Source organism: Mustelus asterias, chromosome 3, assembly GCF_964213995.1.
Source record: "Mustelus asterias chromosome 3, sMusAst1.hap1.1, whole genome shotgun sequence".
Lineage (NCBI taxonomy): Eukaryota > Metazoa > Chordata > Chondrichthyes > Carcharhiniformes > Triakidae > Mustelus > Mustelus asterias.
The window spans coordinates 16,456,961-16,587,366 of record NC_135803.1 but is presented as its reverse complement, the minus strand read 5'-3'; the positions used below and the strand labels follow the sequence as shown (position 1 = coordinate 16,587,366).

The 130,406-nt window shown below is 45.9% G+C and overlaps 1 protein-coding gene across 1 annotated transcript; it reads right to left on the bottom strand.

Moving 5' to 3' along the window:
• Positions 1-10,765: 10,765 nt before the first annotated feature.
• Positions 10,766-103,616, bottom strand: hltf (helicase-like transcription factor). The gene is made up of 25 exons (XM_078205380.1): positions 103,453-103,616; positions 101,094-101,322; positions 93,305-93,471; positions 89,811-89,944; positions 87,008-87,108; positions 82,964-83,038; positions 79,133-79,324; positions 71,748-71,846; positions 59,819-59,906; positions 58,641-58,743; positions 56,366-56,445; positions 55,649-55,717; positions 54,515-54,619; positions 49,959-50,056; positions 49,672-49,815; positions 44,215-44,353; positions 39,034-39,169; positions 37,058-37,237; positions 31,317-31,441; positions 28,256-28,437; positions 24,812-24,937; positions 23,032-23,144; positions 18,338-18,518; positions 12,793-12,873; positions 10,766-11,567 (listed from the first exon to the last, which is right to left on the bottom strand). Exons 2-25 carry the CDS (start codon positions 101,319-101,321, stop codon positions 11,421-11,423), a joined length of 3,093 nt encoding a protein of 1,030 aa, XP_078061506.1. The 5' UTR covers position 101,322; positions 103,453-103,616; the 3' UTR covers positions 10,766-11,420.
• Between the last annotated feature and the right edge of the window lie 26,790 nt (positions 103,617-130,406).

Genomic DNA, 130,406 nt, shown 5'->3' with positions numbered 1-130,406 from the left:
AAGGAAAACTGTCCAAAAACACATGGACCATCCTCCGAACAATGCAGGATCATAAACAACCCAGAATTTAAATAAACAGACCCCATTTAAGCTATTGAAGTAGCAATAAAAAGACATTTCCAGACAAGCCGGTGCCATAATGACATTAGCTGAGGCTGTGAGCTGAGAAACTCTGAAGCTGTGAGAGCCGCAGAGATCATGATTTTAAAAAAACCTTTCTTGAAGGAACACTAACGTCATAATTAACTGCCCATCAAGTGCAAAGTGGTTGTGAGGTCATGAAAGGCACTGTACCAATGCAAGTTCTATCTTTAGTAAATGCATTAAAATTACTTTTATCTTGTGTCGATTACTGGCAAAGTTACATTTTCCAATGTTGTACATAGTTTCCAGCACCCATATTCAAAAGGGCATTAAAGAAATTTCTGAGGACATCTATGTAAAGGTCGTCAGAAGCTTCTTCCTAGAGTGGAAGAGTCAATTACGAGGGGGGCACAGGTTTAAGGTGCGAGGGGCAAGGTTTAAACGAGATGTACGAGGCAGATTTTTTACACAGAGGATGGTGGGTGCCTGGAACTCATTGCCGGGGGAGGTAGTGGAAGCGGATACGGTAGTGATTTTTAAGGGGCGTCTTGACAAATACATGAATAGGATGGGTCTAGAGGGATATGGTCCCCGGAAGGGTAGGGGGTTTTAGTTAAGTCGGGCAGCATGGTCGGTGAAGGCTTGGAGGGCCGAAGGGCCTGTTCCTGTGCTGTAATTTTCTTTGTTCTTTGTAGTTTTCTTCAGTTTAGAGAACCCAGAGTGTGGGGGGGGGGGGAACACATGAGCTTGATATTTAAAATGCAAACAATAACCTAAACCGGCAATTGTGACAGCAACACATCACCTTAGCCATTTTTTTAATGACAGTTCCTTCAACTTTCTTCAGTGCTGTCCCTGAGTATTGTTATTTTATGGAGACCCAACAATGAGAGAAGGTAGGTTGGGTGGATTTCATGTTAACCATTGGAGAAGAAAAGGTTTAACACCAAGGACCATCCCTTCATAGCTATTCATGTGCTCCAATCCTACAATGGAAAAGCTCTCATTTGAAAATCCCTTGGGGGGCCTTCACGAGAGTTGTGCAGTTTGTGCGAAGGTTTCTACCCGATTCTCTAGTTCTCAGCCACACATTGGGGCACTGAGCACCTACAGGTCACAGTCCCCAATGCTAAATCATAACATTATTGGCCCCATTTTCGCTTTTTGTTCGACTGTCCCATCCATAGCTTTACAGAATCCCTACAGTGCAGAAAGAGGCCATTCGGCCCATCGAGCCTGCACCAACAACAATCTCAACCAGACCCTATCCCTGTAACCCCACATATTTACCCTGCTAATCCCCTGACACAAAGAGGCAATTTTTCATGATCAATCCACCTAACCTGCACATCTTTGGACTGGGAGGAAACCGGAGCACCCGGAGGAAACCCACGCAGACACGGGAAGAACATGCAGACTCCGCACAGACAGTGAGCCAAGCCAGGAATCGAACGCGGGTCCTTGGCGCTGTGAGGCAGCAGTGCTAACCACTGTGCCACCGCATAGCTGTTAATTCATTACATATGATGGCTTGTTCTACTTCTCAGACTTTGTATCGTAAAGTTTATGTCAAGAAGAAGCCATCATATGTAATGAATTAACAGCTATGCGGTGGCACAGTGGTTAGCACTGCTGCCTCACTGCGCCAAGGACCCAGGTTCGATTCCTGGCTTGGCTCACTGTCTGTGCGCAGTCTGCACGTTCTTCCCGTGTCTGCGTGGGTTTCCTCCGGGTGCTCCGGTTTTCTCCCACGGTCCAAAGATGTGCAGGTTAGGTGGATTGATCATGATAAATTGCCTCTTTGTGTCAGGGGATTAGCAGGGTAAATATGTGGGGTTACAGGGATAGGGTCTGGTTGAGATTGTTGATTGGCCATGGTAACTCACACATCTTCGGAGCATGGGAGGAAACCGGAGCACCTGGTGGAAACCCACGCAGACACGGGGAGAACGTGCAAACTCCACACAGACAGTGACCCAAGGCCGGAATTGAACCCGGGTGCTGTGAGGCAGCAGTGCTAACCACTGTGCCCACCATGCTTTAACTTTACTTTGAACTTTAATTTTAAACAACTCCTTTAAATTGATTTGACATTTCAATTTTTGCAACTACTCAATTTTCTCGTAGGCACTTGTATGAGCTCCCTGCATGAGCAGCTATCAACCTGCCTGGAAATTCCATGGCACATTTACTTCACTGGAATATTAAAAGATGTTTCCTCTGGCTGGGGTGTCTAGAACTAGGGGTCACAGTCTCAGGATACAAGACAGCCCATTTAGGACTGAGATGAGGAGAAATGTCTTCACTCAGAGGGTGGTGAACTTGTGGAATTCTCTAGGCTGTAGAAGCCAAATCACTGAATATATTGAAGAAGGAAATAGGCCAATTTCTGGACCGTAAAGGTGTCAAGGGGTTTGAGGAGAGTGTCTGAGATATGGTGTCGAGATAAGAGGAACAGCCATGATCATGTTGAATGGCGGAGCAGGCTCAAAAGGCTGAATGGCCTACTGCCCCTATTTCCCATGTCCTTATGCAACCTTAAATCCTTTCTACCAATGGACACCATCATCTTAAATCTTAGCCTTCCAAACAGAACATAAGAACGAGGAGCAGGAGTAGGCCATCTGGCCCCTCGAGCCTGCTCCGCCATTCAATAAGATCATGGCTGATTTTTTGTGGATTCAGCTCCACTTACCCGCCCGCTCACCATAACCCTTAATTCCTTTACTGTTCAAAAATTTATCCTTGCCTTAAAAACATTCAATGAGGTAGCCTCAACTGCTTCACTGGGCAGGGAATTTCACAGATTCACAACCCTTTGGGTGAAGAAGTTCCTCCTCAACTCAGTCCTAAATCTGCTTCCCCTTATTTTGAGGCTATGCCCCCTAGTTCTAGTTTCACCCACCAGTGGAAACAACTTCCCTGCTTCTATCTTATCTATTCCCTTCATAATCTTATGTGTTTCTATAAGATCTCCCCTCATTCTTCTGAATTCCAATGAGTATAGCCCCAGTCTACTCAGTCTTCCCATATAAGCCAACCCTCTCAACTGCGGAATCAACCTAGTGAATCTCCTCTGCACCCCTTCCAGTGCCAGCATATCCTTTCTCAAGTAAGGAGACCAAAACTGTACGCAGTATTCCAGGTGCGGCCTCACCAGCACCTTATATAGAACGAACTGCCCCATTTTACCCACTCAGTAGCTCACAATCCCATTTCTGTCCACCTTTTACTTTGTTTTGTATCCACTCTACCCAAGTGATACCGTAGCAAAAATAGCATCCCTGATGTAACCCGCTGTTCCTAGAAATGTTCAGTAGGAGGGGATCGATTGCAGTAATGTCGTAATCAAAAGGGGCCGGCTGGAAGTGAGACATTCTACATTGTTTTTTTCTCGATTGGATGGAGAAATGTGATAGCTGTTATCCATGGGGCGGTGAAAAGGAACCTAGGTATGGAATTGAGAGATGCCATTCCTAATCAGCTGACTAAGCTGAGGCTGCCAGCATGTTAAGTGATACTAACTGGAATCCATTCCCAATGTTCGCAGGGTGTTCTCGTGTAATAGGTTGGATAGGGCAACTCAGCGGCTAAAAATATTGTGGAAAATCTTAAGGGAACAATGTTACCCACTGATCTTTTATGTCCATAACATCTAATCATTCAGGCATGATGGCACTACAGCTTTTAAGACCATGGTGATTGGAAAACACGTGTAACTTAGGAGTAAATATAGCATTAATACTTCGCAAATCATGTTATGTTCCTGATATCTTTTTAAAACATACCGTCGACAAGTTCTTACCCTTATGAAAGGAGAGTTTTCAGAATACATTGGCACAGGAATTGGATCAATCATAGAACCCTTACAGCGCAGAAAGAGGCCATCCGGCCCATCAAGTCGGCACCAAAATCAATCCCACGCAGGTTCTATCCCCTAACCTCATGTATCTACCCTGTTAGTGCCCCTGACACTAAAGCTGGAGTCTTACTGCTCTGCCAGCCACAGAAATCGGAGCGGGTGAGGGACGGGCAATAAATGTTGGCCATGCCAGCGACGCCCACATCCAGCAAGTGAATAAAAAAACTATTCTCACTGAGAAATGGGATCTCACCAAATTTTGGTTCTGTTTTCATCTGATGTTCTTACAAGTCAATCTAGTAGGTGTCAATAGGTAGTGAAAGTCTTTCATTTATATAGTGCCGTCAGGGTATCCCAAAGCTTTCACAGCCAATTCAGTCAACTTTGCTCTTTCTCGGATCTCACCAAATATCATCCAGCTCCTCAGCACAAGCTGACGAACAGAAACCTGGCCTGTCTTGTTTATTGTAGATATAACCAGTCTAGGAGGCCCTTCTGAAGCAATAAAACACATGAGCGTTAAGTTTTATTTAACTTGACAGGTGGCGAGTACAATCCTGCTCTGTTAGTGGCTTGGCCATCGTGAAGATTTACTGGCAGCTGTTTGTAGTGGCAGCAGAATCCCTCTTCACGTGACATTCCCCGCAGACTGATTCATCAGCTCTCCCCGCAGTGACAAGTGGCTCTGTTGTTGGTATAATAAACCGAGCTTTAGCCTCAGGAACATTGGACAACAATCTCCCCATAACACACAGTGGTGTTGATTGGTGGCAGGACTATCAGTCAGAATTTGCTGCAGGTTACAAGGAGTGACATCTGCTGTTCATAGAATCCCTACAGTGCAGTGAGGCGGCACGGTGGCACAGTGGTTAGCACTGCTGCCTCACAGCGCCAGGGACCAGGGTTCTATTCCCAGCTTGGGTCACTGTTTGTGTGGAATCTGCACAATCTCCCCATGTCTGTGTGGGTTTCTTCTGGGTGCTCCGGTTCCTCCCACAGTCCAAAGATGTGCAGGTTAGGTGGATTGGCCATGCTAAATTGTCCCCTAGTGTCAGGGGGATTATCTAGGGTAAATGGGGTTATGGGGTAGGGCCTGGGTAGGATTGTGGTCGGTGCAGACTCGATGGGCCGAATGGCCTCCTTCTGCACTGTCGGATTCTATGATTAGCACTGCAATGAAGTTGCTGTGAAAATCCCCCAGTTGCCACATTCCGGCGCCTGTTCGGGTACACTGAGGGAGAACTTAGCATGGCCAATCCACCGAACCAGCAGGTCTTTCGGACTGTGGGAGGAAACCAGAACACCTGAAGGGCAGCACGGTAGTACAGTGGGGAGGCACGGTAGCACAGTGGTTAGCACTGCTGCTTCACAGCTCCAAGGACCTGGGTTCGATTCCCGGCTTAGGTCACTGTCTGTGTGGAGTTTGCACATTCTCCTCGTGTCTGCGTGGGTTTCCTCCAGTTGCTCCGGTTTCCTCCCACAGTCCAAAGATGTGCGGGTTAGGTTGATTGGCCATGCTAAAATTGCCCCTTAGTGTCCTGAGATGCGTAGGTTAGCGGGATTAGCGGGTAAATATGTAGAGATATGGGGGTATGGCCTGGGTGGGGTTGTGGTCGGTGCAGACTCGATGGGCCAAATGGCCTCTTTCTGTACTGTAGGGTTTCTATGATTCTATGAGGAAACCCACTCAGACACAGGGAGAATGTGCAGACTCTGCACAGACAGTGACCCAAGCCGGAATCAAACTGGGGTCCCTGGCGCTGTGAGGCAGCAGTGCTGACCGCTGTGCTAACGTGCCGCTCCAACAGTTAGGATTATCAAAATATGCTGAATTGTAACTTTAAAAAGAATTAAATTAGATCTACTGTCAAAGCTAACTTCATCCTCACTATGTAAATATGTCTTGTAAGTTAGGAGAAGAAACAAGCATTCTAATTATGGTAGCTTGGAAGAAAATGTTTCTACTTGAATGTTCTGAGCAAAGATGTGAAATGTAATTGCAGTGAGTACTTATGGTGTAAACAAAGCCATCCTGGCCCCCCTGGAAGCCAGGACTGATCCATGCCGACCAGCAGAGCTCAGGCACAATTACCAGTCCATAATGAGTTAGCCTAATTCAGCCAGGGTGCCATCATCGGTCTCAATGTCTTTGGACTGAGGAAAGAAAAAAATTATCCGGGGTTCTCACGCCTGCTTGGTAGTGTAGGATCGCTGCCTGAAGGTGATGTGATGCTCTCCTGAGGGTACTGCTTATGTCTCCACAGAGAATTACTATTTTGCCTAGTAGCAGAAGTCTGTCAGCAAATGAACTGCACACCTGCGGAAGGCTTTAGGCCAGGCAAGACTGTTTGGCATCAGGCAAGACTGTCTACATCCACCTCTGGAACATTGTACCTCTCCTCTCCTGCCGCAGCCCATCTGCTGTTGAAGGTTTCATCCACACCTTTCTGACTTCCAAACTCAACTAGTCTCCTTGCCGCCCTCCCTTAAGCACATCCCACCTCAGCCCTGTGTCTGTTGGTTCATGGTCAGACGTTACCTCAACTTTGTTCGAATACCCCCACAGCCTCACTCCTCCCTTTCTCTGTAACCTCAGAGGTCACTGTCCACTCCCAACTTTGGCCTTTTTTATTCGCACCACCATTGCCAGCCACAATGTCGGGGTAGTTGGCGCAGGGCTTCAATTAGACTGCACTATGTTTCTGAACCTTGTAGGAGTGAGGTAAGCCAATATATAGCCTAGGTAGGTAGGGACATGACCGGCGCAACTTGTGGGCCGAAGGGCCTGTTGGTGCTGTATTTTTTCTATGTTCTATCCCATCAAAACTGACAGGCAATCAAGCTTTGTCCTGAGAGCAGGTTTTCAGTAAGGTTCAGGTTGAAGGTAAAGGAAGATTCAAGAAGAATAGGAGTTTTTTAAAACAATGGCCAATCAGGAAATTTACTTTCAACCAAAATCTATTGGTGTGTGAATGGCTAAGATTCTAGTTGTAATCATCCGAGCAGAACAAAGAGCAGCACATTTCACCTATCAGAGCCACTTGGGAATGTCCCCCCCAGACCCCATTCCATACAAAGCCTTATTCTGGTTTCTGGTGGTCATTTCAAAATAAGAAGCCTAAAATAACAAGCCAGAGGGAGAACAAATATCTCCAATGAAAGTCAGCAGCTCCAACAGTGTAGCATTATGACTGTCCTGTATTTTATTTTTATTCATTTATGGGATGTGGGCATTGCTGGCTAGGTCAGCATTTCTTGCCCATCCCGAGTTGCTCTTCAGAAGGTGCTGGTGAGCTGCCTTCTTGAACCGCTGCAGTCCCTGTTCTAACATCATGAGTAGGTCTTGAGCCCATGATGACAAACACAAGCTATTTATTTCCCCCAAGTTAAGATGAATATGGGCTGTCCAATCACTATGATTCAGACACCCTGATTGCGTGGGGCAGGATTGTTGGGCCAATTTTCTTTTGCTCGCAACTTTTGATGCTTCTGAAAAATTTAGTTTTTAAGCAGACTGTAAGATTGAGATTAGTCTCCCATGGGTGAGGCAAGGAAGTTCTTGTGAACTGAAGCACGAGGGGCGGAATTTTCCCATCCCGCCTGCCACGGGAATCATAGCAGGCGGGACATAGACCATGCAAAGATCCGTTGACCTCCGGCCTTGAGGCGAGTGCAGCCAGAAAATCCAGCCTGGGATTTTCTTGCTGCTCTCGGACAGTGTGAGAAAGTTGGAACAACTGAACATAATCACAGGTCAAACACACAAGTGCGGATGTAATAAATCATTCCCAAATCTAGCCAACATGATCAGATTACGGTGGCACAGTGGTTAGCACTGCTGCCTCACAACACCGGGGACTTATGTTCAATTCCCGGCTTGGGTCAATGTCTGTGTAGAGTTTTCCCCGTGTCTGCTTGGGTTTCCTCTGGGAACTCTGGTTTCCTCCCACAGTCTGAAAGACGTGCTGGTTAGATGGATGGGCTATGCTAAATTCTCCCTCAGTGTACCCGAACAGACGCCGGAGTGTAGCGATGGGGGATTTTCACAGTAACTTTATTGCAGTGTTAATGTAAGCCTACTTGTGACACTATAACATAAAACAATTTGAGTTCGACACAATTAGGCTTTTCCTTGGAAGCATCTTTCAAACTTTCCTGTAAGAAGTCAGTCAGATTTTTCTGTGTGCACACTGTTTCATGACCAAAGAAGCCTGAACAATAGCTGACCAGTATGTGTGTGTAATGACCTCAATGAGGCCCATGACGTGAGCTTCTTGGAGTATGAGGTAATGATTGCCTGTCCAGTCAGGGAGTCTCACCTGTACATAAATATGGGAGTGTCAGGTCTACTGACACTCCTGATTCTGACTTTGTACCTGAAGTACTCTTAGGAGTGGAGATAAGTTGTAAATAAAGGGGTGAAGGGACACTGGCCTCTGAGGAGTCACTTCAGTGTGTCGGTAAACATTTCACTCAGTTCAAACCTTCAGCATGTTGTAGCTTCATACGTTTCTTTAGAGCCTCTGATATGGCTTCTAGTGATTGTAAAATGGTTGAAGACATTCGTGTCACAGTATGCACTTAGCACATCAGTCTGGACCTAAATCTAGTGGTCACAATGGCAGTCTTCATTCCCGTTACTGAGTCCAATAACCAGGCTCCAGCCAGGGATGTTACTGATCCAGTGCCCGCTTCGTTCATCATTCTGTTATTTGTACTATTCTCGTAGTAAACTCATTGAAAATGTTAAGAAGCGAATTGTTACATTCTTGGGATACCTGCATTGCTGAGACAAGGTCAACATTTATAGTCTAGTCTTACCTCAGAGCTGGGGGGGGGGGGGGGGGGGGGGGAGCTGGGTTTCTGAAACTCTGCGATCCATGTGATGAAGTATCTGCAGAATGGTATTGAGCAGAGTTGAAGGATTTAGACTTAGCGACAATAAAAGAACGCTTGTGTCACTTGGAGCAGAATTTGGAGACGAACGGCTTTTGCTACTCTTGCCCTTCCAAGGGATGAAGGGTGTAAGTTTGAGAGATGCCACAGCAGAAGCCTTGGTGATTTCCTTTGGTATGTCCTTTACAGAGCGCGTCCTTTACAGAGTGCAGTCACTTTAAGCCTATAGTGACTCTGTCGACATCCATTGTAGACATCCATGGACTCCGTCTACACTTCTCGCTGCTTCAGAAAAGCAGCCAGCATAATCAAGGATCCCACGCACCTCGGCATACTCTCTTCCACCTTCTTCCATTGGGAAAAACATATAAAAGTCTGAGGTCACATACCAACCGACTCAAGAAAAGCTTCTTCCCTGCTGGCACCAGACTTCTGAATGGACCTGCCTTACTGTGGCACGGTGGCACTGTGGTTAGCACTGCTGCTTCACAGCACCAGGGACCTGGGTTTGATTCCTGGCTTGGGCACTGTCAGTGTGGAATTTGCACGTTCTCCCCGTGTCTGCGTGGGTTTCCTCCAGGTGCTCCGGTTTCCTCCCAGTCTGAAAGACGTGCTGGTTAGGTGCATTGACCCGAACGGGCTCCGGACTGTGGCGACTGGGGGAATTTCACAGTAACTTAATTTGCTATCTTGCTCTTCCAATGGGTGAAAGGTGTAGGTTTGACTTGTGACTAATAAATAAACTTTAACTTAAGTTGATCTTTCTCTACGCTCTAGCTATGACTGTAACATTACATTCTGCACCCTCTGCTTTTCTCCTCTCCTATGTACTCCACAACATATACTTGGCACTCTATAGTGCAAAGAAACAATACTTTTCACTGTACCCCAATACACATGACACTAATAAATCAAATCAAAGATGGTGTATTTTTAAACTGGTATGTGTCAAACAATGGATTGCTTTGTGCTGGATGGGTCTGGAGTCGGAGTGATATTGCAGCAGCATCAGCCCAGGACGTGGAGATTATGCAGTTATACTGCGGGCGGCACTTTAATGGGGATGGCGGGAAGTGAAATCAGGAAGCGAGGCACTCATTGCGGAGTAGCCAGCTTGTGGCCTGTCTGCGATTGGTCTATTTGAACTTCTGGGTTGCCCTGCTTTTTATGAATGGGGCCCATGTTGGCAACGTACCACCTTTTCAAGTTGATGCCAGTGGTGCCTCTGTACTGCTGGGAGCTCAGATCTTCAGCATGAAAACTGGCATTTATCTGGAGCCTTTGCTGCATCTGGTGCACTGAGCTGTGTCTTGATAGGGTGGGGAGCGAATGGAATGGGCTGAAGACTGACATCTGTGATGGTGGGGCCCCTTAGGGGAAGGAGCAGTTATTTGGCACGCCTAATAAGGATGGTTGCAAATACCTCAGCACCTCAACACTTAATAGCTTAACCCTTGCACGCCCAAAGGGTTGGTCACGTAACTTAATGGCAATTAAGTGGAGATGCCGGCGTTGGACTGGGGTAAGCACGGTAAGAAGTCTCACAACAGCAGGTTAAAGTCCAACAGGTATATTTGGAATCACGAGCTTTCAGAGCACTGCTCCTTCATCAAGTGAGTCCAATAAACCTGTTGGACTTTAAGCTAGTGCTGTGAGACTTCTTACAGTGGCAATGGAGTGAGCGAGAGATGTGCAGAACCATGTCGTCACACAGATTGTGGTGGAATACAATCTGCTGCTGCCAAATGCCTGTTTCAATGTGCTGGATTTGTCCTTAATCTACACCATTTAGCATGGCGATGGTACCATAGTGGATGGTGTCCTCAGAAGGAACATAAGACTTGATCTTCTTCACGATGACTTCTAGAGACCCGATGACTTTCTACTTTTTTTTTCTCTTTTAAGAAGAATAATGAAACTGGATGAATATAATCAAGTTTAAGATTTAAAAAGTCCTTTAGCTGAATCACGTTATATAACTGAACAGGGGTGATTTTAAAAAAAACTTGCCTTTACAAAGGATCTGGTCACATCTGAAAAATATCTCAATCCCCTTCACATAGTGAATTCTGGAATACAGTAATGGCTATTGAGGCAAACACGGCAGTCACAAAGAAACACCCCACAAATAACAATGAGATGAACAACCAGCAAATCTGATTTTGTTGATGTTGGTTGAGGGAGAAACATCAGTCAGAATACTGGCAGAATGCTCCAATTCTCTTTGAGTATTTCCAAGGGATCTTTAATGTCCGCCTGACCGCTGGCGACAGGCACACTGAGCTATGCTTCGACATCTCATCCGAGGGACGGGGCTTCTGACTGCAGCATTCCCGACGCTATAATACACAGGCGACTCGTTCCCGAGATTCCGACTCACGGAATTCAACATTTTGCGCTAAAGCTACCATCTCTTACAAATCTGTATTCCGTTTACAAATTACATTTCTTTTGCAGCCCCGTTGGAGAACTTGCATAAGTCTAAAAGTTTTAAATTTCAATAGCTCAGATTTTGGGGGAGGGTGAAAAAAAAGGGGATAAAAGCAAAACCAAATCGATTCAACAGCAAAAAGCAGCGTTACACGTCGATCAGGATCTTGATCTCTTCAATGCGGCTTTGTTTTATCTCTCGCTGCCTTTTGCTTCCGAAGGCCCCGGCCGCAAGCTCTCGTTTCTTATTCTGAATCTTGATCATGTTTTCCTCCACCGAGTTCTTCACAATGAACTGCAAACGGACACACAAAAACCCACAGGTTTATTGGACGCTGATAGAACTACTGTAAATCTCAAAAGTGGGCAGCATTAGTCTCAACAGAATTTAATCTCCCAAGCTTCAGGAATGTCCTTTAACTTGTTGTCAAACAAGGTAATCAAATGAAGAATCTGCACTCTCCGTTCTCTTGCCCTGTCAGCCCCAGAAAAATGCTTCAATTCAGGACCTTATTTATTAGTGTCACAAGGAGGCTCACATTAACACTGCAATGAAGCTACTGTGAAAATCCCCTAGTTGCCACACTCCGGCGCCTGTTCGGGTACACCGAGGGAGAATTTAGCATGGCCAATGCACCTAACCAGCACGTCTTTCGGACTGTGGGAGGAAACCGGAGCACCCGGAGGAAACCCGCGCAGACACGGGGAGAATGTGCAAACCCCACACAGACAGTGACCCAAGCCGGGAATCAAACCCGGGTCCCTGGTGCTGTGAGGCAGCAGCGCTAACCACTGTGCCACCGTGCCGCCCAGTGTGTTTCCCAACCAGAAACCTTGGTATGGCTCCTGCGCTGTCCAAGACCGCAAGAAACTACAAAGGGTTGTGAACGTAGCCCAGTCCATCACGCAAACCAGCCTCCCATCCATTGACACTGTCTACACTTCCTGCTGCCTTGGAAAAGCAGCCAGCATAATCAAGGGCCCCACGCACCCCGGACATTCTCTCTTCCACCTTCTAACATTGGGGAAAAGATACAAAACTCTGAGGTCACGTACCAACTGACTCAAGAGCAGCTTCTTCCCTTTGGGGTGCTGAGCCATCTGACCAACTGCTTCTCACAAAAACAAATAGCTGGGAAAAAACTGAAAGAAGCCAGACTGAACGCACAGAAGAGCTGGAATTAATTTTGTAAATTCCAGCTCTGAAGAAGTCATATGCACTCGAAAAGTTAACTCTATTTTCTCTCTCCAGAGATGCTGCTGAGTTCTGCTACCATTTTGTGTTTTTGTTTGAGTTAATACAACTTCTTTCACAACTTCAGGATATTACAGATGGTGTATTAAAGATGGCGCATAATTGATGATATCAGTTAAGGATCTATAACAGTGTGTGTGTGAAGTTAATGCAGATCTCAGTGACTGGTTTGGTAGAGTGCAGTTCGACACCACGTGGATAAAATAGGCAGATTTTGTAAACAGATCTTTTCCCATCAGCTTTCTGAAGGCTGCTAATGACTTACCTTGGTGATAACAACATCCCTGTTCTGACCCAGCCTGTGACATCTGTCAAAACACTGGTCCTCAGCAGCAGGGTTCCAGGCCTGCAACACAAAAGAGAAATGACAGCTACAACTGGAGTGGCACCATTATTATAAACCCGTGCCACAGAACTTAACAGTCGAGTCACAGCTCTGCATCACAGGCCCATGCCACTGGAGACAAACCAGAGCCACGCAACACAGGCTTTGTCCCCTCACCCCTGATAACAGCCTAAATTCATAGAATCATACAGTGCAGAAGAGATCCTTCGGCCATCAAGTCCGCACCAACACGCAAGAAACGCATGAACTCCCACCTAATCCCATCTGCCAGCACTTGGCCCATAGTCCTGAGTGTTATGATGTGCCAAGTGCTCATCCAGATACTATTCAAAGGATGTGAGGCAACCCACCTCCACCACCCTCCCAGGCAGCGCATTCCAGACCATCACCACCCTCTGGGTAAAAATGTTTTTCCTCACATCCCCCCTAAACCTCCTGCCCCTCACTTTGAACCTATGTCCCGTCATGACTGACTCTTCAACTAAGGGGAACAGCTGCTCCTTACCCACTCTGTCCATGCCCTTCATAATCTTGTACACTTTGATTAGGTCTTCTCTGCTCCAACGAAAATAATCCAAGCTTATCCAACCTCTCTTCATAACTTAAATGTTCTATCCTGGTGAATCTTCTCTGAACCCCCTCCAGTGCAATCACGTCCTTCCTATAATGTGGCGACCAGAACTGCACACTCGCTATGGCCTAACCAAATTTCTATACAACTCCAACATGACCTCCCTGTTTTTGTAATCTGTGCCTCAATTGATAAAGGTAAACATCCGATATGCTTTTTCCAGCACCCCACCAACATGCCCTGCTGTCTTTAGAGATCTATAGCCAAACACGCCAAGGTTCCTTTGTTCCACAGAACTTCTAGTTTCATGCTCATCAGCTTTTACAGATGCACCATAGAAAGCATTCTTTCTGGTTGTATCACTGCTTCGTATGGCTCCTGCTCTGCCCAACACTGCAAGGAACTACAAAAGGTCATGAATGTAGCCCAATCCATCACGCAAACCAGTCTCCCATCCACTGACTCTGTCTACACTTCCCGCTGCCTCGGCAAAGCAGCCAGCATAATTAAGGACCCCACGCACCCCGGACATTCTCTCTTCCACCTTCTTCCTTCGGGAAAAATATACAAAAGTCTGAGATCACGTACCAGCTGACTCAAGAACAGCTTCTTCCCTGCTGCCGTCAGACTTTTGAATGGACTTACCTTGCATTAAGTTGATCTTTCTCTACACCCTAGCTATGACTGTAACACTACATTCTGCACTCTCTCCTTTCCTTCTCTATGAACGGTATGCTTTGTCTGTATAGTGTGCAAGAAACAATACTTTTCACTGTATGTTACTACATGTGACAATAATAAATCAAATCAAATCAAAATGCTATTCATTGAATATTTCCTTGTCAAATTACTCCTTCCAAAGTGTATCACCTCATACTTTTCAGGGTTAAATTCATATTGTTATACAAGAATCTTTTCCACAAAATAGTGTGATTTAATTATTTGCACATTAGTGTAATGAAAAGATTCAGAAGTGAGGCCTTTGCCATCCAATTTACACTGCACAAATGTGCAAAACTGGACAGGTGGAAATGTCATAAATATTTTCCCCTCACACCATTTACTCCAAGCACTGGTGACGATGTTGTTGCTGTGTTTAGTCAGGATTATTTTACTTGACAAATCTTATTCACAGGCTGTCTGAAGAGAATTTCCTGCCTGTGTTACTGACCCCCAATATCACTTTGTTAACTGGGGGAGGAGTGAAAGAGATGTGGCCTGCATTGGTTATGCATACCTTTCAAAATAAAGTTAGGTGATTTTGATTATTGGTTAGCATATCTCAAATCTCTGTTCTATAAAGATGAACAGCATCAAGCATCACCTTTTCATGGTGATCTCGATGAATGAAACCTGAAGAATCTGGGTGGCACAGTGGTTAGCACTGCCGCCTCACAGCATCGGGGACCCGGGTTCGATTCCCGGCTTGGGTCACTGTCTGTGTGGGGTTTGTACATTCTTCCCGTGTCCGTGTGGGTTTCCTCCAGGTGCTCTGGTTTCCCCCCTGCGGTCCGAAAGACATGCAGGTTAGTTGCTTTGGCCATGCTAATTTCTCCCTCAATGCACCGGAGTGTGACGACTCGGGGATTTTCACAGTAACTTCATTGCAGTGTTAATGTAAGCCGACTTGTGACACTGATAAATAAAATTTAAATGCATGTTTTTATAGTTGGCAACAACACGTGTGGAAGTTAGGACATTAAGTGACATAAAAAAACTGAGATCTCTGTACAATGCAAGAATGGGAAGAAGAAAGGTTCAGATGAAGGCCTGGTAGCTCATTAGGGGTTCTTTTGGAAGAAGTGTAGACATTATGGGCGGGACTTTACGGCCTCATTTGTCCTGAAATCGTAAAATCCCGCCCGAGGTCAACGGACCTTTCCATTGGCTGCTCCTCGCCCGCTCCGATTCCCGTGATGGGTGGGGCGGTATAATTCTGGCCTATGAATCGTTAAAACAGTGAAGGGATTGGACTCAGTCCGGGTGGATGGGATATCGACTGGGGACACAAGTGTAAATTTTGGAACTGGCTCAGAGACGCTCCTTTTCACAGGCAGTCAAAGGCCTCTGGAATATGTTGCTGGAATGGCATGTAGGGTCGCTGCAAGGATTTACAAATGAGCTTAGACAAGCCCTTGCCACTTGTCAAAATAACTTCACACAGAGGAATGTGTCACAAGTCACTGCGATCTCTCGGAGTTTTCTTGATCGCCCTCTGCAAGGAATTTGTCAGATTTATCTTCTTCCAAAAATACTCTGGAGGAGACTGCGTGACTGCAGTGGTGAGATCATGTATGTAACTTGCACTCTGCCCAAGACAGGCTCAACTGGACCGAATAGTCCTTTCTTTCCCCTCTTCTTCCACGGTGACAATAATTTCTCTGCTTCTTTCTTCATTCCCGGAAGTTCTCGATGTTTTCTTTTCCCTCTCAATGAACCTTCTTTGCAAATTGTTTCTTTGACCCCATATTCCAGAGCTCTTTGTCTGATTGCAAGCCCAAAAGAAAATTGCTGAGACTGACAGGCAAGCGAATCGCTGGAATATCTCCAGCCTCAGTCTTCCCAGTCTGTTGCCTCCATTACCTCAACAGGTATTGCTGAGTGCACGGAATGTACTGCCCAAGCAGGCAGTGGCGGCGAGGTGATAAATTTTATTATTTATTTATTAGTCACAAGTAAGGCTTACATTAACACTGCAATGAAGTTACTGTGAAATTCCCCTCGTCGCCACACTCCGGCGCCTGTTCGGGTCAATGCACCTAACCAGCATGTCTTTCAGAATGTGGGAGGAAACCGGAGCATCCGGAGGAAACCCACGCAAACACGGGGAGAATGTGCAAACTCCACACAGACAGTGACCCAAGCCGGGAATCAAACCCTGGTCCTTGGTGCTGTGAGGCAGCAGTGCTAACCACTGTGTTACCGTGCCGTGGCAGTCAAGAGGACTTATTTGGATGGAAACAGCATGCAAGAGAAACTAGAAATAAAATCAAATACATTGACATTTTTGAAATTTGGGACCAGGCTGTTGGGTTGATATGGACATATCTTTATTTTCCAATTGCTCCATTGTCCCATGTCAGGTTACTCTGATCTGGTCTGGGATTGAACCACGGTAAAGGTAACTACTTCTTACATTTTAGACACAGCAATCTTATGATCTGTGATCTCACCATTTTTGAGAGATCTAGAAGATTAATTACACACAAAAGCTTTATATCTATTACAAAAGTCCACGTTTCCACATGCTTCTATATCCTGTGATATCATAGAAGCCCTACAGTGCAGAGGAGGCCATTCAGCCCATCAAGTCTGCACCGACTTCCAAAGAGCATCCCACCCAGGCACACCCCCAGCCCTATCCCTGTATCCCCCCACATTTCCCATGGTTAATCCACCTAACATCTTAGAATTATAGAATCCCTACAATGCAGAAGGAGGCCATTTGGCCCATCGAGTCTGCACCGACCACAATCCTACCCAAGCCCTATCCCCTTAACCCCATGCATTTACCCTTCTAATCTCCTGACGCTAAGGGACAATTTAACATGGCCAGTCAACCTAACCCGCACATCTTTGGACTGTGGGAGGAAACCGGAGCACCCGGAGGAAACCCACGCAGACACGGGGAGAACTTAGAGACTCCACACAGACAGTGACCCGAGGCTGGAATTGAACCCGGGTCCTTGGCACTGTGAGGCAGCAGTGCTAACCACTGTGCCACCGTGCTGCCCATTTGATGGCATTAAGCTTGTTGAGGACCATAAGGAATTCTCACCTGCAGACGGACACATGGCAGGGACTGATTTTCCCCTTTGGCACCGAGGTGCAGAAACCTTGTGTGGCAGGGCCCTTATTACAAAATCAGGCACCAATTGGTTCCATTTTCCTTCTGGTCATTTTAGTAGATTAAGAACAGCTAGTGTCTGACTTTGAGATAATGTTCAGAGAGGCCAAAAGAAAATAATCATCCACCTCGGAACACAAGTCAGCAATTCCAATCTCAACCACAGTATAGCCATCAGTCTTGACTTGGCAGCTATATACAGTGATGGAAAGGTGGCAATGTTGGTATTCTGGAAGCAGGGGGTGTAAATGGGCCGAAGAGCTTTCTTCATCCAAAGCTTCACCTCCGTCTTCAGATTCTCGGCAATAAGAGGAAGCTGTCGACCATGGACTTCTACTGATCGGCCTGTGATTACCCTTGGAAAATCCTGCAGTGCTTTGCAGTTGCCTTCTGCAGTCTGGTTGCTCAGGGAACACTCTGGCTCTTTGCCGCCTGTCATCAGGAATATTAGGAGGATTTGCAGGTTGATCAGCAAACTGTTTGGTTGCTTTGCGAGCGCACCTTCCATGGCCATCAAGTCTTGAAGTGCAACTTGAACCCAGAGTTTCTGGCTCAGAGGCAGAGGGCACTACCCATCATCCAAGAACAGAGGTAGGGGACGTTACCCACCATCCAAGCTCAGGAGGTAGGGAGAGGTACACACCAACCAAGCTCAGAGGTAGGGGACACTACCCACCATCCAAGCTCAGGAGGTAGGGAGAGTTACACACCAACCAAGCTCAGAGGTAGGGGACACTACCCACTATCCAAGCACAGAGGTAGGGAGAGTTACACACCAACCAAAGCTACCTTGAGAAAAGATATCAACCCTTATTTCCACCAATCAGATTCATTCATTAGTGACATACTGCACTATATATGGCTTCAGTTGGTTGAAAAATTTGAGTTCCGGGTTCAAGGCGAGACAGATGGATGCGGAACATCACACAATACTGATTTTATTTACTTATAAAAGCAGAACAAAATACGCATTACGCTCAGGCTCATCAAAACCACACACATTCTTGATTTCAAACATGTCTAAAAGTGACTGCATCATTACTCACAGGGTCCATGAGGAACACACGAGAGGCTGCGGTCAGATTCAAACCAACCCCGCCAGCTTTCAGCGAGAGCAGCATGATGGTGGGCGAGCCTGGCTCACTGCTCTGGAAGGACTCAATGGCATTGATCCGCCTTTTCTGGGGCATTGAGCCGTCCAGGCGGGTAAACGCAAAACCTTCTTGTCTACAAAAGGGGAACAAAACGCACACGTCAGCCAATTCCTCTCAACTGTGCCATGGATCAAGAAGACAAAGGACTTTATTCCCCACTTCATTTATGGATTCCCAGTTTTTGAAGTGTGCGCTACCTCTGGCCGGGGCTCAAATCTGAGAATAAGCTGTCGATGTAACACATTAAATACAATTCCATTTGCAAACAAAATAACTCAACAATTCTACTAGATATAAAAAATAAAGAAATTAGAACTATTTATGTCCTCTTTGTGCTTTGTGGGGATGGCACAGTGGTTAGCACTGCTGCCTCACAGTGCCAAGAACCCGGGTTCGATTCCGGTCTCGGGTCACTGTCTGTGTGCAGTTTGCACATTCTCCCAGTGTCTGCGAGGGTTTCCTCGGGGTGCTCCGGTTTCTTCCCACAGTCCAAAGATGTGTGGGTTCGGTTGATTGGCCAGGCTAAATTGACCCTTAGTTTCAGGGGGACTAGCTAGGATAAGACCATAAGACATAGGAGCGGAAGTAAGGCCATTCGGCCCATCGAGTCCACTCCACCATTCAATCATGGTTGATTTCAACTCCATTTACCCGCTCTCTCCCCATAGCCCTTAATTCCTCGAGAAATCAAGAATTTATCAATTTCTGTCTTGAAGACGCTCAACGTCTCGGCCTCCACAGCCTTCTGTGGCAATGAATTCCACAGACCTACCACTCTCTGGCTGAAGAAATTTCTCCTCATCTCTGTTCTAAAGTGACTCCCTTTTATTCTAAGGCTGTGCCCCCGCGTCCTAGTCTCCCCTGCTAATGGAAACAACTTCCCTACGTCCATCCTATCTAAGCCGTTCATTATCTTGTAAGTTTCTATTAGATCTCCCCTCAACCTCCTAAACTCCAATGAATATAATCCCACGATCCTCAGACGTTCATCGTATGTCAGGCCTACCATTCCTGGGATCATCCGTGTGAATCTCCGCTGGACCCGCTCCAGTGCCAGTATGTCCTTCCTGAGGTGTGGGGCCCAAAATTGCTCACAGTACTCCAAATGGGGCCTAACCAGTGCTTTATAAAGCCTCAGAAGTACATCCCTGCTTTTGTATTCCAAGCCTCTTGAGATAAATGACAACATTACATTTGCTTTCTTAATGTGTGGAGTTGTGGAGATAGGGCCTAGGTGGGATTGTGGTCAGTGCAGACTCGATGGGCCGAATGGCCTCCTTTTGCACTGTAGGGATTCTATATGATCATCTCCTATTAACAGCAATGTAAAATTTACCCAACTCTCAACAAGAGAGTTCTTACTCAAAAATTCTTACTCAATACCCAAACTGTCACCAGTACCCCGATGATAGCATTTCTGAGTTTGACTGCAATGGGCCCAGCTGTTACCTTGCCCTTATAGCCGAACAATAGTGGCACAGTGCCAGGGACCAGGGTTCGATTCACGGCCTTGGGTCACTGTCTGTGTGGAGTTTGCACATTCTCCCCATGTCTGCATGGGTTTCCTCCGGGTGCTCCGGTTTCCTCCCACAGTCCAAAGATGTGCGGGTTAGATGCACTGGCCATGCTAAATTGACCCTTAGTTTCAGGGGGACTAGTTAGGGTAAATGTATGGGGTTATGGGGATAGGGCCTGGATTGTGGTCAGTGCAGACCTGATGGGCCGAATGGCCTCATTCTGCACTGTAGGGATTCTGTGGGATTCTATGATTCTAATGTGTTCCAAGCAATGTTCCACGATTAAACTTTCTCCCCATGGCGTTGAGAATGAAGCACGAACCAAGTGATAATCATAAACGTTGTGCTAACTGCACATGGGCAAGATTGGGAGACTAACATCACATTCGCTAGCTAAGGGGAAACTGTCCACAAATGAATCTCCCACTCTGCAGTTCTGATTCCTGCTGAAACTGTCATATGGGATGAACGGGTCAGATTCACCACAATAAAGTCCAGCACAGTTACTGAGTGGTTACAATCCAGACATTCTTGTATTATGTTGAGATTGGGGCCAAAACGTTGACTGATTTCAAGAACAAATTAGATATAGCTCTTGGGGCTAAAGGGATCAAGGGACATGGGGGGGGGGGGGGGGGAAGGGGGAAACAGGAGATTGAATTTGATGATCAGCCATGATCAAAATGAATGGCTGGGCAGGCTCAGAGGGCCTACTCCTGCTTCTAGTTTCTATGTTGTAGAACCAATTCCACTGCAAGGATTCTTAAAGTCTGATACTACTCTGACAGATTGCAAATGTTAGCTTAGAACCACGGAATCCCTACAGTGCAAAAGGAGGCCATTTGGCCCATCGAGTCTGCACTGTCACTCCGAAAGAGTATTTTACCCAGGCCCACCCCAAATCGTAACCCCTTGCTTTTACCATGGGTAATCCCTCTAACCTACACATCTTTGGACACTAAGTGGCAATTAGCATGGCCAATCTATCTACCCAACCTGCACATCATTGGACTGTGGGAGGAAACCGGAGCACCCGGAGGAAACCCATGCAGACACGGGGAGAATGTGCAAACTCCATATAGTCCGGATAAATGCGAAGTGATGCATTTTGGAAGAAATAATGTAGGGAGGAGTTATACAATAAATGGCAGAGTCATCAGGAGTATAGAAACACAGAGGGACCTAGGTGTGCAAGTCCACAAATCCTTGAAGGTAGCAACACAGGTGGAGAAGGTGGTGAAGAAGGCATATGGTATGCTTGCCTTTATAGGACGGGGTATAGAGTATAAAAGCTGGAGTCTGATGATGCAGCTGTATAGAACGCTGGTTAGGCCACATTTGGAGTACTGCGTCCAGTTCTGGTCGCCGCACTACCAGAAGGACGTGGAGGCGTTAGAGAGAGTGCAGAGAAGGTTTACCAGGATGTTGCCTGGTATGGAGGGTCTTAGCTAGGAGGAGAGATTGGGTAAACTGGGGTTGTTCTCCCTGGAAAGACGGAGAATGAGGGGAGATCTAATAGAGGTGTACAAGATTATGAAGGGGATAGATAGGGTGAACAGTGGGAAGCTTTTTCCCAGGTCGGAGGTGACGATCACGAGGGGTCACGGGCTCACGGTGAGAGGGGCGAAGTATATCAGATATCAGAGGGATGTTTTTTACACAGAGGGTGGTGGGGGCCTGGAATGCGCTGCCAAGTAGGGTGGTGGAGGCAGGCATGCTGACATCGTTTAAGACTTACCTGGATAGTCACATGAGCAGCCTGGGAATGGAGGGATACAAACGATTGGTCTAGTTGGACCAAGGAGCGGCACAGGCTTGGAGGACCGAAGGGCCTGTTTCCTGTGCTGTACTGTTCTTTGTTCTAGTCACCCAAGGCTGGAATCAAACCCAGGTGCTCACTGCTGTTAGACGGCAGTGCTAACTACTGTGCCACTATGTAACCCTTAGCTCTGGGCATACAAAAGAGTAGCCTGTCGGAATGTCCAACACTGTCGTTCAGGATTAGTTTGGCCAGGCATAGCGGCAGGTTAAGTCTCAGTGCCTTTGGAGGCAATGTTCTCATTCTAAAGCAGCTGTGAAGGCATACACACATTTAATCTATAGATTTAGAGCAGTAAAACCTCATGTCTAGTTTTTTAAAGTTTAAAGTTAAAGTTTTTTTTAAGGTTAAAGTTTTTAAACTTTATTTATTGGTGTCACAAGAAGGCTTACATTAACACTGCAATGAAGTTACTGTAAAAATCCCCTAGTCGCCACACTCCGGCGCCTGTTTGGGTACACGGAGGGAGAATTTAGCACGGCCAATGCACCTAACCAGCACATCTTTCAGACTGTGGGAAGAAACCAGAGCAACCGGAGGAAACCCACGCAAACACGGGGACAACGTGCTGACTCCGCACAGTGAGGGAGTCTTGGAGGGAGATCCCTAGCCAGGAATCGAACCCGGGTCCCTAGCGCTGTGAGGCAACAGTGCCAGCAACTGTGCCACCGTGCCGCCCAAGACAGACTGAAAGAGCACTCAACTATACTGCCCAAAATCTGTTGAACCAAAGGCAGCAAACATAATGTCTTAGAAGGCACAGGCACAGTGATAACTTACCATTCTTCCAGATGCTTTGGTGCGTTTGGTGAACCCACAGATCAGGAAGCTGTTCACAAAAGTGATCAACATGAAGATATTGTGGCCGAATAGGATAAACTCTTTAACTGAGTTTCTGGATTAATAGTCTAGCGATAATACCATTAGGCCATCGCCTCCCCGGAAAAGGTGCCCTTTTATTCTGGGCACCAGGACGTTTAGTCTTTGGGTGTTTTCTGTAGTTAGCAATGAGCTACAATGGGCTAGTGATCTTCCCCGCCCATAACCAACTTGCCGTCGGTTTTATTTTGCCTTTGCACAATTTCTTACCACACTTTCGGAAGCACTTGCGGCCCACTGTTCATTAATAGCTCAGTAGTCTGTTCTTCAGGGCCTGACCTTTTAACTTCACACTCTTAACAATACTGGCTGCTGCTCGTCCAAGGAAAAGAGAGAAAGCAAATAGTAAACACGCCTGGGTCTGGACCTACCTGAGCGGAGTTTCTATAAGGGTAAGAAAGGCTGTGAACTGAGAAACGACTAAACTCTTGACGGTGGGGTCTTGTTTTCGAAGTTCAATCAAGGAATGCATCAGGGCATCTACCTGCGGATACATACAGCAAAGTTCGACAGGTCAGCACCAACACATGTCTTCCTGAAAAGTGCAGATTATGGCCCATTATTGCAACGCTTCCTTTTAACTGTCCCATCTCTTGGCTGCAATTTTCCACTCGACTCCCCTGCTGCCCCTCAACAACATGATCCAAAATCACAACGTTAGTTTTCACATGTACGCTGGGGACACCCAGTTCGATCTCACCATCACTTTTCTCAATTCCTCCTCAGTTGCTGAATCCTCAGACTGCGTGTCTGACATCCAGTGCTGAAGGAGCAGAAATTTCCTTCCAATAAACACCGGGAAGACTAGACCTGTTGATTTCGGATAAGCCAAATACCATATTCCCCAAGGTAATGACACCGTACCTCTCTGTGGTAATAGTCCGAGGCTTCACCCCAATGTTCAGAATCTTGGTATCGCATTTGATGCTAGTGTGATCTTCTGACACTTAACCAAGTCATCACCAAGGCTGTCTATTGCCACATCCGTAACATTAACCAACTCTACCCCTGCCTGCTGAACGCTGCATCCCATGCTTTTATTTATTTTATGGAGATGCCGGCTTTGGACTGGGGTGGGCGCAGTAAGAAGACTCACAACACCAGGTTAAAGTCCAACAAGCTTATTTGGAATCATGAGCTTTCGGAGCGCTGCTTCCTCATCACCAAGATTATTATTAGTGTCACAAGTGGGCTTACATTAACACTGCAATGAAGTTACTGCAAAAATCCCCTAGTCGCCACACTCCGGCGCCTGTTCGGGTACACTGAGGGGCAATTTAACATGGCCAATGCAGCTAACCATCACGTCTTTCGGACTGTGGGAGGAAACCGGAGCAGCTGGAGGAAATCCACGCAGACACGGGGAGAATGTGCAAACTCCACACAGACGGTGACCCAAGCCGGGAATCGAATCCAGGTCCCTGGCGCTATGAGGCAGCAGTGCTAACCACTGTGCCACCGTGTTGCCCACATCGTTCACGTCGGTGGGATTCTCTGGTCCCGCCGGCAGTGCACCCCCCTCCCCACCCGCCCACGGGTTTCCCGTCAGCCACAGCAATGTGGTTGACTCTCAGCTGCCCTCGGGCAACAGGGGATGGGCAGTAAATGCTGGCCAGCCAGCGACGCCCATGTCCCACGAGTGAATAAAAACCCCCTGCTATGTAGGGGGTCGACCTCGGTGCAATGGGAAGATCTCACCGGTGGGATGGGCTGGAAAATCCCGCCTTATATGACAGGTGGTCAATCACATTCCAGGAATTCCCTGCCTTCCAACTTTAAAATAAAATTCAAATTGTGCCCTGGAATGTCACATCAACTTCACTCAAATACAATCCCCTCCCTGCTTAGAATAGTGACACAGAAGAAAAATCTCCCTTCCTGCCCAGGTCTGTCTTGTTATTTGGAAGTTAAATGTGAGCAATTCAATCCCCATTTTACTGTCAAATTTATAACAATACAAATGAGCTCTCGTGCAGACAGTCCACAAATGTTGCAGCTCTCCGATGAATGCAGGCTGACATTCCACAGATGATATCCATACCATCTCTCAAAATCTCCCCTCCCTGATAGCAGTGCTGCTTCTGCCCATCCCCACACAACGGACAAGGCTGTTTTTAAAAAAAAACACACACACAGGCCCCTCCGACTGACCTTTGAGCTGGAGACCCAGACCTGCTGAGATTTGTCAGGTGCCGTGGCGTCTGTCTCTTCAGGAGGGCACTCCACCAGCTGTTCCACTCGGATTTCGGCCCTGCACAGGGGACACCGGGCTGTGGGCTGGCAGGACGAGAAAGGAGGCAGAAGTAATGAGACACCTCCAACGGTCAGACATACACAATACGCTCAGAGGGCGGGAGCTCTTGTCTTGGTGACTGACGAAGTGTTTCACAAGGCATTGTGCCCATTGAGAAACGTTCGGCGGGATTTTATAGCCTGGCTCGTCCCGAAACCATAAAATCTCACCCAAGGTCAACTGACCTATCCATGGTCTGGCCCTTGCCCGCTCCAATTCCCGTGGCGGGCGGGGTGGTAAAATTCCGGCGATAAAATTCTGGGGAGAAGATGGCCTAGTGGTATTATCGCTAAACTATTAATCCAGAAACTCAGCGAATGTTCTGTGTACCCGGGTTTGAATCCCACCACAGCAGATGATGGAATTTGAATTTAATAAAAAATATCTGGAATTACCAATCTAATGATGACCATCAAACCATTGTCGAAAAAACCCGTCTGGTTCACTAATGTCCCTTTAAGGAAGGAAATCTGCCATCTTTACCTGGTCTGGCCTACATGTGACTCCAGAGCCACAGCAATGTGGTTGACTCACAACTGCCCTCGGGCAACTAGGGATGGGCAATAAATGCTGGCCAGCCAGCGACGCTCATGTCGCACGAATGAATAAAAAAAATGAATCAGAATCCTTACAGTGCAGAAGCAGCCATTCTGCCCATCGAGTCTGCACTGGCTCTCTGACAGAGTACCTTATCCAGGTCCTCTCCTCCGCCCTATTCCTGTAACCCCACACATTTACCATGACTAATCCATTTAACCTACAGATCTTGGGACATTAAGGGGCAATTTCACATGGCCAATTCACCTGACCTGCGCATCTTTCAGGCTGTGGGAGTAAACCAGAGCACCACGCAGGAAAGCCACGCAGACACGGGGAGAACATGCAAACTCCGCACAGTCACCCAAGACTGGAATTGAGCCCGGGTCCCTGGCGCTGTGAGACAGCAGTGCTAACCACTGTGCCACCGTGCCACCCTGTAGGAAAATGTGAAAGTGTCCACTTTGGGTGGAAGAATAGAAAAACAACTTATTATTTAAATGGGGAGAGATTGCAGAACTCTTACCAGCGATCTGGGTGTTTTAGTACATGAATCACAAAAAGTGAGCATTCAGGGAAAGCAAATTATTAGGAAGGCAAATAGAATGTTGGCATTTATTGCAAGGGAATGGAGTATAAAAGTAGGGATGTTTTGCTGCAGTCATTCAGGACATTGGTGAAACCACACCTGGTGTACTGGATATAAGTTTGGTCTCCTTATTTTAAAACAGATATCAATCTGTTGGGGAGGTGGTGGCGTAGTGGTATTGTCACTGGATTAGTAATCCAGGGACCCCGGGCAAGATCTGGGGACCAGGGTTCAAATTCCATCATGGCAAATGGTGAAATTTGAATTCAATAAAAATCTGGAATTAAAAGTCCACTGATGACCACGAAACCATTGTCGATTGTTGTAAAAACCCATCTGGTTCACTGATGTCCTTTAGGGAAGGAAATCTGCCATCCTTACCCGGTCTGGCCTACATGTGGCTCCAGACCCACAGCACTGGGGTTGGCTGGTTAGAGATGGGCAATTAAATGCTGGCCCAACCAGCGACACCCACATCCCATAAATCAATTTTAAAAAAGCAGTTCAGAAAAAGGCTCACTCGCCTGATACAAGTGAAGAGTGGGTTGATACCAGAGATGAGGGGTGTTGATTATGAGGAGAGACTGAGCAGATTGGGTCTGTACTCGTTGGAATTTAGAAGGCTGAGGGGGGATCTTATAGAGACCTATAAGATAATGAAGGGGCTGGATAGGGTAGAGGTGGAGAGATTCTTTCCACTTAGAAAGGAAGCTAGAACTAGAGGGCACAGCCTCAAAATAAAGGGGGGTCAGTTTAGGACAGAGTTGAGGAGGAACTTCTTCTCTCAGAGGGTGGTGAATCTCTGGAATTCTCTGCCCACTGAAGTGGTGGAGGCTACCTTGTTGAATATGTTTAAATCACGGATAGATGGATTCCTGATCGGTAAGGGAATTAGGGGTTATAGGGATCAGGCGGGTAAGTGGAACTGATCCACTTCACATCAGCCATGATCTTATCGAATGGCGGGGCAGGCTCGAGGGGCTAGATGGCCTACTCCTGCTCCTATTTCTTATGTTCTTATTTTATGACAGCTTGGACTTATATCCATTGGAATTTCAAAGAATGACAGGCAATCTTATTGAAATATATAATAACCTGTGAGGATTTGACAGGGTGGACACCAAAAGGATCCTTCCCTTCGAATGAGGGGACAAAGTTTAAAAATAAGAGGACTCCCATTGATGATGGAGATGAGGAGAAATTCTTTCTCAGAGGATCATGAGTATTTGGAACTCACTCTTCCCCAGACAGCACTGGAAACAGGGTCATTAGATATTCTTAAGACAGAGGTAGACAGATTCTTGACTAACAAGAAAGTCAAAAGTTATTGGGGGAAGACAGGAATGTGGACTTGGGGCTATGATCAGATCAGCCAAGATCTTATTGAATGGCGGAGCAGCCAAATAGTGACCCCTGCTCCTAATGTGTATGTTCATATGTACAAGTCCCCTAAAATTCACCATTTATACTGCACAGCGGAAATTACAGGATATCAGGGCATGCTACGATGCTCGAAAAGCCATTCTTCAATGTCATGACTAAAATTATTGGGTCAATCCTGCTGTAGTTAGAACTACAGAGTTCCTACAGTGCAGAGTGAGGCCATCTGGCCCATCGAGTCTACGCTGACTCTCCGAAAGAGCATCTTGCTCAGGCCCTCCCCTCCGCCCTATCCCCATAACTCTGCGTATTTACCGTGGTTAATCCTAACCTACATATCTTGGGACACTAAGCGGCAATTTCACATGGCCTAACCCACCCATCTTTGGACTGCGTGGGAGGAAACTGGAGCACCAGGAGGAAACCCACGCAGACACGGGGAGAAGGTGCCGACTCCGCACAGTGACCCAAGCCGGGAATCGAGCCCGGGTCCCTGGCGCTGTGAGGCAGCAGCGCTAACAACTGTGCCACCCATAAATAAACCTTAAATAACCAATCAACGGTGTGGAAACAGAGCCTATGCCATAACTTTGGCAAATGACTTGCAGAAAGCCCCATATATACATGTGAACAGATGTTTCACTGAGAATTAGCAGACAATCAGAAGCCCCCCCCCCCCCCACCCCCGAGTAAATTCCTGACACCCCAATTTCAATCCAAAGTTTGGCAGAAATCTCCTTAAACTCGTGGACTAAACAAGAGTTTGTGTTAAGCCGCACCCCTGCCATCCACTGACCTGCTCGCTCTGAATAACCTGACAGATACACGGTCTGCAGTAAACGTGGGCACAGTGTGTAATCACAGGAAAGGTCAGCGACTCCAGGCAGATGGCGCATTCTTCATCAGAGCCGCAACTCAAAACCAGCTTAATCTTTTTCACCAGTTTCTCCCTCAGTTCATCAGGGGTGGAATTGTCGACTGGAGAGAGGGAGAAAACAAGTGGGGGAAAGAGAGTGAGAGAGGCAGTATTGACATCCATCTAATGAACAGAACTAACCAACCTTTCCAATTTTAACCATCTGCACAAAAGGATCACCATCCTGCCTGTTGACCCTGGCACTGTTGGACATTATAACCTCCCAACAGTTCAGAAAATAGCCCTGCTTGGATAAATCATTCATTTGGAAGATTAAGTTCCATTAAGCCTGGCCCCTTGGTACTGCCCAAGGGGCAGCTTGGCAATGCCCACCGGGAATCGCGCAGTGCCAAGGGGGTGGGGCCAGAGCAGGGGCAGGACCTCTTGGGGGGGAGCAGAGATCAGTGGGGGTGGGAAGGAGGTCTTATTGTCACTCTACATTTGGCGGTGGGAGGGAGGCCTACGTTTGGAGGAAGGCCAACGATTGGGGCTGTCCATCAGGGTGGGGGGAGGTGGGATCGGCTTGCCGGGGAAGGGGGGGGCGACATGCAGGGCTGCCCGTGGTGGGGGGGATGGAAATCGAGCGGGGCCGGGGCTGGCCCGGACACATCCGGGAAGGCAGCAATCAGGGTGGGGGAGGGGGGGGGGGGTCGCACGGCTGGCATTGCGGGGCCACAGGGCTGACCAGTCAGCAAGCTGGCCAGCGATCAGGAGGCCAGCAGCATAGCACTAAGCGGACCTCTGCGCGTGCTATCCCTACTTACATGCACTTCTACCAGGGTTACTAGATAATGGCACGGGAGCAGGAAAGCTGATTTCTAAGGCCATTTGTGCCAAATAATCATTGCCTGAGTTGAGGTCAGCAAACCCAATACAGATCCATAGACCATCCTCTTCTGCACAGTGCAGTTACTCACTGAATAAACCCACAAAGGCAAGTGTACTCTGTGAGTAAGTGACCCCATTATAATGCATCCTCCATTATAACACAGCATCAGAGTTCTTTCCTGATGTCTCAGTGATTCAAGAGGTCTCTTCTTAACGGTGTTAAATTTGCCAGAGTGTATCTGCCGCGGCGTTCAAAGACCTCCCGCAAAATTAATTAATAACAAAATTGATATCTTTGGATGAATTAACTGATCCCACACTCAGGCTGTACTCAAAGGTATACTCGTCAAAGAATCCGTGCAGAGATTCAGACTGTGACCGCATGGATTTCCTCCGGGTGCTCCGGTTTCTCCCCATATTCCAAAGATGTGCGGGTTAGGTTGATTGGCCATGCTCAATTTTCCCTTAATGTCAGGGGGATTAACAGGGTAAATCTGTGGGTTTATAGGGATAGGATCTGGGAGGGATTGTTGTCGGTGCAGCTCGAATGGCCAAATGGCCTCCTACTGTACTGTAGGGTTTCTATGATCCTATTTCTGGGTCAGTCCCCTTTTTTTGGACTGCACTTCAGCTGTAACCATTCCAGTCTCTGTTCTGTCATGGCTGTGGTCTCCCCGGTGAAAAGTTCATAGTTTTAAAGTTTAAAAAAAAATTTATTTATTAGTATCACAAGTCGGCTTACATTAACATTGCAATGACGTTACTGTGAAAATCCCCTTGCTGCCACACTCCGGAGCCTGTTCGGGTACACGGAGGAAGAATTTAGCATGGCCAATTCACCTAACCGGCACGTCTTTTGGACTGTGGGAGGAAACCGGAGCACCCGGAAGAAACCCACGCAGACACGGGGAGAACGTGCAAACTCCACACAGACAGTGACCCAAGCCGGGAATCGAACCTGGGTCGCAGGCGCTGTGAGGCAGCAGTGCTAAACACTGTGCCACCGTGCCGCCCCCAAAGGAAAGAAAATACAAATAAATGAACATCACTCATGTGATTGGCGACGCAGTGTGCAAAACACATAGCACTGATAAGTGAACAATTGAAGCTGCGAAAGATGGGACTTCACTGTACTTCAACACAGGCCTAACTAGTTTATAAAGCTTTAATACAACGGAGTTGCTTTTGGATTTTACGCCTCTATTTACAAAGCCAAGAATCCTGCGTTTGTTCTTAAAGCCTCATCAATTTGACACGTCACCTTAGGAACAGGAGGAGACCATTCAGCCCATTGAGGCAGTCCTGCGTTCATCAACATGGCAGGTCTGTCTCTCAACCACCTTCAAAAGATTTCTGTACCCAAAGCCCTGGGTCTCAATGTCCCGGCTCGTTCTTTTAAAACTCTACCATTTATACTGCCTCTCCTCATTCTTCCTTCCAAAATACATCACTTTACATTTCTCAGCGTTAAACTTCATCTGTCACCTCTCTGCCCATTTTACCAGTCTACGTCCTTCTGAAGTCCCCCACTCTTCTCATTCTTCACTACTATATCATAGAATCCCTACAGTGCAGAAGGAGACCATTCGGCCCATCGCGTCTGCACTCCCATCTAGGCCCTATCCCTGTAACCCCAATGTATTCACCCTCCTTAATCCCTCCGACACTAAAGGGCAATTCAGCATAGCCAATCAATCTGACCTGCACATCTCTGGACTGTGGGAGGAAACCCACGCACACACGGGGAGAACGTGCAGACTCTGCACAGACAGTGACCCAAGCCGGGAATCGAACCCGGGTCCCTGGCGCTGCGAGGCAGCAGTGCTAACGACTGTGCTACCGTGCACTCAAGAAGGTCTGTCTCATTTGAAAACTTCAAAATGATGCCCTAAAGTCCGAAATCCAGATCATTAACATATACCAAAGAGCTGTTGTCCTAAAACAGACGCTTGGAGCCGCCCCCTATACTTCCTTCCGGTCTGAAGAACAATTGGTCAATCTTGTTTTCATGCTGCCACTGGCCCTTCAATCCCCTTGGACATCCATTTAGTAAAAGGTGTCTGAAGCACTCTCACTATAAAACAGTGCGGAAATCCGCGAAGGCTGCTCCTACCTGAGGAACCCATCACAGCTGAAGAATTTGCAAACAGACGGGGATGGCAACACAGCTGCCTCAGCCAGACCAGGATCGCGAGGACGTCAGCATAATGGGTGAAAATGGATCCTTCGCTGAAGTATCTGAAAAATGTTGGAACAAGGATAAGCATTGAGCTGTGAACAGGTGTGTCCGAGGGCAGCATACGATCCCAGTTCCCAAGTGAAAGGCTCAGTCAGTGCTCCATCCTCACTCATCGTCAGACAACATTCCCAGAAGTCTGACAGATACAGCTGCTAAGCCGTGGCCTTCCTAACAGCAATAACAAAAGAGAGAGAGAGTACGAACAGGTGACAGCAACAGAAGAGAATTAGAGGGGGAAAGAAGTTTGGAGAATTAGGAGCAGAAGGCCATTTGGCCCCTCGAGCCTGTTCCGCCATTCAATAAGGTCATGGCTGATCAGATTGTAACCTCAACCCCACATTCCTGCCTGTCCCCAATAACCTTTGACCCTTTGTTAATCGTGGGCGGCACGGTAGCACAGTGGTTAGCACTGCTGCTTCACAGCTCCAGGGACCTGGGTTCGATTCTCGGCTTGGGTCACTGTCTGTGTGGAGTTTGCACATTCTCCTCGTGTCTGCGTGGGTTTCCTCCGGTTGCCTCCCACAGTCCAAAGATGTGCAGGTTAGGTTGATTGGCCGTGCTAAAATTGTCCCTTAGTGTCCTGAGATGTGTAGGTTAGAGGGATTAGTGGGTAAATATGTAGGGATATGGGGGTTGGGCCTGGGTGGGATTGTGGTCGGTGCAAACTCGATGGGCCAAATGGCCTCTTTCTGCACTGTAGGGTATCTATCTATGATCTTTCTAATCAAGAATCTAGCTAGCTCTGCTTTAAAAATATTCAAAGATTCCATTTCCACTTTCTTTTGAGGAAGAGTTCGGGGGACTCACAACCCTCAGGGAAAGAAAAATATTCTCCACATCTGTGTCATCCTTTCATTTTTAAAGTTTATTTATTAGTGTCACAAGTAGGCTTACATTAACACTGCAATGAAGTGACTGTGAAAATCCCCTAGTCGCCACACTCCGGCACCTATTCAAGTACACGGAGGGAGAATTTAGCATGGCCAATCCACCAAACCAGCACATCTTTCGGACTGTGGGAGGAAGCTGGCTGTTAGGAATGGGTTAACTGCAACCTTCCACTTTAGACCTAATTTGTATGTTAATTCAACAAAGAACAAAGAAAATTACAGCGCAGGAACAGGCCCTTCGGCCCTCCAAGCCTGCACCGACCATGCTGCCTGACTAAAACCCCCTTCCCTTCCAGGGACCATATCCCTCTACTCCTGCATTTGATCAGATACCCCTTAAAAGTCACTATCGCATCAATTGTTTAATAGTACTCACCGGGATATATAAAGGGGTAACAGGTGGCGTTGGGTGGGGGGGTGTTTATGTGGAGTTGTAAAAGAGAATAAAGTGAGTTTGTGAAGAACCTGGACCTGCATCATCTTTTATTACTGGACTGCAACTGAGAGGCTTAACACTGGAGCACCCGGAGGAAACCCACGCAGACGTGGGGAGAACATGCAAACTCCACACAGACAGTGACCCAAGCTGGAAATCGCACTGTGAGACAGCAAACCTAACCACTGTGTTCAAAGAATGACAGCCAAGTTCTAGATTCTCTGACAAGAGGAAACATCCTCTCCACATCCACCCACTCATTACCCCTCAGGATCTTCAAGGTTTCACGACTATATGAAGGGAGACAATTTTTTTGTCCATCAGCGTTGCTTTGGTAAAAATTAAAGTTATGATTGCAGTTTTGTTTCAGTAAACAACTTCCAATGAAATATTCCACTTTGCCAGTTACTTTAACACTGAGAAATTAGATACCAATGTTTTCTGCCCATGAAAATGACTCTCCTAATTAAGCAATCTGATTTACTGCCCCTTCTGATTAAGTTAAGTTTATTTACTAGTGTCACAAGTAGGCTTACAAGTCAGTGTGGGGTTTGCACATTCTCCCAGTGTCTGCGTGGGTTTCCTCCGGGTGCTCCAGTTTCCTCCCACAGTCCAAAGATGTGCAGGTTAGGTGGAATGGCCATGCCGTAGTGGAAGAATGGATATGTCAGGAGATACTGGATAGGTGCAGGAAATATAGGGTTGTTGTAGTGGGAGACTTCAATTTCCCTGGTATAGACTGGAAATCGCTGAGGGCAGGGACTCTGGATGGGGAGGAATTTGTAAAATGTGTACAGGAGGGTTCGTTGGAACAATATGTGGACAGCCCAACTAGAGAGGGGGCTATACTGGACCTGGTACTGGGGAATGAGCCCGGTCAGGTCGTCAAAGTTTTGGTTGGGGAACATGTGGCAAATAGTGACCACAATTCTGTTAGCTTTAGGATAGTGATGGATAAGGATGAGTGGTGTCCCAAGGGTAAGGTGTTGGATTGGGGGAAGGCTAACTTTATTGGGATCAGGCAGAAATTGGCAGCTCTTGATTGGGAGAGGCTGTTTGAGGGTAAATCCACATCTGGTATGTGGCAGTCTTTTAAGGAACGGTTGTTAGGGCTACAGGACAAGCATGTGCCTGTAAAAAAGAAGGATAGGAAGGGTAGGATTAGGGAACCGTGGATAACCAGGGAAATTGAGGGACTGGTCAAAAGGAAAAGAGAGGCGTATGTTAGGTCCAATCAACTAAAAACGGAGGGAGCTCTGGAGGAGTACAATGAAAGTAGGAAAATACTCAAACGGGGAATTAGAAGAGCAAAAAGGGGTCACGAAATGTTCTTGGCAGACAGGATTAAGGAGAATCCCAAGGCATTTTATTCATACGTTAGGAACAAAAGGGTTGTTAGGGAAAAAATCGGACCTCTCAGGGACAAAAGTGGGGACTTATGCTTGGAGCCCAAAGAGGTAGGGGAGATCCTAAATGAATACTTTGCGTCGGTATTCACTAAGGAGAGGGATGTGTTGACTGGGAGTGTCTCGGAGGGGAGTGTTGAACCGTTGGAGAAAATCTCCATTACAAAGGAGGAAGTGTTAGGTTTGTTAGAGAATTTAAAGACTGACAAATCCCCAGGGCCTGATGGAATCTATCCAAGGCTGCTCAGGGAGACGAGAGGTGAAATCGTTGGGCCTCTGACGCAAATCTTTGTCTCGTCACTGGACACAGGTGAGGTCCCAGAGGATTGGAGGATAGCCAATGTGGTCCCGTTATTTAAGAAGGGTAGGAAGGATAACCCGGGTAATTATAGGCCGGTGAGCTTGACGTCCGTGGTGGGGAAGTTGTTGGAGAAGATTCTTAAAGATAGGATGTATGCGCATTTAGAAAGGAATAAACTCATTAACGATAGTCAACATGGTTTTGTGAGAGGGAGGTCATGCCTCACTAACCTGGTGGTGCTTTTTGAAGAAGTGACCAAAATGGTTGACGAAGGAAGGGCCGTGGATGTTGTCGATATGGACTTTAGTAAAGCGTTTGACAAAGTCCCTCATGGTAGGCTAGTGAAAAAGGTTGGATCCCATGGGATAAAGGGGGAGGTGGCTAGATGGGTGGAGAACTGGCTTGGTCATAGAAGACAGAGGGTGGTAGTGGAAGGGTCTTTTTCCGGCTGGAGGCCTGTGACTAGTGGTGTACCGCAGGGCTCTGTATTGGGACCTCTGCTGTTTGTGATTTATATAAATGATCTGGAAGAAGGAGTAACTGGGGTGATCAGTAAGTTTGCGGACGACACAAAACTGGCAGGACTTGCAGATAGTGAGGAACATTGTCAGAGGCTACAGAAGGATATAGATAGGCTGGAAATTTGGGCAAGGAAATGGCAGATGGAGTTCAATCCTGATAAATGCGAAGTGATGCATTTTGGTGGGAATAATGTAAGGAGGAGCTACACGATAAATGGAAGAACCATAAAGGGTGTAGAGACGCAGAGGGACCTGGGTGTGCAAGTCCACAGATCTTTGAAGGTGACGTCACAGGTGGAGAAGGTGGCGAAGAAGGCATATGGCATGCTTGCCTTTATAGGACGGGGCATAGAGTATAAAAGTTGGGGTCTGATGTTGCAGATGTATAGAACGTTGGTTCGGCCGCATTTGGAATACTGCGTCCAGTTCTGGTCGCCACACTACCAGAAGGACGTGGAGGCTTTGGAGAGAGTACAGAGGAGGTTTACCAGGATGTTGCCTGGTATGGAGGGGCTTGGTTATGAGGAGAGATTGGGGAAACTGGGGTTGTTCTCCTTGGAAAGACGGAGGATGAGGGGAGACTTAATAGAGGTGTATAAAATTATGAAAGGCATAGATAGGGTGAACGGTGGGAAGCTTTTCCCCGGGTCGGTGGTGACGTTCACAAGGGGTCATAGGTTCAAGGTGAAGGGGGGGGAGGTTTAACACAGATATCAGAAGGACATATTTCACACAGAGGGTCGTGGGGGCCTGGAATGTGTTGCCGGGCAAGGTGGTGGAGGCGGACACACTGGGAACGTTTAAGACTTATCTAGACAGCTGTATGAACGGAGTGGGAATGGAGGGATACAAAAGAGTGGTCTAGTTTGGACCAGGGAGCGGCGCGGGCTAATTGTTCCTTGTTTCTCGTGGAAGTGGAAATGACTAGGGTTGGGAAGCATTTTCCGATCAGGGCCATTGTGATCTCCTGGACTCGTTTCGATCGCCTCAGGGGGTCGGAGAGGAATTTCCCAGATTTTTTTTTCCCCCATATTGGCCCTGGGGTTTTTCACTCTGGGTTTTCGCCTCTCCCTGGAGATCACATGGTCTGGAATGGGGGGGTGGGGGTGAGTTAATAGGTTGTAATGAACAAAGCATCGTAGCTGTGGGGGACAGCTCGGTGGATAGGATATTGGTATGTAGATAGGCTGGAAAATTGGGCGGGGATCCTGGATTCAGGATTCAATCCTGGACCGGGGAGCGGCGCGGGCTTGGAGGGCCGAAGGGCCTGTTCCTGTGCTGTATTGTTCTTTGTTCTTTAAAATTGACCCTAGTGTCAGGGGAATTAGCAGGGTAAATGTGTGGGGTTACGGGAATAAGGCCTGGGTGGGATTGTGGCCGGTGCAGACTCAATGGACTGAATGGTCTCCTTCCATAGTGTAGGGACTCTATGATTAACACTGCAATGAAGTTACTGTGAAAATCCTCTAGTCGCCACATTCCGGCGCCTATTCGGGTACACTTCAGCACATCTTCGGATTTTGGGAGGAAACCGGAGCACCCGAAGGAAACCCACGCAGGCATGGGGAGAATGTGCAAACTCCACACATAATATTAAGGGAACGAAACCTTATCAAAAGATGCCGACTAGAGGTAGGTATTCAATAACAGAGGAATCTCTACAGTGCAGAGTATCTTATCCAGGCCCTCTCCCCCCGTCCTATCCCCATTACCCCACATATTTACCACTGCTAATCCATCTAACCTACACATCTTGTGATACTAAGGAGCAATTTAGCACGGCCAATCGGGACTGTGGGAGGAAACCAGAGCACCCGGTTCACAGACAGTGACCCGAGGCTCGAATTGAACCCGGGTCCCTGGCGCTGTGAGGCAGCAGTGCTAACCACTCTGCCACCCAGTAATAAGTAGTAACCCTCCTAAATATTTACTACTGAATGTCATTGCACAAATAAAACATGAGCATTATATTAAAAAATTAAGGATGTGCATGGAATAAACTGTGGCAATGAGCCAACTTTACACTTGCTGAACTGGAAATTGCTTCCGAGTCTCACCCACCTGCCAATGATGGCCCGCCCCTCGTTCTTCACAGATTCATATATTTGCTTCTCTTCGTCAGAAAGCGTTATATGTTGAACAAAGACAGTGCGTTCCGGGAGCTCGATTACAGGCTTACCGTTGACCTTGCTAGTTTTGGTTCGTCGCAAGGTAATGTTGTTTATTAACGCTTGCAGCCGTCTGAAGAATGAACACAAATAAAAGTATTAGGGAGCTCTAGCGAACAACATAACTTTCTCAGCTCCACACAGAATACAATCGTCAGGGCACTGTGCTTGATACATCACCACTGCAGCATTTTACATCAAGGTTACAGTGCAGAAATTGGCCATTCATTCCAGTGTTTATGCCCAACAAGCACTACGTATCATTCTGCTTCATCACACTCTATCTTTCTATACCTTTTGTTTATCTAGCTTTCCCTTAAATCATAGAATCCCTACAGTGCAGAAGGAGGCCACTCGGCTCATCGAGTCTTCACCGACCACAATCCCATCCAGGCCCTATTCCCGTAACCCCACGTATTTACCCTGTTAATCCCTCTGACACCAACGGTCAATTTAGCATGGCCAATTAACCTAACCTGCACATCTTTGGACTGTGGGAGGAAACCGGCTATCTCCATCACCTGATGAAGGAGCAGCGCTCCGAAAGCTGGTGACTCGAAATAAACTTGCTGGACTTTAACCTGGTGTTGTGGGGCTTCTTACTGTGCCCACCCAAGTCCAACGCCAGAATCTCCACATCATGGCATCTTTATTACGTCTATTAAATTCTAATTTTGCGTTCCACTGAAAACCATGAACAAGTTCCATAACCGTAAAAAAAATGTTTCTCACAACTCCGAAGCATGATTTGAGTTTCTGTGTACAGTGCTGTTGTGTATACAAATACAGTGGCTATAGCGGTACAGAAAATGGCTGCCCACAAATGAGCTGAACAAATCCTTTACTACTGAAGAAACATTCTGAAGTTCAAACGGCTCCATTGCACATTATCAGCCAGTGATGTTTGGAAGTTATATGATGCATTGTTTGATTTGGAGAAAAATAGAGCTAACAACACATTTCAACAAAAGCATGTTTTTTAACAAGTGAATCATAGAATCCCTACAGTGCAGAAGGAGGCCATTCAGCCCATCGAGTCTGCAACAACCACCCAGGCCCTATTCCCGTAACCCCCTCATATTGACCCTGCTAATCCCCCTGACACTAAGGGGCAATTTAGCACGGCCAATCAACCTAACCAGCACATCTTTGGACTGTGGGAGGAAACAGGAGCACCCAGAGGAAACCCACGCAGACACGGGGAGAATGTGCAAACTCCACACAGACAGTGGCCCGAGTCCGGAATTGAACCCAGGTCCCCGATGCTGTGAGGCAGCGGCGCTAACCACTCCGCCACCGTGACATCTTTCATCTCATCTACTTCCCAGAACCCTTTTTTATCCAACTTCCTTCTTGTCCAAAACCCTTCTACATGTATCCTATTGAATACTAATCCACTTGTCCATCAGGCCTATCTGCAATTAAAGTTGTATTTACCATTTATACCCCAATAGCTCTATCCTGGTTTTTAAAGGTCCCTAACTCATAGAGTCATAGAGGTTTACAGCATGGAAACAGGCCTTCGGTCCAACTTGCCCATGCCGCCCTTTTGTTTTAAACCCCTAAGCTAGTCCCAATTGCCCACATTTGGCCCATATCCCTCTATACCCATATAACTGTCTAAATGCTTTTTAAAAGACAAAATTGTACCCGCCTCGACTACTACCTCTGGCAGCTTGTTCCAGACACTCACCACCCTCACTGGACACTTTTGTATCTCTCCCCTCTCTGCAATTTTCTCTAATATAAACCTGCTCTCAGCACATCTTTCAGCCTCTTCAACACCCCCCACCTTTTTGTCCACTCCGACCCCACCCTCAGAAACACCCTCCATCCACACGCACCCAATTTCAGTTCAAAAATACCTACTTGAGGCCATGCTGATCCCCCATGGTCACAGGGCGTTGGATAGTCCGGTGCCACCACTGTCTGTCTGTGAATGGTTTCAGCTTCAGGAACGAGAGGATGGACCAAAGATCCTTCAACGAATTTTGAATGGGAGTGCCTAGGCAGAATCATATCAAACGAATAGCTACACGTCTCGCCAAATCGCCCCTAATCCCGCGTTGAAAGTCACTTTGAAAGTCATACACGCGCAAGTCACGGTTTAGCACCATAACTTGGATCCTGATGCACTCAAAGGTTTGGGATGGTGGTGAAATGGTACGGTCACTGGACCTGGAATCCAGAGGCCCAGGCGAACCCTCTGAGGACATGGGTTCAAATCCCACCATGGCAGCTGGTGAAATTTAAACTCAATAAATTAAATGTGGAATTGAAAGCTGGTCTCAGTAATTGTGACCATGAAACTATAATCAAAGTTAAAGTTTATTTATTAGTATCACAAGTAGACTTACATTAACACTGCAATTAAGTTACTGTGAAAATCCCCTAGTCACCACGCTCTGGCGCCTGTTCGGGTACACTGAGGGAGAATTTAGCATGGCCAATGCACCTAACTAGCACATCTTTCGGACTCTGGGAGAAAACCGGAGCACCCGGAGATAACCCACGCGGACAACGTATAGGCTCTGTATAGATAGTGACCAAGCTGGGATTCAAACCCGGGTCCCTGGCACTGTGAGGCAGCAGTGCTAACCACTGTGCCACCGTGCCACCCTTTAATCAATGTCCTTTAGGGAAGGAAATCTGTCATTATGCCTGGTCTGGCATTCCTGTGACTCCAGACCTACAGCAAGATGGTTGACTCTGAACTGCCCCTCTGAAATGGCCTAGCAAGACAGTCAGTTTAAAGGCAATTAGGGATGGGCAACAAATGCTTAGCCCACATCCCGTGAAAGCATAAATATCCTGGCGTTGCTTGGGGTCCGGGTCCATAGGACTCTTAAATCGGCCTCGCAGGTGGAGGATGCGGTCAAGAAGGCGTACGGCGTACTGGCCTTCATTAATCGAGGGATTGAGTTTAGGAGTCGGGAGATAATGCTGCAGCTTTATAGGACCCTGGTTAGACCCCACTTGGAGTACTGCGCGCAGTTCTGGTCACCTCATTACAGGAAAGATGTTGAAGCCATTGAAAGGGTGCAGAGGAGATTTACAAGGATGTTGCCTGGATTGGGGGGCATGCCTTATGAGGACAGGTTGAGGGGGCTTGGTCTCTTCTCCCTGGAGAGACGAAGGATGAGAGGTGACCTGATAGAGGTTTACAAGATGTTGAGAGGTCTGGATAGGGTAGACTCTCAGAGGCTATTTCCAAGGGCTGAAATGGTTGCTACGAGAGGACACAGGTTTAAGGTGCTGGGGGGTAGGTACAGAGGAGATGTCAGGGGTAAGTTTTTCACTCAGAGGGTGGTGGGTGAGTGGAATCGGCTGACGTTGGTGGTGGTGGAGGCAAACTCGTTGGGGTCTTTTAAGAGACTTCTGGATGAGTACATGGGATTTAATGGGATTGAGGGCTATAGATAGGCCTAGAGGTGGGGATGTGATCGGCGCAACTTGTGGGCCGAAGGGCCTGTTTGTGCTGTGGCTTTCTATGTTCTATTGCAGGAGCTTCTGGCTAATCTGATTGGACTTCCTCTGACTGAGGGGCAGAAGTCTGACCTCCCTGCTTGATATCACAGCACTGCGGCCTTTTGCTAAAAATCTATTGTTCCAAACACACTTTTCTTCCAGGGATGAGGCAGTATGCATCCCCCACCACAACAGTACTTAGAGCTGCATTGTCAGAGAAAGAAAAGATTTGCATTTCAATCATGCTTTTTATGCTCAATGGACGTCTCAATCTTTATAGCCAATTAAGTACTTGTGAAGTGCTGCCATTTAGGAACTACAGGAGTCATGGTGGCACAGTGGTTAGCACTGCTGCCTCACAGCGCCAGGGACCCGGGTTCGATTCCCGGCTTGGGTCACTGTCTGGGTGGAGTTTGCATGTTCTCCCGTGTCTGCGTGGGTTTCTTCCAGGTGCTCCGGTTTCCTCCCACAGTCCAAAGATGTGCTGGCTCGGTGCACTGGTCATGCTAAATTCTCCTTCAGTGTACCCGAACAGGCGCTGGAGTGTGGCGACAAGGGGATTTTCACAGTAACTTAATTGCAGTGTTAATGTAAGCCCACATGTGAAACTAATAAATAAGGAGTAACTTGCCTTTTCTTTGAAATATTGTCGTGGGATCTTTTCCATCCACCCGAGCAAGCTGACGGTGCCCTGGTTTAAAGTTTCATGCAAAAGACAGTACTCTGGCAGTGCAGTGCTCCCTCCGTACTGCCCCAGAGCATCAATCAGCCTTGACTATTTGTGCTCAAACCCTAAATTGGGACTGGAACTTGGAACTTTGTGATTGAGAGATACCAGCCTAGCCACACTGACAGAGACGGCGTCCCAGAGTGCTGGGACTGACATTCTGGAGATGAAGCGAAGGGCTTCTACATTTCGACTCAGCTGGTGAATCACGGCTTCAGCACTTACGCACAGAACAAGTTTTCTAAGTAAAACCACAACTCCCAGGCTGCCCTGAACACCCAAGCCTTTCCCTCTGTAACATCTAGGGTAAGTAACAGCTCAGGAAGATCACCTGCATTGTTTAATTACAAAATACTCTCGGGATCTGCTGAATAATCAAACAATCAGATCCTCAATAATGAAACCTTTTTGTTAATTAAACATCGTCAGTAACTTATATACCCAGTGTGAGTCCGATTAATCAGGCCTCGTTTGTATATCGTACCGATCTTCATAGCGTGACTTGAGTACTCCTGATGCTTCATAATCAGGTTTTTATATTAACAGATTCACAAGAACATATTAATCCGCATACTTATTATCAAAGCAAATTCAATGCACATAGACTTTCATACCTTGCAGTGATAATAAAAAATACTTAATATGAATATGCATTAGTGAGGGGGGAAAGATATATCAACTAGGAGCCTCAGCTCATGATCGCTGCACTTTTTCTTTACAGATGCTAGCCAACCTTTTTTTTTATTCATTTGTGGGACATGGGTGTCGCTGGCTGGGCCAGCATTTATTGCCCATCCCTAGTTGCCCGAGGGCAGTTGAGAGTCAACCACATTGCTGTGGCTCTGGAGCCACATGTAGGCCAGACCGGGTAAGAATGGCCGATTTCCTTCCCTAAAGGAAGCTAAAGGATCCCAGTGAACCTGTTGGATACTTCCAATATTTGCAATTTTCATACTTTATCTCAGATTTTGGTCAGATTCTGCAGCCAGTAATCTGCCCTGACTTTTTAAAATGATGTGGAGATGCCGGCGTTGGACTGGGGTAAACACAGTAAGAAGTCTCACAACACCAGGTTAAAGTCCAACAGGTTTATTTGGTAGCAAAAGCCACTTTTTCTACCAAAGCCACAAAGGCTTTTGCTACCAAATAAACCTGTTGGACTTTAACCTGGTGTTGTGAGACTTCTTACTGTTTTTAAAATGAACCTTTGCTTTAGAACTAGTGGACAGGCAATGGCAATACCACTAGTGATAGTGGTATTATCACTAGACTATTAATCCAGAAACCCAGCTAATGTTCTGGGGACCCGGGTTCGAATCCCACCACGGCAGATGGTGGAATGTGAATTCAATTTTAAAAATATCCGGAATTAAGAATCTACTGATAACCACGAAACCATTGTCAATTGTTGTAAAAACCCATCTGGTTCACTAATGTCCTTTAGGGAAGGAAATCTGCCGTCCTTACCTGGCCTACATGTGACTCCAGAGCCACAGCAATGTGGTTGACACCTAATTGATCTCTTAAAATGGTCGAACAAGCCACTCAGTTTAAGGGCAACTAGGGATGAGCAGTGAATGCTGATCAGCCGGCGGCGCCAATGTCTCACGAATGAATAAAAACAAAACTTCCTTTCAGTCGTCTATCCAAAAAGCACAGCAGCCTCAATGGGAGTTCTGGCACCGGGGTAAACAGGGCAAGCAATGTACACTGCCATAACCAACCAGGCTGATAACGAGGCATGCAGAAGCTGAATCAGGAAGTGCCAGCTCAGAATAGTTAACTCAATGACAAACCCGGTTGAGGGAAGTAAGAGTAGACAAGAAAGATTCAATTGGTAGATAAAAGCACCAGAAATCAACATTTTAAAATAACTAGAATCTGAAGGAATGAGATGCCATACTAGTCAAAGCAGGGATGTATTGCTGAGGCTTTATAAGGCCACATTTGGAATATTGAGAGCAATTTTGGGCCCCGTATCTAAGGAAGGAGGTGCCAGCCTTGGAGAGGGTCCAGAGGAGGTTCACAAGAATGATCCCAGGAATGAAAATCTTGACGCATGCGGAGCGTTTGAGGATTCTGTGTCTGTACTCGATGGAGTTTAGAAGGATGAGGGGGGATCTTATTGAAACTTACAGAATACGGAAAGGCCTGGATACAGTGGACATGGAGAGGATGTTTCTATTAATAGGAGAGATTCAGATCTGATGGCACAGCCTCAGAGTAAAGGGATGACCTTTTAGAACCAAGGTGAGGAATTTCTTCAGCCAGAGGCTGGTGAATCTGTGGAATTCATTGCCACAGAAGGCTGTGGAGGCCAGGTCATTGATAGGTTCTTGATTGGTAAGGGTTCAAAGGTGATGGGGTAAAAGGGCACGAGAATGGGATTAAGAAACATATCAGCCATGATTGAATGGCGGAGCTGACTCGATGGGCCGAATGGTCTAATTCAGCTCCTATATCTGATGGTCTAAGTCCATTTTCAGTGTCAGAGAGGTTGTTTAGCAATAACGGAGATTCACCATGCTGTGAAAATTTTACTAACACTGGAATGGGCAAGCAAACTAGCAAGCTTAGGGTTCAGATATCAGGGAAGTAGAGAGAATTATGCAGTTCAACCTGTTTCTTTTACCAAGTTAGCAGTGCCACACGGCATCTCAGATGGCGGCTTCACCTCCGTATTGTACACACGCAGTGGGCAAAACTTGCTGATGGATTTACACTTTACTCACAGCGAGCACGGGTAGCCTCAGCCTCACCACCATTTCTCCCGCATCGTCCGACCCAGTATCTTTCATCCGGGCGGATGTCACACTGATCGGTGGGTCAGCACAACACACACCTCCCAACCCTACCTGTTAACACCCATCTTCGTTCAGCAGTTAGTGAGAGCGCTGCTTTCGTCTGCTGGGCATTCGGGTTCCGGATGGTGTGTCCTTCATCCAATACCACACGGAGCCAGTGCACTTTGTGCAGCGGGCTGGCACTGCCGCTCTGTCAGGGCAAATTAATAATAATTCATGTAAGATGACAAATGATAATAATCCAGTCCAATGCCTCCCACTTGCAAACTGTACCACAACTTCCTGCATTTAGACAACATTTTGGTTTGATTTGATTTATTGTCATATGTATTAGTACACAGTGAAAAGTATTGTTTCTTGCGCGCTTTACAGACAAAGCATACCATTCATAGAGAAAGAAACGAGAGAGTGCAAAATGTAGTGTTACAGTCAAAGCTAGGAGTGTAGAGAAAGATCAACTTAATGCGAGGTAGGTCCATTCAAATATCTGACAGCGGCAGGGAAGAAGCTGTTCTTGAGTCGGTTGGTACATGACCTCAGACTTTTGTATCTTTTTCCTCGGCAGAAGAAGGTGGAAGAGAGAATGTCCGGGGTGCGTCGGGTCTTTGATTATGCTGGCTGCATCTTCTGTGACACACTGTTGCAAACATTCATCACTCCCTCAAGTATTCATTTCAAACTTAGTTTTATCTAATTTTAAGTTGCATCCCCCAGCATCATGTGATCTGATGTAATATTTTGTGTTGGTGCTTTTCAATCTACCCACTGTTATAGAAACATAGAAAATAGGAGCAGGATTAGGCCATTCGGCCCTGTGGGCCTGAACTGCCCACTCATTCTGATCATGGCTGACCGTCCAACTCAGTAACCTATTCCCGCCACCCCCCATATCCTTTAATTTTTTTGATTTGATTTGCTTTATTATTGTCACATGTATGAGTATACAGTGAAAAATATTGTTTCTTGCACACTATACAGACAAAGCATACTGTCTAGAATACCTTTTTTACGAGTAGAACCGGAGGCCATTTAGGCCCCTTGGGAAGGTCGGGGACAAGGGGGGGTGCCCCTTGGGTAGTGCCAGCATGGTACTGCCAGCCTGGCACTGCCCACCAGGCACCTTGGCATTGCCCAAATGGGCAATGCCAAGGGGGTAGGGCCTGAGGGAGTGTGTCTTATTGGGGAGGGCAGGCTGCTGCACACACTGCAGGCGATTCGTGAGGGAGGGGGGGCCCGTTGCCACTCTGCAGGCGATCGATGGGGAGGGAGGGGGGGGGCGTTAGGTGTGGGTAGCAATATTTCTGGGCGTGGGGAGACTTGCGATCGGCCGCAGGCTCCCGTGATAGCAAGGGGGGGGGGGGGGGGGGGGGAGCTGGATCGAGTTCGGCTGCATGATGCAGAGGCCTGACTCAGATAGGTCTCTCTCTCAGACCCGTCAGGTTTCTGCTGGTTGCCATTGCGCATGAGGTTTGCACATACACAATGGCGCCCTCTGCCACTGTAGCAGGCTTGCTGGCAATTTAAGCCCCGCCCCCTTCCGCTACAGACAAGGAATGGTTTACCCCAATTCTTCTTGCTTTGAAGTGGATAAGATACTGGATTTGGACTTGCCCAAAAAACAGGTGAGAAAATCTCTTGTTTTTACGGCCGTGGCAGATTCAAGAGTTTTTTTTGCTCGGATTCCCCCCACAGTGCTTTGGCTTCAACTGCTTTCTGTGGTAGCGAATTCCACCGGCTTACCATTTTCTGGGTGAAGAAACTTCTCATCTCAGTCCTAAATGGTTTACCCCTTATCCTCAGACTGTGACCCTTGGTTCTGGATTCTCCTACCATCAGGAACATCCTTCCTGCATCTAACCTTTCTAGTCCTGTTAGAATTTTTTAGGTTTCTATGAGATTCCCCCCTGATTTTTCTGAACTCCAGCGAATATAATCCTATTTCTCCTCATACGTCAGTTCTGCCATCGCAGAAATCAGTCTGGTAACCCTTCACTGCACTCCCTCCATAGCAAGAGCATCCTTCCTCAGATAAGTAGACCAAAACGGCACACAAATTTCCAGGTGTGGTCTCACCAAGTCCCTTTATAACCGCAGAAAGACATCCCAGCTCCTGTATTTGAATTCTCTCGCTATGAAGGCCAATGTACTATTTGCCTTCTTTCCCGCTTGCCGCAGCCGCATGCTTACTTTCAGTGACTGACGTACGAGGACACACAGGTCTCATTGCACATTCCCCTCTCTCAATGTATAGCCACTCAGATTATAACCTGCCTTTCTGTTTTTGCTACAGAAGTGGATAACCTCACAGTTATCCACATTATATTGCATCTGCCATGCATTTGCTCATTCACTCAACTTGTCCAAATCGCATTGAAACGTCTCTGCATCCTCCCCACAGCTCACCCTCCCACCTAGCTTTGTATCATCTGCAAATGTGGAGATATCACATTTAGTTCCCTCATCTAAATCATTAATTTATCTTGTGACCAGTCCTTTACACTTGGAATAGATTGTTGCTCTTCTTAAAGAAAGACTTGCATTTATACATTGGGCTCATAACTTCAGTATGTCCCGCAGCCAATGGAATACTTGGCGGCACAGTGGCTAGCACCGCTGCCTCACAGCACCAGGGACCTGGGATCGATTCCCAGCTTGGGTCACCCAAACAGGGTATCGAACCCGGGTCCCTGGCGCTGTGAGGCAGCAGTGCTAACCACTATGCTACTGTGCCGCTGGGGAATAGAGGGACACAGGCGGTTGGTCTAGATCGGACAGCATGATCGGTGCAGCTTGGTGGGCCAAAGGGTCTGTTCCTGTGCTGTACTGTTCTTTGCACCCGAACAGGTGCCGGAGTGCGGCAATTAGGGGATTTTCACAGTAACTCCATTGCAGTGTTAATGTAAACCTACTTGTGACACTAATAAATAAAAACTTTTTAAAAAACCTTCGAAGTGTGGTCAATGTTGCAACGTAACTCTTGGTGTGGACGCACACACACAGAAAATGCGTAAATTATTTATTTAGCTATCTCATGTAATGTCGCTTTAAGAGTTTAAAGCAATGTATTGTATAGCAGGTCAAACATGTAATTCCGATTCACCTGACTGCAGAGGGGCACAGCATAATGGGAAGCTACTTCGATTACAAATCTCCTGCATTATTAATTCAATAGAAATACTGCATCCAGCCCTATCTGTCATCATAACCCTTGTGGGAATCATCAACATGTTCCTGACCCTCAGTTACATTAGCTCACTTCCCATTGCTTTTCCCGTGTTAACTTCCACAGATACAGCACTGCGGATTCCGCAGCTTCCTGCCATTATATCAGGAAGTTCCTTTTGATAACATGAATCCTGTGAGATGGGAGATCGGTGTCACATTTAACCGGTGTGCCTTTAACTGCGGGGAGCAGGCAGAAAAAACAGCACCAGTTCCTGCTCACCATCAACTACAGGTTTAAGCTGAAAAGAACTGTCAGCAAGTGGCCTCTTTGACCCTAAGCCAAGTTTATAACTCCACATTTTCTATATAATAAATCTGCCGATTTCCTCCTCCAAGATCTTGCTCGACAATTATTCCACATAACCTGTCATATACGGAGACGCAGTGGTTAGCATGGCTACCTCACAGCACCAGGGACCCGGGTTCAATTCTCGGCTCGGATCACTGTCTGTGTGGAGTTTGCACGTTCATAGAAGAAGAAAAATCCCTTCAGTGCAGAAGAAGGCCATTCGGCCCATCGAGTCTGCACCGACAACAATCCCACCCAGGTCCCATTCCCATAACCCATATATTTACCCCACTAATCCCTCTAACCTATGCATCCCGGGACACTAAGGGGCAATTTAGCATGGCCAATCAATGTAATCCGCACGTCTTTGGACTGTGGGAGGAAATCCGGAGCATCTGGAGGAAACCCACGTAGACACGGGGAAAATATACAAACTCCGCACAGACAGTGACCCAAGTCGGCAATCAAACCCAGGTCCCTGGGTTCTCCCAGTGTCTGCGTGGGTTTCCTCCGGGTGCTCCGGTTTCCTCCCAAAGTCCGAAAGACATGCTGGGTTAGGTGCACTGGCCATATTAAATTTTCCCTCAGTGTACCCGAACAGGCGCCGAATAGGGAATTTTCACAGTAACCTCATTGCAGTTTTGATTAAGTCGACTTGTGAGGCTATTAAATAAACTTTTACTTTAACTTCACCTGCACATGACTATTCCATTGCTCTGCTGGCTTATCCACGTCCAAAACTGCCTGCATCTTATCCTACAATCCCAATCACTCCATCATAACCGACGTGTATTGACTCCAAGCCCTCCATTTCAATGCCTCAAACTTCAAAAGAAAACCTGCATGCTCTTCCAATTCGGCTATTACCTTGTCCCTCTGTGCTGCTCTTCCACAGCCTTCCTTCAATCTCTCAACCAAATTCAGCGTTTTACTGACTCCAGCCTCTTGTGATCTCACCCTTTCACTTTGCCATTAGTACGTGTGCATTCTGCTGCCTGGCTCCTACTCTCCAGGGCTTCATCCCTCAATCCTCCTGCCTCTCCATCTCGAGGAGCCTCTTCAAAGCCCATTGCTTGGAGAGCGACTATCGTCTGCCGTCCCAAACATTCCTCCTTCGGCTTAGAATCCATTTTCCTCTTTGACCGAGGGTGGGATTTACCTGAAAATCAGCAAAGGCCGATGGAAGGCAGGAAAAGCGGCGTTGATGGCGCCAACAGCAATGGCGGCTTTCTCTGCCCGTATTGGCCGAGACTTTGAAAAATAAAAATCCTTCAAAGATCGGCTCCCACGACGTTTTGCTGGCGAGACGGCCTCCGATTGTCCACCCCACCAGCAACGTGGACAGCCGAGGATCGCCATTTTTAAAGGAAATGGTGGAAGCAGGCACATTAGCAACATTTAAGAGGCATCTGGATGGGTGCATGAATAGGGAGGGAATAGAGGGATAAGGACCGAATAAGGGAAGAAAGGATTTTATTTTGGTTTAGTTAGGGCATCATGATCAGCACGGACTTGGAGGGCCAGAGGGCCTGTCCCTGGACTGTACTTCAGACTTCGGCACAACTTGTAAAAACCCTTCAGAAAAGTAAAAGAAACTCAATTGCGAAAGTGCTTGTGACTGTCAGTTAAATATTTTGACTTAAACTTGAAGGGAGGAGAGAGAGACAGATAGACAGAGACAGAGAAAGAGACAGATACAGAGAGAGAGTGAGAGAGAGAGACAAATACAGAGAGAGAGAATGAGACAGATAGACAGAGACAGAGAGAGAGAATGAGACAGATAAACAGACACAGTGAGAGAGCGAGAGAGATAGAGAGAGACAGAGACAGAAAGAGAGAGAGAGACAGATACAGAGAGAGAGAGAGAGACAGATAGACAGACACAGTGAGAGAGACAGATACAGAAAGAGAGAGAGACAGATAGAGAGAGCATGTATATCTTGAAAGACTGTAATGGATTTCAATATTGCGCCAATCTAACATTCACCACCTACCCCATAATCAACTGTTAACGTATTGTAGGTAGTCAACACGACATCCTGTTGAGCAAGAAAAGCTGCCCCCTTATTTCTCTCTGATCCGTAATAAAGATACATATTCAATTTCACATCAGGATACAAGTGCCGCTCAAACTGATCCTGAAAGACAGAGTCACATCTCGAGTTATTTCAACTGCTTTGGATTCATACCTTTAGGACTCATTATAATAAAAGGAGGATATTGATGAAGATTACAACCCAGTTTGGAAGGGGAAGTCTCAAATCTGCCGTAAAGCACTTACAATCCAGTTACTGAGCACTGACAGAGGACACACAATCAGGGTGGATCTTGCTTTCGGGTTAGATGCTGCATTAGCGCTGGTCTGCGTGCTTGTACAACCTGAAACAAAACAAAAACAAAAACACTGGGAGTGCTGAAATATGAACAGAAAATGTCAGAAACACTTTGCAGGTAAGGCAGCATCCGTGGAGAGAGGGTCGGGTGCAGGAAGGTGGGGTTAGAAAGGGCACCTGTGGGGTTCTAGAATCAAAGAATCCTACAGAGCAGGAGGAGGCCATTCGGCCCATCCGGTCTGCACCGACCACAATCCCACCCAGGCCCTATCCCCATAACCCCGTGCATTTACCCTAGCTAGTCTCCCTGACACTAAGGGGCAATTCAGCATGGCCAATCAACCTAACCCGCACATCTTTGGACTGTGGGAGGAAACTGGAGCACCCGGAGTAAACCCACACAGACACAGGGAGAATGTGCAAACTCCAAGCTGGGAATCGAACCCAGGTCCCTGGCGCTATGAGGCAGCAGTGCTAACCACTGTGCCGGGTTCTCAGGATGGCATGGACAAGAGGTTGAATGGCCTCCTTCTGTGCTGTAGCTTCTCGATGGTTCTATGGTAAGTAAGGCTCGAATTTCAAGTCGGTGACCTTCCTATTAGAGCTGAGAAAAGAGATGCAGGTGTGAAAACGGGTTTTGCCTGATCGAAGATAAGAGAGAGAGTTAGCAATAAATACAAACTCGTTTAATGAAAAGCCATTGATCTGAAATGTCAGCCCTCTCTCTCTCTCTGCACACATGCTGCCTGACTGCGCAATTTCTATTGCTCATTTTACTGAAAAATAAGTTAAGTTTGCCTTTTGACAAACCCGTTTCGAGGTGGGACTCTCCCAAAAAAATTCTAAGTGTCGAATTCGTGTAAAAACTGGAGTAAATCCGCTGGTTTTTTTCAAGCAGTTGTTTCAAAAAGAATCTCCCACACTCTGCGCACTGCAGAGTGCCTCAGCATAAATCACGCGAGAAATCTGCGGCCGGGGCCTATTCCCGCGGGAGAGGCCGGCAGCATAGCGCTGAGTGGGCCACTGCGCATGCGCCGATCTGTCAGCACCGAGATCGGCCCCTGTCTGTCAGCTTCCCGACTGCTGACCAGCTCAATCGCTGGCCAGCCCCGCGACCCTGCATCGCTGCTCTACCGACCCCCGACCCCCTCCACGGCCCCCCCGAACATGTCCGATTTCTGGCGTGGAGCTGATGGTGCTGGAAATAGGCGCTGGGAGATGCGTGGAGGCCCAGACGCCTAGCGCGAATCTGCCACCGCTCGAATCTCCTGACCCCCTGCGCTAAAAAAAAGCAGCGCAATGGGATGGGAGAATCGCCCCCCCCCCCCCCCCCCCCCCCGCCCCAGGTACGCCAACCCAACTGGATTTTAACCCTAATAATGTCGATAAATTCAGCTGTTGGGTCTGTGTAATTGTTGATCCTCCGGTCTCGACCTCACGCTCTGGAACTTCTCGTTAATCTTTGAAATAACTTTAATGGTAGCAATTTTGTACAGATTAATCTTTCTTCGCAGCTGTCTTCCTTATTGCTGCCAGCACGCTGCCGAATTCTCTCTTCCTCTTTCCAGGGGTGTGAGTGCCAACTCTTTTTATGACGAATTTGAGCACACACTTGTCTTTAGGGGCAAATGGGATCAAATTGGAGCGAATGGGATCAAATTGGAGCGAATGGGATCAAAGGTTATGGGGAGAAAGCAGTATGAGGCTATTGAGTTGGACGATCAGCCATGATCGTGATGAATGGCGGAGCAGGCTCGAAGGGCTGAATGGCCTCCTCCTGCTCCTCTCTTCTATGTTTCTATGTTAAAGACCTTCAACCCATTGCACGCCTTTCATAGGGAGCAAGGCCACAGACTTCACAGATTAGAGGCGGGATTTTCCGGCCGCGTTCGCCCCAAGACCGGAAATTCACGCCCGAGGTTCAACGGATCTTTACATGGTCCGTGTCCCACCTGCTGTGATTCCCGTGGCGGGCGGGACGGGAAAATTCCATGACCGATCTTGGGGGTGTGCTTGGTTAGACCTTGGCACAGGGTGACCTTGGCACAGGTCAGCTGCCATTGGGTAACTGATCGCCATTTCTACTACTTTGTTACTCAGCAGCGGGTCTGGAAAAAAAGTGTAAGCGTCGTTGGCTCGTGCGGGGATCGAACCCGTGACTTCTGCATTTTTAGCACCACAGTCTAAACCTCTGAGTTAACGACCAGAGTAAAATGTGAACAACACTGCAAGATAGTTGACACTTTGCGGGGATTAATTTTCAGCTCACCCATGCCTGCCACAGGACTATTTTTTACCATCTACCGCGGTGGGATTCGAACTTGGGATCACAGAGCACAGAGTGGTTTACCAGTTGAGTGACCTACACCACAGAAGGAACCAAAGGTAAAGTTGCTGTTGTTGCAGATGACCACAAGGCCCCGAGGGTCATCACATCTCAGGCAAGCAGCAAGGTTGAGAAGGCAGGGCCTTCACAGGTAAGCTCAGCCGGTATGGGAATTGAACCCATGCTGTTGGTGTCACTCTGCATCATGAACCAGCCAACTGAGCAAAACCAACTCAGACAATTTATCATCTACTGCAGTGGGATTCAAGCCTGGGCCCACAAAGCATTGCTCTAGGTTTGTGGTTTACCAGTTCAGTGACCTACACCACTAGACCACAGGAGGAATCAAGCTCTGGAATTCCCTCCTCCAGCCTATCTGCTCTTAATATACTTTTAAAACCTACCTCTTCGACCAAGATTTCCCAACCCCTCCATACACAGCTTGGTGTCAATCTTTGCCCAATAACTGCTAGGAAGTAGCTTGGGACATGTCACTAATAAAGGCACCATGCAAATTAAACCAAATAAGTTTTAAAAACTGCTTAAAAAGGCAGCAACATTTCTGTGCAACAACCAATTCCCATTACCAGATGATGCAAGTATTCATTGTAAAAGTACAGCACTTACGCCCTCGCCCAATTCCCTCCATTTTGTCACCTCCATCTCCACTTTCAAAAAACACTCATCGTTCATTCCATTGATCCCACACTCCCAACCCTCAATGTCCTATTCTATCCTACCCTGTCTCCCAACATCCCGTTTCATCCTCCTTAATTGAAGGGCTTGGAGATGTCTTCCTGTATTTATAAACAAAATATTCATTCTTGGGACAAGAACTGCCCATCCCTGGTTGCCGGAGGGCAGTTGAGAGTCAACCACATTGCTGTAGCTCTGGAGTCACATGTAGGCCAGACCAGGTAAGGACAACAGATTTCCTTCCCTGAAGGACATTAGTGAACCTGATGGGTTTTTCCAACAATCGACAATGGCTTCATGGTCATCAGCGGATTCTTAATTCCAGACATTTTTTATTGAATTCAAATTCCACCATCTGGCATGGCGGGATTCGAACCCGGGTCCCCAGAACATTAGCTGAGTTACTGGATTAATAGATGATACCACTAGGCCATCGCCTCCCCATGGAGGAGCACTCTGCAAGCGTTTGTGAAATACTGGAATATGGCATTCGTACATGTTCCACTAGCACCATCTAAGAGGCACTAAAGGTATTGCAATTGTTATTTTTTCTTCTGTTATTCTGTGAAAAGAATCTTATCATTATCCAGAATATTAGCACCAAGACTCCACTGGGTTGAAAAATCTACAAACAAAAACAAGGAAACCAATTAGGTAGCAAAAGAACAGAAGTGTGGAGATGTGCACTGCCTGCAATGCACAGATGTAGATACAATTAGTAACTTTCAACAAGAATTAGTGCAGGGGAATTGTGACTAACTGAATCGCTGACACAGGCATGTGGGGCTGAATGGCCTCTTCCTGCGCTGTATGGTTCCACTTTACAAGAGGTGATGACAAGCTTGTGGTGGTGGTGTTACAGCTTACTCGGGGAATCAGAGTTGCTGTGGCAACATGCACTTTCACAGCGAGTTGTAGTCTAGAGCTACGGATACTGATGGGAGAGGCTGCAATGATCTGTCACACGATTGGCCAGGAATCTCTCCAGCTCTTACTGCCAGCCACTGGCATGTTGGAAGGATTTGCAGGTTGATACTCAAGCCTATTTGGCCGCGTTATGAACGCACCTTCCTTGGCCATCAAGTCCTGGGGTGGGATTCGAACTGCAACCTTTGATTTAGAGGCAGGAACGCTACCCACTGCATCACAAGACCTGCTGACACGCTTGTAAAATGTAGCAAAAAGTGCAAACTTGGGTGCTTATGTGCTTCTACAATCTGGGAGGCCTGGGAAAGAAGAAACATAGGAATGAGAGGCAGGAGAAGGCCATTTGGCCCTTTGAGCCTGTTCCAACATTCATTACGATCATGGCTGATCAACTCAATAGTCTGGTGTCCCGTCCCGTTCTCTTCCTTCCCCCCCACCCCGAGAGGGTCCAGCAGAGCATTCAGCCCCTCCAGCTGGGGGACGGTGAGAAGGAATCACTGCCAACAAAAGGAGGAAAATAAAAAACTCCAGTTACCCGCGCAGAAGAAGCATTACCTTTCTTCATCACCTTCAATGTGGAACTTGACCCGCCAAGTGCAGCTGCGAAATCAATATCCTCCATCAGGCCACATTTAGGCTGCGACTTGTTATCAGCGATGCCTATCACATAGAAAAATTACATTTTTTTAAAAATGCAAACAACACCTATTACAAGGTGTCCAAGTAATGGTTTATTTCCCCCCCTCCTGTCACAGATATTCTTCCAACAAAACAGGGTTTAAATTCACAATGAAATCATCTATTCGAACAAAGTCAGAAACACTGACCCCCCCAAACCAGCCATGAAAGCAAATCTATAAATGGCATTAATAGAACTGAGAGAAAAAATAATCAATGAGATTCTGTGCATTTCCAGCATTCAGTTTCTAGTTTGCCTAAAGGACCTTTCATACATTAGTGCATTAGTTCAAGAATGTGGTCCACCACAGCCTTCTCAGGGTGAGAAGGAACTGCAATAAGTGCCCCCATCCTCAGAATGAAAACAGGTTTATACTTCTCACAATTTCCCAAACAAAACTTAGACCATAGAGAACCACCCCCCCCCCTTAGGATTTACACCGAGACCTTTCAGATCATGGATGTGGTTAGCACTGCTGCCTCACAGCTCCGGGGACCCAGGTTCAATTCCAACCTTGGGTCACTGTCTGCGTGGAGTCTGCACGTTCTCCCTGTGTCTGCGTGGGTTTCCTCCGGGTGCTCCGGTTCCCTCCCACAGTCCAAAGCTGTGCAAGTTGGTGGACTGGCCGTGCTAAATTGCCCCTTAGTATCCCAAGATGTGTAGGTTAGGGGGGGGATTAGCGGGTTAATGCGTGGGGGGCTACAGGGATAGGATGGGGGTGTGGCCCTGGGTGAGATACTCTGTCGGAGAGTCGGTGCAGACTCAATGGGTCAAGTGGCCTCTATCTGCACTGTAGGGTTTCTATGATTTTACACAAGCAACTACACGGAAAATATCGGCCGAAATTTTCCAGCTAATCACGCCCCGTCGCTACTGCAAGCGAGGATGGAGAATTTGGCGCTCAGCCAATCTCCATTGACTGCAGCGGGACCGGAGAATCCCGCCAGTGTGAATGGCTGGAGAATTCCTGCCAGCTTCCTTAAAGTCTGATTTGTTTTTAAATAGTTCACCTTTTCTCCCGCTATTTGGAGGTTTCCATTCTGTTCTTTTACCCATCGCACGTTTCGCCTGTGTTTTCACTGCAATAAAGAACGGTAACCATGTCACAACTGACAAAAAAAGAAAGATAGTCACACTTAGTGTGTGGGATTTTCCAGCTTCGCTCGCCCCAAGACCGGACAATCCCACCTGAGTTCAACGGACCTTTGCATGGTCTGTGACCGCCTGTTATGATTCCCGTTGCGGGAGGGACGGGAAAATTTTACCCAGTGTCTTTCACAACCTCAGAATATTGCAAATCACTTCGCAGTCAATCAAGCATGTTTTTTTCCAAATGTAAGAACTAGGAGCAGGAGTAGGCCATCTGGCCCCTCGAGCCTGCTGCACCATTCAATAAGATCATGTCTGATCTTTTCTTGGACTCCGCTCCACTTACCCGCCCACTCACCATAACCCTTAATTCCTTTACTGTTCAAACATTTATCTATCCTTGCCTTAAAAACTATGAGGTAGCCTCAACTGCTTCACTGGGTAGGAAATTCCACAGATTCGCAACCCTTAAGTACTGTTGTAATCTAAGAAATGCCAAACTACAAGCAGTACAGTAACATCAAACAGCCAGATAACCTGTCTTATTCATGTTGGTTATATGACCATTCTAGATTGGGCCCTGGAAATCCACACCAATAAACACAGTGGATAAAATGGGTCCTTGCCAGAGAACTTGCCTTTCTTTTTTGCGGAGACCCATTCTTCATCCTTTTCAGAGTCACTGCTGTACGTGTATTTGACTCTCTCCATCTTTGTCCTGTACAAAACAGCGGGACAGTTGATGAAAGTAACAGCAGAAAAAGGAGAAAGGAAATTTCAGAAACTATCACCGTCAAAGGAAAGTGAAGATTTGCATTTATATAGTGACTTCGGGACATCCCAAATCTCTTCACAGCCAATACAGAGCTTTCAAAGGGGAGGTACTGGTGTGGAAATGTGTCAGCCATACTGGACACAGCACGCGCCCACAAATAGCAACAAAACAAATGACGGCAGCATCTGCTGTTGAGTTGAGACATCGAGTGAAACGAAGGCCGAGAGGAGATTTGACAGACGCATTCAAACTCACGAGTGGTCTGGACAGAGTAGACAAGGGGGGAAAACTGTTTCCATTGGTGGAAGGGTTAAGTACCAGAAAGCACAGATTTAAGGTAATTGGTAAAAGAAGCAACAGCGATGAACAAAAAAAACTCTTCCACATCGCGGGTGGGCGGCACGGTGGCTCAGTGGTTAGCACCACTACCTCGCAGCGCCAGGGGCCTGGGTTCAATTCCGGCCTCGGGTCACTGTCTGTGTGGAGTTTGCACGTTCTCCCCGTGCCTGCGTGGGTTTCCTCCGGGTGCTCCGGTTTCTTCCTACTCTCCAAAGATGTGCGGTATAGGTTGATTTGCAATGCTAAGTTGACCCTTAGTGTCAGGGGGACTAACTAGTGTTAATACATGGGGTTATGGAGATAGGGTCTGGGTGGGATTGTGGTCGGTGCAGACTCGATGGGCCGCATGGCCTCCTTCAGCACTGTAGGGATTCTATAATTCTATGAGTGGTTTGAGTTTGGAATAAACATAGTTACAGGAGTAGGCCATCCAGCCCATGCATTCAGTGTGGTGGAGATATGTTCAATCAAGGCATTCAAGAGGGAACTAGATGATTATTTGAAAAGAAACAAGGGTTGTGGGGAGAATGGCACTGGGTGAAGTGCTCAGAGAGCTGGTGCAGACACAATGGGCCCAATGGCCTCCTTCTGCACTGTAACATTTCTGTGATAAATACTGCAAGGAGTCTCACAACACCAGGTTAAAGTCCAACAGGTTTATTTGGATTCCAAGTAAACCTGTTGGACTTTAACCTGGTGTTGTGAGGCTTCTTACTGTGCCCACCCCAAGTCCAATGCCGGCATCTCCACTTCACCATAAATACTGGCCAGGACAGTGGGAGATTTCCCCTGCACGGTTTTGAAATAATGCCATGGGATCTTTGTCGTACACCTGTGCAGGCATACAAGGCCTCGGTGCAACATCTCATCTGGCAGACGGTACCTCGGACAGCGCAGCACTCCCTCAGTCCTACACTGGGAACATCAGCCTAGATTGAGTGCTCAAGTCTCTGGATTGGGAACACACAATTATCTGACTCGGAGGCGAGAGTGCTAGACCAAGAGAGTCAGTGGTTTTCCAGCATGAAAGAAAACAGATCCCACTTGCAAAGTGAGACTAGTTGCAGAGTGGTCGGCAAGGAACAGATTTGAGGCAGTGATCAGAAAAGCCCAAGCAACTCCAGTGTTTATAAGCACTTGTATTCCTTACTTGCTGGTTTACTGATTGAATTTCACAATCTTTACTGTTGAAACTGTTTGAAATTAATGGGGCCACTTCTTCAAACACATATGGCACATTAAAGTTTAAGACTAAGTCTATTTATTAGTGTCACAAGCAGGCTTACATTAATACTGCAATGAAGTTACTGTGAAAATCCCCTAGTTGCTAGACTCCAATGCCTGTTTGTGTACACTGAGGGAGAATTTAGCATGGCCAATGCACCTAACCAGCGTGTCTTTCAGACTGTGGAAGGAAACCGGAGCACCAGAGGAAGCCCACGCAGACACGGGGAGAACGTGCAGATGCCGCATAGACAGTGACCCAAGCCGGGAATCGAACCCGGGTCCCTGGCTCTGTGAGGCAGCAATGCTATCTGCCGTGCTGCCTACTGATGTGTGTTCCTGAAAACATAAGCCTCTTGAGGACTTCCACAGCGCATTCAGCAATCAAAGGCTTAAATGGAGAATTGTATATCAGCCAGCAGTGAATAGCTCATACGCTGAACATTATTATGGATAAAGGACCAAGCAGATATAAAAAGAAATAATGTAAGATTATGCAAATTATGAATTGTAACTCAAAATGCAGAAATAAGTAACACTGAGAAAGCATGCAGGTTAATTTGGCAGCACATTACCTTTTGGGATATGAGGAAGCAAGTGCATTAGATCCCGAGGAAGAAATACTTTCTGTTGTATCGATCACAGAGGCCTTTTGCCGGTTGCCAGCACCTATATTATCTGGGATGATAAAGGTGTAGTTAACAATCCTGGATAAAATGGGACTGCATTGGCAAACTGTTCCACACCACAGCAATGGCACAGTCATGCCGTTCAGCCATGTTTTAATACATTGGCTTAAGAGATGTGGGTTCGCACGTGAACAATTCCAACACATTAAGAGAGGGAACATAAACTGCAGTACAGCCATCCCGATCCCCATGTTCACAAACCGCTCAGCCAAACGTGCTCATGTTCCTGGTGGTGGCTGCCAACGCGACTTCCTCCAAGAGCTGCCTATCCGATCCAAGCACCGGCAGCTCAGCAGCGCCACCACTGGCAGTGGCCACCGCCAGGTCTGCAAGCGCATAGAGATGGGGTGTCTCAATAGTGGGCGTCCTCAGTGAAGAGGAAGGGGAGTTGGAGGATACAAGGGCCGGGATGGCAGGCCCCAGGGACAAGGAGGGGTTGGGGGTGGGTGGGGGAGGTGCACTCTGGCAGAGGGGGTGGGGGTGAATAGGCAGTGCCAAGCCTCTACAAGGACCTTAGAATGCCAAAATAAAGAGGCCCCCCCTCACCCCAGTCTCACTTGACGGTCTCCCCACAGGGAAGAAAGTGCCCACTGAGGCCCTTATTTGACCCTTTAAGTGATCACACAACATTTGATGGCCACAGATTAAGAATGTTCACTTGCAGAGGGTGAGGGACGAGACACAATTGTTGGTGCACTTAAAATCGCACCCCTCCAGCGATTTAAAAAAAAATAGCCATTACCCATGGCAATTAAAGCTGTTTTGTTTTTAGAAAGATACTGGATTATAACAACAGTGGAAGACACTTCCAAAAGCAGCTTCTACGAGGGAGGCACCTGGTAGGCAGAGTCTAGAATTACAGAGACACCTGACGAGACAGAACTGTGACGTATCAATTCACATCGATAAATATTCGCAGAAAAAGCATGGCCAAGATAAATGTTACAACAAGAACTAAAGTTTCTGTGAGTTGGAAACATGTCCCGTGTGCCAAAATAAATGACTATTTGATAAGTTAAAAAGAAAACTCACCTTCACTGTAACAATAAAGACAATGCATTTACCTGTTTGTATTTTGAAAGTTCCGGAATGTTCCTTGCTGCTTCTCTGTTCAGAGGCTTTCCCCACTGCATCAGTAAAGCCAGGCGGTTCCTACATTGAGAGGATAGAAAGCAGGTTAGTGTTAGAACTGTAGAATCCCTACTGTGCAGAATGGGGCCATTCGGCCCATCAAGTCAGCACTGACTTTCCAAAAGAGCATTTTACCCAGGTCCACCTCCATCCTATTCCCTGTAACCCCAGCTATTTAACCCGCTAATCCCCCTAACCCTACACATCTTTGGACACGAAAGGAGAATTTAGAATGGCCAATCCACCTAATCTGCACATCTTTAGACTGTGGGAGGAAACCGGAGCACCCGAAGGAAACCCACGCAGACACGGGGCGAATGTGCAAATTCCACACAGACAGCGACCCAGGGCTGGAATTGAACCCTGGTCCCTGGCGCTGTGAGGCAGCATACCTACTCTTGTACTATCGATATTTATATGTCTCTCAAATTTGGCAAGTGCAGCTAAATGTGTTACAGCACCACAGTTGTAGGATACATTTACATGACAAACTAAAAGAACAAAGAAAATTACAGCACAGGAACAGGCCCTTCGGCCCTCCAAGCCTGAACCGACCATGCTGCCCGACTTAACTAAAACCCCCTACCCTTCTGGGGACCATATCCCTCTATTCCCATCCTATTCATGTATTTGTCAAGACGCCCCTTAAAGCTCACTATCGTATCCGCTTCCACTACCTGCCCCGGCAACAAGTTCCAGGCACCCACTACTCTGTGTGTAAAAAAACTGCCTCGTACATCTCCTTTAAACCTTGCCCCTCGCACCTTAAACCTGTGCCCCCTGGTAATTGTTTCTTCCATCCTGGGATAAAGCTTCTGACTATCCACTCTGTCCATGCCTCTCATAATCTTGTAAAAGCAGGGTGGTACAGTGGTTAGCACTGCTGCCTCACAGCGCCAGGGACCCGGGTTCAATTCCCGGCTTGGGTCACTGTCTGTGTGGAGTTTGCACATTCTCCCCGTGTCTGTGTGGGTTTCTTCCGGGTGCTCCGGTTTCCTCCCACAATCCGAAAAATGTGTTGGTTAGGTAGATTGGCCATGCTAAATTGTCCCTCAGTGTACCCGAACAGGCACCAGAGTGCTGCGACTGGGCGATTTTCACAGTAACTTCATTGCAGTGTTAATGTAAGCCTACTTGTGACTAATAAATAAACTTTAAACTTTAAGCATTTTAGCCCCGCAGCAATGCTGAACTTGTGTAGGGTGATTAAAACCCAAACTGACTCCCATCCACTGGGGTGAATTTTATTGTCCCGCCCGCCACGGGAATCGGAGCAGGTCGGGGGGGCGGAACTCCAGCAGGATTTTCTGGTTTCAGGGCAAGCGCAATCAGAAAATCCAATGTCAGATCGTCCTCAGACTGGGATCGAGGTTCTATTTACAGTGTACAAGTGCGGCATCAGTGCAAACTGAAATGTTTATGCTGACAATGCTGTTGTTGTATTAATTTACCCTTAAACCCTGCTTCACACACGCATGGTAACACTGATACCAGGATCAACGCATCCTGACAGATGCACCATAGAAAGCATTCTTTCTGGTTGTATCACAGCTTGGTATGGCTCCTGCTCTGTCTAAGACTGCAAGGAACTACAAAAGGTCGTGAATGTAGTCCAATCCATCACAAAAACCAACCTCCAATCGATCGACTCCGTCTACACTTCCCGCTGCCTCTGCAAAGCAGCCAGCATAATTAAGGACCCCACGCAACCCGGACATTCTCTCTTCCAGCTTCTTCCGTTGGGAAAAAGATACAAAAGTCCGAGGTCACGTACCAACTGACTCAAGAACAGCTTCTTCCCTGCTGCTGTCAGACTTTTGAATGGACCTACCTTGCATTAAGTTGATCTTTCTCTACACCCTAGCTACGATTGTAACACTACATTCTGCACCCTCTCGTTTCCTTCTCCATGAATGCTATGCTTTGTCTGTATAGCGTGCAAGAAACAATACTTTTCACTGTATGTTAATACATGTTTGAGGGAAAATCCACATCTGGCATGTGGGAGGCTTTCAAGTGCAAGTTGACAGGGATTCAGGAGCAGCACATTCCTGTAAGGATGAAGGATAAGTATGGCAAGTTTTGGGAACCTTGGATAACGAGAGATATTGTGAGTCTAGCAAAGAGAAAAAGGAAGCATTTGTCAAAGCTAGGAAGCTGGGAACACACGAAGCAAGTGTGGAACACAAGGAAAGTAGAAAGAAACTTAAGCAAGGAGTAAGGAGGGCTAAAAGGGGTCACGAAAAAGCATTGGCCAGCAGGATTAAGGAAAATCCCAAGGCTTTTTATACATATATAAAGAGCAAGAGGGTAGCCAGGGAGAGGGTTGGCCCATTCAAGGACAAGGGAGGGAATCTATGCGTGAAGCCGGAGGAAATGGCGAGATATTAAATGAGTACTTTGCGTCAGTATTCACCAAAGAGAAGGACTTGGTGGATGAGTCTGGGAAAGGGTGTGTAAATAGTTTGAGTCATGTTGAGATCAAAAAGGAGGAGGTTTTGGGGTTCTTGAGAAACATTAAGGTAGACAAGTCCACAGGGACTGATGGGATATACCCCAGAATACTGAGAGAGGCAAGGGAGGAAATTGCTGGGGCCTTGAGAGAAATATTTGTATCCTCACTGGGTACAGGGGAGGTCTCAGAGGATTGGAGAATAGCCAGTGTTGCTCCTTTGTTCAAGAAGGGTAGCAAGAATAATCCAGCTAATTACAGGCCAGTGAGCCTTACATCAGTAGTAGAGAAATTATTGAAGAGGATTCTTTGAGACAGGATTTATTCCCACTTGGAAATAAGTGGACGTATTAGTGAGAGGCAACATGGTTTTGTGAAGGGGAGGTCGTGTCTCACTAACTTGATAGAGTTTTTCGAGGAAGTGACAAAGATGATTGATGAGGGAAGGGCAGTGGATGTTGTCTAAATGGACTTCAGTAAGGCCTTTGACAAGGTCCCTCATGGCAGACTGGTGCAGAAGGTGAAGTCGCATGGGATCAGAGGTGAGCTGGCAAGGTGGATACAGAACTGGCTCGGTCAAAGAAGACAGAGGGTAGCGTTTCTGAATGGAGGGCTGTGACAAGTGGCGTTCCTCAGGGATCAGTGCTGGGACCTTTGCTGTTTGTAATATATATATAAATGATTTGGAAGAAAATGTAACTGGATTGATTAGTAAGTTTGCGGACGACACAAAGGTTGGTGGATTTGCAGATAGCGATGAGGACCATCAGAGGATACAGATCAGTTGGAGACTTGGGCGGAGAGATGGCAGATGGAATTTAATTTGGACAAATGTGAGGTAATGTATTTTGAAAGGTCTCATACAAGTAGGAAATATACAGTAAATGGCAAAACCCTGGATATTCTGGAGGGTCTGAAAATAGATAAATCCCCTGGTCCGGATGGGATTTATCCAAGGATTCTCTGGGAGGCAAGAGAAGTGATTGCAGAGCCTCTGGCTCTGATCTTCAGGTCGTCGTTGGCCTCTGGTATAGTACCAGAAGATTGGAGGTTAGCGAATGTTGTCCCATTGTTTAAGAAGGGGAACAGAGACTTCCCCGGGAATTATAGACCGGTGAGTCTCACTTCTGTTGTCGGCAAGATGTTGGAAAAAATTATAAGGGATAGGATTTATAGTTATTTGGAGAGTAATGAATTGATAGGTGATAGTCAGCATGGTTTTGTGGCAGGTAGGTCGTGCCTTACTAACCTTATTGAGTTTTTTGAGAAAGTGACCAAGGAGGTGGATGGGGGCAAGGCAGTGGACGTGGTATATATGGATTTTAGTAAGGCGTTTGATAAGGTTCACCATGGTAGGCTTCTGCAGAAAATGCAGATGTATGGGATTGGGGGTGATCTAGGAAATTGGATCAGGAATTGGCTAGCGGATAGGAAACAGAGGGTGGTGGTTGATAGTAAATATTCATCATGGAGTGCGGTTACAAGTGGTGTACCTCAGGGATCTGTTTTGGGGCCACTGCTGTTTGTAATATTTATTAATGATCTGGATGAGGGTATAGTTGGGTGGATTAGCAAATTTGCTGATGACACCAAAGTCGGTGGTGTGGTAGACAGTGAGGAAGGGTGTCGTAGTTTGCAGGAAGACTTAGACAGGTTGCAAAGTTGGGCCGAGAGGTGGCGGATGGAGTTTAATGCGGAGAAGTGTGAGGTAATTCACTTTGGTAGGAATAACAGATGTGTTGAGTATAGGGCTAACGGGAGGACTTTGAATAGTGTGGAGGAGCAGAGGGATCTAGGTGTATGTGTGCATAGATCCCTGAAAGTTGGGAATCAAGTAGATAAGGTTGTTAAGAAGGCATATGGTGTCTTGGCGTTTATTGGTAGGGGGATTGAATTTAGGAGTCGTAGCGTTATGTTGCAACTGTACACAACTCTGGTGCGGCCGCACTTGGAGTACTGTGTGCAGTTCTGGTCCCCACATTACAGGAAGGATGTGGAGGCTTTGGAGAGGGTGCAGAGGAGGTTTACCAGGATGTTGCCTGGTATGGAGGGGAGATCCTATGAGGAGAGGCTGAGGGATTTGGGATTGTTTTCGCTGGAAAGGCGGCGGCTAAGAGGGGATCTTATTGAAACATATAAGATGATTAGAGGTTTTGATAGGGTGGATAGTGATAGCCTTTTTCCTCTGATGGAGAAATCCAGCACGAGGGGGCATGGCTTTAAATTGAGGGGGGGTAGTTATAGAACCGATGTCAGGGGTAGGTTCTTTACCCAGAGGGTGGTGAGGGATTGGAATGCCCTGCCAGCATCAGTAGTAAATGCGCCTAGTTTGGGGGCGTTTAAGAGATCCGTAGATAGGTTCGTGGACGAAAAGAAATTGGTTTAGGTTGGAGGGTCACAGTTTTTTTTTTAACTGGTCGGTGCAACATCGTGGGCCGAAGGGCCTGTTCTGCGCTGTAATGTTCTATGTTCTATGAGTATTGATAGGCAAAGGGACCTGGGTGTACAGGTACACAGGTCACTGGAAGTGGCAATGCAGGTGGAGAAGGTAGTCAAGAAGGCATACGGCATGCTTGCCTTCATCGGCCGGGGCACTGAGTTTAAAAATTGGCAAGTCATGTTGCAGCTTTACAGAACCTTAGTTAGGCCGCACTTGGAATATAGTGTTCGATTCTAGTCACCTCATTAGCAGAAGGATGTGGAGGCTTTGGAGAGGGTACAGAAAAGATTTACCAGGATGTTGCCTGGTATGGAGGGCATCAGCTATGAGGAGAGGTTGGAGAAACTTGGTTTGTTCTCACTGGAACGACGGAGGTTGAGGGGTGACCTGATAGAAGTCTACAAGATTATGAGAGACATGGACAGAGTGGATAGTCAGAAGTTTTTTCCCAGGGTGAAAGAGTCAATTACTAGGGGGGCACAGGTTTAAGGTGCGAGGGGCAAGGTTTAAAGGAGATGTACGAGGCAGATTTTTTACACAGAGGGTGGTGGGTGCCTGGAACCGGGGGAGGTAGTGGAAGCAGATACGATAGTGACTTTTAAGGGGCGTCTTGACAAATACATGAATAGGATGGGAATAGAGGGATGTGGTCCCCGGACGGGTAGGGAATTTTGCTCTGAGTCAGGTAGCGTGGTCGGTGCAGGCTTGGAGGGCCGAAGGGCCTGTTCCTGCGCTGTAGTTTTTTTTGTTCTTTGTTCATGTGACAATAATAAATCAAATCCAATCAAAATCAAATCAATTACTGCGCAGAAGAAGCATTATCCTGAAAGAAAATGTCAATGAACCTTTAATTCCCGTGATATGGAGGTCCTAATTCCAGAGAGGAAAACTAACCCATGCAGGGAGGCCGAACTGCTAATCTCAGTCACCTTTATTCAATGAGCAAGAAGCGACAGGGCAGAAATATTATCACATGAATTCCTGCCCTCAGGCTCTGTGAGGGGCCTGGAAACAGGTCACATGTCCATCCTCTCCAATGGAGACCACTGCAGCTGTAGAGAGGACTTAGCTAAACCACTGGAGCAACTAATGAAAAACACTTTTTGTTTAGATCAGGGCACTGGTTTAAGATAGGCAGAGGTGAATGCACATTATTTGGATGGGTGAACCTTTTAATAATTAGCGGGCATGAATGCTTCATACATCTGGTTGTGTGAAAATATTGGCCAAGTCAGTGATGACACAACAGGACACAGAAAGATAGACCATAGAACAGTGCAGCACAGGAACAGGCCCTTCGGCCCACAATGTTGCGCCGAACATGACGCCAAATTAAACTAGAAGCAGGATTAGGCCATTCGGCCCTGCTCTGCCATTCATTATCATGGGTGATCATCAAATTCAATATCCTAAACCCCTCTTCCCCCCCATATCCCTTTAGCCCCAAGAGCTTTATCTAATTCCTTCTGGACAAGCAGACAATGTTTTGGCCTCAACTACTTGCTGTGGTAGTGAATTCCACACATTCGCCGCCCATTGGGTGAAGGACAAGGGAGCCGAACAGCTCAACGGATTAGAACAGGATTTTCCGGTTCCTCCTGATGGTGAGATCTTCCGATTGTGCCAAGGTTGTTCCCTGCCACGGGTTCCCCGGCAGCAGGATGGGAAAACCGTGCAAATTGCCATTGGCTGCGGCGGGACCGTCAGATTCCGCCGTCGGCCAATGGTAAGCCGCCTCCGCTGTGGGTAAATCCGCCGCAAGGGAGCTGGAAAATTCTGGCCAGGGTGTCTAAACATTCGGAACAGAGGGTCACATCGGTGTGTTGCAGACAACAAGTGCAAGGTGTGCAAATCGCTTAAATCCCATTTTTACTACACCAGAGTATGGGGATTGTTATTCTGCACTGACTGGAAGATAGTGATAACGACACTGGCGATGGAAACATCGTCATCATTATCCAATTCCCCACATGGTGCACATTTTGGAAGTCATCAAACCGTGCCAGGCCCGCAGTTCTCCCCCTCTGTGCATTTCTCTCTGTCCCCTCCCAGAATCTGCCTCACCTTCATCCCTGCGTGTGTGCCTCTTTCCAATTTCCAACTCCATACGAGCAGGAAGGGATAGCAGTCACGCACAGGTGGGTTAGGCCCAGGTAGCAGCAAGTGGACATGGCCGAGAGGTCACACGGTGGCACAGTGGTTAGCACTGCTGCCTCACAGCGCCAGGGACCCGGGTTCGATTCCAGCCTTTGGTGACTGTCTGTGCGGAGTCTGCACATTCTCCCCGTGTCTGCGTGGGTTTCCTCCGGGTGCTCCGGTTTCCTCCCACAGTTAGATAGATAGATATAGATACCCTACAGGACAGAAAGAGGCCATTTGGCCCATCGGGTCTGCACCGACCACAATCCCACCCAGGCCCTACCCTCATATCCTTACATATTTACCCACTAATCCCTCTAACCTACACATTTCAGGACACTAAGGGGCAATTTCATATGGCCAATCAACCTAACCCACACATCTTTGGACTGTGGGAGGAAACCGGAGCACCCGGAGGAAACCCATGCAGACACGAGGAGAATGTGCAAACTCCACAAAGACAGTGACCCAAGCCAGGAATCGAACCCAGGTCCCTGGAGCTGTGAAGCAGCAGTGCTAACCACTGTGCTACCGTGCCGCCTCAAAGACGTGCTGGTTAGGTGCATTGGCCGTGCTAAATTCTCCCTCAGTGTACCCGAACAGGCACCGGAGTGTGGCGACTAGGGGATTTTCACAGTAACTTCATTGAAGTGTTAATGCAAGCCTACTTGTGACAAGAATAAATAAACGTTAAAAGTATAAACTTTAGGTTAGGTTGATTGGCCATACTAAATTGCTCCTTAATATGCAAAGGTGTGTAGGTTAAATGGATTAGTTGATAAAATGTGTGGGGTTATGGGGATAGGGCAGAGAAAGGGCCGAGGTAAGATACTCTGTCAGTTTATCATTCAGAGTCGGTGCAGAATTAATGGACCGAATGCCCTCCTTCTACACTATAGGGATTCTATGAGAGTTAGATCAGGCAATATCGGGCGGCACGGTAGCACAGTGGTTCACACTGCTGCCTCACAGCGCCAGGTACATGGGTTCAATTCCTGGCCTGGGTCACTGTCTGTGTGGCGTCTGCACATTCTCCCTGTGTCTGCGTGGGTTTCCTCCAGGTCCTCTCACAGTCCAAAGATGTGCGGGTTAGGTGGATTGGCCATGCTAAATTGACCCTTAGTGTCTGGGGGACTAGCTAGGGTAAATGCACGGGGTTTTGGGCATGGGGCCTGGGTGGGATTGCGGTTGGTGCAGGCTCGATGGGCCGAATGGCCTCCTTCTGTCTTGTAGGACTCTATATGATTCTAATATTAGTAAGCAAGTGCAGGATAGAATGAAGTCCAACTCTCTCCTGTTTACTGGTCTTCCACTTTTAGGTGCTCAGAAGTGCTGATCAGACTCAGCCCCAGCAGGCCTGTGGGAACCTTTCCCAAGCGCTGTTTGCTGAGAGATGGGCTAAACAGGTCCTGGCAGGAATGTTCTCTCATTCTCCCAGCTCAGATCACAACTGAAGGAGCTGCACGCTATAATTGAAAACCACCAACTGTGGTAAACAGCTGATCTGCCGCAGGGGACAAATCAGTTAGAAACCTTTGGCTCTGTCACAGGGGGAACCAGTGGACTGACTCCCACTCCCGAGTCAGGATGCAAACTGGGTGGGGGCAGAGGGGGAGGAGAGGAGGTGGCGGGGAATGGTCAGTGGTGCTGGGAGCAGGAATCGCCGACCCTTCAACGTGTCCTGACTGGGAGAGCCAACTACAAGATCTGTCTTACAACAACCGCAGCTCTCTTCCTCCAGAATGATGGTCCAGCGGTAACATCACTGGGCTAGTAATCCAGAGGCCCAGGCTAATGTTCTGGGGTCATGGGTTCAAATGCGACCACAGCAGCAGGGGGAGTTTAAATTCAATTGATAAAATCTGGAATTGAAAGTTAGGCTCAGTAATGGTGAGCATGAGTGCTATCCTCGATTATCGTAAAAACCCATCTGGTTCACCAATGTCCTTTAGGGAAGGAAATCTGCTATCTTTATCGAACCCCAGCCCTAACGGTCTGGCTCACACGTGACCCCAGATCCACAGCGATGTGGTTGTCTCTTAACTGCCCTCCGAAACGGCCGAGCAAGCCACACAGTTCAAGGGCAATTAGTGAGGGGCAAAAAATATCCCTTGAAAGAGCAAGCAAATGAGTTCAGCTTCACCTCCCAGTGGATTTTTTCCAACGAAGAGCAGCACAGTGGTTAGCACTGCTGCTTCAGAGCACCAGCGACCCCGGTTCGATTCCCGGCTTAGGTGACTGTGTGGAGTTTGCACGTTCTCCCCGTGTCTGCGTGGGTTTCCTTTGGTTTCCTCCCACAGTCCAAAGATTGGCCATTGGAAATTGCCCCTTAGAGTCCAAAGATGGATTAGGCATGGTAAACATGCAGGGTTGCAGTGAAAGAGTGGGGGAGGGTCCTAGTTAAGATACTCTGTCAGAGAGTCAGTGCAAACATGACGGGCTGAATGGCCTCTTCTGCATAGTAGGGATTCTATGATTGCCTGGCTGTTTGAGATGGAGACCAGGGCTGGACCTGGCCTCGGGCACTGTCACTGGAGCTCCTTGACCAGAATGAGTCCTGTCCACATCCATGAGGCAAGTATCTCTCCCTTTCAGGGTTAACTAAAAAGTAACTCATGCCAGTTCACCCCAAGAGATCACAAGGATAATCCAAGCCACACTCTTCACTGACACAAATAGGAAGGGATCTTCACAGACAAAGGCTAAGGTCAGTTATGGAAAGCAATGGGATATTAGCACTGCTGCTTCACAGCTCCAGGGTCCCCGGTTCGATTCCCGGCTCGGGTCACTGTCTGTGTGGAGTTTGCACATTCTCCTCGTGTCTGCGTGGGTTTCCTCCGGGTGCTCTGGTTTCCTCCCACAGTCCAAAGATGTGCGGGTTAGGTTGATTGGCCAGGTTAAAAAAAAAAAATTGCCCCTTAGAGTCTTAAGATGCGTAGGTTAGAGGGATTAGCGGGTAAATATGTGGGGGTAGGGCCTGGGTGGGATTGTGGTCGGTGCAGACTCGATGGGCCGAATGGCCTCCTTCTGCACTGTAGGGTTTCTATGATTTCTATGATCTGACCTGATCTGCAACTGTCTACTTGCTGTCATTTTCTGTGCAAATAGTCCTCACTTTCACAAGGACAAACCTTTACCAAAACATACTGAATAAAAATATAAACAGTGAACTGGTTTTAAAGAACATTTTTTTGAAAAAAATTGCTTCAAAATGATCTTATTTACAGAGAAAATGTGATGAAAATTAAGCACTTTGTTTTATGGTACTTGTTTCCTTATTTCAGTCATGGCGTGAAAAACTAGCTTCCACCGTACAGAAGCAGGTCCAGCTTTAGTTTACTGCGTAACCAGATGCTGCATTTACAGTTTAGTGACCAAACTATTCATTATAGGTGCAATCTTGTGGGATGGCTTTGGTTTGCAGATATGGTTGGTATCAGTTAGTTCACAGAGACACATCATTGTTATTTATTAGTGTCACAAATGGGCTTACATTTTTTTTTATTCATTTGTGGGACATGGGTGTCGCTGGCTGGGCCAGCATTTAGTACCCATCCCTTGAACTGAGTGTCTTGCTGGGCCATTTCAGGCAGCAGTTGAGAGTCAACCACATTGCTGTGGCTCTGGAGTCACAGGTAGGCCAGACCTGTAAGTACAGCAGATTTCCTTCCCGAAAGGACATTAATGAACCAAATGGGTTTTTCCAACAATCGACAATGATTTCATAGTCATCAGTAGATTCTTAATTTCATGGTCATCGTTAGACTTTTAATTCCAGATTTTTATTGAATTCAAATTCCACCAGCTACCGTGGAGGGATTTGAACCTGGGTCTCCAGAACATTAGCTGAGTTTCTGGATTAATAGTCTAACGATAATACCACGAGGCTATCGTTTCCCCCATTAACACTGCAATAAAGTTACTGTGAAAATCCCCTAGTCGCCACGCTCCAGTGCCTTTCGGGCACATTGAGGGAGAATTTAGCATGGCCAATGCATCTAACCAGCACATCTTTCAGACTGTGGGAGGAAACTGGAGCACCCAGAGGAAACCCACGCAGACACGGGGAGAACGTGCAGACTCCACACAGACAGTGACCCAAGCCGGGAATCGAACCCGGATCCCGTTGAGGCAGCAGTGCTAACCACTGTAAGTTTGCTTTGTCCTGATCATGTTATGAGAAGTATTTTTAAACCATTCAAGTGAAACTGGGTCGTTTCCCTGAAGCCAAAGAAAAATAACTGGGCAACAGACCAGTAAAATACCACTGGTTACTGTTTATACTGTCAGCACAATAGGCTCCACTGTTGCTATTTTCAACCAATTTGGAGAGAGTTGTGCTTATAGCGACTGCAAAATTGTCAGAGCTCCACTGCTACTGAGCATTGGGCGGCACTGTGGCACAGTGGTTAGCACTGCAGCCTCACAGTGCCAGGGACCCGGTTCAATTTCAGCCTTGGGTCACTGTCTGTGCAGAGTCTGCACGTCCTTCCCGTGTCTGCGTGGGTTTCCGCAAGTTTCTTCCCACAGTCCAAAAGACGTGCTGGTTAGGTGCATTGGCCGTGCTAAATTCTCCCTCAGTGTACCCAAACAGGCACCGGAGTGTGGCGACTGGGGGATTTGCACAGTAACTTCATTGCAGTGTTAATGTAAGCCTACTTGTGACTAATAAATGAACTTTCATTTCCTGTTTAATCAATCTGTAGTTAATAGCCCAAACCACAATTTAGTGTAGGACTCACCTAAAAATTAACAATCTTTTTTACTACTGCTCGTTAAAGCACTCAGTACAAAAAAACTCAAATGATAAAGCATCTGCTGGAACTCATACCTCTTCCAACACCACTTCGTCTACAAATTTTCCAGTGGGAAGTGGCTTTCCCTGGTGGAAATTCGTAAGGATTACTGCAATCGTCGACAGTGTCTTTCCCTAGAGAAATGCAAAAAATTCACAATGAGGCATTACAGACCTTTTTCCCCAATAAGGAATGCGTGAATCGATAAGTGGCAATCACGTTAATAGCGTCTCTCTTCCCCCAATTCAAAAGGTATTTCAGGAGACTAGTCTCACACGGGCATGGTGGCAGAGGGAGAAACAGCGAGAGGATTACAGAGGAGGGAGGTTACATTTTGGAACTCAATCAATGCCATGGCTCACGCGCTGTTAAGCCTCGCAGGATGTTTGCGTTGGTTGCATTATTTTGTCAGGTCTCTCTATGTGTGGCCTGTTTGTTGCATCGTGCAGTTCCTATAAGCCGTGCATAATTAAGGGAACTTGGTTGTGCAGATAAAAGCAAATTACTGCGGATGCTGGAATCTGAAACCAAAAGAGAAAACGCTGGAAAATCTCAGCAGGTCTGACAGCATCTGGAAGGAGAGAAAAGAGCTGACGTTTCGAGTCCAGATGACCCTTTGTCAAAGAAACATCAGCTCTTTTCTCTCCTTGTAGATGCTGCCAGACCTGCTGAGATTTTCCAGCGTTTTCTTTTTTGGTTTCAGATTCCAGCATCCGCAGTAATTTGCTTTTATCCAGTGTTTTACTCACTGCCGCTTCTCTTCTAGAAATCATAGAAACCCTACAGTGCAGAAGGAGGCCATTCGGCCCATCGAGTCTGCACCGACCACAATCCCACCCAGGCCCTACCCCCACATATTTACCCGCTACTCCCTCGAACCTACACATCTCAGGACTCTAAGGGGCAATTTTTAACCTGGCCAATCAACCTAACCCGCACATCTTTGGACTGTGGGAGGAAACCGGAGCACCCGGAGGAAACCCACGCAGACACGAGGAGAATGTGCAAACTCCACACAGACAGTGACCCGAGCCGGGAATCGAACCCAGGACCCTGGAGCTGTGAAGCAGCAGTGCTAACCACTGTGCTACCGTGCCGCCCAGACATTCCAGAATGTAGGCATTCTAGGAATGCCTACCCTGAAGAAGTACTGCTCTTCTCTCCAACAGGATTTCCGTATGTCTCTCCCCCCCCCCCCCGATTCCACCTTCACTGCTTGCCATTTCTCTCTTAGTGTTGGACAAGGTATTTACCTGGTTGTGCAGAGCCTGTTTGCTGTCTGCGGAGTACATTTCGGATTGTTGAGTAACTGAGTAATGGCTTAAGAGGAACACCAGTTGTTTGCCCAATCACATTATTTTTTTCCAATAGACTGTAAGGTGGCACAGTGGTTAGCACTGCTGCCTCCCAGCACCAGGGACCCGGGTTCAATTCCCGGCTTGGGTCACTGGCCGTGTGGAGTTTGCACATTCTCCCTGTGTCTGCGTGGTTTTCCTCCGGGTGCTCCGGTTTCCTCCCACAGAACAAAGATGTGCAGGTTAGGTGGATTGGTCATGCTAAATTGCCCCTTAGTGTCAGGGGGACTAGCTAGGATAAATGCATGGGGTTATGGGGATAGGGCCCGGGTGGGATTGTTGTCGGTGCAGACTCAATGGGCCAAATGGTCTCCTTCTGCACTGTAGGATTCTATGATTCTATGACTGTAAGGTGGCACAGTGGTTAGCACTGCTGCCTCCCAGCACCAGGGACCTGGGTTTGATTCCCAGCTTGCGTCACTGTCTGTGCGGAATCTACACGTCCTCCCCATGTCTGCGTGGGTTTCCTCCGGGTTCTCCGGTTTCCTCCCACAGCCCGAAAGACGTGCGGGTTAGGTGCATTGGCCATGCTAAATTCTCCCTCAGTGTACCCAAACAGGCGCCTGGAGGATTTTCATAGTAATTTCATTGCAGTGTTAATGTAAGCCTACTTGTGACATTAACAAATAAACTTTAAACAATCACTATTTTGAACAATGCCTTCTCTGCTACCACCATTTGGTCCTCAGTTCATGAGAGCTGAATAACTCCATTGTCAGATTGATTCCGGGGATGAAAGGGTTGACGTATGAGGAGGGATCAAACAGTTTGGGCTTGTACTCGCTGGAGTTTAGAAGGATGAGGGGGGATCTGATCGCGGTACATAAGATTCTAAAAGGGATTGCTAGAGTAAGTGTAGACCAAATGTTTCCTCTTATGGAGCAATCTAGAACAAGAGGTCACAGGTATAGGTTTAGAGGCGGTAGATTTAAAACTGAGATGAGATGGGGCTACTTCTCACAGAGGGTGGTGAATTTGTGGAACTCGCTGCCCCATAGGACGGTGGAGTCTGAATCATTAAATGGCTTCAAGATGGAGATAGATATATTTCTAATTAAAAAAGAGGTAAAGAGATATGAGGAACTGATGGGGAGGTGGATTTGAGACCAGGGAAAGATCAGCCATGATCTGATTGAATGGCGGAGCAGGCTCGAAGGGCTGAATTTGCCTACCTTTGCTCCTAGTTTCTATGTATCATTGCACCAGACAACTCCAGGGATGGCAAAGGACAAACTCAATGGACCTTTCCTCATCTAGCAATCCTAGCTTCAGTGTGCTGTTAACATGGAATAGGGCTCAGATTATTCTGTCCTTTCAATATTCTTGCCAATCCTTGTGACATCATACATAGAGTTCCACAACTGAAAACTCTGCAAAGAAAACTATTCCAAAGAAGTCAATTAAATCCCTGTTTAACTCTGATCACGAGTAGACTGAAAATTACTGTGCAATCCTGGTTAACAGAAAGCTGGAAGGATTTGGTGGTGCTAAAAATAACCTACAAATTTAGTTAGTATTTCAGTCAACAGATGTTGGTGGTGAATGAGATTAATCGCCCTCAGAAGTGGCCAATAGTGGAAGTACTACTTCTAAGTCCAGATGCAAAAACGTGCACCCAGAACTAAAATACTCGGCACGTCAGGAAGCATCTGTTGTGAAAACACAAATCAGTTGGCCTTGGAGGGGTTTCACCGTAGGTTCACCATAATGAAACTGGGCTAAAAGCTTTCACAGATTGCACAGACTGGGTTCAAATTCCCCTGAGTAATGGTGATTAAGAGGGGATTTAATTGAGTTGTTTCCAATCATCATTTATACTACCTATACCTTTCAAAGAGAAACTATTGTCCCAAGTAGGACAATCCAAATTAAGAGGTAACCTCAAAAGTGGAGCGGGAGGTGATGTCGGGTAGTATTTTCTTACATGAAGAAATTTGAGAGGCATTTCTGTGGATCTGGAGTCACGTTTAGGCCAGTCCAAATATGGAGAGCAGATTTCCTTCCCTAAAGGACATTAGTGCACCAGATGGGTTTTTGCAACAATCAGCAATGGCTTCATGGTCACAATTAAACTTTTAATTCCAGAGATTTATTGAATTCAAGTTTTATCATCAACAGTGGCAAGATTTAAACCTGGGTCCCAATATCTGACACTACCACTACGCCACCTCCCCCGCTTAGTGAATGTACTATTGCCAAGTTTGTGGATGACGCAAAAATTGGAGGGGAGGCAAGGTGTGAGTGTGACACCACTGTGCCTTTAAGAAATGTATTGTTAATTATGTTCTCTGAAGTTTGTAAGCAGGCCTTTTTTTGTTGTAATTGGCCCCAAGCTGTCTGAGCCTATGTCATTTTATTGTTGTTAAAGCCATATAATGGGCCTTTTGTTTATACTTAATCTGGGCCTAATGCAGTGTGCTGGAATTTTATGATGCTTTTTGACTTGTTGGTGAAGAATGATTGACAGGTGGCACAGTTTTTTTTCCCCCCACAGGGAAAATCCAAGAATTGCTTTCAGTTTGGAAGAGGCTGTTTGGACTGCAGGCTGGATGCAGTGCTTTTGTCTCTCTCCCTGGTATAGGAAGTTCTGCTTGCTGCTGGCTAGTTAGAAATTTTTTGGACTACAGAATAGAAGCAGTCTTTCTTGTCTCTCTGTAGCGAAAAGTTTGCTGTTGGTGGTTTGTTAGCTAGAAACTAGAGGCCAGCAGTGGCTCTATCTCTACCTCGAGGTGCGCTGGGAGCTCCAGGACGGGGAAGTCAGAATTTCAATTCTCCATCCAAAGGACTAATTCATAACAAATGTTGCAAAGCTGCAAGATCCAGCATCACTCGAGCACACTTACTTTCTGTGCTAAGCCAGAATGGGGGTGTATGTTTGTAGGGATGTCTGTGTTGGAATAGTATATTTCACTATTCAGGTATATACAATATCATGGTTGTTTTTTCTTGTTTGTAATTGGTAAAAGTTATTGCTCATTGTCTTATTATATGCTGACCGTATTCTTAAATAAACTTTGTTTGATAAAAGCTCCCTAGTGGGTCACTTGAATCATACCCAGAGTGAAACAGCTCATGCTTACCCTAGCCAAATTCAAAGTGCAAAACTTATGATCTAAGCGGACTTCATAAAACACCTTGGAGTTTCTGAGCTGGATCTGACATGAGGATGACACAAGGAATCTACAGCAGAATATAGACAGGTAAGGTGAGGTGAGTGGGAAAAAACTTGGCAGATGAAATACAATATAGGAAAATGTGAAGTTATGCATTTTGGTAGGAAGAATAAAGAAGTTGAATATTATTTAAATGGAGAAAGACTGCAGAAAGCTGCGACTCAGAGGGATCTGGGGGTCCTCGTACATAAGTCACAAAAAGCTAGCAGATAGGTTCAGCAGGTGCTAGGGAAGGCAAATGGAATGTTGGCCTTTATTCCAAAGGGAATGGGATATAAAAATACGGAAATCTTGCTAAAGTTATCCAAGGAACATTTGGAAGAATGTGAACAGTTTTGGTCCCCTCATCTGAGGAAAGATATCCCGGCATTGGAGGCAGTCCAGAGAAGGTTCATGAGGTTGATCCCGGGTATGGAGAGATTTTCTGATGAGGAGAGGTCGAGTAGGTTGGGCCTGTACTCATTGGAGTTTAGAAGAATGAGAGGCGACCTTATGGAGACATATCAGATTCTCAGGGGGCTTGACAGGGTGGATGCTGAAAAATTGTTTCCCCTTGTGGGAGAGTCTTGGACCAAAGGGCATAATCTCAAGTAAGAGGCCGCCCACTTAAGAGAGGGATGAGGAGGAATTTCTTCTCTCAGAAGTTAGTGAATCAATAGAATTCTTTTCTGCAGAGGGCTGTAGAGACTGGTTCATTAAGTATGTTCAAGTCTGAGACAGACAGATATTTAATCAGTAAGGAAATCAAGGGTTATGGGGACAAGGTGGGAAATTGGAGTTGAGAATTAGCCTGTCAGATCAGTCATAGAACATCACAGCGCAGTACAGGCCCTTCGGCCCTCGATGTTGCGCCGACCAGTGAAACCAATCTAAAGCCCATCTAACCTACACTATTCCAATATCATCCATATGTTTATCCAATAACCATTTGAATGCTCTTAATGCTGACGAGTCCACTACCGCTGCAGGCAGGGCATTCCACGCCCTTACTACTCTGAGTAAAGAACCTACCTCTAACATCTGTCCTATATCTCTCACCCCTCAATTTAAAGCTATGTCCCCTCGTGTTAGCCATCACCATCTGAGGAAAAAGGCTCTCACTATCCACCCTATCTAATCCTCTGATCATCTTGTAAGCCTCTATTGTGTCACCTCTTAAACTTCTTCTCTCTAACGAAAACAACCTCAAGTCCCTCAGCCTTTCCTCATACAATTTTCCCACCATACCAGGCAACATCCTGGTAAATCTCCTCTGCACCCTTTCCAACACTTCCACATCCTTCCTATAATGCGGAGACCAGAACTGTACGCAATACTCTAAGTGCAGCCGCACCAGAGTTTTGTACAGTTGCAACATGACCTCCTGGCTCCGAAACTCAATCCCTCTACCAATAAAAGCTAACACACCGTACGCCTTCTTAGCAACCCTATCAACCTGGGTGCCAACTTTCAGGGATCTATGCACATGGACACCCAGATCCCTCTGTTCATCCACACTACCAAGTATCTTACCATTTGCCCAGTACTCTGTATTCCTGTTACTCCTTCCAAAGTGAATCACTTCGCACTTTTCCGCATTAAACTCCATTTGCCACCTCTCAGCCCAGCTCTGCAGCTTATCTATGTCCCTCTGTAACCTGCCACTTCCCTCCGCACTGTCTACAGCTCCACAGACTTTAGTGTCATCCGCAAATTTACTAACCCATCCTTCTATGCCCTCATCCAGGTCATTAATAAAAATGACAAACAGCAGTGGCCCCAAAACAGATCCTTGCGGTACACCACTAGTAACTGAACTCCAGGATGAACATTTCTCATCAACCACCACCCTCTGTCTTCTTACAGCTAGCCAATTCCTGATCCAAACCACTAAATCACCCTCAGTCCCATGTGTCTGTATTTTCTGCAAAAGCTTACCATGGGGAACCTTATCAAACGCTTTGCTGAAATCCATATACACCACATCAACCGCTTTACCTTCATCCACCTCTTTGGTCACCTTCTCAAAGAACTCAATAAGGTTTGTGAGGCACGACTTACCCTTCACAAAACCGTGTTGACTATCCCTAATCAAATTATTCCTTTCTAGGTAATTATAAATCCTATCTCTTATAATCCTTTCCAATACTTTGCCCACAACAGAAGTAAGGCTCACCGGTCTATAATTACCAGGGTTGTCCCTACTCCCCTTCTTGAACAAGGGGACAACATTTGCTATCCTCCAGTCTTCTGGCACTGTTCCAGTAGACAATGACGACCCAAAGATCAAAGCCAAAGGCTCTGCAATCTCCTCTCTAGCCTCCCAGAGAATCCTAGGATAAATCCCAGCCGACCCAGAGGACTTATCTATTTTTACCCTTTCCAGAATTGCTAATGCCTCCTCCCTATGAACCTCAATCCCATCCAGTCCAACAGCCTGCATCTCAGTACTCCCTCGACACTGTCCCTCTCCAGTGTGAATACTGACAAAAAATATTCATTTAGTGCCTCTCCTATCTCTTCAGACTCCACGCACAACTTCCCACTCCTGTCCTTGACGGGCCCTAATCTTACCCTAGTCATTCTTTTACTCCTGACATACCTATAGAAAGCTTTAGGGTTTTCCTTGATCCTACCTGCCAAAGACTTCTCATGTCCCCTCCTGGCTCTTCTTAACTCTTTCTTTAGGTCCTTCCTGGCTAACTTGGTCTCATTGGTCATGGTCTCATTGAATGGCAAAGCAGACTTGATGGGCCAAATGGCCTACTTCAGCTCCTATGTCTTGTGGCACTTTACACATGCTCTGTCTAGCTGGGGAAGCTTGTTTTGAGTACAGAATAGTAACTAAACCTCGGTTAAAAAAGGTGAAGGCCCCAAGTCATCCAAGTTATATTTACAAAGATAGATAGTTACCAAGCCCATGTCATCTGCAAGGATTCCTCCGTGGACATTTTCAGGTCTCTCCTTCTCTGCAAAGTTTGTCAGCAAGTTATAGTACATGTCGTTCCTCTGCTCCCAGAATGGAGGTAGATCTGCATTGTTCTCTCTCAATACCATCCAGGCCAACGCCTGCTTTTGATGGGGCAGCAAGGGTGTACGGACAGCCTGTTAACACAAAAGCAACTCATTTCAATCTGATGTGTCAGCCAGTACGTTGAGAGAGAAGTTATTTCTACAACCCTTAAAGTATTTGCAGTGCTAACCACACAAAGCCCCGGTTCACTTGAGATGCTGGATCCGTTCAAAGGTGAATTCCACAGTTGTTTGCTGTCTGGGGATTCGTAGAAACATAGAAAATAGGAGCAGGAGTTGGCCATTCAGCCCCTCGAGCCTGCTCCGCCATTCATTATGATCATGGCTGATCATCCAACTCAATAGCCTGATACCACCCACCTTCTGCCGCCCCCCCCCCCCCCCCCCGCCTTCTGCCGCCCCCCCCCCCCCCCCCCGCCTTCTGCCGCCCCCCCCCCCGCCCCCGCCTTCTGCCGCGCCCCCCCCCCCCCGCCGCGCCCCCCCCCCGCCTTCTGCCGCGCCCCCCCCCCCCCTTCTGCCGCGCCCCCCCCCCCCCCCCCATGTCCTTTAATCCCTTTAGCCCAAGAGCTATATCTAATTTCATCCTGAAGTCACACGTTTTGGCCTCAACTACTTCTGACCACTCTCTGGGTGAAGAAATTTCCCATCTCTGTCCTAAACAGTCTACCCTATACCTTCAGACTGTGACCCCTGATTCTGGACACACCCACCATCGAGAACATCCTTCCTGCATCTACCCTGTCTGGTCCTGTTAGAATTTTATAGGTTTTTATGAGATCTCCCCTCATTCTTCTAAACTGCAGTGAATATAATCCCAATTGACTCAATCTTGCCTCATACATCAGTCTTATCAACCCCAGGAATCAGTCTGATAAACCTTCTCTTCACTCCCTCTCTAGCAAAAACATCCTTCCTCAGATAAGCATTATCAGGCTCTGGAGATTGATTAGCCTTCAATCACATCATGACTTTCACAGTAACTTCATTGAAGTGTTAATGTAAACCTACTTGTGACAATAATAAATAAACTGAAATAAATAATACACATAATTTCTCTACTAATACTGATTTCCTTCAGTTCCTCCCTCACTAAACCCCGTGTTCCCCAACATTTCTGGCATCTCTCTTGTGTCCTCCTTTGTGAAGACAGAATCAAAGTATATATTCAGTTGGTCAGCCATTTCTTTGTTCCCCGTTATAAATTCCCTTATTTTGCACTGTAAGGGACCTACATTTGTCTTCATCAATCTTTCTCTCTTCACATACCTGTAGAAACTTCAGTCAGTTTTTATATTTCCCTCAAGCTTACTCTTGTACTCTATTTTCCCCTTCTTAATCAATCCCTTGGTTCTCCTTTGCTGAATTCTAAACTGCTCCCAATCCTCAGGTCGGTTGTTTTTTCTGGCCTATTCCTTGGATCTATCTCTAATTTCCCTCGTTAGCCACGGTTTGGCCACCTTTCCAGTTTTGCTTTTCACAGGACTTTCGGTTTCTAGTTTCCAACAGACATAGATGGATGGATTAAAAAAACATCAGGTCCAATGGACCTTCAAATTCCTGGCCAGTGTTCCCCGTGCTGCCTGTTAAAATCAGTCCTAATATGTCCATGTTGAAAAGCAAACATTGCCGAGCGCTAATAAAGCAGCAATCCAGAATATTTTATATACAATTCGAACACTCTCCAGAAATTTATCCCGTGCATTTTTCTTCTGTTAAAACTGAGCAAATTGCCAACTGCACAGCCGGAGTCAGTTTGTTTTAATATACACAATGCTGATACATTTGGGCGAGAAAATTCAGAAACCCGCCAACTGTCTACTGCGCAGCGTCTGCAACTGCCTACTTACACAATTCCAGCTTCAACCTTGAAACACAGACATAAAAGTCAAACATTTGGCAGACTTGGCTCCTGTCTCTGAATAAGAAGGTTGTGCATTTATGCCCCGCTTCTATGAGCTACATGGACATTGCATAGCGCTGCTGAGAGAGTGCTGCACTGTCATTGGTGCTGTTTTACAGATGAGGCTTTAAGCTGAGAGTCATCTACCCTTTTAGATTGATTTCAAACTATACTGTGGGATCTTTTTAAAGAGGGCAGGGGAGTTTCTGGGCAGCATTTATCCTTTGACCAACATTGTAAAAAAAATACTCATTGGTAGTTTAGTTTATTTGTTAGTGTCACAAGTGGGCTTACATTAACACTGCAATGAAGTTACTGTGAAAATCCCCCAGTCGCCACACTCCGGCGCCTGTTCGGCTACACTAAGGGAGAATTTAGCACGGCCAACGCACCTAACCAGCACGTCTTTCAGACTGTGGGAGGAAACCGGAGCACCCGGAGGAAACCCACGCAGACACGAGGAGAACGTGCAGACTCTGCACTGACAGGGATCCAAGCCGGGAATTGAACCCAGGTCCCTGACGCTGTGAGACAGCAGTTCTAATCTCATGACACCATGCCGCCCACAATACATAGAGCAATATATAAATGCAAGTTCCACCATCGTTATTTGTGGTCTGCTTTCTTTCTATATCAACACATTTAAAGTCTGTCAATGCGTTCATTTTGTAGGCATCTTACACACTCAAATACTTTGCTGTCACGCCTGTCAATCCTGCTTAATGCTTGTACCTATTTACAATGCTGATCACTGATCTCTGCAGTGACACCTTCACTGGGCTTGGAAATATCATGCCCACTATCCAAAATCTTCACCCCTTCTTTCCACTACCCGACACCACCCATTCCTCCCTATTATTCCCCTTGCTTCATTTTTGGTATCGCAGATGTCTCTTTACTGCGGGAGCTCATCACTAGGAACACAAAAGGGCTTTCAGAACACTGATCTGGGGCAGTCTGTCACTTAGAGCAACACACTGCAAGTTTACAGTCAACTACTACACTGTAAACTAGCGCGCATTTTCAATCACAAGGTCATTGAGGATGAAATATGGAAGGCCATTTGGTGATTACAGTCCTTAGTGCCACCAGCGGCACACAGCCGCTTCTTAAATGGGTTAAAGGTTTTCACTTCCACCACTTTATCCAAGAGTTCATCCCATTTATTGAACACCTTATGTAAAGAAGTGATTTTACGTACAAAGTTCATGTGCAAGGCCTGCCAGATAATAGTAAGAGGCAGCGTGGTGAGGGAAGAGTGAGCATCTCAAAGCCATAATTGGATGACACCAAGAATCAGCAAGGAGCCCCTTTTTCCTCCTGGATGTTGTGACTGAAGCAGCAAGTGTCAGGGTCAATGACGTCTGCAGGTGACATTGACCAAAGTGGCAGAGGTGATGAGAACATGACCGAATATCTTGAGGAAAGCACTGGAAAACAGTGTGTGGCACAGTGGTTAGCACTGCTGCCTCACAGCGCCAAGGACTTGGGTTCAATTCTGGCCTTGGGTGACTATCTGTGTGGAGTTTGCACATTCTCCCCGTGTCTGCGTGGGTTTCCACCGGGTGCTCCGGTTTCCTCCCACACTCCAAAGATGTACGGGTTGGGTGCATTGGCCACGCCTTAGTAACCTAAGTTTTGTCGATGGGCACTGCCCCCCAACCCACCAGGAGGGAATGTAAAATTCATACTATGGACTTGCAGTGATTCAAGGTGGTACCGCACCATCACTTTCTCTAGGGCAATGACCTAGCCAGCAACGCCCATATCCCACAAACAAAATTTTTTAAAAATATATGGTCGAATCTGACCTTAGCTGGTTCCATTTCCCGAGTCTTGTCATGTTCTTTCAGATCTTCGAAGATCTTGTCAAATTCATTCTTCAGCTAAAAGAACAAAACCTGTTATTGCAATTCAGTATGAGCAGCAAGTAAGCATCAGTAGGAATAGATTCAGACTGAAGTTTCTAGTTTAACATTCATACCGGTACAGCAGAAATTACAGAATGTATCATACTACCAACTAAAGACAGGTGAAATCTCATGGTCAAATTTGCTCATCCTTTAATTAACATCTTTCCATTTTATCCGCAGGCTCTTGGGGTGAATAAGTCACTGCCAAATGCCATTGATGTGGAGATGCCGGCGTTGGACTGGGGTAAACACAGTAAGAAGTCGAACAACACCAGGTTAAAGTTAACCTGGTGTTGTTAGACTTCTTAAAATGCCATTGAGCCAGAGATTAGAAAGGTCCCTGGTTCAATCACTACATTGTCCTCAGTTATGTGAACTCAAAGGGACAAGACATTGGAGGCGTTCATTAAAAGGAAAGCCTCCTGCTGCAGATCACTGTTCAACATCTCTTGCTGATAGAATTCCTGTGATGTTGGGGAAAGCACAGTAAGAAGTCTCACAACACCAGGTTAAAGTCCAACAGGTTTATTTGGTAGCAAATACCATAAGCTTTCGGAGCAATGCTCCTTCGTCAGATGGAGTGGTCCCTGTTCTCAAACAGGGCACAGATACAGAAATCAAATTACAGAATACTGATTAGAATGCAAATCTCTACAGCCAGCCAGGTCTTAAATGTACAGACAATGTGGGTGGAGGGAGCATTCAACACAGGTTAAAGAGATGTGTATTGTCTCCAGACAGTACAGCTTGTGAAATTGTGCAAGTCCAGGAGGCAAGCTGTGGGGGTTACTGATAATGTGACATAAATCCAACATCCCGGTTTAGACCGTCCTCTTGTGTGCGGAACTTGGCTATCAGTTTCTGCTCAGTGACTCTGCGCTGTCGTGTGTCATGAAGGCCGCCTTGGAGAACGCTTACCTGAAGATCCAAGGCTGAATGCCCGTGACTGCTGAAGTGCTCCCCCACAGGAAGAGAACAGTCTTGCCTGGTGATTGTCGAGCGGTGTTCATTCATCCGTTGTCGTAGCGTCTGCATGGTTTCCCCAATGTACCATGCCTCGGGTCATCCTTTCTTGCAGCGTATCAGGTAGACAACGTTGGCCGAGTTGTAAGAGTAGGTACCGTGTACCTGGTAGATGGTGTTCTCACGTGAGATGATGGCATCCGTGTTGATGATCCGGCACGTCTTGCAGAGGTTGCTGTGGCAGGGTTGTGTGGTGTCGTGGTCACTGTTCTCCTGAAGGCTGGGTAGTTTGCTGCGGACAATGGTCTGTTTAAGGTTGCGTGGTTGTTTGAAGGCAAGAAGTGGGGGTGTGGGGATGGCCTTGGCGAGATGTTCGTCTTCATCAATGACATGTTGAAGGCTCCGGAGGAGATGCCGTAGCTTCTCCGCTCCGGGGAAGTTCTGGACGACGAAGGGTACTCTGTCCACCGTGTCCCGTGTTTGTCTTCTGAGGAGGTCGGTGCGACCGACCTCCTCAGAAGACAAACACGGGACACGGTGGACAGAGTACCCTTCGTCGTCCAGAACTTCCCCGGAGCGGAGAAGCTACGGCATCTCCTCCGGAGCCTTCAACATGTCATTGATGAAGACGAACATCTCGCCAAGGCCATCCCCACACCCCCACTTCTTGCCTTCAAACAACCACGCAACCTCAAACAGACCATTGTCCGCAGCAAACTACCCAGCCTTCAGGAGAACAGTGACCACGACACCACACAACCCTGCCACAGCAACCTCTGCAAGACGTGCCGGATCATCAACACGGATGCCATCATCTCACGTGAGAACACCATCTACCAGGTACAAGGTACCTACTCTTGCAACTCGGCCAACGTTGTCTACCTGATACGCTGCAAGAAAGGATGTCCTGAGGCATGGTACATTGGGGAAACCATGCAGATGCTACGACAACGGATGAATGAACACCGCTCGACAATCACCAGGCAAGACTGTTCTCTTCCTGTGGGGGAGCACTTCAGCAGTCACGGGCATTCAGCCTTGGATCTTCAGGTAAGCGTTCTCCAAGGCAGCCTTCACGACACACGACAGCGCAGAGTCACTGAGCAGAAACTGATAGCCAAGTTCCGCACACATGAGGACGGTCTAAACCGGGATGTTGGATTTATGTCACATTATCAGTAACCCCCACAGCTTGCCTCCTGGACTTGCACAATTTCACAAGCTGTACTGTCTGGAGACAATACACATCTCTTTAACCTGTGTTGAATGCTCCCTCCACCCACATTGTCTGTACATTTAAGACCTGGCTGGCTGTAGAGATTTGCATTCTAATCAGTATTCTGTAATTTGATTTCTGTGTCTGTGCCCTGTTTGAGAACAGAGACCACTCCATCTGACGAAGGAGCAGTGCTCCGAAAGCTTATGGTATTTGCTACCAAATAAACCTGTTGGACTTTAACCTGGTGTTGTGAGACTTCTTACTGTGCTTACCCCAGTCCAACGCCGGCATCTCCACATCATGTTGGGGAAAGACAGGATCAGGCTTGGGTTCACCTGTGATACAAACACCACAAACTTACCCTCATTCGCTATCAAGCTGAGAGGTTCTGAACAGGATTTCAGAGGCAAATGCAAACAAAGATCTTCAAGAAATGAGGATGGTGTGGAACAAGTATTCAGAAAGAGAAGGCACCAGGAGTACGGAAGGACAGCAAATGGGATTTGATGGAAGAAGGCACTCTGCCGTGGGAAGCATAGCCTGGCGCAGTTTTCCGGAAGGGGCAATGTGCTATAGTCCCACCTAAGCCACGATTCTAGCGCTTTGACCAAATTTTGGGTCACTTGAACAATCATTCAAACAAAGAACAAAGAAAATTACAGCACAGAAAAAGGCCCTTCGGCCCTCCAAGCCTGCACCAACCACGCTGCCCGACTGAACTAAAACCTCCTATCCTTCCGAGGACCATATCCCTCCATTCCCATCCTATTCATGTACTTGTCAAGCCACCCGTTAAAAGTCACTACCATATCCGCTTCCACTACCTCCCCCGGCAGCGAGTTCCAGGCACCCACCACCCTCTGTGTAAAAAACCTGCCTTGTACATCTCCTTTAAGCATTGCCCCTCGCACCTTAAACCTATGCCCCCTAGTAATTGACTCTTCTAACCTGGGAAAAAGCTTCTGACTATCCACTCTGTCCATGCCCCACATAATCTTGTAGACTTCTATCAGGTCGCCCCTCAACCTCCGTTGTTCTAATGAGAACAAACCAAGTTTCTCCAACCTCGCCTCATAGCTAATGCCCTCCATACCAGGCAACATCCTGGTAAATCTTTTCTGTACCCTCTTCAAAGCCTCCACATCCTTCTGGTGGTGTGGCAACCGGAATTTAAGTAAGTAAAGCAAAGTTTATATATTAGGCACAAGCAGGCTTACATTCACACTGCAATGAAGTTACTGTGAAAATCCCCTAGTCGCCACACTCCAGCGCCTGTCTGGGTACACTGAGGGAAAATTTAGCATGGCCAATGCACCTAACCAACACATCTTTCGAACTGTGGGAAGAAACCGGAGCACCTGGAGGAAATCCATGCAGACACAGGGAGAATGTGCAAACTCCACACAGACAGTGACCCAAGCCGGGAATCGAACCCAGGTCCCTGGCGCTGTGAGGCAGCAGTGCTAATCACTGTGCCGCCCCAGAATTGAGCACTATATTCGAAGTGCAGCCTAACTAAGGTTCTATAAAGCTGCAGGTTGTATGGTAATTACCATTCAGTCGTAGTACTCTGTGCCCGAGGAACCACGAGAGTTGGACGGATCCACTTAGCAGCATTGATCCACTTGCATTTGACACTTGAAATTTCAATTTTAAGTTGTATTTTCAAGCCAATTAGATAGGGTCAGGAGATTTGTGAAAAGTGGTGTGGGAGATTCCTGCTGTTAGCCAAAGAGTTGCAATTGAATAAATCATCTTACCTGTTCAACTGTCATCTGCACCGCAGTGTGCACAGGAGCTTTGTAACTGGGACCAGGTCTTGCAGATCCCATTCCAGACCACATCTCAGCAATCTCGCCACCTGAAAAGAACTTCCAGTCAAACCACTATACTGTCTGATAATAGTTGATATCAACCAAATACAGTGTTATCCATTCTTCATCAACTCATTGGCAATTTACATTTGCATGATAAGATATAACTTTACATAGTGCTTCATAGCTGAGTGCCGTACTAGTCTCGGGGTAGGGAAGATGCACACCCAGGAGATGTGATCAAAACCACAAGGTGGTGGACATGGAAGGTTTTGTAGGCAGAAGGGATTTGAAGTGGAAATGATATAGAGAGGCAGTTTGCAAGTGTGAGCCTCATAGCTGATGCCTTCCTAACCAATGGTAAGGCAGATGGCCATATCGTATCCCAGCCTGGGTTCAGGTGGGTCAGGAGATTGGTGAGATCAAGCCCACTCCTGGGTCTCAAGTCCAATAATCCAGCCTTGTTCATCAGTAAAGTACTGAGGGAGCAAGACATTATCAGAGGTGCAGTCCTTTGGATAAGATAATAAAGTTAGGCCCCTAGTGGTGGCACAGTGGTTAGCACTGCTGCCTCACAGCACCACGGACCCAGGTTCGATTGCAGCCTTTGGTGACTGTCTGTGTGGAGTCTGCACGTTCTCCCCGTATCTGCGTGGGTTTCCTCCGGGTGCTCCGGTTTCCTCCCACACTCCAAAGATGTGCTGGTTAGGTGGATTAGCCATGCTCAATTGCCCCTTAGTGTCAGCAGGATGAGCAGGGTAAGTAGGTGGGTTTATGGGGACAGGGCCTGGGTGGGATTGTCATCGGTGCAGGCTCGATGGGCTGAATGGCCTCTTTCTGCACAGGAGGGATTCTATGATTTTATGAACTGTCCTCTTGTGTTGAAATAGCACTTTTCTAAGAGGAGATATGGAGTTCTCTGGTACTGTGGTTATCGTTTACCCCTCAACCAATAAAAACATATCATCAGGTCACTTATTTAATTGGTGCTTCAGGAAAGTTACTGTGCACAAATTGCCACCACATTCCTACATTATAATAGCGGATAAAAGCAAATTACTGCGGATGCTGGAATCTAAATCCAAAAGAGAAAATGCTGGAAAATCTCAGCAGGTCTGGCAGCATCTGTAAGGAGAGAAAAGAGCTGACGTTTCGAGTCCAGGTGACCCTTTGTCAAAGCAGCTTTGACAAAGGGTCATCTGGACTCGAAATGTCAAATCTTTTCTCTTCTTACAGATGCTGCCAGACCTGCTGAGATTTTCCAGCATTTTCTCTTTTGATTACAATAGTGGGTGTGTTTCAAAAATATCTCATTGGGTGCAGACTGCTTTAGATATGCAAATCTTTCTTGCTCGACCAGGATTTCTTTTATATTCATTCGTGGGACATGGATGTCGCTGGCTGGCCAGCATTTATTATCCATCCCGAGTTGACCGAGGGCAGTTAAGAGTCAACCACATTGCTGTGGCTCTGGAGTCACATGTAGGCCAGACATGGTAAAGACGGCAGATTTCCTTCCCTAAAGGACATTAGTGAACCAGATGGGTTTTTCTGACAATTGACAATGGTTTCATGGTCATCGGTAGATTCTTAATCCCAGATATTTTTTATTGAATTCAATTTCCAACACCTGCCGCGGCAGGATTCGAACCCAGGTCCCCAAAACATTAGCTGAGTTCCTGGATTACATAGTCTAGTGATAATACCACTATGGCATTGCCTCCCCCTAGGGAAGAGCAGAAGGCACAAAGCTGAGAGGTTCTGAACAGAATTTGAGAGGCAAATGCGAATAAAGATCTTAAAGAAATGAGGATGGTGGGGGACAAGTGCTCAGGAGAAGAGACCAGGAGTCTGGAAGGACAGCAGGATGCAATTTGATGGAAGGAGCCACTCCATCATGGCAATTGATGGGAGGCATAGCTTGGCACAGAGTTTTCTGGAAGGGGCAATGTGCTATGGTCCTGCCTGAGCCACGATTCTAGCACTTTGACCAGAACTTGGATCACTTGGCTGATGACCCCTTGCCCACATACTGAAGATTGGAGTTGGGACGTCCTGTTGAAGCTGTACAAGACATTGGGAAGACCACACATGGAATACTGTGTACAGTTCTGGTCACCCTATTATAGAAAGGATATTATTAAACTAGAAAGAGTGCAGAAAAGATTTACTAGGATGCTACTGGGACTTGATGGTTTGAGTTATAAGGAGAGGTTGGATAGACTGGGACTCTTTTCCCTGGAGCATAGGAGACTTAGGGGTGATCTTATAGAGGTCTATAAAATAATAAGAGGCATAGATCAGCGAGATAGTCAACATCTTTCTCCAAAGGTAGGGGAGTCTAAAACTAGAGGGCATAGGTTTAAGATGAGAGGGGAGAGATACAAAAGGGTCCAGAGGGCAATTTTTTCACCCAGAGGGTGGTGAGTGTCTGGAACAAGCTGCCAGAGGTAGTAGTAGAGGCGGGTACAATTTTGTCTTTTAGAAAGCATTTAGACAATTACATGGGTAAGATGGGTATAGAGGGATATAGGCCTAACGCAGGGCAATTGGGACTAGCTTAGGGGTTTAAAAAAAAAGGGTGGCATGGACAAGTTGGGCCGAAGGGCCTGTTTCCATGCTGTAAACCACTATGACTCGCTCTACTCTTAAGTAACAGGATTGTGGAAGGTTTTGTAGAGTTCCAAAATAACTAGGCTACTTTAAAAACCAGTATAATCGTTATCTAAATCAGTCAATAAAGATTTACCTTTTGTGGGAGGTGCCAGTTTAAACCCATGTCTCCTCAGCCTTTCCAGAACGGTGTCCCGATTTTCCTCTTTTCCCCAGAAGGAAAGCTGCACGGGCATGGTGAACACATTGTTAGCTCCATAAGGAACGACCCTATTAGGAAAAGAAAACCAGGGAGTTTTCCACAACTGTAATAATTCACCGACATTTCTCTCTCTCTGCCCACCACCCCACCCCATTAGCACTGAAGTTGTACAGATCCTTTCCTGCTTAATACAACAACAGTAGCCGACAGCAACCTGGGTCGTTCTCTTGTCAATTAGAAATACAAAAACCGCTGGCACACTGTGTCCCATCACTGTCCTTCCAGCTCTGAGAAACCTCTGGCCAGGCACATGACAGGATCATCAGCAGCACATGAAGCAGCCACGGCAGACAGGTATCATTCCCTCACCTAACACTAGCAACACAACATATAAGCTCAAGTATGCACTGACTAAGGGCATTAATTAGCCCTAGTCATTGCATAAACAATCTGTTATTTATAAAAGTGTCAGGACAAAAGTGTATAAACTCGATAAAATGGAACACTTGAAAAGAATCTGTATTCACCCTCCCCATAACGAACCAGCTTTAAGTAAGTAAGTAATTAAGTTTATTTATTAGTCACAAGTAAGGCTTACATTAACACTGCAATGAAGTTACAGTGAAATTCCCCTAGTCGCCACACTCCGGCACCTGTTCGGGTCAATGTACTTAACCAGCACGTCTTTCAGAATGTGGGAGGAAACCGGAGCAACTGACAGACACGGGGAGAACGTGCAAACTCCACACAGACAGTGACCCAAACTGGGAATTGAACCCGGGTCCCTGGCGCTGTGAGGCAGCAGTGCTAACCACTGTGCCACCCTAATGTACATGTTAATTCTGCTTCCACTTTCATATGCCCTCAGGGTTCTGTCTGTTGGTCAAGGGAGGGTCAAATTAAACAAAGTTCGCTCCAGAGGAGATGAGAAAAATGGCAAAAAGCATAACAGTGACTAAACAGTCACTAAAAAGCATAACAGTGACATGTCTGCGTGGGTTTCCTCCGGGCGCTCCAAAGACGTGCAGGGTAGGTTGACTGGCCATGGTCAATGAGCAGGGTTACAGGGATAGGGCGGGGGGGCTGAGCCAGGGTAAGATGCTCTTTCAGAGACTGGGTGTAGACTCGATGGGCCAAATGGCCTCCTTCTGCACTGCAGGGATTCTATGAAACTTCACACACCAAACAATTTTCTTTTAGATTCATTTCATACAAACATATGATTTAGGAGCAACAGTAGGCCACTCAGCCCCTTGAGCCTGCCCCACCATTGGATAAGATCATGATTGCTGAGCGGCACAGGGGCGCAGTGAGGCACTGCTGCCTCAGTGCCAGGAAACTAGATTCAATTCCCAGGTTGGGTCACTGTCTGTGTGGAGTTTGCACGTTCTCCCCGTGTCTGCGTGGGTTTCCTCCGGGTGCTCCCGTTTTCTCTCACAGTCCGAAAGACGTGCTGATTAAGTGCATTGGCCATGCTAAATTCTCCCTCAGTGTACCCGAACAGGTGCTGGAGTGTGGCGACTGGGGGATTTTCACTGTAACTTCATTGCAGTGTTAATATAAGCCTACTTGTGACACTAATAAATAAATAAACTTAAAAGACTGATCCAATTGTAAACTCAACTCCACATTCCCAACACGTCCCTGAATTCAGGCAAGCAGTTAAACAGGCTGTCGACAAGTTATTACTTGTTTTACACTGTCGCTGAAGATCATTCTCACCGTAACCCCACCCACTCCCAACCACTGGATTTACAATTCAATTTTGTCTGATTTTCCCCATGCAACCTTGATGCTGGTTTATTTCCTGTCCTGACAAACTATTTCACCAAAGTAAAATCTGCCCATAATTACACACCCGAGGCATTATGAATAACACAGCGCAGAACTGGAAGCTTTGCCCAGTCAGCCACTGTGGATAGTTATTGAGCAAAGTGCAAAAGGTGACACCTCGGAGTTTGTTGTCAACTTTACTGTTGTTGCTGCAGAGAGACGTGTAAAACGTGCTGTCAGATGATTTCCTCTGGTGCACTAATTGGAATGAATTTGTACCCTTTAAATCATGTTTCTGATTTCATTACACACGGCACACAGGAAAATCTGGCAAACACTCGGTGTGGAATAAGGAAAGAGCTTAAACCGAAAGAGAAAATGCTGGAAAATCTCATCAGGTCCGGCAGCATCTGTAAGAAGAGAAAAGAGCTGACGTTTTGAGTCCAGATGACCCTTTGTCAAAGCCCTTTGGGACTTTGTACCCTTTGGGGCTTTGACAAAAGGGTCATCTGGACCCTTGATGGTTGAGTTATAAGGAGAGGCTGGATAGACTAGGACTTTTTTCTCTGGAGCGTAGGAGGCTGAGGGGTGACCTTATAGAGGTCTATAAAATAATGAGGGGCATAGACAAGGTAGATAGTCAATATCTTTTCCCAAAGGTAGGGGCGTCTAAAACTAGAGGGCATAGGTTTAAGGTGAGAGGGGAGAGATACAAAAGTGTCCAGAGGGGCAATTGTTTCCACACAGAGGGTGGTGAGTGTCTGGAACAAGCTGCCAGAGGTAGTAATAGAGGCGGGTACAATTTTGTCTTTTAAAAAGCATTTAGATAGTTACATGGATAAGATGGGCATAGAGGGATATGGGCCAAATGTGGGCAATTGGGATTAGCTTAGGGGTTTTTTAAAAAATGGCGGCATGGGCAAGTTGGGCCGAAGGGCCTGTTTCCATGCTGTAAACCTCTATGACTCTATGTTTCCCATATCGAATCTCGACAGAGCAGAAGGAGGTATTCAGCCCAACGTGCCTGCAGTGACCACAATCCCACCCAGGCCCTATCCTCGTAACCACACGTATTTACCCTGCTAATCCCCTAACACTAAGGGGCAATTTATCATGGCCAATCCACCAAACCTGAAAATCCTTGGACTGTGGGAGGAAACCGGAGCACCCAGAGGAAACCCACAGTGCAGCACTCTCCCAGTTGTCAACCAGAGGCTCAGGCTAGACCAGGTGTTCAAGTCCTGAATCCACATCCTTCTGACTCAAAGACAAGAGTGATACCAATTAAGTCAAACTGACAAGTATAAAAGGGCACTTTCTTTACATCCAGCCCATGACGTCAAGTGCCAGGCATGCCAATGTCTAATCGCCCATGGTGCAATGCATTGTTCTACCAACGTACTGGGCACCACAATGATACAAACTTGGCAACTGTCTGCACTTAACAGCTCTGAATCTCAGACCAGGCAACACAAGGTAAAATGCTTTCCGTCACAGATTTGATACAGCAATGGAATTTATATTCAAATTTCACATCTTAATACAAAGTTAAACACAGCCCACCTTTTCCAACGTACTGGTGGAATTCATAAAATGTCCACTCTGAACAGAGTCTCTTAGTGTCCTGTAGCTCAGAACTGAACAGGTTTACTCACCCTTCAACCCTGGCGAGTCTGTTGTCCAGGATGAAGGCCAGGGGTACTGCCAACTCCCGCTTGATATGTCCCACCTGAATACCATTCACATTATTTACTTGGACTGCATTACTGTCGTAGGGATTGTTTGGTTCTCGTTGAAGTGCCACCATTTCATTATTGCTCACCTAACACAAGTTTTTAAAAAAAAAGTGTTACTGAAATTGCATTTCCATATTCATCCGGAATTTTACGTTATTACAACTCCAGCACAATACTTTCACAAGACTATGTTCTGCGCATGCATGCATCGATGCCCCCAAGATGAGATTTCCTCCAGCAAACAAGGAAGTTTTCAAGAGCAGCTCTTGTTGCAAGTGCTGGACAATTATCAACACTTAAACACATTATAAAACTGTTCTTAAATTAATAAATGTTTTTTTTCATACAATAATTAATATTAGGGCTTTGTTTAGAAAAGGTAAGTAACCATTAAATTGACCAACATCATGAATGTGAGAAAAATGTTCCGATGCATTAGAATACATTATCCAGTGGAGAAAATATTCTTCTGCTTTGAAGAATATTCATATACTGGCTTGACTGTTTCAATCTTCCCCTGTCTTTTCTTTGAAGCCACTCTGACATTTGTCCCAGTTTTCAAGTTTGAACAGATAAATGAGTGTTTTTCAAAGACTTCAAAAGTCCGTGATCAGGTCCTTTATCCTTGATCTGCTCTTTTGTCCATGTTTGAACCAAGGATGTTATGAGGTTTTTGAATATCGATGTAATTTTTGACCATTTCATATTTTGAAGAGCTTGGAAATGTATTAGACAATGAGACAGTTAGTAACAGACTTCTGGGGGATCCAGACAGATTGGTGAATGGACAGACCCATGGCAAATGAATTTTAACACAGATGCGTAAAGCTTATATTTTGGTAGGAAGAATGAGGAGAGCTGTATAAACTGAATGGTGCAATTTTTAGAGGGGCTTCAAGAACAGAGACACTTGGGACTGTGGCCGGAATTTTACCGGTACGCCTGCCCAGATTCCGGGGACAGGCGAGGCTTGGAGAATGGCATTCTCCGTGGGCCTCGGGCAGAATCATATGAACCTTAGGGGGACGTGCCGGTAAAATTCCGCCCTGTATATGCTGTGACGATACTGTGCCTTTAAGAAATGTATTTGAGTCATGTTTCTTGTGCAGGGTCTGTTTTAGCAGTTTGCTTTATTATCGGTGCCGTCTTGTCTGTACACAGCAGTTCCTGTGTTACTGCAGTAGCATAATTGATCTTAATTGCTACAGTGTTTGTTTTAATCTGGACTAATGTGAGGATGTTATTTTAGTCTTTTCCCCTGGCGGTTTTCAGAGTGGGGCTCGAATAGGTCGACTAACAAGTAAGGTCAGGTGACTGGATGGAGCTAGGCTTACACAAAATAATAAAGCCAGTTGCTGCAGAGAAAAGTAGCCCTTTCTCTGCCTGAAGTCTGGAGACTGGGATCTGCCAGAGAGTAGGTTTATTTCTCTGAAGCCCTGCTACTTGAGAATATATCCTTCTCTGGAAATTGCTATAAGAGTCAGACGGCAGGTGTATTTCTGTATCTGTCCGGGGGAGTTAAAAGGCTGAGAATCTAGCATCCACCTGAACATACCTGTTTTTTGCTGCTAATTGATTCTGAAGTTAGATTTATGTCTATAGGAATATTGTTTAAATTGGAACTATAGAGATGGATAGTTAAGAATTATACTTTGTCATGTTTCAGCATTTTAACTGGTAAAAGTTTTGTTAATTTTTTTTGTTATATTCTAACTGTGTTCTAAAATAAAGTTTTTTCGGATAAAAGCTTCCGAGGGAGTCAATTGAATCATACCTGGAGTGAAACAATTTATGCTCACCAATGCCAAAATCAAATGTAAAAGTTGGGGTCTAGACTAATATACCTTGGAGTTTCTAATCTGGTCCCTAACAGTACACAAATCTTTGGAAGGTGTCAGGACACTGGAAGGGGTGTAGAGAAGATTCATTAGGTTGATTCAGGAGTTGAGAGGGTTGGCTTATGAGGAGAGACTGAGTAGACTGGGACTATACTCATTGAAATTCAGAAGAATGAGGGGGTATCCAGAAACATATAAGATTATGAAGGGAATAGATAAGATAGAAGCAGGGAGGTTGTTTCCACTGGCAGGTTAAACTAGAACTAGGGGGCATGGCTTCAAAATAAGATTTAGCACTGAGTTGAGGAGGAACTTCTTCACCCAAAGGGTTGTGAATCTGTGGAATTCCCTGCCCAGTGAAGCAGTTGAGGCTACCTCATTGAATGTTTTTAAGGCAAGGATAGATAAACTTTTGAACAGTAAAGGAATTATGGTGAGCGGGTGGGTAAGTGGAGCTGAGTCCACAAAAAAGATCACCCATGAGCTTGTTGAATGGCGGAGCGGGCTCGAGGGGCCAGATGGCCTAGTCCTGCTCCTAGTTCTTATGTTCTTATAACACATTGAGAAGGCTGTTAAAAAGCATATGGGATCCTTGACTTTATTAGTAGAGGCATAGAGTTTAAAAACAAGGATATTATGGAAAATCCTTATGAACCACTAGTTAGGCCTCAGCTGGAGGGTTGTGCTGATTCTTGAGTAACACACATAAGCAAGGATGCCAAGAGAGGATGAAGAACAGCTTTACTAGGATGAGAGTATCAGTTACGTGAGAAACTAGATAAGCTGGGAAGGGTAAGAGGTCATTCGACGAGAAGGTTTCGAAAATCGTTAATGGTTCAGATGGAGTAAATAATGAGAAACTGTTTCCACTAGCAGAAGGATCAATAACCAGAAGACAAAGATGAAAGGTGATGGATGAAGTAGCAGTTGTTCTATCTTTCCTCATGTTACATGGGCTCACCACAATCCTGGTTCACCACCTCCATATCAACAAACACTTTGTGGATTTGGCAGGTGGTTTTACAGCCAGATGCCCTCCCTGTTGTCAACCCTCCCTATTCAACTACCTAGCAACAGCACCGATGCACAATGGCCTGCCTGCACTAGTGGCTGGGCTTTTTCCTAGCCAACAAGTCCTGAAGTGGGATTCAAAACCAGAGCCTTCCGGCTCAGAGGCAGGGCAGCTGCCTATCAAGTCATTCCAGCTCCTGACAAAGGTACCAGAGGTAACAGGGGAAAAATATTAAATATATTTGGTTAGTTGTGATCTTGAATGCATTGCCTGCAAGGGTGGTGGTGTAGATTCATTCACAATTCCCAAAAGAGAATTGGAGATCATTTTCTTTTTATTACAGGGCTTTAGGAAGAGGGAACAGGAGTAGGGTGAAATGGGATTTTGGAACATGTTCATTGGTCATATCAAACAGAGCAGTTTCACTCCAATAGCTGCAACTAAAAACACACAACACTTTTTTTGGAAAGAGGAGGAAGGGGGGAATGGGAACTGTCATTTTAACTGATGAATTCAAGGAGATGATGGGGAGGAAGACTACAACAGCAAGAAGAATAAGTAGATAATAAAACGGAGAAGCACACCACTTACAATATATTCCTGGATTCATAGAATCATAAAGAATCCCTACAGTGCAGAAAGAGAGCATTCAGCCCTTCAAGCCTGTACCAACAACAATCCCACCCAGGCCCTACCCCCCTAACCCCACATATTTACCTGCTAATTTCCCTGACACTAAGAGGCAATTTAGCATGGCCAATCGACCTAACCCGCACATCTTTGGACTGTGGGAGGAAACCGGAACACCTGGGGGAAACCCACGCAGACACGGGGAGAACGTGCAAACTCCACACAGACAGACAGTCACTCGAGGCCAGAATTGAACCCGCCCTGGCGCTGTGATGCAGCCGTGCAAACCATTCTGCCACCGTGCCACCAATTGTCACTGATGCAGGACTAATTAGTTCTGCCAATATCTTTACGTTTCAGAGGAAAATGAACAAAAAGAGAGAACGTTTGATAATGTGATCCGTGACGCCCAAAAAGTATTATGAAACATAAATAAACTTTGTCTTGAACCCCGCTGATGTTCAACGCAAAGGCATCCCAAATCCCAGAAGGGAAACTTGGAACGTCGGTTCTTAACTATTTATTTTTGTGATAATGTGAAAAGAGATTAAACCCAGTGAGGAAAGGGGCCTTATTGTAAATTATTCAAATAATTAAAAAAATTATTAAACTCTAAAACACACAACAAGAAAGGCAACAATAAAGAATAACATTTATAATTAACTGCAATAATGGTTACCCAGACAGTTGCTTAAATTACCCCCCAATCTAAATCTACTTTCCTAAACTCTGAGAATACACCTTCCCCAAAACAACATCCCATAGGTTTCAATGATGATGAGCCAAATCTAGCGAAGGCCTGGATAGAGTGGACGTGGAGAGGATGTTTCCATTAGTAGGAAAATTTAGAACCAGAGGGCACAACCTCAGGCTAAAGGGACGATCCTTTAAAACAGACATGAGGAGGAATTTCTTCAGTCAGAGAGTGGTGAATCTGTGGAACTCTTTGCTGCAAAAGGCTGTGGAGGCCAGGTCATCGAATGTCTTTAAGACAGAGATAGATAGGTTCTTGATTAATAAGGGGATCAGGGGTTATGGGAAAAAGACAGGAGAATGGGGATGAGAAAAATATCAGCCATGATTGAATGGCGGAGCAGACTCGATGGACTGAGTGGCCTAATTCTACTCCTATGTCTTATGGTCTAAACATATACTACACGGGAACTGTAGCTGTCTTTTGGAAAATCTTTCTTCTAGTTTAGAGTAGAAACTATGAGGTCTAAAAGAAACAGCCTTCTTCTGCTTTCTTTTTCCCCACAGCATGACTCTCAGAGAACTCTGCTTTGCAACTGGGCGTTGCTATGGCCTAGCTCCCTAGGCTGCTAGTCTCCACAGTATCTGTTTCACCCGGCTACTAGGCTAATCCGCACCTCACAACTCCCCAGTGCAGCTAAATCATTCATTTAATTCCAGGCTCCTAACACAATGTACAGGATACATTTTCCTTAAATGTTTTTAAATAGAACTTATTCATCTAGATTTTTCCAATCAACCTATTTTAATGAGTAACCGTGGGTTACCACATTTAAGCGGGGCTGGTTATAAAATGTAGGCCATTTTGTACGATTTAGATGAATGAAGAGTTATCAAATGCACTGGAGTCTATGGTGATCTTTGTACCAAAAACAGCAAACTCCTGATCAATTATTTTAATTGATTCACTCAGTGAAACTCAAATACAAAAAGTCATCAAAAAGTAAAATGTTGGTCTTCACCGGAAGGTGGTGAGAATCCAGAAGTGCAAAGGGAATGGTGCTTCAGTTGTACAGAGACTTTTTTCAGATTCCATCTGCCATGCTGCAATCTGTTTTGGGTTCTTCACCTCAGGAACAATACATTGGCCCAGGAGGTGATAGGGATAGGGATGTTTTGCTGCAATTGTATAGGGCATTGGTGAGACCACACCTGGAGTATTGTGAGCAGTTTTGGTGTCCTTATCTGAGGAAGGATGTCTTTGATATAGAGGGAGTGCAGTGGAGGTTTACCAGGCTGATTCCTGGGAAGGCAGGTCTATCATATGAGGAGAGACCAAGTCAGTTAGGATTGTATTCATTGGAATTTAGAAAAGTGAGAGGGGAATCTCAAAGAAACTTATAAGGGGTTATAAGAGGGTTAGACAGGGTAGATTCAGAAAGAATGTTCCCAATGGTGGGGGAGTCCAGAACTAGGGGTCATAGCTTGAGGATAAGGAGTAAATCTTTTAGAACAGAGGTGAGGAGAAATTTCTTCACCCAGAGAGGTAAATCTGTGGAATTCACTACCACAGATTGTAGTTGAGGCCAAAACATTGTCTGATTTCAAGAAGAAATTAGATATAGCTCTTGGGGCTAAAGGGATCAAGGGATAGGGGGGGAAGGCGGGATCAGAATATTGAATTTGATAATCAGCCATGATCAAAATGAATGGTGGATCACGTTCGAATGTTTCTATGTTGCGCAGATTAACCAGAATAATGCCAGGATCAACAAGTTAAATTGGGGGGTGCTGGTTACGTAAACCTGGTTTGCATTTCCAGGAGTTTTGAAAGTTGTGTGGAAGCTAATTGAGGTGCTTAAAGCAATTCGATAAGAGTAGATACCGAAAAGCCATTCCGAGAGGGATAAGAGAGCACAGTAAAGCTTATAGCTAAGCCATTTAGGAGTGAAATCAGGAAGCACTTCAGCACATCACACTCCCCCCACCCCCGCCCCCGCCCCCACTCACCACCACCACCCCCAGCCCACAATACAAATAGTAGAAATTAAAGGAATATGGGTAGCATGTTAAGACTGAGAATATATATTTTTTAATGACAGTATTCACGGACAGGGGTCAAAGACAAATAAATGCAACTGATGTGCAGACCAGAGAAACCCTTAATAAAAAGGAAACTAGAACAAAAATGGAGACCTTTGCCCAGAAGATAATGCAAAGTTGCAATCGGATCCATGCAGTGGTTCAAAAGCAATAAACTGCAGACTTGACATTGCACCATCAAACCCATTTACTTTTCCAAACACACAATAGCTTCAATTTGTCTGTCTGGCAGCCTCTCAGCGATACGAAGATTCTAAACTTTCACATACTCCAGTTAAATGTTGGGAAGATTGAAGCCATTGTCTTCGCTCCTCACCTGCACCCTTGCCAATGATTCCATCCTTCTCCCTACCGGATTTTGGAGACTAAAACAGACCGTTCGCAATCGTGGTGGGCATACTTCACCCTGAGATGAGCTGCCAGTCACATATCCACACCTTCTCCAAGTCCCTAACCCATCACCTCTGTGCTCGCTGATCTAAACTGGCTCCCAGTCAAGCAACGCCTCCATTTAATAAAAAACTGTCTTCCTTGTTTTCAAATCCATCCATGGTCTGACCCTTCCCCTCCAGCCCCACAACCTCCGAGACATCTGCACTCATCTAATTCTGACCTCTCGAGCAACCCGATGTTGATGTTTCACCATGACTACCTGTGTCTTCATTTGCCTGGGCCCCAAATCTTGTCATTTTCTCCCTCTCCACCACTTTCCTTCTTTTCCATCCTTTGAGACAGTCCTTAAAGCCTTCCACTTTGACCAAACTTTTAGTTACCTACTCTGATATTGCTTTATGTGAGTCAGTGTCTCAATGTTTAAAAAGTTTATCATCCATCTTGGGACATTTAATTATGTTAAAGGAATTTTATAAATATTTGGCATTTAACCAATGTGCCAGCATGGGCGGCACAGTGGTTAGCACTGCTGCCTCACAGCACAAGGGACCCGGGGTCAATTCCAGGTCATGGTCTGTGTGGAGTTTGCACATTCTTCCCATGCCTGCGTGGGTTTCCTCCGAGTGCTCCGGTTTCCTCCCACACTCCAAAGAAGGTTAGATGGATTGGCCAGGTTAAATTGCCCCTCAGATGGGGCAATTAGGGGGTTGCTCAGTCATCTGATGAAGGAGCAGTGCTCCGAAAGCTCGTGATTCCAAATAAACCTATTGGACGTTAACCTGGTGTTGTGAGACTTCTTACTGTGTCAGAGGGTTAGCAGGGTAAATACATGGGATTACAGGGATAGGGCCTGGATGGGATTGTTGTCAATGCAGGCTTGATGGGCCAAGAGGCCTCCTTCTCCACTGTAGTGATTCCATGAATCTCTACACAAATCTCTTCAATTGGTTATTGCATTTTTCATGCAAGACAAACTGAAAGTTTAACGTGAATGCAGAAAGTTAATGTTACACTGCGATGGGAGAGAGAGCAGTCTTACCACTCCAGTGTAATAACGCATCCCAACCACATTCCCACGTAGGTTTCCAAATAAAACAGAATCCAGATCCTCATCAGGTGCTGCAGCATCATCCGTTAACGTGCGGTTTATCATCTGGGATAGCGACTCCTCCGGGTCCGGAGCAAAAAGGAAACTGCCATCGGAAAACTGGGATGCAGATCGTCCCCCCAGATATTGGGAACTGTACCAATTCCGCCAAAACAACATGCTGCAGGAGCAAAAGGAAAACCAACTGTTATCGTGTTTAGGAGAATGACAAGCTATTTAAACCGACAGCACTTCAAGCTGTCTCACCGCATGCACCATGAGACACAGCAAATGCTTGTTGCTGTGCACATCACAAACTCTCCATTTTAATAAGAGCTCCTGTATTAATTTAGAAACAAGCTCCAACTCTTGCTGTGCTGTAAAACTCTCAACTTTTCTCTTTAACTGAACCGCAATCTAAGAGTGATGCTTTACATTTAAATAACAACTCCTATTTTAAAAAATAATTCATTGCTATCTCAAAGAGTTACAAAGTTAATGTGCAGAGTGGACGGGGTAATCCATCTCCGTGCTTGCTCCAAAAAACAATTCAAATTCAATCCAATTCATGTCCCCCACTAAAGAGACAGACTAAATCCAAGCTGGCAAGAACAGGCATTACACTTGATCTCGGACTTGATCTTAGCCAAAAAGTTTTGTTTTGCAAGAATATACCTTATTCATAAAATATCTGAAAGGAACAGTGCAAAACATTTCAAATTGACTAAACAGGAAAGTGCAATGATATTCACATTGTCTGCAGAGATCAAAATGCACTCTGAGCTGCTTCAACACAGTAAGGAGAACACTACAGGAGAACATTCCAATATTTTCAATACAGAAATTACAATGCTGTTAAAATCATACACATAGGTCATGTTACATTTCCTTTATACTGTCAGGATTAAGCTTGTTGTCCTAGTGGTTTTACACCGTCACCAGCCCCTCGGCGTACATTGGCTTAGCCAAACGGTTGTTATGAGTAAACTAGGACATGTGTCTAACTGTGGGAGATGGCCCCATGCCTTCTCCTGGGAGTACAGCAGTGAGCACCTCTTTCACTTTCCAATGTCCCAGAGAAAAAAAATTTAAAAAATTAGCTTCGCCATGTCCCTGAAATTAAATAAGAGTTCAAAACTAACATTCCAGAACTGAAATGTTTCCTAAATATCATTGAATCTCTTAAGTGCAGTGGGAGGCCATTCAGCCCATCGAGTCTGCACCGACCACAATCCCACCCAGGCCCTATCCCTGCAAACCCACATATTTATCCTGCTAATCCCCCTGACACTAATGGGCAATTTAACATGGCCAATCAACATCTTTGGAAACCGAGGCACCTGGAGGAAACCCACACAGACACAACGTGAAAACTCCACACAGTTACCCAAGGCTAGAGTCGAACCCAGGTCCCTGGCACTGTGAGGCAGCAGTGCTAACCACTGAGCCAGCATACCGCTCTATATATTTACAAAAATATATTCTGTAAAAGGGTTAAAACATAATTAGCAAGCAGATTGGTTGCACAGACTGCAAAGCCTATATTCAGACAAGAATTTTTTGAGATAGTAGTGGGGGGAGCATCCTACAGATGTTGACCCTTCCAACACGATGTGTGTCAAATACCTACAGAGAAAAGTCTCTGGAGTCTGTGAAAGAGTCCACTTTCGAAATCAGCATGAACAACACTAGATTTGTAACTGAAAGTGGTTTTAGATGGAATACGTTGAGATTGTTTGAATACATTTTTTTTAAAAAAAGGAGGGCCAATGAGGGCCTCTGTCAATGATACATTTGAAAGGTTTGCATCTTTTGACCCCAGGGATCTGACTCTGGTTTCGGTGCAGATTACAGAGTGGAGTGCAATGTCGGTCCACCTCCTGTTTTACTCGTGATTAAAAAGCGACTGCATGTCGCGGCAAGGTTGAAAGCTTTGCTGTGCTTTTTTGTCATTTCAGATCACTCGCGTCCAAGAACGGGGGCGGGGGGGGGAACAAAATCTCCCGTTGGCCCCCTTCCTGACAGATCAGGCCCCAAAACAAGGCTGGTGAGTCATTCTCACCCTCCACCATCTCCATTCTCCCTCCCCACCCCCGAGATCTGACATTTCCCCTGGATTACTAATCTTTACAGCAAAACAGACATGAGCATGGATGTAAACGCACAATGTTAAAAGCACAACATTTAGCCACAGCTCCTGTGTTTATGCAGAGCTCAGCCAAAGGCCAACCCTTCTCACAAAAACACACACACTTTCTATATAAAGCCCCCAGCTCTTTAAACCGCGCACACACACAAAGCTTTATTCTACCTCTGCAAACAATGGGCAATCTTCAGGGCAAAATCAAATCTTCCCTCCTGTCAGTGATTTACAAACAACAACAAGAAGGGCCTGGGAAATGAGACAACATTCAGGCAGCAGCAGCACTCCACAACACCGCCTCCTGGACATTTCCCATTCCCTGGCAAGCCCTCCATTGATTGACAGCGGATTTCAGCCATTCACAGCGGCCCCTCGACCCCTTCCAGCCTATCAGAGCAGCGAGGAGGCGGGACCGCCGCCACGCACAGCGTCAGTGATACAATCAAATGGATACAGTGTAGCAGCCAATCAGGTATCACTTGTCATTCTAATTCATAAAGGCAGGATGTTGCTTTCTGGCCCTGCTTGTAAATATTGCCAAACATGCTGAATGTTTCTTTTTAAGGCTGTAAATAAAAGTAAAGTTTATTTATTCATCACAAGTAAGGCTTACATTAACACTGCAATGAAGTTACTGTGAAATTCCCCTAGTCGCCACACTCTGGCACAGTCCTGCTCCTGTTTGGGTCAATGCACCGAACCAGCACGTCTTTCGGAATGTGGGAGGAAACCAGGTCGCCCGGAGGAAACCCACGCAGACACGGGGAGAATGTGCAAACTCCACACAGACAGTAACCCCATCAAACCCGGGACCCTGGCGCTGTAAAGCAGCAGTGCTAACCACTGCGCTACTGTGCCGCCCCACAGCTCTTATATCCCACAGCTCTTATATCCCACAGCTCTTATATCCCACAGCTCTTTGATTTGTTTCAGTTTATTTATTCTTGTCACAAGTAGGCTTACATTAGCACCGCAATGAAGTCATTGTGAAAATCCCCGAGTCGCCACACTCCGGCGCCTGTTCGGGTACACTGAGGGAGAATTTAGCATGGCCAATACACCTAACCAGCATGACACGGTGGCACAGTGGTTAGCACTGCTGCATCAGAGCGCTAGACACCCGGGTTCAATTCCGGCCTCGGGTCACTGTCTGTGTGGAGTTTGCACGTTCTCTCCGTGTTTCCTCCCACACTCCTAAGATGTGCGGGTTAGGTTTATTGGCCATGCTAAATTGACCCTAGTGTCAGGGGGATCAGCAGGGTAAATATGTGGGGTTATGGCAATAGGGCCCAGATGGGATTGTGGGCAGTGCGGACTCGATGGGCTGAACGGCCTCCTTCTGCTCTGTAGGGGTTCTATAATTCTATGACTTTTGGACTGTGGGAGGAAACCGGAGCACTCGGAGGAAACCCATGCAGACATGGGGAGAATGTAGACTCTGCACAGAGAATGACCCAAGCCAGGAATCGAACTCGGGTCTCTGGTGCTGTGAGGCAGCAGTGCTAACCACTGTGCCACCCAAATATTGTGAAACACGCTGAATATTTATTTTAATGCTGGTGCTGTAAATATCCCACAGGTCTCCTTTGATTTGATTTATTGTCACATGTATTAACATACAGGAAAAAGTATTGTTTCTTGTGCACTGTACTGGCAAAGCATACCGTCCATAGAGAAGGAAAGGAGAGAATGCAGAATGTAGTGTTACAGTCATAGCTGGGGTGTAGAAAAAGATCAACTTGGTGACAGGAAAGTTAATAGAATGTTATCACTTATTGCAAGGGGAATTGAACACAAAAATAGGGAGGTTACGCTTCAGTTACCTGACGAAGGAGCAGCGCTCCGAAAGCTAGTGGCTTTTGCTACCAAATAAACCTGTTGGACTTTAACCTGGTGTTGTGAGGCTTCTTGCTCAGTTATACAGGCCATTGATCAGACCACCTCTAGAATACTGTGTACAGTATCAGTCTCCTTATCTAAGGATGTATATGCAATGGAAGCAGTTCAGAGAGTATTCCGCAAGCTGGATCCAGACCTTCCTGTCACTTGCCATTTCAACACATCATCCTGTTCTCTTATCCACATGTCCGTCCTTGCAACATTCCAGTGAAGCCCAGGGCAAACTGGAGGAAAACCACCTCATCTTCTCTGTTGGCACTTTACAGCCTTCTGGAGTTAACATTGAGTTCAACAACTTCAGAGCATGAACTCTTTCCTCCACCTCCAGTCCATTTCCATTTATTTGATTATTTTTAATCTTATTAATTAATTTCATTCCTTCATATTCTTATCATTATTTTCAATTTTCATTTCTCCCATCAGTTAATTGATCCACTTCTTAAAAATCTCGCTTTTCAACTTTCCCCCCTCCCCCCCACACCACTCAGGCTTTTGCCACATGCCTCAGGTTGTCCTTTGACACTCAGCTACTTTGTTCTTCCATTTACATATTCCAATCTCTTAACATGCCACTATTAGTACCATTCTCAGCCACGATCATCGTCATTTACATTCCCTTTGTCTTTCTATGACATCAATGTCAAGTACAACCCCACTCCCCCTCACCCTCACCCTTACAGTATAAGTTTTGTCCTATTTTCTGTCTTCAGTTCTGACGAAGGGTTATTCAGTCTCGAAGCTTTGGCTCTATTCTCTCTCCACAGATTCTGTCAGACCTGCTGAGATTTTCCAACATTTTCTGTTTTTGTTCACTAAACTAATACCTGGATTGGACGGATTGTCTTACGACGAAAGGTTGGACAGGCTAGGCTTGTATCTGATGGAGTTTAGAAGAGTAAGAGGTGATTTGATTAAATCATTTAAGATCCTAAAGGGTTTTGGCAGATTCGATGTGGAGAAGATGTTGCCTCTTGTGGGAGAATCTAGTATTAGGGGCCATGCTTAAAAATAAGGGGTGGTCCATTTAGGACAGAGATAAGGAGAAATTTGCCTCAGAGTTTTGAGTCTTTGGAACTCTGTTCCTTAAAAGGAAATGGAAGCAGAGTCTTTGAATATATTTAAAGCAGAGGTAGATAGATTCTTGATAAGCAAGGCAGTGTTTTCAGGAGTAGGTGGAAATTTGGGCTGGAATTTTCCAGCCGTTCATGCCCCGCTGCCGTTGCGAGCGAGGATGCAGAATTTGGCGCTCAGCCAAATCTCTGTTCACTGCAGCGGGACCAGAAAATCCCGCTGCTGTGAATGGCCAGACTCCCTGTGGAGTTGGTGATACAGTCAAAGAGCAAAGAACAGTACAGCACAGGAACAGGCCCTTTGGCCCTCCAAGCCTGTGCCGATCACGTTGTCCTATCTCGACCAACTAATTGTATCCCTCTATCCCCCGCCTGTTCATATGTCTATCCAGATAAATTTTAAATGTCGCTACTGTGTCTGCCTCAACCACCTCACTTGCCAGTGCATTCCAGGCCCCCACCGCCCTCTGTGTAAAAAACCTCCCCCCTACCCCCACAACCGGAGTCAGATTAGCCTTGATCTTAATAAATGGTGGAGCAGGTTCAAAGGGCTGAGTGGCCTGCTCCTGTTCCTAATGCGCATGTTGCGTTCCATCTGAAAGAGAGAAACAGGACTATTCAGATCTGATTTGTCATTGTTTTTAAACATTAACCCTTGTTTTTCTATCCACAGATGTTGCCAGACCTGCTGACCATCTCCAGCACTTACCATTTTTATTTCAGGTTTTCAGCATCTGCAGCAATTCACTTTTGTAATTTTTTTAAACTATTCATTTTTGTTAATCTGCCTGATTTTCTGTCTACTTTTCTATGCTGCAGGATGCCCCTGGATTTTTCTAATTCCATTCTTTTTTAAATTCTTTTTCAGGATGGTGGCATCGCTGGCTAAGCCAGCATTTATTGCCCATTTCTATGGGTGGCACTGATGCCTCACAGCGCCAGGGACCCGGGTTCGATTCCCGGCTTGGATCACTGCCTGTGTGGAGTTTGTATGTTCTCCCCGTGTCTGCGTGGCTTTCCTCCGGGTGCTCCGGTTTCCTCCCACAGTCCAAAGGTGTGTGGTTTAGGTTGATCAACCATGGTAAATTGCCCCTTAGTGGCAGGGGGACTAGCAGGGTAAATCCGTGGGGTTACGGGGATAGAGGCTGGGTGGGATTGTGGTCGGCGCCGGCTCGATGGGCCCGATTTTACCATTTTCATTCTAAGTGCTGAATCTGGGCGTAATTCAGATCCGACTTGGGAATCTGTTTTCAGGCGCCCCCCATACGCACTCAGCCTGAAAAAAAAATCTCCAGTCCCATTCGCGCTGTGGGCGGGGCTTAGCGCGGCCGGAACGATCGGAGCTCTGAACTGCGCATGCGCAGTTGGAAAAAGTGCGCCCGTGTCAGATCGCTCCCGAGCCGCAGAAAGTGGAGAAAGCGGCCCGGGAGAGAAAAGCAGGAGCGATGGACACCACACACATCACTGTCCCCCTTATCCACCCCCCCCCACTACCCACACACATCACTGTCCCCCTTATCCACCCCCCCCCACTACCCACACACATCACTGTCCCCCTTATCCACCCCCCACTACCCACACACATCACTGTCCCCCTTATCCACCCCCCCACTACCCACACATCACTGTCCCCCTTATGCACCCCCCCACTACCCACACACATCACTGTCCCCCTTATCCACCCCCCCCACTACCCACACACATCACTGTCCCCCTTATCCACCCCCCCCCCACTACCCACACACATCACTGCCCCCCTTATCCACCCCCCACTACCCACACACATCACTGTCCCCCTTATCCATACCCCCACTACCCACACACATCACTGTTCCCCTTATCCACCCCCCCACTACCCACACACATCACTGTCCCCCTTATCCACCCCCCCCACTACACACACACATCACTGTCCCCCTTATCCGCCTCCCCCACTACCCACACACATCACTGTCCCCCTTATCCGCCCCCCCCACTACCCACACACATCACTGTCCCCCTTATCTACCCCCTCCCACTACCCACACACATCACTGTCCCCCTTATCCAACCCCCTCCCCCCACTATCCACACACATCACTCTCCCCCTTCTCTACTCCCCCGCTACCCAGATCGATCGCCACCCCTGGCCCCACCCCCCTCACCGATCACCCGCAGAATGACAGCGGACCCCCCTGCCCACCCCCACCCCCTCCCCCCAACCAGAGATCCATCTGCTCCCCCCCCACCAGTGAGCGATCGGGCCTCCCCCCCCCCCCTCCCCCCCCACCGGCCTCAGAGATACATCTTACCCGCCTCTCTCCTCCTTCCCCCACCCCCCCAGACAACGATCTGGCCTCACTCACCACCCCACCCCCTCCCCCACCCACAGAGGAACATCTGACCCACCTCCTCCTCCCTCCCTACCAATGATCTGTCCCGCCTCCCCCCACCCCCACCAGAGATACATCTGACCCGCCGCCTTCTCCTCCCCCCCCAACCAGACAATGATCTGACCCGCCTCCCCCCACCCCTCCACCACCGATCTGAGTCAGGGAGCCGTTGGAAGCACTGAACGCGCTCTTCAGCAGCTGGAGCGCCCGATTCAGACTTTTATTGAGCAGGTCCATTACGGCGCGGCTCTGAATTGGCAAACACAGTGGTAAAGGGGGAAATGCTGATAAAGGTGGGTGGGCAGTTCATTAATTCAATTTAAATGCATGCAAATGCATTTAAATCGCCGTTATGCCCATTTTGGGTGCGGAACGGATCCCCGCCATTCCTGGGTTTCGGTAAAGTGGCAATCTGCGCGGACGTGGGCGCGGATCGCGTTAATGGCCTCACACCCGACTTTACCACGTTTTCGCGCCCGAAAACGGGAGTGATGCAATGGTAAAATCAGGCCCGATGGGCTGAATGGCCTTCTTCTGTACTGTAGGAATTCTATGATTCTAATTGCCCATGGTGGTGAGACTCTTTCTTGAACTGCTGCAGTGTATGTGGTGTAGATACACCTACAGTGCTGTAAGGGAGTAAGCTCCTGGATTTTGACCCAGCGACAGTAAACGAACAGCAGTAGAGATCCAAGTCAGGATGGTGTGTGTCTTGCACTGGAGCTTGCAGATGGCAATGTTCCAATGCATCTGCTGCACTTGTCCCTCAGATGTACGAGTCTAGACAACAAATGCTATAAGGTAATTGAGTCCTTAACAGTGAGCCCCAATTAAGTCATCGAAGTTTGAGTTATTCCACTCAACAGGGTGACTCAATTACAATTGAGTTCAATGAAGACTATCAATAGCGAAAGAGTCCCATTACTACTTCAAAACAAGATGTGGAGATGCCAGCGTTGGACAGGGATGGGCACAGAAAGAAGTCTCAGGTTAAAGTCCAACAGGTTTATTTGGAATCACGAGCTTTCGGAGCGCTGCTCCTCCATCAGGTGGGACTTTAACTTGGTGTTGTGAGACTTCTTACTGAACCTCAAAACAAAACTACAATCTACTTTTTTTGTTTCCTGGTAAATTTGAGGTTTTCCAGCATAGTGCTGCTTGAAGTTTCTGATGCACTAATGTATGGTAAAAAATAATTAATTTTGGGTTGTATTTATTATTTTTTAGAATCCCAGCTGATGTTAATATTCGAAAAGTCAGATCCCAGAGTGAAACCTGGCTTGATTTACCCTATTCTTTTTGAAACTGTGGAAGAAAGTTACTGAACAAATTCACAGGAGTCTGCTGATAAAGTTTTAACACACATAATAAAATATTTATTAAACAAGAAAAATGAATTTTATTACACCAGACAAGAAAAGTTGGAGAGATCTCAATACAAACGGAAAAAGATACTTCAAATTCACACTATTCATTTACTCCAGCAATATCTTTACAGAAACATTAATCAGTGAAGCATTACCACGAGCCTGACACTAAGGCTTCTCACTTGGAACTGACTGGTTTTCTTCTGGTGACTTCGTAAGCCTTCACTCAATGCTTTTCACCTAACTCAGATCTCTCCCAGAAACACCCAAAATTCACACTCTAAACTCACTTGTTTGCAGAGCAAACAAAATGAGTTCCCCAAAATCAGTCTTCCAGCTGCACTTCCTCTAACCTGATCACTTTACTGACTATTCAGTAAACTGTTGCCCCCAAAAGCCTTGCAGTATTTCTTATCAGAGAGCTTCCTGTCCTCACTAACACACTGAACTTCATTTCCTGTGTCTAGGCAACACTACAGTTTTTTTCAACTTTATGTTTTTTCCTCAGAATCATTCAACTGTTAACCCTTTTGAACCCATCTCTCCTACTGCAGTAGTTGTAAAACATGACTAAAAATTTATATATACAAGCAACCAAGAGATATGGGCCGGGATTCTCCCAGCCCGCTGCGCTGCTCGAGTAGCGCAGCGGGCCAGGAGACATCAGCAGGGGGCCTGTAGTGGGACTCACAACTGGCCAATCATGAGTCTCCCAGGCACTTTTTTTCCATGTAATTATGATTACCATATGGAAATCCTTATTTCCATTTGATTAGCAAGCCTGGGATGGACGTCTCGGGGTCCGCAATTGTCTCCCCCCTCTTCGGGAGTAGTTTCCAGCAGTGGGCTTTACAACTACTCCCTCTGGCACCACTCTGGGCAGTGCCAGGGTACCCGGTGGGCAACACCAGGGTTCCTGGCAGTGCCAGCCTGGAACCCTGGTGTTGCCCACTGGGTACTCCGGCACTGCCCAGAATGGTGCCAGAGGGGACGGGGTTTACTGGGGAGTTAATCGGTGATGGTGTGGGGGGACCCGCTACACACTCTGCAATGGGATCAGTGGGAGAGGGAGGGAGGGGGTGGTTTCAGAGCTGGCCATTCAGGGAGGGGTCAGGGCTGGCCATGGGGTGGGGGGGGGAAATCGGGGCTGGCCATGGGGGGCTGGCCTGGGCAGGCGGGGGGTCGGGTAGGCCAGTGATCGGGAGGCGGGGGGGGGGAGGTGGCAGCGCAGGTAGACTGGTGATCGATGTGGGGAAGGGGGGATCTGCGAAAGGATTCAGGAGGCCAGCGATCGGGAGGCCAGCGATTGACAGTGGCCCGCTCAGTGCCCTGATTCTGGCCTCTAGGGCGGGAATAGGCCCCCCCCCCCACCTACCAGCATGAATCTCTCTGAAGCACTCTGTGACACACAGAGTGCCGAGATTCTTTCATCTAAGTACGCCCAAAAAATGGGTGGGGAATTCTCTCGTTTTCTCGCCCATTGGGAGAATCCTGGCCATGACGTTTAGTCAGGAGTCTATCCAGACTCCCAGACGTCAAAAATCAAAAACAACCTAAATGAAACAGAAACCATTTGACTTTTCTTAACACACACATATATCATATATATATTCAATGTAAAAGTTATACCCTCTCAATAACATATTCAGGAAGTTGCCATAATTTGCATACTTTGAAAGTTAAGCAGCATGGAATACATTCCATCAATGACCAAAAGCACTCCAGCAAGCAGGTTAAAACAGACAAAACAGCAGACAATGGAAGGCTGTTCATTCCAACAAATCTTCTCTTCTAGTCCCTTCATACTGCTATACAATGTAAAAAAAACAAATCTTCCCAGGTAGGCTTCCAGAAAATAGATAAATCAAATACCTAAGGATCTGGATAGATCGGGAACATGGGCTGATGAGTGGCAACAGGTGTTTAATCTGGATAAATACAAGTTAACGATACCAGGAAGACAACTTAGAGACTGTAAACTAAAGGATTCTCGGCAATAGCGATATTCAATTTTAAAATTCCCATCTTCCTTTCCATGGCTTCACTCCTCCTTTTCTCTGCAACCTCCGACCCTACAATTCTCCAAAATGTTTGCACTTGAATATTACTGAAAAGAGAGACATGTTGCGGGAGCTCTTTGTTTTGCACTCATCGGGACAAACACAAGAATGCCAAATTTCAAATGATCGCAGCAATTTACACCACGGGAAAAAGGGTGTTTATTGATTGCAAAGTCGACTCTGATTGGCTAAGGTGTTGCCCTGAAGAAAGCAATCAGGAACTAAAGCCTCCCCAAGCTCTCAGGTAAGTCATAAAAGGCACAAGGCTCGAATACCTTCCTTTTGGTTATAGGGAATGTGTCTCTAGCCTATGAATGTTTGTTGCGTCCGGCAAGAGTAAATGAGCCACATTATGAGCTTGACTGATTATCTTAAATTGGTTGTTAGTGTAGCTATTCACGCACTCAGGGTTATTCAGCAAATGCTGCCCAAACACAGAATCACATCCAACAATAGACTTTTGTTCTGGGTTTGCAAGTGCAGTTTTATAACACTGTAGGCTGTAATGTGCTTTGGTGTGTCCTGAGGTTAGGAAAGAGTCTGTAGATTTGCGAGTGCTTTCTTTTATTCCTTAATACATCTGATTATTGAGGGAAGGCTGAAAGGTCTCTCATTTACTCTGGATAAAAGGAGGCTGATGGCAGGCATTATTCAGAATTCCTCAGAGAATAGATAATTGAACCCTGATAATGTGTTTTTGATAGCTTCAACCCTAGGATGAGTGAACATGGACATAAACTTAAGGAAAGAAATTTGTACAGAGATTTTAGATTCAACTAGCTTATGCTGAGAACAGTGAAAATCTGAAATTAATTGTCTAAGGAAAACATTTGGAATTTTTAAAAAATCATTCAAAGAGCATCTCAGATTAGGCCAGCATTTATTTCCCATCCCTGGGGGCATTTAAGAGTCAAACACATTGCTTTTAAAGTAAAGTTAATTTATTAATCACAAGTAAGGGTTTACATTAACGCTGCAATGAAGTTACTGTGAAATTCCCCTAGTCGCCACAGTTCGGCGCCCGTTCGGGTCAATGCACCTAACCAGCACGTTTTGCAGAATGTGGGAGGAAACCGGAGCACCCGGAGGAAACCCAAGCAGACACAGGGAGAACGTGCAAACTCCACACAGGCAGCGACCCAAGCTGGGAGTCGAACCCGGGTCCCTGGTGCTATGAAGCAGTAGTGCTAACCACTGTGCCACCACGCCGCGCATGTCTGAAGTTACAGGCCAGACCAGGTAAGGATGACAGATTTTCTTCCTTAAAGGATTAATTAGTATCAATGGGTTTTTACAACAATTGATAATGGTTTCATGGTCACCATTAGATTTTTATTGAGTTCAAATTTCCCCATCTGCCATAGTGGGATTGGAACCCCAGTCCCCAGAGCATTACCCTGGGTCTCTGAATTACTAGTCCAGCAACGATACCGCTATGCCACCGCCTCCCTGATCCCGACCGCATGGGGTGCAATCAATGGGAAACGTTGCAGGAGAAGCCAGAGGATCCCCCACTGTACCCCCGCCCCCCCCCGACCCCCACTCCCCCGGAGTATTTTCTAGACCAGTACTTACTTATGTTCATATATTATTTAAAGTCACCATTCACCCAAACTTCTATGTGAATGTTGCATATAAGGGTTCTCTTCTCTCTCCTTTTCCATCTATCCATTAGTCTTCAGTTCTGATCATTGATACACCTCTGAAATGTCCTAGCCTTTTCTCTTTTTTGGGCTGATGTTGGTCTGTTACACATTTGTGGCATTTTCTGCTTTTATTTCAATTTCTAACATTTTAAACTTCTCATTTTTGACAGAAAAGGTACATGACTGGAGAGGGAACCAGAAGACCAATATAAAAGCACAGCGCTGCTTTCTTTAATCAGTGTAGCGATCTTCTTGGTTTTCCTGAATTTTCTATTCATACTCGATCTCGGGTAATTCACCCTTTTTTAAGGGCACTTAGGGAAGTATCATAGCTTTTAAATCCATTAGCTTTTCATTAGCTTTTAAATTCATTAAATCCAGGACAATAAATGCTAGACTTGCCAATGTAACAATATCACATGTATGAATAAAATCTATTAGCTTGTATGTAACACAAAACCTCTAAGAATTGAGGTACTTTTTCGTGAAAAACAGTGTCCAGATCCAGAAAGACCTGCATTTGTATTTATTTTACAAATCAAGGTTTTCACTTATCAACACAAAAAGATACACTTCACTGAGGTAACTGCAATATTTATTTCCTTTCACCAAACATGTTTTAAAAATGAAACTCAAAGTAGATAAACCTATCATACATAGTAAGTGTTCATTGACGATGCCTGCACAGTTAGGATGCCAAGAATTATATTGTTAATACTGGACTTTACATGTTCACTTCCAGTGTCAATCAGAGTTGGATCCATTTGAAACTGGCTCTTTCGCAGATGACAAACTTGGGAGTTCATTAAATCCAGAGGTTTGTCTTGACAAATATGAAAATAAAACTGAATCAATTTAAAGCCTTTATCAGACAGTATGTGTTCATATTTTATACAGTGAACGCCCAACCCTTTTTGTCTGCATTTTGAAGTCATCAGTTGGAATATTCCAGTCCTGCCCATGGCGGGAATCATCGTGGGCAGGACGGAAAATTTGATGAACTAGTTAAAGGGCAGTTGATTTCTGGCAGGACCAGAAATTCTCGCCCATCATTTTAACTGAAATCTTACTAACTTTCATGTCCGTAAGAAGTCTCACAACACCAGGTTAAAGTCCAACAGGTTTATTTGGTATCACGAGCTTTCGGAGCGCTGCCCCTTCGTCAGGTGAGTAGAGAGTTGGGTTCACAAACAGGGCGTATATAGTCAAAGACTCAATTCCAAGATAATGGTTTGAATGCGAGTCTTAACAGGTAATCAAGTCTTTACAGGTACAGACAATGCGAGTGGAGAGAGGGATAATCACAGGTTAAAGAGGTGTGAATTGTTTCAAGCCAGGACAGTTTGTAGGATTTTGCAAGCCCAGGCCAAATGGTGGGGGTTACATGAAGTGTGACATGAGTTCCTTTTCTCCAGGTTATACAAGATTTAAACAACCTTTTCTAAATCAAAAGTCATTTTCAGGTTAAATTAAAAATGCTTTTCATGAATTAAAGCAAGGATTTACACCCATAGACACAATGAATTTGCCTGTTTATAAGAATCAGTTAGCATAATCCACAATGTTATTCTACAGTAATTAAAAGGAAACACAAGCAAAAAAACATTACTCTATGTCAAGTCTTACAAGTCTTCAAAGAAGTGCCAAAAGCTATAATAAGAAAGCCAATCTTTTCCCTGCTTGTTTTTCTGACCTTGATAATTTGACTTCCAACTAAGGACAAGAACAAAAAATACACAAGCAACTGGCAACCTACAAAAACTTTGCTCAATACCCCCAAGTCAGATAAACACACTGCTCCATTTTAACAGGTAAACATCACAACCACCAAACTCTAGATTCCAAGCTGAGCAATAGTAAGGGAGATCGGTGGTAGTCCAAAGAATTCTTTATGTAGAAATATTTTTAAAGCATAATCATTTTATTTCTAAACTTAAATGTTTTAGTTGTAGAACTTATTGTATTATACCTCTTGCTTCTTAATGAATCCAAATCTGGAATCAATCGGGCTTTTGGTTCTTTCCAAGAGGCCTCTCGTCAAATCTATATCCTATCAAGTAAAACAAGGAGGGTCAATCATTTGTTACGACCCAGTTAGGGACTGTTAACATTTAAAGAGAAATCCAAGTATCTTGTTTTAACCAACAGAACAAGATTTCACCGTTCTTAAAACAAAACGTTATTGTATGTACAAGAATAAACAAAATAAGTACTGTTAACTTAACAATATGGTCTAATAACTCAGGTTTACTTCTTACTTCCCCCTAGAACTCTCAATTGATGTTATTTACTTTTGAGGGGACCACCTATAAGAATGTCATAGTCCACTGGAGACTTCACCTCAGCTCCAACCAATCTTAGAGGTAAATCTTTCATTCGCCATCTTGGCTGTGGATGCCTCAATCCCTTGTTCTGCTTACTTTTCAGCACTTACAAGCTGAGCTGCTTGTTGCTTTCTTTGGCACAAGACTTTGTGGAGAACCACTGTAGATTCTTCCACTAGTTTTAAACTAGGCAAACCTCCAGTTTCTCTTCCCAAAAAATTCAAACTAAGATTAAGCCTCACCTGTATTCCATGCAGCCAGTGATGAAGTTTGTTTTTTAAACTCTGTTTTTAGCGCAGTTCTATCTGTCATTACTTTGGCTATCTTCTCTACACGAACTGAAAACCACAGGAGGCCCAAACTGCAACTAATTAACTCAGCAAACACCCAGATAAATTGAAACCAGAGAATCTCCATAATAACATAACTCTGGGATGTCCTCAAACTGACCTTTAGATGAATTATCCATCATTTACAACTCACTTACAATTTCTTTTTCGATCTGATTAAGTAAGTGGATTTTGCAACATTTCGGGATTTATTAATGCTTTTGAACGAATTTAGTTCTAACTTCCAAAACAAAAACATAATTCTGCACTACCCTTCTTTGCAAGCATTGCAGAGACCATGGCCAGAATTTTCCAGACCCAACTGCCAGGGGATATTCCAGTCCCGCTGAAGTCAAAAGACCTTTGCTGACCTGCTGCATCTGCCACGGGGAAGCCCGCAGCGACAGGGCCGGACTCCAGCTCTTCAGCTAAGTAAGCCAACCTGCTGTTTTATATCTCTCTTTCTTTATGGCTGTTAATCTTATATTTAAGTGCAACAGATGCCAAGCTTGCTTTAATTGCATTTTTCCCATTTTCTACCATTAAGACTCAAAGAACAAAGAACAAAGAAAATTATAGCACAGGAACAGGCCCTTCGGACCTCCAAGCCTGCACCGACCATGCTGCCGAACTGAACTAAAACCCCCTACTCTTCCGAAGACCATATCCCTCTATTCCCATCCTATTCATGTATTTGTCCAGACACTCCTTAGAACTCACTGTCGTATCTGCTTCCACTACCTCCCCCGGCAGCGAATTCCAGGCACCCACCACCTTCTGTGTAAAAAACTTGCCTCGTATATCTCCTTTAAACCTTGCCCCTCGCACCTTAAACATATGCCCCCTAGTAATTGACTCTTCCACCTTGACTATCCACTCTGTCCATGCCCCTCTTAATCTTGTAGACTTCTATCAGGTCGCCCCTCAACCTCCGTCGTTCCAGTGAGAACAAACCAATTTTCTCCAACCTCTCCTCATAGCTTATGCCCTCCATGCCAGGCAACATCCTGATAAATCATTTCTATACTTTCTCCAAAGCCTCCACATCCTTCTGGTAGTGTGGTGACCAGAACTGAACACTATATTCCAAGTGCGGCCTAACTAAGGTTCTATAAAGCTGCAACATGACTTGCCAATTTTTAAACTCAATGAACCGGCCGATGAAGGCAAGCATGCCATATGCCTTCTTGACTACCTTCTCCACCTGGGTTGCCACTTTCAGTGACCTGTGTACCTGTACACCCAGATCCCTCTGCCTATCAATATTCTTAAGGCTTCTGCCATTTACTATATTTCCTATCTTTATTAGACCTTCCAAAATGCATTACCTCACATTTGTCCGGATTAAACTCCATCTGCCATCTCTCCGCCCAAGCCTCCAACTGATCTATATCCTGCTGTATCCTCTGATGGTCCTCATCACTATCCGCAAATCCACCAACCTTTGTGTCATCCGCAAACTTACTAATCAAACCAGTTACATTTTCCTCCAAATCATTTATATATATTACGAACAGCAAAGGTCCCAGCACTGATCCCTGAGGAACGCCACTTGTCACAGCCCTCCATTCAGAAACACACCCCTCCACTGCTACCCTCTGTCGTCTATGAACGAGCCAGTTCTGTATCCACCTTGCCAGCTCTCCTCTGATCCCATGCGACTTCATAGTCTGCCATGAGTGACCTTGTCAAAGGCCTTACTGAAGTCCATGTAGACAACATCCACTGCCCTACCCTCATCAATCATCTTCATCACTTCCTCGAAAAACCCGATCAAGTTAGTGAGACACAACCTCCCCTTCACAAAACCATGTTGCCTCTCGCTAATATGTCCACTTATTTCCAAGTGGGAGTAAATCCTGTCTCGAAAAATCCTCTCCAATAATTTCCCTACCACTGACGTTAGGATCACCGGCCTGTAATTACCTGGAATATTCTTGCTACCCTTCTTAAACAAAGGAACAACATTGGCTATTCAAATGTTTAAATTAGTTACTAAAACACATGAAACATGAACTAGATAATCGCATCACTGCCTACAACTGCATGTTGGGCACCATACTGAAATAACATAAAACATCTGCAGATTGTAGAAGTAAGGAAAAACAGACTGGGGATATAAGGAATTTCTCAGCTTTCATATTCTTACAAAAGGATGATTTATTTTACTCATTCATGGGATGTGGACCATGCTGCACCAGCATTTGTTACCCATCCCTAGTTGCCCTTGAACTGAGAGGCTTGCTAGATCACTTCAGAGGGCAGTTCAGAGTCAGCCATGGCTATGGTTCTGGAGTCACATGTAGACCAGACCAGGTAGGATGGCAGATTCCCTTCCCTAAAGGGTATTAGTAAACTAGATAGGTTTTTACGACAATGATCGCCATTACTGAGACAAACTTTATATTCTAATTTTATTAATTGAATTCAATTAATCCCGCCAGCTGCAATGGAGGATTTGAACCCCTGACCCTCTGGATTACCAACTCAGTGACATTACCACTGTGCCACCATCTCCCCATAAATGGTACAGAAAGTCTTAATTGATGGTAAAGGAGGAAAGTTGGAACAAGTCTGTAGAGCTCAGTGGAGAAGTAATTATATTGTTGCATTGATAAAGATGAGGATAAGACCATTGTAACCTTGTCCTGGCATAGTCCAATCAAATGGAGATGCATTTTTTTCATGACGGCAATATATTTTGTTTTTTGCCAGAGCTTTCTTTCCAGCAGTTAGTTAGATAGATAGATACCCTACAGTGCAGAAAGAGGCCCTTCGGCCCATCGAGTCTGCACCGACCACAATCCCACCCAGGCCCTATCCCCATATCCCTCCATATTTTACCCACTAATCCCTCTAACCTACACATCTCAGGACTCTAAGGGGCAATTTTAGCATGGCCAATCAACCTAACGGCACGATAGCACAGTGGTTAGCACTGCTGCTTCACAGCTCCAGGGACCTGGGTTCGATTCCCGGCTTGGGTCACTGTCTGTGTGGAGTTTGCACATTCTCCTCGTGTCTGCGTGGGTTTCCTCCGGGTGCTCCGGTTTCCTCCCACAGTCCAAAGATGTGCGGGCTAGGTTGCACAGAAGGGTTGCTCTGATATAGTTCAATCAACAACTTGCACGACAGGCCTTGGGCATAATGATTTGTGTTAGTGGGATTGATCGAACTGAGTCTCCGAGACCATATACAGCTTCAACAAAAACGGTTTTATTCAACATGCATGAGGGACAGCACTCAAAGCTGTAATTCTAGGTTGTTTCCGAGCACATTCTTGTACTTTTTCACATTACAATGTGTTACATGCGAGATTTCTATAAGGTCATCATCTTGTTTACCTTAAACTTGTTAAAGTTCTGGTTTTAACACATTGTGCTACTCCATTGTCCTGTGTGCTTTTATCTCTATTCATTCTTTTGCACATACCCTGCCTACCTTTTTGTAATATCAAAGCAATGCCGGTACTTTCTAGCATGCAAATTTTGACTGTGTGTCAATTACCACCATCTCCCTGATACATGACTAGAGGCACAATGGATCCTACACATCCTCTCCAGACACTGTGGGGTCCTGATGAGTGATATTGATTCTTTATTGCTGCTGTAATCTCCGAGGGGTATCATGTGGGGTGTGTCTGGCTAGTGCTGTCTCGGAGGTAGTTATTTGTAATTTGTCGTGTGTCTACCTGCAGTGAATTTAGATATTACAGTCAGGCTGCCCATTTAAACCTTTCCATTCTTTCCTGTCTTGCTGCAGCCCAAGCTCCCTGGGAGCCCTACTACAATTTGCCCCTGTGGGCCCTTGGTCATACACAAGGTAGCCACTAAAAGGCACCGGTTTGTGTCTCTGCTCTTTTGCTTTGTTGTGGAGATGCCGGCGTTGGACTGGGGTAAACACAGTAAGAAGTTTAACAACATCAGGTTAAAGTCCAACAGGTTTATTTGGTAGCAAAAGCCACACAAGCTTTCGGAGCTCCAAGCCCCTTCTTCAGGTGAGTGAAAAAGGGGCTTGGAGCTCCGAAAGCTTGTGTGGCTTTTGCTACCAAATAAACCTGTTGGACTTTAACCTGGTGTTGTTAAACTTCTTACTTTTGTTTTGTACCAGGAGCTCTATGTTCCTACTATCAATACTCATCTGTCTAATTAGGACTATAACTTGTGGATATCATTGCTTGCCCTATTCAGATGCTTCCCTGCTTGTTGGCTACTGTTGAGGGCATTGTACCAGATCCTTCGGGTGGCCAATCCTCCAGATCACGGAGGATCCTAAACCACTCTGCTGTAAGTATCAGCTGCTATCTTCTCCCTTTCCCATACCCGAAGGGGTGCCACTGGGGTGTACCGAGGAACGGTCAGGACCTTCACCATTTTTCGTTGCTGACAGCAAATAGATGTTACCCATTCCAGCATTATGCCAGTACCCATGGTCATCCCTATTCTAATCATATCCCACCCTCCTGTTAATCGCCTACTGTCCCTGGAATAAATATGTCCCACCAATGATGTGCCCTGAGAGTTCCACCCGGGTGGCGGTCTGGATTGCTAGGTTCACCTGGATCCTCCCCTTGCTTTTCTGTACATTGGAGTGCCTGACATACTCCTGAGCGAGTTCTGCTGCTCTTTTGCCTGTCAGATTATATTGCCTGGTGTTTTATTAATTTACAGTGAATCATCCCACCAGGCCCCCTGAACAATTGTAGTAGGGCTCCCTCTTGCATGTTGAAGTTCTATATTGTTTCAGAGACTCAGTTCATTCATTCCCTCCAACAATTAGTATAGTGACACTAAATTCAAAAAATACGTTCCTTCTCTTTCTGCCTCAATGCTGACTTAATTGGGCGCATCATCTTTTTAGTTTTAGAACTGTTATTACGTAATGAGAACATGTGAGACTTCAGTAGCCAAAACATAATCTAAAGCCAGGAGATAATGTTTGGTTACCCAGTTCGATTGGTTATACATAACAACTAAAATGCCTGCCAGTTATTTAAGATGCATTATGTGATAAAATAGAAGCAGCCCACTTTCTTCAACAACCTTACTTGTACAATTGCTACATCAGATTAGGAACTTATTGTAAATTTGTGGTAAATTATAATCAATTCTGTGCTTTGGAGAGCTGGCTCAATACTACCCTACCACATTCCATCTGAGTCACAGCAAAAATAAAGCATCTCAAAACCGGACTCCAACAGAAATACCAACACTAAATTTCACACAGGCTATTTTAAAACTTCATGGATAGCTATTAGCTTACCTCTTGCGCTCCCATTATATTGGATCCATTAGAATTGGGAGCTGGGGAATTGTCATTAATGAAACTTGTGACACTGATGTTTCTGTACATATGCTGTCCTAATTTTTCTAAGTTTTCCTGGGATTCTGATGCATATCTCATAAGTGCAATCCGTGAGGTGTCAATGTGATAGGGAAATCTTACGTTTGTTTGGAATGGTCTGGTTAGAAACTGAAAAACAAGAGTTTATGTTAAAATTATCAAACGTAAAAAAAATACTTTTTTATTCTTTCATGGGACATGGAGGTTGCTGACAAGGCCAGCATTTGTAAGCCATCCTCAATTGTACTTGAAAAGGTGGTGACGAAACGCTTCCTTGAACCACTGCAGTCGATTTGGTGCATGTACACCCACAGTGCTGGCAGGAAGGGTTCTAAGATTTTGATGTAGCAACAATGAAGGAATGGAGACATAGTCCCAAGTCAGGACGGGTGTGCGCCTTGAAAGGGAATTTGCATGTAGGGCCTGGGAAATAGGGGTGCTCAAGTTGCAAAACACTGAGGCCCACGCCCAATGGGGCCCAGGCTCAAGCAAATATTTCCCATGCATCTGTGTTTGGAGCCACACTCATCCAGAGAAGTGGACAGTACTCCATCACACCCCTGACCTGCACCTTGTAGATAATGGACAGACTTTGGGGAGACAGAACGCGAGTTGGCAACTGCCGGAATGATTTCATTTTTGCGGATTAAGTATACAAAATGCCTCTTTCCTTTGGTCATCACTTCTATAGCACAAAAGTCGAATGTGTTTCAGGGTGTAGCAAATTATATTCCAACAGTGGTGCTCCTAATACAGTGATGTGGAGTAGCCGGCGTTGGACTGGGGTAAGCACAGTAAGTAGTCTCACAACACCAGGTTAAAATCCAACAGTTTTATTTGGTAGCATGAGCTTTCAGAGCGCCGCTCCTTCATCAGGTGAGTGCCTAATACAGTCTCACATCTACCTGTGCTCCCTTTCCCTTCGTCAATAGACTTTGACTGAGCTGGGCGTTGATGTTACTCTGTCCTCTGTTTATGGCTTGCTCAGCTGTGGAAGTTTTATATTGGAGTTCAGCATTGTTCCATACTCTTGCTTGCTCACTGAGATAAAGCAATGGGATGGAATCCATGACACAAGTAGATTAAGAGTTTATATATTTATTTAAAAATCTTTTACTGGCAGGTATTCTAACAAAGATTTTTTGGCTGTTCCTAATGCACTTTTTAAAAAAAAAGTATAATTTTAATGGATGGGACTTTCTATTGAAGAACCCAATAGTGGAAGAAAATGCAAATTAGTGCAACATCAATTTATTTCCACTTAGCATCACCAATACTTAAAACTCTTTCACCTACCAACATAACAACATACACATAGAACTTCAAAAATAGCAAGGTTGTGTTCATGATACGTTCACGTTTCCAGTTTACGATTATAAATTGTCCAAAAAGGCTGCTGATAGGCACTGCAAAAAACCTATGGATGGGAAAGGAAAATCAGATAATGTATTCATGGAAGTCTAATTAATTATAATGAATAAGTGGCTTTATAAACAGAGGCACGATTTACCAAAGCAAGGAAGTTTATGATGAACATTTATAAAACACAGGTTCAGCCTCAACTGGATTCTGGGCATCAGAAAAGATTGGTGAGAATTCCAGAGGTGCGGAAATGGGAAAGACATGTTCCAGCTACAACTGGATATATAAGGGTGGAAGCAAGTAAGAAGAGAGCTGGACAATAGAGAAGTGTTGGAGGAGCATAGAGTAATCAGCCAAGGCCACAATGATAAAAACTGCCATTTGTAGACAAGTTAATCGCTGAGGTAGAGGAGGAAACCTGACTGAAGGAATTCAGTGGAGATGTAAGAGATCTGGGCACAAATCTGGGAGGCAACGCATTAGAAAAGAAAATGAGATGGGAGATGACCAGAGGTTTGCAAGGAAGGAGGGGATCAAGGTTAGTGTGATAACCCTCACGAGGTCCATGGGGAATGAGTGATTGATCTCCCCATGAAGCCCGTTGAGTATGAGATCCCCTGGTAACAGGTAGTGGCCTGCCGAAGCTGGATGTGATTACCTGAGCTTTTTATAAGGCAGGCCCAGGACTGGGCCTGCAGAACTGTAGTCCAAGGCAGGGACTCGTGTGTGTGTACACCACGGTAGTGGTTTTACTTTGCATCCTGTAATAAACTATGTTCCTTTCTAGTCGGGCTTCCTGAGTCATTACTGTTAGACTTTTTGAAGGGGTGATTGCAGTTTGAAAGAGGGGGAAAAGGAAAAGAAAAAGAACAAATTAGCTTCTGTTAATATATTGCCTTCTCTGACCATAGGAGACTCCAAAGTACTACCCAGCCATCAAAATACTCGTTTAAAGTTTATTTATTAGTGTCACAAGTAGGCTTACATTAACACGGCAATGAAGTTACTATGAAAATCCCCTAGTCGCCACACTCCGGCACCTGGTCGGATACACTGAGGGAGAATTTAGCACAGCTAATGCACATAACCAGCACATCTTTCAGACTGTGGGAGGAAACCGGAGCACCAGGAGGAAACCCACGCAGACACGGGGAGAACAAAGAACAAAGAACAGTACAGCACAGGAAACAGGCCCTTCGGCCCTCCAAGCCTGTGCCGCTCCTTGGTCCAACTAGACCAATCGTAGAACGTGCAAACTCCGCAAACAGTGACTCAAGCCGGGAATCAAACCCAGTGCTAACCATTGTGCCACCATGCTGCCCCATAACCTCATAGTGCAGGCAAGTGCTGCAACCAATTCGTAAACAACAACGTACCACAAACAGCAATGTGATTAATGACCACTATCTGCTTTTGACAGTGTTGGTTGAGAGAATGGGATTAAGGTAAGAGTAGGTAGGGTTAATGGACAAGATGAACCTGGAGAGGCCATGAAGGAAGACAGGATCGAAAGAGAGAGAGAGGTTCAGGACTAATAATGAAGATCAGGGGTTTTCCTGCACCTTGATAAAGACAGAAGCTACTTGCATTTATCACAGAATCATATCATACAATACCCAGAAAGAGGCCATTTAGCCCATTGTGTTCATACCAGCTCTCTGCAAGAGCAACTAACCTCACACCAATCCTCTGCCTTTTCCCCTTAGATCTGCATTTTTAAAAACTTTCTGATAAATATCCATTTCTCTTTTGAAGGCCTCAATTGAATCTACCTCTGCCACGCTCTCAGGCCGTGCATTCCAGATCCAAATCCCCTCCAGCACTGGCTCCATAAAAAGGTTTTTCCTCCTGTCATCGCATCTACTTTAGTCAATGATTTTAAATTTCTGTCTTCTGGAATACAACGATGCTGGCTGTTCTAGGCCGTGTCTCTCTGTGGGAACAATAGCAGCCAATCCTCCTTTATTGTTCACAAAGAAACCAGTTAACTAATGGGCAGACTCACCATAAGGTGAACGCAGGAAAGAAGAGAAGATAAAATGGCCGTTTCTCGGGGTGGTGTTGCATGATGTTATATGTCGACTGTGAAAACCAAAATGCCGTCAGAAACTGCAAGGAAGTTATAGCATAGCCAACAGAGGATTCCAACACTGTCTGGACCTTTCCTGGGTCTATAAGCTGCAATTAGAAATGTTCAAACAGAAATCTGTCTTTAGTTATTAATTCATTACTGCTGAGGTTTTACTTGTTTCCATTTTGTTCTTGAACTGCAATAAGTTAGGAACTCGGGGCTGATTTTATTTTATTTCCAGCCCTGTGGAGACAGCTTCAGAGAAAGAGCGGGATGGAAGTTTTGAAAATGTGTTGAGACAGCCCGCAACATGTTCCCACCTCCGTGGGCTTTTCTCAAGGTGGGCACCCACTGGTGGGTGATGCCTGCTTGGTAGCTGCAGGTTTGAGTACTTAGTAGAGCTACCAGTCCCTATCCTGGCAATAAACTAACATTTTCCAGATTGCACATGGGCCCCCTGCTTTGTCAAGCACCCAGCAGTGCAACAGACGTTGCATCAGAGTCAAGGTGTGATACATTTCAGGCCTCTTAATTCATTTTACAGCAGCAAATTGCAATTCTCGGCTCTCCCAAGCATAAGGCATGCCATTGCAGCCAGTTCATGGAGTCTGATGGCTCTGTTTCATGTATGAGGACAGCAGTTTTCATCAGTGTATTCTCAATGAGAGGTCTTTATTGAACTGCTCTTAAGATGTCTGCCTCCAAAGGTAGCCTCATGGCAAAGTCACATAACTATGGAAAGTTAGATGTGTCAATCAGACTGGTTACATTTCAAAACCCAAACAGCCCTCTTTTCATTTCAAACAGAAGATACAACCATCCCTTCTCCTAGCGAAAGAAAGGCACATTTGCATGCATGATCCTGCGAGACTCTGAGTTACCCAAGTTATCCATGATACAGGCACTGCTCTCATGCATTAACAACAGTTTGTTCAACCAATCAGTTACTGCACGAGCATTGCACAGATACGTCAGGATTTTTTGCTCCCATTTCTGTCGGACAGATTTGGTGATGGGAGTGGAAAGTCTTGTGAGATGACCAAATCGCATCGCACACCAACATAAACATGTGGTGTAATTATTCCTGCTGCACCCCCCAATACCATCCAGGACAAAGCAGCCCACTTGATTGGCACCCCACTGACAAATATTCATTCCCTCCAGCACTGGCAAACAGTGGTAGCAGTACGTACCATCCACAAGATGCACTGCAAGACCTCACCAAGCCTCCTTAGATAGCACCTTCCATACCCATGGCCATTATCATTCAGAGGGCAAGGGCAGAAGATACTTGGGAACACCACCACCCAGAAGTTCCCATCCAAATTACCCACACGCTGGCTTGGAAGTATCAAAGAATCATAGAAACCCTGCTGTGCAAGAGGCCATTCGGCCCATCAAGTCTGTACCAACCACAATCCTACCCAGACCCTATTCCCATAACTCTTCATATTTACCTTGCTTATCCCCCTGACACTAGGGTTAAATTAGCATGGCCAATCAACCTAACCCGCACATCTTTGGAGTGTGGGAGGAAACCAGAGCACCCGGAGGAAACCCACGCAGACACAGGGAGAATGTGCAAACTCCACACAGACAGTGATGAGGTGGAATTTCTTCAGCCAGAGAGTGGTGAATCTGTGGAACACTTTGCCACAGAAGGCTGTGGAGGCCAGGTCATTGAGTGTCTTTAAGACAGAGATCGATAGGTTCTTGATTAATAAGGGGATCAGGGGTTATGGGGAAAAGGCAGGAGCATGGGGATGAGAAAAATATCAGCCATGATTAATGGCGGAGCAGACTCGATGGATTGAGTGGTCGAACTCTGCTCTTATGTCTTATGGTCTTATGACCCAAGCCAGGAATCGAACCTGGGTCCCTGGTGCTGTAAAGCAGCAGTGCTAACCACTGTGCCCTCCCCAAATATATCACTGCCCCTTCACTGTCGCTGGATCAAAATCCTGAAACTCCTTCCCTAACAGCACTATGGGTGTTCCATGGTTGTAATGGTTCAAGAAAGTGACACACTATCACCTTTTAAAATGCAAATAGGAATTGGCAATAAATTCTGGCCTAGCCAGTGATGCTCACATCCCAAGAATGAATATTTTAAAAATGCACATTGGATTAACAATTTCACCAGAAGAATGGACAAAGGAAATGGAACATAAGGATGCTTAATACATTCATAATAAATTTATGGAGAATAATTTCAAACTCACATTCTTTAACAACTTACATGTTTCTCATTAATGAAGAACCAGGAGTACATAAGTGCAAAGGTGACCACCAACAGACAGACAATGACAGCGCTAGAATGATGAATTTTTGTCCTAATCTCAGAAAAAAACAGTTGGCTTTAAGCAAAGTCCACAGTATTTGATTCTATGCAGTTCTTAGTACTGTGGTAATTTTGTATTGCTTTTGTTGACATATATCTGCAGGGCCTACTCCTAGAACCAGTTTTCTAACAGACTGTGTGATGCAATGAGTTACAACATTGGGTTCTCAGTTTAGATTTAACCTGAACTGATGGGATAGTGGTCTACAGCAGGGATAAGGGGCCTAAGGAAATTAATTCAGAGCATTAGTCTATTATTTAGGATGAACAAATCCACAGGAAAAATTGCTTATAATGTTGCCTAATTGATCATTACATATTAGAGGGCATTTGGGAAATAGAGATGTAATAAAGGGGCAATGTATAATATTTTTGTGAGATTAGGGATGTGGTTGAGCCAATGTGTCAGGATAATCCAGCCTTCCACAGGCACTATTAATGTTCCTTTAGAGTGTTTAATACAGATGATGGAATCAAAACATGTAGAACGACTCCAACATGGATAAATTTGCTTTTAAAGGTGAGAGAGCATGCTAAACTACTTCAGTGGGCGGTCATACAAAGCATATATAACACAGAAAGATGGCATTTGTCATAATCAATCCATGCTGACTTTTATGCTCCATTTCAGCCTCCTTCCATTCTTTTGTATCTAACAATATAGACATAAAACTCTTCCCTTCTCCCTTATGTTCTTAGTTAGTTTCCCCTGAAATGCATCGATGCTATTCGGGTGGGATTTTCCAGTCGTGCTCACCCCAAGACCGGAAAATCCCGCTTGAAGTCAAAGGACCTCTGCATGGTCCGCCCACCGCCCACTACAATTGCTGTGGCGGGTGGGGCAGGAAAATTCCACCCTTCATCTCAACTACTCCCTTCACTTTCTCACCATTCTCTCTTTATTTGATTTCTTGGTGATTATCTTATATTGATGGTCTCTAGTTTTGCTCTTGTCTACCCTATGTTATAATGATGAAGTTTAGAGGATTATTTAGCTTTGGGTCTATGTATTTAACTTAGGGCAATAATTAAGGGAGTCATATGGCCTGCTCTGAAGTCTGCCTCACAGCAAACCTGGATTGTTTGATCATTAGCGACTAAATGAAGGCCTAAATTGTTTTACTGGGAAGAAGGTGCAAGGCTTTTGCACTTGGAGACAATGGCAGTAGCCTACGTGTTTACAGTGGACAGAGCGTATCCCAACTCCAGAAAAGTATAATATTAAGCTGTAAACATTTGTGTTTTGAACCGTCTCGGAAAGAAAATTGGGCTCTCAAGAATGGCTAATTAGCATGCCTACCTAGATAGAAGACCCAGGAGATTCACCTTGTCATGGTGCTGGGCTTTGAGACGGGAGGGTTCGAGAGGAAGGGATTTTAATATTGTGTTAGACATTCCTAAAATATAACGAAATATCACAGCAAGGTTGGCCTGCCAAGGTCCGGAAGAGAGAGAAAGAGCAGCAAAATGCCAAAGGTGTCCATAGTTCACTGCATCAGAATGTGGGTGGAAGCTCACACTTAGATTGAAAAAGACCAAACTTGAGTTACCTATCTAACTGCATAATATCACAGTGATATCTATTTTTGTTTTGAAGGACTACACATTTTTGGTTAATCTTTCTTTTCACCATGTTTGTGGTTTATTCAATCCAATGTGTATTATGATACTATCTCTACTGGAATCCGTGTGTGGGGATGATGGTATGGAAGGCCTTAGCATCAAATGAAACTACCCACCTGTGTCAAGAGATAATCCTTAAGCTGATAATATAAACACATCACATGGAGTTTGACAGTTCTATATTCTTAGTATTTCTAAAACATTTATAGGAGTTTGCCACATCATTTCTGCTAAATTATATCTGAATGATTTCCACCTTGTAATGGTGAATCCATGGCTCATCAGAAGCAGCATTGGAACAAGTAGTAAGTAGCTAATCACAAGCAACAACCTTCCTAAAAAAGGAAATAAATTGCAAAAAGTAAAAATGGGTGCATTAGAAACTAGCACATAATCTACAGAATTGGCAGAAAATGCATTCAACAAAGTTGCACTGTACATGATTAGCGGAGGAAGGCTTAGTATATCTGAATGATGTTCCCCAGTTATTTTAACTGAGGTGATAGTAATTTTAAACAAATCGATTTTAAACAATGAATTGCCTTACAAATTAGCAGACAAAGTAATGTTATATAAATGTGTCATGTATCCGTGAACTGAATATTTCACAATACAATTTTAAGGCAAGCTATCTTGGTAGAATTGAACTACTGTGTGGATGAATAGTAATGAAATATCATTGCCAATGAACTAAGAACCTCTTCAGTAAATATTACAAAATTGTAATCATATCTTTAATTGAAATATTCACATTTTTGAATCAATGCTACGTGCTTACCAATTACTTTCACTGATTCACAACCAACACCATTCAGTGCATAAATGCCAAAATGAATGCATAGAAAGAAATGGCCTAGAACTGGAAAGATATGAAAGATATGAAAAACAAATTGTACATTTTTTTCCCTTAAAACATACACTTAGCTTCCACTAAAGCCCCTCTTTGGAGGAGTTGGTGTCGCAGGATAATATTAGATGTAGTTGAATTGTCTGTTAGCACTAATATCACATCACCTTCTAGTCATGTATATTTTTTACTAAAATTGTGAAGATAGAAAAATGTTGGGCTCCTCTTAATATTGGAAATGATTAAATGTCTATAGCAAATGTAGGAGCAGTAAATAAATATATTAACAGTTATGATATTGATTGTGCTGTCCACAATCACATATTTAGATTCATCAATCTCTACTGATATACTGTATGTTACTATCTCACCTTCTGCTCCTACAGAGACCATTAACATCTGATAACTGGAATGCAGCAAGCGTCGTTTCTTCAAATGACCTGTATATTAAATTAAGCTGAAAGCTTA

Excerpts from the sequence above, each read along its gene's own strand:
- hltf (XM_078205380.1), bottom strand. The coding sequence starts at position 101,321 with ATGTTGTTTTGGCGGAATTGGTACAGTTCCCAATATCTGGGGGGACGA. Across the intron at positions 44,354-49,671 it reads CGTTAACAGTTGATTATGGG|AGCGGCAGTGCCAGCCCGCT; the intron begins GTAGGTGGTGAA and ends TTGCCCTGACAG. Across the intron at positions 18,519-23,031 it reads CTTATAGAAACTCCGCTCAG|ACAAGAAGGTTTTGCGTTTA; the intron begins GTAGGTCCAGAC and ends CCCCTTTTGTAG.